General features: G+C 37.7%; 33 protein-coding genes and 1 non-coding gene across 48 annotated transcripts in view; 13 read left to right on the forward strand and 21 right to left on the reverse strand.

Annotated features, from left to right (window-relative positions):
- Window positions 702-1,731, reverse strand: LOC18787390 (putative F-box protein At5g55150). Its single transcript, XM_007221137.2, has one exon. The coding sequence runs from the start codon at window positions 1,362-1,364 to the stop codon at window positions 702-704; it is 663 nt and encodes a 220-aa protein (XP_007221199.2). The 5' UTR covers window positions 1,365-1,731.
- On the forward strand, window positions 2,606-10,125 carry LOC18787734 (protein FAR1-RELATED SEQUENCE 5). Of its 4 annotated transcripts, XR_002270153.1 has the most exons (9): window positions 2,606-2,819; window positions 2,903-3,062; window positions 3,525-5,934; window positions 6,101-6,253; window positions 6,333-6,388; window positions 6,502-6,602; window positions 9,058-9,258; window positions 9,507-9,584; window positions 9,833-10,125. XR_002270153.1 is itself a non-coding variant. In XM_007220899.2 (7 exons), the coding sequence occupies exons 3-6, from the start codon at window positions 3,529-3,531 to the stop codon at window positions 6,562-6,564; spliced, it is 2,682 nt and encodes an 893-aa protein (XP_007220961.2). In that variant the 5' UTR covers window positions 2,606-2,819; window positions 2,903-3,062; window positions 3,525-3,528; the 3' UTR covers window positions 6,565-6,602; window positions 9,058-9,142. The 4 variants fall into 4 exon arrangements, 3 of the variants coding, with proteins under 3 accessions (XP_007220961.2, XP_020412603.1, XP_020412604.1); XM_007220899.2 differs by lacking the exons at window positions 9,507-9,584; window positions 9,833-10,125 and having other exon boundaries at window positions 6,333-6,392; window positions 9,058-9,142; XM_020557014.1 differs by lacking the exons at window positions 9,058-9,258; window positions 9,507-9,584; window positions 9,833-10,125 and having other exon boundaries at window positions 6,502-6,784.
- LOC18787500 lies at window positions 9,145-10,588 on the forward strand. Its single transcript, XM_020557457.1, has 3 exons — window positions 9,145-9,258; window positions 9,507-9,584; window positions 9,833-10,588. The coding sequence occupies exons 1-3, from the start codon at window positions 9,145-9,147 to the stop codon at window positions 10,586-10,588; spliced, it is 948 nt and encodes a 315-aa protein (XP_020413046.1).
- Window positions 11,713-12,027, reverse strand: LOC18785594 (putative non-specific lipid-transfer protein 14). Its single transcript, XM_007219386.2, has one exon. The coding sequence runs from the start codon at window positions 12,025-12,027 to the stop codon at window positions 11,713-11,715; it is 315 nt and encodes a 104-aa protein (XP_007219448.2).
- On the forward strand, window positions 12,360-12,433 carry TRNAV-AAC. The gene has a single exon. It is a non-coding gene; the product is annotated as a tRNA-Val (tRNA).
- LOC18785997 (RHOMBOID-like protein 2) lies at window positions 12,531-15,543 on the reverse strand. Its single transcript, XM_007218275.2, has 5 exons — window positions 14,817-15,543; window positions 13,796-13,959; window positions 13,413-13,576; window positions 12,985-13,235; window positions 12,531-12,884 (listed from the first exon to the last, which is right to left on the reverse strand). The coding sequence occupies exons 1-5, from the start codon at window positions 15,101-15,103 to the stop codon at window positions 12,770-12,772; spliced, it is 981 nt and encodes a 326-aa protein (XP_007218337.1). The 5' UTR covers window positions 15,104-15,543; the 3' UTR covers window positions 12,531-12,769.
- On the forward strand, window positions 20,287-26,671 carry LOC18784933 (homeobox-leucine zipper protein ANTHOCYANINLESS 2). Of its 2 annotated transcripts, XM_020557992.1 has the most exons (10): window positions 20,287-20,480; window positions 20,624-20,749; window positions 22,047-22,261; window positions 22,366-22,483; window positions 22,588-23,271; window positions 23,487-23,588; window positions 23,686-23,898; window positions 25,222-25,396; window positions 25,476-25,843; window positions 25,929-26,671. In XM_020557992.1, exons 3-10 carry the CDS (start codon window positions 22,053-22,055, stop codon window positions 26,295-26,297), a joined length of 2,238 nt encoding a protein of 745 aa, XP_020413581.1. In that variant the 5' UTR covers window positions 20,287-20,480; window positions 20,624-20,749; window positions 22,047-22,052; the 3' UTR covers window positions 26,298-26,671. The 2 variants fall into 2 exon arrangements, with proteins under 2 accessions (XP_020413581.1, XP_007219555.2); XM_007219493.2 differs by lacking the exons at window positions 20,287-20,480; window positions 20,624-20,749 and adding an exon at window positions 20,937-21,862.
- On the forward strand, window positions 26,753-30,090 carry LOC18786104 (protein ROOT PRIMORDIUM DEFECTIVE 1). 3 transcript variants are annotated; one of them, XR_002270320.1, is made up of 2 exons: window positions 26,753-28,963; window positions 29,915-30,090. XR_002270320.1 is itself a non-coding variant. In XM_007219018.2 (1 exon), exon 1 carries the CDS (start codon window positions 27,306-27,308, stop codon window positions 28,650-28,652), a length of 1,347 nt encoding a protein of 448 aa, XP_007219080.2. In that variant the 5' UTR covers window positions 26,753-27,305; the 3' UTR covers window positions 28,653-29,224. The 3 variants fall into 3 exon arrangements, 1 of the variants encoding a protein (XP_007219080.2); XR_002270319.1 differs by lacking the exon at window positions 29,915-30,090 and adding an exon at window positions 29,315-29,404; XM_007219018.2 differs by lacking the exon at window positions 29,915-30,090 and having other exon boundaries at window positions 26,753-29,224.
- LOC18786707 (S-type anion channel SLAH2) lies at window positions 34,110-36,830 on the forward strand. The gene is made up of 5 exons (XM_007218618.2): window positions 34,110-34,368; window positions 34,541-35,023; window positions 35,175-35,948; window positions 36,075-36,106; window positions 36,206-36,830. Exons 1-5 carry the CDS (start codon window positions 34,192-34,194, stop codon window positions 36,555-36,557), a joined length of 1,818 nt encoding a protein of 605 aa, XP_007218680.2. The 5' UTR covers window positions 34,110-34,191; the 3' UTR covers window positions 36,558-36,830.
- On the forward strand, window positions 39,695-43,800 carry LOC18785247 (E3 ubiquitin-protein ligase XBAT33). 2 transcript variants are annotated; one of them, XM_007218962.2, is made up of 10 exons: window positions 39,695-40,061; window positions 40,184-40,243; window positions 40,498-40,569; window positions 40,795-40,979; window positions 41,229-41,389; window positions 41,481-41,539; window positions 41,624-41,670; window positions 41,752-41,895; window positions 42,064-42,155; window positions 42,870-43,800. In XM_007218962.2, exons 1-10 carry the CDS (start codon window positions 39,885-39,887, stop codon window positions 43,409-43,411), a joined length of 1,539 nt encoding a protein of 512 aa, XP_007219024.1. In that variant the 5' UTR covers window positions 39,695-39,884; the 3' UTR covers window positions 43,412-43,800. The 2 variants fall into 2 exon arrangements, with proteins under 2 accessions (XP_007219024.1, XP_020413159.1); XM_020557570.1 differs by having other exon boundaries at window positions 40,015-40,061; window positions 40,502-40,569.
- On the reverse strand, window positions 44,435-45,780 carry LOC18785574 (CEN-like protein 1). The gene is made up of 4 exons (XM_007221111.2): window positions 45,502-45,780; window positions 45,286-45,347; window positions 45,163-45,203; window positions 44,435-45,038 (listed from the first exon to the last, which is right to left on the reverse strand). The coding sequence occupies exons 1-4, from the start codon at window positions 45,700-45,702 to the stop codon at window positions 44,818-44,820; spliced, it is 525 nt and encodes a 174-aa protein (XP_007221173.1). The 5' UTR covers window positions 45,703-45,780; the 3' UTR covers window positions 44,435-44,817.
- On the forward strand, window positions 51,121-56,402 carry LOC18787708 (leucine-rich repeat receptor protein kinase EMS1). The gene has a single exon (XM_020557781.1). It carries the CDS (start codon window positions 51,898-51,900, stop codon window positions 55,507-55,509), a length of 3,612 nt encoding a protein of 1,203 aa, XP_020413370.1. The 5' UTR covers window positions 51,121-51,897; the 3' UTR covers window positions 55,510-56,402.
- On the reverse strand, window positions 56,401-58,015 carry LOC18785453 (heat stress transcription factor B-2a). The gene is made up of 2 exons (XM_007218678.2): window positions 57,398-58,015; window positions 56,401-57,305 (listed from the first exon to the last, which is right to left on the reverse strand). The coding sequence occupies exons 1-2, from the start codon at window positions 57,650-57,652 to the stop codon at window positions 56,649-56,651; spliced, it is 912 nt and encodes a 303-aa protein (XP_007218740.1). The 5' UTR covers window positions 57,653-58,015; the 3' UTR covers window positions 56,401-56,648.
- LOC18785301 (transmembrane protein 161B) lies at window positions 59,146-61,658 on the reverse strand. Its single transcript, XM_007220401.2, has 2 exons — window positions 60,001-61,658; window positions 59,146-59,457 (listed from the first exon to the last, which is right to left on the reverse strand). Exon 1 carries the CDS (start codon window positions 61,527-61,529, stop codon window positions 60,165-60,167), a length of 1,365 nt encoding a protein of 454 aa, XP_007220463.1. The 5' UTR covers window positions 61,530-61,658; the 3' UTR covers window positions 59,146-59,457; window positions 60,001-60,164.
- On the reverse strand, window positions 65,029-66,585 carry LOC18787004. Its single transcript, XM_007218554.2, has 3 exons — window positions 66,181-66,585; window positions 65,873-65,949; window positions 65,029-65,675 (listed from the first exon to the last, which is right to left on the reverse strand). Exons 1-3 carry the CDS (start codon window positions 66,380-66,382, stop codon window positions 65,598-65,600), a joined length of 357 nt encoding a protein of 118 aa, XP_007218616.1. The 5' UTR covers window positions 66,383-66,585; the 3' UTR covers window positions 65,029-65,597.
- Window positions 67,774-68,684, reverse strand: LOC18785189 (3-hexulose-6-phosphate isomerase). Its single transcript, XM_007219406.2, has one exon. It carries the CDS (start codon window positions 68,664-68,666, stop codon window positions 67,914-67,916), a length of 753 nt encoding a protein of 250 aa, XP_007219468.2. The 5' UTR covers window positions 68,667-68,684; the 3' UTR covers window positions 67,774-67,913.
- Window positions 67,778-71,363, reverse strand: LOC18786017 (protein phosphatase inhibitor 2). 4 transcript variants are annotated; one of them, XM_007218420.2, is made up of 5 exons: window positions 71,224-71,363; window positions 70,598-70,664; window positions 70,245-70,363; window positions 69,787-69,963; window positions 67,778-69,234 (listed from the first exon to the last, which is right to left on the reverse strand). In XM_007218420.2, exons 2-5 carry the CDS (start codon window positions 70,600-70,602, stop codon window positions 68,978-68,980), a joined length of 558 nt encoding a protein of 185 aa, XP_007218482.1. In that variant the 5' UTR covers window positions 70,603-70,664; window positions 71,224-71,363; the 3' UTR covers window positions 67,778-68,977. The 4 variants fall into 4 exon arrangements, with proteins under 4 accessions (XP_007218482.1, XP_007218483.1, XP_020412689.1 ...); XM_007218421.2 differs by having other exon boundaries at window positions 70,999-71,243; XM_020557100.1 differs by lacking the exon at window positions 71,224-71,363 and adding an exon at window positions 70,952-70,971.
- Window positions 72,147-75,051, forward strand: LOC18785064 (ADP-ribosylation factor-related protein 1). 3 transcript variants are annotated; one of them, XM_020557661.1, is made up of 8 exons: window positions 72,147-72,286; window positions 72,514-72,646; window positions 72,731-72,912; window positions 73,055-73,195; window positions 73,522-73,630; window positions 73,768-73,829; window positions 74,358-74,461; window positions 74,672-75,029. In XM_020557661.1, the coding sequence occupies exons 3-8, from the start codon at window positions 72,820-72,822 to the stop codon at window positions 74,778-74,780; spliced, it is 618 nt and encodes a 205-aa protein (XP_020413250.1). In that variant the 5' UTR covers window positions 72,147-72,286; window positions 72,514-72,646; window positions 72,731-72,819; the 3' UTR covers window positions 74,781-75,029. The 3 variants fall into 3 exon arrangements, with proteins under 3 accessions (XP_020413250.1, XP_020413249.1, XP_007218423.1); XM_020557660.1 differs by lacking the exon at window positions 72,514-72,646 and having other exon boundaries at window positions 74,672-75,051; XM_007218361.2 differs by lacking the exon at window positions 72,147-72,286 and having other exon boundaries at window positions 72,504-72,646.
- Window positions 75,060-76,187, reverse strand: LOC18785011 (putative uncharacterized protein DDB_G0287975). Its single transcript, XM_007218516.2, has 2 exons — window positions 75,439-76,187; window positions 75,060-75,315 (listed from the first exon to the last, which is right to left on the reverse strand). Exons 1-2 carry the CDS (start codon window positions 75,776-75,778, stop codon window positions 75,245-75,247), a joined length of 411 nt encoding a protein of 136 aa, XP_007218578.1. The 5' UTR covers window positions 75,779-76,187; the 3' UTR covers window positions 75,060-75,244.
- LOC18785153 lies at window positions 77,658-79,564 on the reverse strand. The gene is made up of 5 exons (XM_020557662.1): window positions 79,136-79,564; window positions 78,320-78,451; window positions 78,122-78,217; window positions 77,849-77,989; window positions 77,658-77,775 (listed from the first exon to the last, which is right to left on the reverse strand). The coding sequence occupies exons 1-5, from the start codon at window positions 79,217-79,219 to the stop codon at window positions 77,755-77,757; spliced, it is 474 nt and encodes a 157-aa protein (XP_020413251.1). The 5' UTR covers window positions 79,220-79,564; the 3' UTR covers window positions 77,658-77,754.
- Window positions 84,354-86,466, reverse strand: LOC18784738 (membrane steroid-binding protein 2). Its single transcript, XM_007218360.2, has 2 exons — window positions 86,070-86,466; window positions 84,354-84,922 (listed from the first exon to the last, which is right to left on the reverse strand). Exons 1-2 carry the CDS (start codon window positions 86,369-86,371, stop codon window positions 84,607-84,609), a joined length of 618 nt encoding a protein of 205 aa, XP_007218422.1. The 5' UTR covers window positions 86,372-86,466; the 3' UTR covers window positions 84,354-84,606.
- On the reverse strand, window positions 86,700-87,937 carry LOC18785010 (F-box/LRR-repeat protein At3g48880). The gene is made up of 2 exons (XM_007220712.2): window positions 87,489-87,937; window positions 86,700-87,401 (listed from the first exon to the last, which is right to left on the reverse strand). The coding sequence occupies exons 1-2, from the start codon at window positions 87,866-87,868 to the stop codon at window positions 86,804-86,806; spliced, it is 978 nt and encodes a 325-aa protein (XP_007220774.1). The 5' UTR covers window positions 87,869-87,937; the 3' UTR covers window positions 86,700-86,803.
- On the reverse strand, window positions 88,139-91,855 carry LOC18787313 (F-box/LRR-repeat protein At3g48880). Of its 2 annotated transcripts, none has more exons than XM_020556727.1 (3): window positions 91,620-91,855; window positions 89,939-90,346; window positions 88,139-88,971 (listed from the first exon to the last, which is right to left on the reverse strand). In XM_020556727.1, the coding sequence occupies exons 1-3, from the start codon at window positions 91,655-91,657 to the stop codon at window positions 88,413-88,415; spliced, it is 1,005 nt and encodes a 334-aa protein (XP_020412316.1). In that variant the 5' UTR covers window positions 91,658-91,855; the 3' UTR covers window positions 88,139-88,412. The 2 variants fall into 2 exon arrangements, with proteins under 2 accessions (XP_020412316.1, XP_020412318.1); XM_020556729.1 differs by lacking the exon at window positions 91,620-91,855 and adding an exon at window positions 91,351-91,584.
- LOC18785304 (DNA mismatch repair protein MSH3) lies at window positions 92,443-99,311 on the reverse strand. The gene is made up of 13 exons (XM_020558276.1): window positions 98,100-99,311; window positions 97,594-97,785; window positions 97,135-97,299; window positions 96,470-96,568; window positions 96,130-96,378; window positions 95,516-95,776; window positions 95,274-95,405; window positions 94,915-95,175; window positions 94,715-94,786; window positions 93,957-94,106; window positions 93,174-93,647; window positions 92,762-93,087; window positions 92,443-92,666 (listed from the first exon to the last, which is right to left on the reverse strand). The coding sequence occupies exons 1-13, from the start codon at window positions 99,087-99,089 to the stop codon at window positions 92,663-92,665; spliced, it is 3,375 nt and encodes a 1,124-aa protein (XP_020413865.1). The 5' UTR covers window positions 99,090-99,311; the 3' UTR covers window positions 92,443-92,662.
- LOC18785461 (WD repeat-containing protein RUP2) lies at window positions 103,058-104,813 on the forward strand. The gene has a single exon (XM_007219421.2). It carries the CDS (start codon window positions 103,334-103,336, stop codon window positions 104,474-104,476), a length of 1,143 nt encoding a protein of 380 aa, XP_007219483.1. The 5' UTR covers window positions 103,058-103,333; the 3' UTR covers window positions 104,477-104,813.
- Window positions 107,662-110,640, forward strand: LOC18786032 (pre-mRNA cleavage factor Im 25 kDa subunit 2). Its single transcript, XM_007218377.2, has 7 exons — window positions 107,662-107,976; window positions 108,096-108,141; window positions 108,633-108,726; window positions 108,850-108,923; window positions 109,333-109,419; window positions 109,567-109,677; window positions 109,966-110,640. The coding sequence occupies exons 1-7, from the start codon at window positions 107,858-107,860 to the stop codon at window positions 110,035-110,037; spliced, it is 603 nt and encodes a 200-aa protein (XP_007218439.1). The 5' UTR covers window positions 107,662-107,857; the 3' UTR covers window positions 110,038-110,640.
- Window positions 110,728-112,806, reverse strand: LOC18785024 (pentatricopeptide repeat-containing protein At3g29230). The gene has a single exon (XM_020558074.1). The coding sequence runs from the start codon at window positions 112,594-112,596 to the stop codon at window positions 110,857-110,859; it is 1,740 nt and encodes a 579-aa protein (XP_020413663.1). The 5' UTR covers window positions 112,597-112,806; the 3' UTR covers window positions 110,728-110,856.
- On the forward strand, window positions 117,110-118,880 carry LOC18786092 (transcription factor LAF1). Its single transcript, XM_007221084.2, has 3 exons — window positions 117,110-117,319; window positions 117,813-117,942; window positions 118,083-118,880. Exons 1-3 carry the CDS (start codon window positions 117,184-117,186, stop codon window positions 118,708-118,710), a joined length of 894 nt encoding a protein of 297 aa, XP_007221146.1. The 5' UTR covers window positions 117,110-117,183; the 3' UTR covers window positions 118,711-118,880.
- Window positions 118,972-120,528, reverse strand: LOC18787681 (25.3 kDa vesicle transport protein). The gene is made up of 5 exons (XM_007219470.2): window positions 120,123-120,528; window positions 119,793-119,953; window positions 119,454-119,597; window positions 119,268-119,338; window positions 118,972-119,189 (listed from the first exon to the last, which is right to left on the reverse strand). The coding sequence occupies exons 1-5, from the start codon at window positions 120,311-120,313 to the stop codon at window positions 119,082-119,084; spliced, it is 675 nt and encodes a 224-aa protein (XP_007219532.1). The 5' UTR covers window positions 120,314-120,528; the 3' UTR covers window positions 118,972-119,081.
- LOC18786081 (remorin) lies at window positions 120,664-122,690 on the reverse strand. Its single transcript, XM_007218328.2, has 5 exons — window positions 122,318-122,690; window positions 121,643-121,696; window positions 121,458-121,545; window positions 121,179-121,260; window positions 120,664-121,068 (listed from the first exon to the last, which is right to left on the reverse strand). The coding sequence occupies exons 1-5, from the start codon at window positions 122,535-122,537 to the stop codon at window positions 120,868-120,870; spliced, it is 645 nt and encodes a 214-aa protein (XP_007218390.1). The 5' UTR covers window positions 122,538-122,690; the 3' UTR covers window positions 120,664-120,867.
- LOC18784981 (remorin 4.1) lies at window positions 124,465-125,490 on the reverse strand. Of its 2 annotated transcripts, none has more exons than XM_020556392.1 (4): window positions 125,258-125,490; window positions 125,082-125,163; window positions 124,917-124,998; window positions 124,465-124,829 (listed from the first exon to the last, which is right to left on the reverse strand). In XM_020556392.1, the coding sequence occupies exons 1-4, from the start codon at window positions 125,265-125,267 to the stop codon at window positions 124,626-124,628; spliced, it is 378 nt and encodes a 125-aa protein (XP_020411981.1). In that variant the 5' UTR covers window positions 125,268-125,490; the 3' UTR covers window positions 124,465-124,625. The 2 variants fall into 2 exon arrangements, with proteins under 2 accessions (XP_020411981.1, XP_007219369.2); XM_007219307.2 differs by having other exon boundaries at window positions 124,466-124,829; window positions 125,082-125,154.
- On the reverse strand, window positions 125,593-128,334 carry LOC18785918 (transmembrane ascorbate ferrireductase 1). Its single transcript, XM_007218245.2, has 4 exons — window positions 127,964-128,334; window positions 126,574-126,622; window positions 126,287-126,486; window positions 125,593-126,064 (listed from the first exon to the last, which is right to left on the reverse strand). Exons 1-4 carry the CDS (start codon window positions 128,105-128,107, stop codon window positions 125,759-125,761), a joined length of 699 nt encoding a protein of 232 aa, XP_007218307.1. The 5' UTR covers window positions 128,108-128,334; the 3' UTR covers window positions 125,593-125,758.
- Window positions 130,009-131,975, forward strand: part of LOC18784903 (putative leucine-rich repeat-containing protein DDB_G0290503) — a 4,251-nt gene continuing 2,284 nt past the window's right edge. Inside the window, exons 1-6 of the mRNA XM_007220212.2 lie at window positions 130,009-130,282; window positions 130,450-130,650; window positions 130,752-130,874; window positions 131,041-131,078; window positions 131,196-131,301; window positions 131,398-131,975. The exon at window positions 131,398-131,975 is cut by the window's right edge and continues 1,365 nt beyond it. Coding sequence (XP_007220274.1) covers window positions 130,214-130,282; window positions 130,450-130,650; window positions 130,752-130,874; window positions 131,041-131,078; window positions 131,196-131,301; window positions 131,398-131,975 — 1,115 coding nt within the window. The 5' untranslated portion in view covers window positions 130,009-130,213. The remainder of the gene's footprint in view (window positions 130,283-130,449; window positions 130,651-130,751; window positions 130,875-131,040; window positions 131,079-131,195; window positions 131,302-131,397) is intronic.
- Window positions 130,477-131,975, reverse strand: part of LOC18786822 (protein SHORTAGE IN CHIASMATA 1) — a 12,461-nt gene continuing 10,962 nt past the window's right edge. Inside the window, exon 9 of the mRNA XM_020556391.1 lies at window positions 130,477-130,550. The gene's annotated coding sequence lies outside the window, so the exon portion shown is untranslated. The remainder of the gene's footprint in view (window positions 130,551-131,975) is intronic.

Raw genomic sequence — 131,975 nt, forward strand, 5'->3', positions numbered from 1 at the left:
TAATAATGTCCTTAGCCAAAGTAAATAAATTCAATATTCGGATTGGAAAAATAAAAAAAATTTGTAAATCTACCAGCTTAATCTACAATGTGATGCAAACAACCAAGTAACCAACATACGAGTCACAAGTTTTTGGTAAATAAACTAAACTCCATAAACTTTCTGATAACTATACTTAACACTCTCCATCTTTCTAAAATTACACTAATTTCTATTTTCCAAAAAAACCTTTGAACTAACTATGTTATCTCCAAATAAAAAAATAATTTATTCAACGTTTCTTCTTTAGGAAAACGTCCAATGATCCAGGAAAACGTTCAAATTGGGTCATAAGAATGGAGACCTCGATATTTATTAGCATGGTTGACAATCTTTTGTGTAACTTATACCTTTTTACCAAAAGAAGGAAAAAAAAAAGGGGGGGGAGAACTTGGTTATTCCCCGATAATTGTAAAACTACCCAATAAAAGCCAGTGAGTGAACTACAAAACAATAAAGAATAACAAGAAATATAACTTCTTTTTTATTGTTTACAATTGAAAGACTTATAGAATACAAAAGGGGATTTAAATAAGTGATAGGCTAGGTAAAGAATAATAACAAATATAACTTCTTTTTTAATTGTTTACAATTGAAAGGTTGGCACAACCCAATATGGAGGTTTCTTGGTCATCTTCATAAGAGCCTTAATATTTGGGGCGTTAAGGCTGTGAAAAGCGCTGACTTTTAACATCATACACACTAAAATCATGATGCAAACAGCCTATGAAATAACCATAATAACGATCATGATCATGGTTGAAGTAAATGCAATTCAGCCGATATCCTAAAAAATTTAAAGCCAAGACAGATATTGAAAAGTTATCACCCAAAAAAAGAGCGACATCACCCAAGGTTTCTTTCTCAACCCACTCATGCTTATCAAAATCCAATTCGTATATTCTAACTTTTTTCGTCACACGATCCTCATCTCCAAAAGCAAGAAACCTTCGAACCATCCATAATTCTTTATCATTTAAAACCACAAGATATACCTTCTCCAAATCATGTCGCATGCCCTCTGCAACCAGTTGCTTGGATTGAGTAATAATATCAAAAGAAAAAAGTTGACCCCCTACTTTAACAGCATAAAACTTCTCTTTAACATGAACAACATCTTCAATCATATCCAAGCTTTGACCAATGTATTCCAACCTTGGATCAACGTAAGTCCATGTTGTGTCTTTATTGAGTCTAATGAAAGCTAATTTACATGATCCCTCATAAATGACAACAACAACACAGTTGTTGGCATCCAATATTGGATCGGCTGATATTGTAGCCTTGATGACAAATTCGGCAATTGTTCCTTCATTATTAACCATTCTTTTGCATAACCACAAAATCGCATCTTCGGCAATTTAAATTCCAAATCAAGAACATTACCAAACATGACGTTGTACAAATTCCATGTATCTTTTTTGGGCATATGAATCAAAATCATTGGAGAATGATGCCTTTTAATATCTTTTGCTACACAATACCATGGCATACAAACACGACTAAACTGAATATAGTCTGATTGTAACACTAATCTCAAAATTGAATCCAAAAGTTCCTCAGGCAAATTTGCCCAATATGAGAAGATTTATAAATATAAAAAAAAAATCAATTAGAGAGGCTATAGTTACGTAAAATACATATATAAATTACAGATACAAAATTAATAAGGAGTTTTTATGCACTGAACAAACCAAATAAAAACTATTGAATGCATACTTTTTTTTGGTCAATAACTGGAATTCATTAAACGAGAATGCAAATAAACACGCCAAAAAGGTATTCAACATAAGAGGACTACCTATAACAACCCACACTCCAACAATTTAAAACCCAAAATTGTAGATCCCATCCCTTTTGTCAGAAACTAAAATCAAACAATTTATTAGCAATTGAATGATCATTCTCGTATACTCTGTTTTTCATTAGAAGAACCTATAAGCGTGACAATCCAATAATTGAAAGCTTCATCCACAGGCTGCAGGCAATTTCAAAATTAGCAACATTATGAACAATCATCAAACCTCCGAAAACTGCAGCTCATGGCTTCCGGAACCGAAACTTCTAGAAGATCTCGAAGTCTGCAGCATCGAGAGCGATGTTGTGAGGAACAAGGTCAGAGAAGAACTTGGAGAGAGCGGTTTCGATCGGTAACTGTTAAGCTTGAGGATGTGTATTGAAATAAGATAAACAAATGATAAATGTTAAGCTTGAGGAGTTTGCTTATGGGGTTTGGCTCTGTTAGTGATTAGTTGAACTTTTTCACCTTTATTTATATGGGTAGAGGTTCGAAACTCTTATATACCCAATGAATATTTGTATAAATTCAATTACTTATACTAAAAAAAAATTTACATTCTCTGAATTTTTAAATTAATTATCTTATGGATTTTTAAGCGCACTAACGCACAACACATGTAAAGATAAACTATTAATGAGGCAGGGCATATGAACTTTACAATGGGTCTGCCCCACTAAAGCGTGGTCTTTTTGTTTTTGTTAGCTTCATTAAGGCATGTTCTTAAATAAAAAAACTTGCAAGTTCACATTCGACTCGACTATTGATTTATTTATTTATCAAAGACTCAATAATTCTCTCTCTGTTCTTGTACCCAAAAAAAAAAGCTCCTTCTTTGTTCCTCAGGAACAGAAAGAAGCAGCTTCATGACTACAAGCTGAGCTCAAATCTCACCGAATTGCTTAGTTCGTCTTAAAATTCGAAATTGGAATCGGAGAATTAGGGCTACTGCTTCAAGCTTCAGGCTGAAAGTGGACTTCGGGTAAGTAGATTTGGTACTGACCTTGAGCTACATCTCTAAGAGCAATTTGGACTTTGAATTTCTAAACCCTTAGTCTCTTACAGATGTGATATCGGGGCGGCGTGGATTGGGCATTGGACATTTGGATGGGCCACTATCAAAATCTGAGCTTGTTGCTCCTTCGACATGTAAATGCTATTTCTGTGAACTGAAGGCAATTGGGTGTGGTCAGTTGAAGTTCACCAGAAAGCACTATTGTACAAGGTAATATTTCAATTTATCCAATGTAGTTTTACTCTCATGAAGTCCCCTGTTTTAAAGAAATTTACCGACTTTCTCCATGCATTATCCGGAGAACAACATATGAATACTTTCTGAAGTATAATTATCCAAGTGGAGAAATGGGGAAATAATTTGAACCAATTTGATACTTCTGGAGGCAGCTCAATTTTTCATGGTCAAAGTTTACATTTTTGTATCTGCTTGATTTGCTTGTCTTACAAACAAAATTATGGAGTAAGGCTAAAGCCATACCAGAAGCAATATATCATTGTGAAAATGGACCAATCCATTCCATATTTAGTTGTCAGGAAAGAAAGAGGTTAATCAACTATTTTGCCAGTTTCTGTTGGACATAGAGTAAATTAATATTTCTCTTCTTTTTACTTTTATTTTTTTTGTTTTTGCATTTGCAATGTTCAATGTTTAATCCATGTAACAATGCAGGCCCATGGAAAGGGAGGATGATGATTTTGGTAGTCTTCATGAGGATAGCATGGATGTCGGACTTCAAGCAACAAATAGGTTGGACTTGAATGTAGAGCAGGACTCCCGCAGCCCAAAAGTTGTCTATGTCAACGGCACTCAGTCTAATCCTCCCTCCATAGGTGCAGACAGTAAAGATTCAGTCTTAGAAGTTGGTACAGAGTTTGAGTCTGATGAACATGCCTACAAATCTTACAATAAATATGCCAGGTTGGTGGGTTTTAATGTTAGGAAAGACTGGGTAAATAGGAGTAAGGTACATGGTCAGGTGGTATCTAGGAAGTTCACTTGTTCTAAAGAGGGGTATCGGCGGAAGGACAAAAGAGATGTTAATGTAAAGAAACATCGAAAGGAAACAAGAACTGGTTGCTTGGCTCATATGATCATCACCCGTCAACCTGATGGTAAATATCGGGTTACACAATTTGAAGAACAACACAATCATGGCAATGTAAATTCAAGTATTGCTCAAGCATTGCCAGAACAACACAATCATGACAATGTAAATCTAAGTATTGCTCAAGCATTGCCAGAACAAAGAGAATGCACTGTTCCTGAAGCTGCTGATGCTGACTCGGTAAAAGAGTTAGGATCATTGTCAAAATCGGCACTAGACTCGATGAATAGAGGGTTTAGGGTAAGGGAATCTGTTGATAGTTTTGCCTTAGATTTTGAAAATTATCTTCAATCTGAAAGGACTCGAGATATGAAGGAAGGAGAGGTGGGACGTTTGCTGCATTACTTTCAAAGGCAGCACTTTGAAAACCCATCGTTCTTTTACGCAATACAGGTTGATACTGATGATAAAGTGAGTAACATACTTTGGGCTGATGATAATATGGTATCAGATTATGACCATTTTGGGGATGTGGTTTGTCTAGACACGGTTTGCAGAGCAGACAAGAATTGCCTGCCATTTGTACAGTTTGTAGGAGTAAATAATCATAAACAGGTAGTTATCTTTTCTGCTGCACTGTTGTATGATGACACTGTTCAATCTTATAAGTGGCTATTTCAAACTTTTGTGGAGTCGATGTCCGGGAAGAAACCAAAGGCCATTCTTACCGATCAAGATGCAGCAATTGTTGAGGCAATCAATTCAGTTTTACCTGAAACAGACCATCGGATATGCACATGGCAAATGTGCCAGAATGCTCTCAAGCACCTTAACCACATAGTAAAAGATACCGAATCTTTTGCCAATGATTTCAAGAGCTGTATATATGACGAAAAAGATGAAGATGGGTTTGTGTATGCTTGGGGGAATATGCTGGATAATTATGGTCTTCAGCAGAATGACTGGTTAAAATGGATGTTTAGGGAACGAGAGAAATGGGCTGTGGTATATGGCAGGAATACTTTTTTTGTTGACAGAAAAGGCTCACATCTGGTTGAAAGTTTGTTTCATGATTTGAGAAATTACCTATACTCTGACCTAGATGTGCTTGATTTTGTTAAGTATTTCGAAAGGTTGGTAGATGAGCAACGTTACAAAGAAATAGAAGCCAATGATGAAATGAACCGCTGCATGCCAAGACTAATGGGGAATGTGATTTTACTAAAGCATGCAAGTGATGTTTACACTCCAAGGGCATTTGAAGTGTTCCAGCGAGGATATGAGAAGTGTTTGAATATTGTTGTTAACCAATGCAGTGAGAATGGGCCATTGTTCGAGTACAAAACCAACATATTTGGTAAAAGTAGAGAACACACCGTTACATTCAACTCTTCTGATGACGCAGTTATTTGCAGCTGCAAGAAATTTGACTCTGTTGGGTTTCTATGTAGCCATGCTCTTAAAGTACTTGATCACATGAATATAAAGGTTGTCCCCTCCAAATATATCTTGAAGAGATGGACAAAAAATGCAAGGTTAGGGAGTGCAAGAGAGAATGATGTGTCCTCCATCAGGGATAACCCAAAGCTTGTTGTGGCAAGCCGTTACAAAAATATGTGCGGCCGAATTATTATGTTATCAGCCAAGGCTTCTGCATCTGAGGAAGCATTTCAATTTGCTGTTGGACAACTTGATGAAGTGATGGAAGGTGTGGAGAAAATCTTGACATTAAAACCTCAGGATGCTCAAGCTTTCACCTCAAGTAGCACCGCAAATGCTTCTGATAGTGAACGTGCAGTGGTTTTTCCAGATGGAAATGCAATTGAAGATCAGGATGACAGTGTAGTAAAAGGAGCAAAGGAAAAAGAGACGGCTGTTTTTGACAAAGGTCAATTAACAAATGTGAATGGTGAATTCTCTAGTACAAAAAGAATTCAGAATGTAGATACATCCCTACAAAACACTGATTCCTGCATTTCGAGTCCGTCTTTGTATGTTTCACCTGAAGGGACAACAGCAAATCCCATTATGCAGGTGAGTCCCGGCTTGCATTTTATTGCAATTATGGCATGGTAAAGATGCCATGACATGCAACTGTCGTGTTTGGTGTGCTTTGCTCTGATATTAAATATGTAAAGTTTTGATCCTTTCTGTTCTTTTCTTTGTGGCCGGTTTTGATCGTTCCATGTTCATAACACAGGGTTTATACAATTTTGAAGCGAATCAGGTGGTCCAGTGTATGTACCAACAAGATAATCTGGTGCTGGAAGAGCATTCCAATCCTAACATGTATCAACCACTCAACTTCTTTTCTAACCAACACGATTCACCTGGCCATTCTCAACTACTACAGGTAGATCTTGTACACACTCAATTGCTCATCTTATTCTGAGCTATTGTTGTATGTGAGTTGTATACTCATTGACATGCAGGAACCTCTGATCAATGGCACATACCAAGAGCCCGTATCAAGCACCCCTGAATTGAGGCAGGTAATTAGAAGTAAAAGTCAAAGACTTGAATAAATTGATTCGTAAGTTTGTTGTTTAAATCATAACAAGTATATGGATGGTAATTATTTTGCTTCATGGTTTCCTGTAGGCAATGGATCTCGATGTCCAACATCCACATTCATCTTCATTCTTGCTTTTGGATCGTGGATAGAGGGCTTCTGACAGTCCATTTCTTGTGCTCAAGTAAAGGTGAACGACCATTGAAAGTCTCTCTCTCTCTCTCTCTCTCTCTCTCTCTCTCTCTCTCTCTTAAAGAATGTATGTTAAATGTATACTGTACAGTCCCAAAAGCCTGTTGTTTTTTCATTTGAAATGCAATACTGGAGTGTGAAGAGGCACTCTTGAAGTCATATAAAAATGCATTTGATATCTGCACCACCTGGTCAACTCCCATTTTTACAACACAAAATGAAGTTTATAACTTGAACTTGATATACAGAAAACACAAGTTGTATATATGAACTTGGCAGGGCTTCAATGGAGGCAACCTTTGGTCCTTTAAGGAGAAGCTTGAAAAGCATCCATATGCCCCGGGACATCAAAAGTCAAGACAGCCTTGCTCCATATTGTAACAAATGGAAGAGAACCACAACCACAGCAGGTTGCTGCACTTGATCTATTGATCCAGGATAAACCGAACATTGTCAATTGTTAACCACAGTAAATTCTACAATTACAATTATAGCTGTGACCACCCCCCCGAACAAGGAATATGGGAAAGCATTTCAATGCGCGGGTCCTACTCGTCAAGCACACAACTGTGCGACAAAGCTCATCTTTGTCTCTTTAAAATTAAAAATTCCCCAAACTTAAACTCACTCGCTACATAATAAATCTTACTTTCATCTCTATCACTCACTCACTTGTCACCACAACAAACACACACTCGCTGGCACTGCCTGCCTAGTGCCTTCTCTCTCTCTCTCTCTCTCTCTCTCTCCCCCAGAGTCCCCAACTTTGTTTTCTGTCTGTTTCTTCTACTTAGAACGGCCCATTCCCCAGCAATGAGACATGGGCTTTTTCCGGCGACTCTTCGGCCCTAAAAGACCCAAAAACACCACTTCGCCGACGGCCAACCACAACAAGGAAAATAGGACTACTTCTGCCTCTAACAAACAAAAGCTCACCACCGAATCCACATCATCAGCTGCTCAAGAATGGGTAGGATTGGACGCCAACAAGCACGCCATAGCTGTAGCCGCTGCTACGGCTGCTGTAGCTGAGGCCGCTCTCGCCGCGGCTCATGCGGCGGCCGAGGTCGTTCGCCTCACTAATGGAGCTGGACCCGGCACTTCCGAGCACGTTAGCTTACCCGTGGCGGCGTCGGCTACCTTCAGCCGCCATCTGGCAGCCGTAAAGATACAGTCTGCTTTCCGGAGATACCTGGTTAGCGGTTTGTTTTGAATTTTTTACCGTTTCTGCCCCTGGATTTCAGCTGAAATTACGTTTCGTGATGCTTTGTTAATTGGTTCGGAAGTACAAAAAAGTTTCGAACTTTAACGAATGATTATGTTTGGTTTCACTTTTTATTTTAAAATTTTGAATTTCTTTCCCTATAAAATTCTGTTTGCTCGCAAATTACAAGGAAGGGGAAATTTAAATTAATTTGGGATTTCAAATTCTACCTTCCTCTTCTTCTCTTTCTCTATCGAAAAAGTTTCTCGGGAAACAAACACGGGCTTAAAAGAAAGGCTGTATTTGAAGCTTCATAAAAAAGTACTGTTCATAAACATAGTTTTTCACAAAATAAAACAAGGAATTAAAAATAAAAATTAGAAGACCGCCGACACTGGTACCAGTTGATGTGTCAACTCGCTGAGTCAGTGTCAGCGTCTGGGAGAAGTGATTCTCTGTGTTATCAACAGCATGTTTACTGTACTTTGACAACCAGTGGTTTCGTACGTGTAATCCGTACTCGACGACTTCTGGAGGCTTCTTCCTTCGTACATAGAGGTTATTTTCGTATTTTCGTACCCATAGACTCGAATTTGTATGATGACGTGGGTGCAACTCATTTGGTAGAAACTTGACTTCTGTGTCTCTGACTACAAGCAAGCACAACCCACTGGTTTCCAGCTTGGCTGTTGGGGCCTGTTGCCTCACTTGGTGATATGATTGGGTTCTACTAGCAAGAAAACTGATCCTGCTATCCTACTTTCTTTCTTTGCTTTCCCTTTTTCACTTCCAAGTTCAAATTCAAATTAGTGCAGCTTGTTTTGTGGTTGGTTGTCTATATTCTATAATGAGTAGTTGTTCTGTTTGAGCTGTGATTGTCATTGGCAGTCTTTGATTAATTAAATAACTGGATGAAATGGCAATTGGGATGCTGTTCAATTAATTTTTGACTTTATTTTATATACTTGTTCTTTCTTTTATTTGTTTATTCAGTAGGGATGCCTGTGTGAGTGAGATCATGATTTCATCCACAAGAGTTTCCCTTTTCTAAAAGTTTTGTGCCAGTCTGTTCCCTCTAATTTTAAATTCCTGGGCTCTGGTTGCATTTCACAGGAAATATTGTCGTAGTTAAGAAAACTGTAATTGTTATGCACACTTGTTTCATCCATTTGGTTTGTACTGAATTATGTTGGTTAGTATTCTGAGACTTTGATGACCTGATTCTCTGAACTTCGGCGAACTATGACAGGCAAGGAGGGCCTTAAGGGCACTTAAAGCACTCGTGAAGCTTCAAGCTTTGGTGAGAGGCCACATAGTGAGAAAACAATCGGCAGACATGCTCAGGCGTATGCAGACACTGGTCCGAGTACAAGCCCGAGCACGTGCAAGTCGAACACTCATGTCAGACTCACCACATTCTAGCAGAAAATCCTCCCTATCTCACCACCCTGTAAGCAGACCTTTCCTTTTAGATCAAGCTTACTAGTTTCCATTTTCTAGTCAAATACGAGGGGTAAAAACACACTTTGTGCCAGGTTGGATTTGTATGCCATACTCTTAGTATTAATAATTCTCAACTTTTTACCTGGTTAGCTAAATTTTCTCGGGACAAATTTGTTTTACTATTTTATTTTGTTGAGTCCAACTTTGCTTACTTTTACATAATTGGTATTCATTTTCTATGATGTCTACTTGCAGCTCCCAGAAAGTCCTGACAAAATTGGATACCAACCCCGTGCTTGTAGCAGCAAATTTGATGGACCCTCAATACTGAAGGTATTTACTTCAATGGCTGTGTAGAATTTGATTAACCCCTCCTACTGCATATGATGCTTTACTTGTGGATGATATTCTGTAGCAAGTTTGAAACTGGGTCACAAATTTTTTTAATGGAAGCTAGAGAATGTTACTGTCAAAATTTGATCCCAAGACATTGTTGAACCTGTTTTCTGGAATACTGATCTTTATTTTATTCATAAAAACCAATTGATATTAATCAAATTCCTCTGTTCCATCAAACTCAGAGATGCGGTTCAAATTCAAATGTAAGGGATGTCGTAAATCTAGACAGAAGACGGCTGGCGTCAGGTTGGTTAGACCGGTGGATGGAAGAAAGTGCGCGGAACAACCGCCGAGATGCTTCACTGAGATATGAGCAAGCAGATGACGTAAGGGGTGACAAGATACTTGAAGTAGATACTTGGAAGCCTCACTTGGGCTCCCAACGTAGACCCCAAACCTTTCAAACAGCACATCATGTTCTGACTTCAAATCGTTACAACCCAACCTTCATGACATTTGACTCTCCATCAAAACATTCGATGAAGGAACCGAACCCGATTCCAAACCAAGCTTCTATGGACGTCTTATCACTGAGCTCTCTGAAATATGCTATAGCAACAGATGAAGCAGCTTTTAGGACTGCTGAGAACAGCCCACAAGCATTTTCTGCCTCCTCTAGACCTGGAAGTAGTGGTAGAAGAGGTCATCACTTCACGCCAGCAAGGAGTGAATGCTCGTGGGGTTTCATTAATGGGTATGCAGGTTACCCCAACTACATGGCTAACACGGAATCATCCCGAGCTAAGGTCAGGTCACAGAGTGCCCCAAGGCAAAGGCTTGAGTTTGAGAAATATGGTTTGACCAAAAAGTCTGTTCAGGAGTTTTGGGATGCAGGAACTTGTTCAGATACTAGTTTTGCTCAAGATTCCGACTGCCGGAATAAATCAGTGTTTAGCTCTAGCCGCTTGAACAGACTTGGGAGTGCCAGTCCACGGTGATGTTCCATGTTCTATGTATTTATTTCTGTGTATGGCAGGCGATGTTTTGAGTTTTAATTACTTGACCCTGAATCCTTGATGTACAAAGCTGTTCTTAGGAAAACAAAGTTTGGCACCATGGGTGTCAAAAGATGAACATAGTTTCAAAAGTGTGAGGGTTCAAACTCAGTAAAAATGTAATTTCGATTGTGCTTTGTTTACGTATCAAACTTTGGTTCTAGTATTCTTTGTACATTTTTTTACGAGTCGCTAGAGTTTGCAATTGCAATCACATCCCACCAAGTCATTTTCAACGACATTCTTTTTCCAAATCTCATTCACGGGATAAGATCTTTTCACTTAATTGGCGGTGGCTTTTGTGGATTTGGACAAAACCAGGAGAAGGCACTCTTGATACATACATTTACCACCAAAATCAAATCAACTGCAAACTGCATGCATTGGATCCCAACCATGGGTCATTATTGAAACTGGTTGTGAAATTGATTTTCGATTATGTAGCAAAGCCTCTCTTTTTGGGTCATCATGTACCCAATTTTGGCTGCTAGCACTTTTACATGGCAAGCAAAAGCATTAAAACTTTTTTGATGCAGTAATCAAATCTTTATAGGGCAACTTTAAATGACCTAAAGTAGGATGGCTATAATCATTTCAGTTGGCAATCATGTTACCATATTTGAATTATTAACTATTTTACCTTAAAGCAACAGTTTAACTAGCTATCTATCGTCTAACATCATAATTCCATAATTTGTACAATCAGATCTTCAATTATTCAGATTTTCTTCAACCCAAAACTCGAACCTCCCTTCCTCTGCCCTGCAGCTGAACACATGAGATTGTTTATTTCGTCTTCCATTTCGCTAATTTTCCGGAACTTACTCATATTAAAGTTGCATACCCAAACTCATAGGATTCTGCACCATCACAAACCAAAACCATAAACATTGGTCGGAAAAAGACAATGAGGCTGTAATGAGGGGTTATAGTGAGGGGATCCTTAACAACCATTCCATCAACAAATTTCTCAACATTGGACGGTTGGATTGAACCCCTCAACATAACCTCATCGTTGTATAAGCTCCAAAAAATAATAATAATAATAAAATAAAGACCAAAGAAACTTACAAATTGCAATCAGTGTTAGGATCGATGTTGAAGCCCAAAGAAACTTGACAAAAGTCAGGCAAAGTAGCAATCGCATAAGCATTTGGGTTGTATGTGGAAATGAGGCCCAATAAGCATCTACACGCAAATCTCCGATTCTCAATTGTGTCAGCAATAACCTTGAGATTGGCCATGGCATTGCAACATGGAGACCCTGGGAAGGGGTCTGGTGAGCCATACGTGATGAAGGTGTAGCAAGTGGAGACCAGTGCCGTCACGGCAGAGCATTCTATCGTGCTAGACACCAATATCGCCGTTGATAACAACGCCATTATTGTTACTCCGATCATCAACTTCCGGCTTCCCATTTCGCAAAATTACATCAACTTACACCTTACTAGTTGTAACTTCTTCTGGTTTACGCAAGAGCAACACTTATTTTTTATAGTGATGTTATAGTTGGGTTTGGTGTAAAATAAATAACGTGTGGTGTTCTTCATGAAGGTTGAATGACCCATACAACTTTTGACCCCAAAAAAAAAAAAATTGAAGTCAGACAACTAAACTGAGCCCGTATCTAGTCTAGTTAGAAGAAATAAGGCCTGCTGCTTGTATGGGCCCAGACCTAGTTTTTATTGTTTGTATAAATTGCTACTGTCAACTTGGTTTCGTGGTGTAGTTGGTTATCACGTCAGTCTAACACACTGAAGGTCTCCGGTTCGAACCCGGGCGAAGCCATTCGTTTTAATTATTTTTGGCACTTTACATAAATTTCTTTTTCCCTATTTCGTATTGGGTTTACAAGCAAGATAACGATTTAGTACAGAACTCAACATTGACAGACATACCAATCGAATGAAGAATGATTGCAATTACATATAGCAACATATCAAACATGCAAAAATTTGAGCATTCCAAAACCCACCAACAATAATACAGCAATTGCCTTTACAATAACAGGTAGAGCAAACCAGTTTCTAAAACAACTAAACATTAACATAGTAGAAAAGGAACATATCCCTTTTTTCTTTTTTCTTTTTTCTTTTTTCTTTTTTGAAGTGTCTGCTTTGAGTGTTAATTTTCTTCACAATGCCATCTAGATGAAGGGACACAGCTGAGGTAGTGACACCAATGACAATGGTCATTCCCATTCTCCCCGTGGAAGAGCATCACCAATGCAGCTGTAAACCTGCATATGATCAAAATAACAAGCTCTTAAAATAACTGCAACCAGTTTGATTTGAATAGAAACAAACAACCACTCAGAACGATTAGGGTAAATAACTCACCCAACAATCAGCAGAACAAGAGAAAGAAGCCATAGCATATATTGGTAAGCCTTGTATTTGGACTTGACATTGACACGAGCAGGAAGATTTGGTTGCTCCAACCACCCAAACCGAGGACGGGGCATCAAGACAAAGCCGATGAGGAAACCAGTAAGAAACCCACCAATGTGGGCAAAATTATCAACATGTGGCAAAATTCCAATGCCAAGGTTAATTGCAATAATGACCAAAAGGGTGAGGAGGGCTGCAACCTATGGAGGCAATCAAATAAAGAGTGAATTAGTAAACATTATTTATTCAATACTGGGGGCAGTATCTTCTTGCTGCTAAGATTGAAATGTATAGCCTCACAACAGATAGCAAACAGCAGCAAATATTTAATCTGGTTCTACCATAATGGTTTTTCTTTTCTTGAAAGCACTGCTTACCTTGTTGGTATAAATAGTCCAATTGGTAATTAGTTCTGAAAGCATTGCTCCAAGAAGCCCAAAAAGAGCACCAGAGGCACCAACAGAGATGTTCTTTCGAATGAAAAGGGACGAAAGTATGCTCCCTCCAAATCCAGACAACAAGTATATAATTCCAACTCGCACTGCCAATTGTAACAACTCTTGAGTCTACTTGGATATAATGAGATTCTCTCTCCCAAATAGACATTTAAAACTAAGATTATGTGTGATGCTTAGTAACCAAAATCAAATAATAATTGATAAGATCAGATTGTACACACAAAAGGTACAAGAAAATATATTCATAGTCAAAGTAATACACTGAGCTCCGGCATCATTTAGAAACAAAAAGAGAAACATACCAAAACCAAATTGCTGTTCTATACGAATTCCAATGAACACCAGGCTCAGCATGTTAGCAACCAGGTGGATTACGCCAGCATGCAACCAAATACAAGTGAAAAGCCTCCATCCCTGATGCTTATGCTCAACTTTGTCCCAATCTAAAGCTCCCATCTTCTCTAATCTTCAAAATCATGAAAAGGTTATGCATTGTTCAAATTGCAAAGGTTTTGAAGGAGGAGGAGGAAAAAAAACACAAACAGTAAGAGAAAGGGCAATCTGTCATAATAAGGTGGGTCAATGAAAAAGACACACTTTCAGCGTAGTTTAAGTAACTGGTGCAAAAACATTTAAACATATTACAAGAATAAGAAAGCCCGAGACTTTGGATGTTTGAAAGCTTTTCCGTTAGCTTGCACAAGCACTATGTTTAGTATCCAGTGGCTATTCTTTTGAGGCAAAAAAGCTTTCAGCTCATACAGTTTGCTAGAACTTGTTACGACCCTTCAAGGATTGTACTTGTTTTCTTAGGGGATTCTCAGCATTGATACTAACTATCTCAAGATGCAATCTGCCTAACAGAACCCACCAAACAAAAACGACCTAAGAGCTTCCTCTTCTTATATGCAGAGTAACCGGAATTCGTAGTGTCTCAGAAACTCAATCTAAATCATAATTATCAGGATATGCAATGAAACACAAGCTCTAGCTATAAAGGAACTAAATTTGCACTAATCTAATACCATTAATATATCCTTGTTATCAAAATTAGACATTCAATAGATCCTAGTGGCAGTAACTACAATTCAACTCATTTTCTAAGTGAAACAAAGAAGTAAGAATTTGAAGGCTGAAAAATCTGTAAAGTAGCAATAAAGTAATCAAATCACAAGTGCCCAGAAAACTTAACCACCAACATATATCAAGTGCTTCAAAAGGAGCAACACCGAGATTTTAAGCACCAAAACAGAAACACCAACAAAACAAAAAACCGAAAATTGGGAAATGGGTATGAGAGAAGACCAAAGATTTTTCAATTACGTGGAAGAAGAAGGGCCGAAGAGAGGGTTCTCCTTCAAAGGTTGAAACGAGAACCTCCCAAGAAACCTTGCCTCACACTTGCCCTCAATCCGAGAATTGTGCTTTGGACAATTGTTCACAAACATGACCACAAGGAACACACCAACGTTAGCCACAACAACCATGGGTACCAACCAAGAAGTCCATTGGGTCTCTGAGTCCTCTATCACATAAGAAGAAGACGAGTAGCTCGGCCTTGCTCTGTCTTTCACTCCTCTGTTTTCCACATCTTCAACTTCACCAGACATTTTGTTCCTTCTTTGTTTTGTATGTTTATGGTGCTCTCTCTCTCTCTCTCTCTCTCTCTCTCTCTCTCTCTGTGGCGGAATTGGGCTTGTGGCAGAGCAGAGCCTGTGCAATTGTTCAGATGGAGTTGGTGGAAAGGTTTAATGGAATGGAGAGTGGCACAAAGAAAGTGAGTTCGGCATTTTCAGGTTTCTAACTGCCACAGTCCCTATCATGGTGTTACATAAGTTAAGTCTTAGTTTTGAACCAATGGGTCTCTTCCACGTCAACAGACGCGTGCCATGTCACGTGGGTTCTATCTGGCCAATTGGCAAGGGTGGTGTCGTGGGTTGGAATGATTGGGTAACGTGGTTTTTGGAGTGTGAGCAATGAACCACTGGACTGTTGCTAAATATGCGCAGATTCTCTGTTTTCCGTTGTTTTCCACCAAGTCACTAACTAGAAGTTGCCGTTTAGTTTTTTTTTTTTGGGTAAAGAAACGGACACTCTGCCTTTTAAATGTGATCGGTTGCTTGCTTCAACGCGTTTTTAACTTTATAAAACATGGAATGAAAGGAAAGGAAGGGAATCAACCAAATAAAACCAAATAATAAAGCTGGATTTCAATTCCTGGGGTCCAAGCAAAAGCTTTAGGAAGTTCAAACTTCAAAGAATAATATTTGCAAAAAGACTCAATTATTTTATTGACTTTTTTGCTCAACCCCAAATCCAAATGAGACCATGATCAAGGCTCATTTCGAAAGTGAGCAGGATTCATACCATAAAAGAAGGAGAGATATATGAAGAAAGAGATAATGCAACGGGGTAGAGAAGTTTTTCTCATAAAAGAGAGCTGGAAAAAGAAGAAGTTGAGTTCCATACGTCTTTCAACTGAACATCATCTTTGATTTTCCCTTGGCACCTAATGTACTAAAGCAAAACCTGTAATCCTATTTGATTTTTGTTTTTTGTTTCATTATTATTCGTACCATATAAATTCTCTTGCTTGTAAAATGGTCTCATCAAACCATTACCTAATTCTAAAGTTGTTAACTTTATTCCCTACCTCTGTACACATGAAACATAGAGAGTGGTACATGATTCTTCTTTTCATTTAGTGACAACTAATAGTTAACTATTACAAATTATGGTAGAGATTGGAAATGACAAAGAAGTGGTGAAGCTTGTAGAAGGACAAAGAGGCATCGAAAGAAAGAAAGAAAGAACAGGATGGATTGGCTTCTTCATAATAAGATACGTACGTGTGGAAGGTGAGACAGGCAAATCAATCATAATCTTTGTCAGAATGCATGAGTAAAGTTTGTTGGTTGGTCTAAGTGTCAGACAATCGAGTTGAGGTTCTCCTGTGTTGCTTATACCCTACTACTTACCATCATGACAGTTTGTTCACTTTGTATGGCTCACCTCTGTTTCCTTTCTTTCTTCATCATTCTTCTAAAGACCTTTTGTTTCTGTCTGTCCGTTTCTTCTAAAAGGGTTCAGAAACAAGAAACCTAAAGCTGAGGAAGCTAGAAGATTAATCATTCACAAATTGGTTTTCCTTTTTACCCATTGTAATCATTGTGAAGTAGATTTTACTTTTAATCTTTTCAATCAGTTTATGATCAACAAATCCTAAAGCAGAAAAGAAAGACCTCACTCGCAATCATGTGTTAGTATCTTACATTACATGCACTCATAATATGCACGTTTGTGACTCGTGGGGTGGGGAGGTAAAAGTAACACACAATACTAAATTTGTCACTCCTCCTTTTATTTATGTATCGAGCTGCAAAAGTAATCAGAATTTCATGAAAGAAGAAAAGACAGACAATTATCAACATCAACCCAGTCACAAAAAAGAAAAAGAATCTCATCTCATAGATGATGTGTTCAGCGCTTGCCCTTTAGCCCCACCCCTACCAGCCTTGGGGCCCTTGGGTGGCAAGTTGACTCTTTTCTTCTGTGACTTGCTTGGCCATTACCTCTGCCTTGTTTTCATCCTTAGTTTTCTTAATCTTCTCCTTAATTTCACTGCACAATGCAAAGAACATACAGAAGAGCAGCATCTCGAACCTCAGGTTTCTCATTTCTATCTCTTCTTAACAGTTTGTGCAGCAATGTCCTTGTCCTATTAATGCTGATGTTCATTATCTACATCTTAAAATGATGCATCAGCACCAGAATGACGATCAATACCGAAATATCCAACAAATATTAATCAGAAATTGGAACAACCCACATATTAAAAATTATTATGTTCTTGGAAAATCAATACACTCGACTCGACAGAGCCAACTAACCAACCAAAGTAATCAATAAAACAACACATGCAACGTAGATTGGAATCTACCCACCATCATGAATTCACAGAACGAACACATCATTATGATCAGCTACGTGCGCATTCATCATATAACCATGAAAACCCACCTGCAAATTTCACTCTGTTTTAAATAATAACAGGACAGAGTTTATACATAAAAATAAATAAATTTTTATTTAAACAGACAGGGCAGAGTACCATCTACCATGGCATGGCGGCAGTTTGTCACTCTGTTTCTGAGAAATACCCCAAATGGTAAGTAAATAAAATTATCGTTTCATATATAGCGGAGGGTTTTGACTTTTGACTTTTGATTTTTCACTTTTGACTTTTGACTCAATAACAAAACAGAATATATCGCGGAGGGTGGGCCATACTTGGACAGAAGAGGCCCACGTAAGCTAAGAACTTTATGGGCCCACGAACTCTTATTTTTTGTCAAAGCTGCAACGTCTGACAGACGGTGCCAACTTTGAAACAGTGGGCTGGGCTTAAGGTTGCAAATAACAAAATGTCAAGGAAAATAGTTTTTAGTTAGAACTAGTTGATAATAATTATTCTTAGTTTTTCAGATTATTAAAATGGAGTTTTAGATTTATTATTAAAATGGATAAGAATATAAGGGTATATTCGATATTTCCTATACAGATCCTCGCAAAAGGTCTTGCAAGATTATGGATAGAAATGGATTCAATTTATCTAATCTTAATGAAGAAGCAAACTGATTGAGTGACCAAATATGGTAATTTGTATACGACATTTTCTGTTTAATTTCCTTCCAAATAGGGAAAAGTATATTAAATTACCAAGCATGGTATTATGGGTGTTTCATTGATTTGTTCAATGAATTATGTAAGCCGGTCTTTCAAGTTTTTAACATGACAATTTAAATCCAATTATGCTCCAATGCTGTATTTCTAAACTAATTAATTTTTTATAAGAAGACTAATCTTTGGGTGTATAACCAAGAGAACAAAAATGCGATACCTTCGCTGCACATTTGTTTTGAGAGCAGCATCATAATACACTTTTTTTTTTGTAGGACCTTTCTTATTGAGATAGACGATAATATAATAAATTCACACACACTACACGAATGTTAAGACTCTCCAAACCACTGTCATTTACCATAATACACTTTACATTCGACGTTACAATCAATAATAACATTGCCTTAAAATAGGAGACAAATCTTGTTCTTACATTAAATCATAATAACGATTATTTGAATACGAAATTATATAATGAGAGGAACATGATTCCGTTCATTAAAACCATGAATCAAATAGATAGATTCAGGTCTTATTTCCAAAGCTTAAATGTGTTGGATTTAAATCTTATTAACTTGATATATATTTCAGCCAAGGCCATAGATTCACATTCAGCTGCAAATTAACTGAAACACAGGAGAAAAAGTTTCTATATTTCTTTACCAGTATAATTATGCAACAAAATTATTTAATTCAGAGCTTTAACCACAATAGTGATCAGCTCAATTATAAATAATTTATGACACCCATGAAATCAAATGTGCAAAAAGTAGAGACTAAGCACTAGAAGGCACATGCCATTATAACATTACTATAATGACAATTTAAACATAGCTAATATATTTCTGAACCAATTACCCTCAAGTCTCGATGACACATGAAACTTTAATATATATTTTGTATACTTTTTTTTTTTTGGGTACGTAATGAATTTGAAAGTGTAAATAATTTACAAAAATTCTAAATGGCTCTATAAATTGTAATAATATTTCACCAACTGTCATGCCACATAGAAGGTTATGTGCTTATTGTGGTAGATATAGACGTACTACAACTTTATGATGTTTTGAGTTGGGATCAGGTGTATTGTTCCCCTGTTGTAACTTTTTGTTTTATCAATAAAGTTTCCCTCGTTTCGTCGAGGTTCTCTCAAAAAAAAGACGTACTACAACTTTATACAATTTCCCAATGACAATGCACATGCCTCACATGTGCAATACGATAAGACTTAAAGTAGAAAATGAGAAAATGAAGTACACAAAATGAGCACGCGGAATTGATTGTAAGACAAAAAATGGAAACCGATTAAAAGGCAAAACAATAGTGATTTTATACCATCTTTAGGGAACGGTCTCTTAATAACATTACTAGTATTACTTTGTGTACATCCAATCTATATCTAGGAAAATAAGTAGGTCAATTATTGCGGATACGAAAAAAATTTATGTGTTTTACTACAAATTTTCTAATTCAGAATTTTGGTGTTTATTGATGAATTAATTGGAAAAAAAGCTAATAGAAATGTTAGACAAGTTCAAAATTAATTAATTAATTAGTAGTAAAAGTATTTTGTGTGTGTCTTTTTTTATTTAAATATTGTTCTTAAAAATACCCAAATACAAAATAGAGGGAATTGGACATGAGTGGATATTGTAATTTTTGAAAGATGAAGGGTATATTGTGAAATAACAAGAATACTAGGGGGAGCCATATCCAGTAATAAAAGGAGCGATGTCATACATAGAGGCTATAGAGCAACCAAAGTACCAAACCCTGCAGTATAGGTGGGCCGCGGGCGTAGTAGATTTAAGGAATCCGAAACACTTTCCTTCTAAGTGACCATATTACCCTTCGAAAAGGCACCACCTCATTGGTCCAAAATACAGTCAATGCACCGACAGTGATGATGTGTACACACGGAATTAAAACTCCATTGAGACAAGTACACAAAATGAGAACACCCGCACGCGCGTGAAAGTAGATTTGGGCGGATTTCACGAACCTAGTGGGTCCCGCCCCACGCCCTTTCCTTTATTTGTCTCTCCTTCTCTATATATAATATGCGTTTATTATGGCTTTCTCTGATTTTCTTCTCGTAATATGAAAGAAAGAAAGAGAGTGGATGAGAAGTAGAATTGGTTTGCATGAAGGAGGAGGAAGGCGGCATTTTACCATTTGGGTCTGAAAATTGATTCAATCAAGGCATAACTTAGAGAGAGGTTTGCGCCAAGAAAAAGACAGAGAAAAATTATTAACAAAAAAAGCTTCATTGACTCTTTGAATTTCCTCTCTGAGAGAGTCATTGTAAGTCAGCTGCAAAACCTTCCTCAAGTCCCTTTGTTTATTATCATTTATTGTTTTTTTAATTTATATTTAATAGATTAACAGTACAAAGTTTTACTTGTCAACAAAGATATATCTTTTGTCTGTCTTTTTATCTTCCACAGATCCCGTAAGAGAGAGAGGGAGAGAGAGAGAGAGAGGGGTTCTGAAAATCTTATTAACTTTGGTTGGCTTGGCTGTGTGACATAGACAGAGGCTGCTTCCTTGGCCCTCACTGTCAAAATTAAAAGGTAACCTTTTCCCCGTACTTGGGTTGGTTTGCATGCCATTGCCATCTATCTATCTGTAACATTAGAGAGAGAGAAAGAGAGAGAGAGAGAGAGAGAGAGAGAGAGAGAGAGAGAGAGAGAGAGAGAGGTCTATTGAGTCTTTTTGTTTGGATTTGGTATTATGTATTCTAAAAGTCATGAGTGGAATAGTGTGAATATGAGATAAGCTTTTTCCCTTCACCTTTTTGTGTTTGTCTGTTTTCCCTCTGCCATATTTTTCTGAGACTCCTTTTGCGTACTTTTCTATCTTTTCTTTTCCTTTCAAATATTGGGTCTTGTTAAATCCTGCCAAACAATTAGTCAAGCACATCAGAAAGGGATGGAGATTTAGGGTTTTCGTAACCACTCACTGTATGTACGGATTTGGTTATGTGGTTTTATAATATTCAGAGATTTGTTATCATAGTTTTATCAGAGAAAGAGATAGGAGGGAGGGGGTTGTGTGAACTGTGAAGGGGGTTGTGTGAACTGTGGATCATTAAAAAGGGACTTTTCTTGTCTTCTTGTTCTTTTTCTTCATTTATCTGAAACATATTTTCTAGAGAGATAAAGAGTTTTCTAGAGAGAGAGGGCCTTGAGTCATGCATGGGCGTTGACAAAGAAACAGCTTTTTCTTCTGTTTCTACTTAGAATGCATTCCCACTTTCTCAGTCTTTAGCTCAATCTGGCAATCGCTGGGTAAGGTCAAACATTTAGAATAAAATAAAAAACAAGTCATAAACATACCCTTGTGAAAGTGAGAGTGACTCTATCTTTCTATAAAAACCTGCAGAGACACAGAGTCAAATAGTCAAAAAAATCAGAGAGAAAGGAAGGAAGAGAAAAAGAGAGTCTAAACTCTAGAGGGGTTTCAAATTTCAATCTTGCCATTGTTTTTCCTCATTTCTTTTGATGAGTTTTGGAGGTTTGATCAGCGGTGGTAGTGGTAATAGTGGAGGTGGGCGTGCAAGAGTTGTGGCTGATATTGCTCCACATACCCCCTACATGCCCAGTGGTGCCATTGCTCAACCACACTTTCTCACTTCCCCTGTTCCCAATTCAATGCGGAGTTCCTCTTCCCTCTCTCTTTCAATAGTATGCCTCTTTCCCTTGATGAGCTTTTCCCCTGATTCATGGCTTAAAACTTAAATCCTCACTCGTTGTTGTTTTTTTTTTCTTCTAAAATATCTATTGATGATCTTTTAATTTGAATCCATGTTGTTGTTGTTGTTGTTGTTTTTGTTGTTATTGATCTTCCTCTTGATATGTGTTTGTGCAGAAGAACATGGATGGTCACAGTGAACTGGGCCTGATTGCTGAGAATTTTGATCCTGGGATTATTGGGAGGATGAGGGATGATGAGTATGAGAGCAGGTCAGGGAGTGATAATTTTGAAGGCGCATCAGGTGATGATCAAGACGCCGGGGACGAGCAACGCCCCAGGAAAAAGAAGTATCATAGGCATACCCCAAGCCAAATCCAAGAACTTGAAAAGTGTGATCAATTTCTCAATTATATCTCAGCTATTTTACTGTTCTATTTGAGATTGGGGAACTTGGTAACATGGGGTTTGTTTTTCTCTTCTTGTTGTGGTGCAGTTTCTTCAAAGAATGTCCTCATCCTGATGAAAAGCAGAGGCTTGAACTGAGCCGGAGACTTAGCTTAGAAACAAAGCAAGTGAAGTTTTGGTTTCAAAACAGGAGGACCCAGATGAAGGTCAGTGTCACATTACTTCTCTCCTTTTGTTCATTCAGTGTTTGTGAGATTTGGTTTTTAATTATGTGATGAATGGAAATGTAAATTCGAAATTTTTGAATCAGACACAACTGGAACGCCATGAGAATATAATTCTTAGGCAAGAGAATGACAAGCTCCGTGCTGAGAATGGTGTGATGAAGGATTCTATGGCAAACCCAGTTTGCAATAGTTGTGGTGGGCCTGCCATTCCTGGTCAAATATCATTTGAGGAACACCATCTTAGGATTGAGAATGCTCGACTGAAAGATGAACTAAACCGGATATGCACTTTGGCAAACAAGTTCTTGGGCAGGTCAATCTCGTCCTTGGCCAGTCCCATCTCTCTTCCAAATTCAACCTCCGGTTTGGAACTTGGGGTAGGAAGAAATGGGATTGGTGGTTTGAGTGCTGGAGGCAGTGGGTTGCCAATGGGACTTAATTTAGGAGATGGAGTTTCGAGCTCTTCGCCAATGATGCCTCTAATTAAGAGTTCTACAGGCATGCTGGGCAATGAAGTGCCATATGAAAGATCTATGTACATAGATCTTGCAATGGCAGCTATGGATGAATTGGTTAAGATGGCTCAGGCAGATAGCCCCTTGTGGATCAAAACTTCAGATGGTGGAACAGAAATATTGAACCATGAGGAGTACCGGGCATTTTCTTGTATTGGTACGAAACCCAGCAACTTTGTAACTGAAGGCACAAGGGACACTTGTATGGTGATAATAAACAGCTTGGCTCTTGTAGAGACATTGATGGATGCGGTATGCCATCCTACTCTTTTAACAATTGTATCAGGATTCTATTACTCTATCTTAGTTTTTGCCTGTGTTTCATTCTATCTATTTTAATGTGTCATGTTGTTAACATTTGATCCTGAGTGATTATAGATTAAGATGATATATCTAGTCGCTTGATTGATAGAATAATGCTTGAAGCTATGTATTTGGAACTTAATAATTTGTTTTTCCTTGAGCAGAATCGATGGGCAGAAATGTTTTCTTGTTTGGTTGCTAGAGCCTCCGTCATTGATATGATATCCAGTGGCATGGGTGGGACAAGAAATGGTGCTCTTCAAGTGGTGTGTCTCTTTGCTTCTGTCTTTTTTTTTGTCTTATCCACCTTTCCTCTTCCGCTCCTGCTGCAAATTTGGAACTCATGAGGATCTTATTTTGTAGATGCATGCTGAGCTTCAAGTGCTCTCCCCGTTGGTCCCTGTCCGCCCGCTGAAGTTCCTCCGTTTCTGCAAGCAACATCAAGAGGGTGTTTGGGCTGTGGTCGATGTTTCCATTGACATCAATCAAGAAGGTTCCAGTACAAATGCATTTTTGAACTGCCGGAGGTTTCCTTCTGGATGTATTGTGCAAGATATGCCTAATAATTGCTCCAAGGTTATAGCTGATTCTTTACTGCTTGTGTTTTATCTTCCATGCAATGTTATGCTTCTTTATGATTGTTGAGTTAGCCTTGTTGGTGCAGTTTTCATTCGACCTTATTAATGAGGTTGTTGAGCTGAATAATTTGAGTTTGTTGAGAACACAACAAGGTATAAGCAGTTATATTCCCAGACCTAGCCTTAGCCTGACTTGTGCTTCCAAAGAATTTACTTTCTTATTATCACCCAACAAAATTGCTTTCTGGTCGATGGGATTGCTCCTATTGTAATGTAGTAGGACTTCACCTAGAAATATGTACGCTTTATTGTTATTTTACTGAAGAAGATGCTTCCTCATTTTGCTTATTATATAATCTTCAAATTTCGAAGCCAGGGTTTCTCATTTCTCATTGTCTGTATTTAATTAGTTTACTGTTGCTCTTAAGAGATGAGAAAATCAAGGATAGTCACAGTTTAATATTAGCGTAAACCATCGTATCTGTTTCTGCATCTAAAATATAAGATTATTCATAATCTTTATGTGCAGGTGAAAGTAAAACCCTTGGAAATTTCAATCTCTATTGCATAAACTATGTATTTGATGCTTCTATTCCTATCTCTCCTTCTTTATTAATGTTTTCTTTATTGCCAACGAGACTGAATGACCTGGATCCAGTCTTTATATTGTTGTATACTGAATTCCATATAATGTGATTTTCTGCACACTATTTTATTATATTGTTAGTTTCTCCACAAGCCTGAATTTTATTATATTGTTAGTTTCTCCACAAGCCTGAATTTTGACTTTTCACTCTTTATCTTTTCCACAAACTTGTTTGGTGCACTCTTAGTTTATGATTGTCTTCAGTCCATGTCAACTCATGTCTAGGTTATATTCTCTCTCTCTCTCTCTCTCTCCCCCCCCCATACACATGGCATTCTTTTTTGGCGTTTGATAAATTGTTTGTATGCAATGATTTTTGTTCTGAGTGAAAACTGAGAAGGGTCACTTTGGTAAATTCATAATGTAGGTCAGCAGGCTGCATGGCCTGAACGACCAATAAGGGAACAACTAAAACTTGGTTCTGGGCGTACCTTTTGCCTTGTCTTAGGAAATGTCTTCTTCTATATATGAAGTAAATTTCTGGACAAAAAAAGAGATACAAATTAAATTTTGGGTGTGAAAGGAACCATCAGGATATTGTCTACAAGGAGCTTTTAAGGGTTTTTTGTTGCATTTTTTTATTTGAAAGAGGTAACTAGTGGAACTCAATAGCAGTTCATGAGTTTGGAATAGATGCTATGTGGGTGCCGCCAATTAATGGATAGTACTTTGCAGGTGACTTGGATAGAACACTCTGAATACGATGAGAATACCGTGCACCACCTCTTCTGGCAATTACTACGTTCAGGTATGGGCTTCGGTGCACAGAGGTGGCTTGCCACTCTGCAAAGGCAATGTGAGTGCCTGGCATTCCTCATCTCCTCTACCAACTCAATTGAAGATCATACAGGTCAGTCTACTTGCCTTCTTTTACATTTTCTGACAAATATGTGAAGTTTTATGTTCTGACAAATACCTATATTCGACAGGGTTAGGTACCAATGGTAAAAAAAGCATGTTAAAGCTGGCACAACGTATGATCGATAACTTCTGTGCCGGGGTTTCTGCCTCATCTGTGCGCAAGTGGGACAAACTGTGCGTTAATAATGTTAGTGAAGATTTGAGGGTTATGGCCCGGAAGAGTGTGGATGACCCTGGTGAGCCTGCTGGGATCGTGTTGAGTGGCTCGACATCTGTTTGGCTACCAGTATCAAGGCATAGGCTGTTTGATTTTTTGCGAGATGAACAATTAAGGGATCAATGGGACGTTTTATCCAAAACTCATAAAATGCAACTCATGCTTCGCATTGCCAAGTCCCAAGGAGGTGGCAACTGTGTTTCTCTCCTTCGTGCCAATGTGAGTGGTTGCTAAGTCTCTACTCGTAATCCTCCCCCTGTGCACCTGTTGTTTCATTGTGTGTATGTTACTTTGCCAATTTCAGGTGATAGATGCCAATGAGAATACCATGCTGATGTTACAAGAGTCGTGGAGCGACGCTTCAGGCGCACTTGTAGTGTATGCACCGGTTGACCCGGCATCAATGAGTGCCGTGATGCGCGGTGGAGATTCTGCCTATGTTGCTCTCCTACCATCAGGGTTTGCAATCCTCCCTGGTGGTCCACCTGGCTATGGTATGGTCAAAACTGAAGGCAATGGCTGCGACGATGGTGGATGTTTTCTGACTGTTGGATTCCAAATTTTGGGGAGTAACTATCCTGCAGCCAAGCTCGATGTGCAGTCGATTAATACAGTTAACACCCTCGTCTCGCACACAATTGAGAAGATAAAATCGGCCCTTCAAGTACCATAATGTTAGTGCTTGACAACCATGCTTTTATTTTGTTACCTTCTTTTTGCTTTTGATGGTTTGGGAAAAGAAAAAGGGATATATGGGGAAACATAGAAGATTAGAATGGGATAGTAAGGAGCTCGAGATGAAACGTTTCGCACACAGGGGTTTCGAGTCAAGAACGAACCGCATGTGGAGAATTATTATGTGGTAAACTGCTTAATCTGGTCTGGTTTTGAAATAAAAACAAGAGTTGAAGAGTGGTGGTTCGGGTATTGACTCAGTGGACCTGCGGGGTAGGCTCAGCTCTGCCTTTTGTGTTTTGTTAAATTATCGATACCATACAGAGTTGTGACATTGAAAACAACCTTTTTGGCTAATGGTTTTATTTTGAACTTGGATGTTGAAATGGCTGGGTCTGTCTCTTTAATTTCCCTCGACTCCTTCTTTATGCTTTTTTCGGTTTGGTCCCTCTACCTAACCCTTTTTTGTGTTGGGGAAAATGTTACAATTAAAATATGTTTTGCTAAATTACTTCTCTCTTTTCTGTCAAAAATTTCTAAGTTTACTTAAACTTGAGGCATTTTTCTCACGCACAATTGAACTAATCTAGAAATTATTTCTTGTTTGGGCTTTTCCTATCTCATCACCAAGGCCCAAAGATAAGGTGTGGCCCAAACTGTACCATACCATTACCATGTTCCGGCCAGGCGTGCAGCATATCGTTTCGTTTTTGATGAATTTGAAGCCCCTCAAAATCCATTTTAGGATCTATTTTTGAAAAGTAGCCCACTGGAAATGTAGTTTTACACTTGCGCCTTATAAATTCTGGTAATTCCTTTTTTACCTGAACATCTTGTTCCTTCTTCAATTTACACCCGCGCTGGTCCCACTTAATAGTTTTCTCTGCGGTCGTCTCCTCCTCCTCCTCCTCCGCAGCAACAAGCACACACGTGTTAACTTCTGTTGCAAACTGCATCTTCAACGCCAAAACCCTGCGCAAAACCCTAAGCCCCCAGTAGAGCTAAAATGCACATATTTTTAGCTTATTCGTCCAATTTCTTCAAAACCAGATCCAAAACTCTGAAACCCATCACATTCATCCTCTTGAATCTCACTTCCACAAGACCCATGTCCCAGTCCACCTCCATACCCAAGAAGCAAGAAAGAGTCCGAGACCATGGCTACGACAATTACATGGAGGTTGAGAAGAAGACCCGCAAGGTCCACAAATTCCAGGACCTCATTCTCTCCCAGCCTAACCAAGTCATCCAAATCTCCCGCCTCGACCTCCTCGCTCGCCGCCTCGGTTTCAAACAGAACGAAGCTGGTGCTTTCGTCCTCAAATTCCCTCATGTCTTTGAGATTTACGAGCACCCAGTTCAGAGAATCCTTTATTGTCGCTTAACCCGAAAAGCCCACCTCCAGATTGAGCAGGAAAAGAAGGCTCTCATCGACCAAATCCCTGACGCCGTGACCTGTCTCAGAAAACTTTTGATGATGTCTAACACCGGCCGGCTCCGCCTCGAGCATGTTCGGATTGCAAGGGCTGAATTTGGGCTGCCTGATGATTTCGAATACTCGGTAATTATCAAGTACCCTCAGTATTTTAGACTGTTCGATGCGCAGGAAACTAGGAATAAGTACATTGAGGTTGTTGAGAAAGACCCGAGTTTATCTGTGTGTGCTATAGAGAAGCTTAGGGAGATAGAGTATAGGGAAAAAGGAATTGATGCTGAGGATATAAGGTTCTCATTCATTGTGAATTTTCCACCCGGGTTTAAGATAGGAAAGTATTATAGGATTGCAGTGTGGAAATGGCAGAGAGTTCCTTATTGGTCACCGTATGAGGATGTTTCCGGTTATGACTTGAGGTCACTTGAGGCTCAGAAGAGAATGGAGAAGAGAGCAGTTGCTGTGATTCATGAGTTGTTGTCGTTAACGGTGGAGAAGAAGATTACATTGGAGAGGATTGCCCACTTTAGGATGGCTATGAATTTGCCAAATAAGTTGAAAGAATTTCTTCTTCAGCACCAGGGTATTTTCTATATTTCAACTAGAGGAAATCATGGGAAGCTTCATACAGTGTTTCTTAGGGAGGCTTATAAGAAGGGTGAGTTGATAGAGCCGAATGATTTGTATTTGGCGAGAAGAAAATTGGCTGAGTTGGTTTTAATAAGCCCGAGGAAGGCAAAAGTGGATAGGGAATTGGTTAGTTACCACAGAGATTGGGAGGATGATGAGAGAGGGCATATTAGAAGAGACCATGTTGAGAATTCTTTTGAAGATTTTGGAGGCAGGAACACCGTTGGGCAGGATAGGGGCGTGGATGATGATATGAACTCAGATATGGGTGGTGATTATGACTCCGATTGATGAGGATGATCATTGTTATAAAAGTATGGATGCAAAGGATGTCCATGTGAGACGGAATTGGTATTTGCTACTTGAGTCATCACAGTCATGGAAATTGCAATGAGTAGGTGGAGAATCGACAATGACATCATCTAACCTTGAGTGTATTTGAAACACGGTGATTGAGGGTATCATTTATGGCAAGCAGGATTTCTTTTTCATGGACAACACCTCAGATGGAGTTGGATTCTTGAAAATTCGTGGGCAAAGTTTTGATGCCAGATAGCCTTGTCGTCATCTTCAGAACTCAAAGAGATCCGAGAAAGTTTGAGGTGAGTTACAAATTTTGAAAGTGGCCATTTGGTCACTACCATGCTGTTCTACCTTATCAATCTGAACGAAACAACTTGGAAGCATATAAAGAAAATGAAGTTGAGCACGAGTCTTTAAGAATTGGAAGAGATTTGCTTTAGGAGATTGCTCGTGCAACTTTCTGAATTTAACTTAAACCATGGCCACTAATACTTTGTCTAATGTTGTGTTTGTAAAAGTTATACTGATTATAAACTGCAATAGAATGGATTCTTCTGCAACCCCTTGATCCAGAAGTTAATAAATAATGAACGTGGACTCATGAAGTCTTCTGTTTGTGTAATTGCATTCAAATGGTTCTGAAATCTCAGGTGAATGTTAGGTGAACAGAATCTGAGTTGAAATTATTCAATATTGTGCCATGCATTGCCGCTGGACGGTTTCAGTTTGTGAACCATGCTGTTCTACCTTATCAATCTGAACGAAACAATTTGGAAGCGTATAAAGAAAATGAAGTTGAGCACGAGTCTTTAAGAATTGGAAGAGATTTGCTTTAGGAGATTGCTCGTGCAACTTTCTGAATTTAACTTAAACCATTGCCACTAATACTTTGTCTAATGTTGTGTTTGTAAAAGTTATACTGATTATAAACTGCAATAGAATGGATTCTTCTGCAACCCCTTGATCCAGAAGTTAAGAAATAATGAACGTGGACTCATGAAGTCTTCTGTTTGTGTAATTGCATTCAAATGGTTCTGAAATCTCAGGTGAATGTTAGGTGAACAGAATCTGAGTTGAAAATTTTCAATATTGTGGCATGCATTGCCGCTGGACGGTTTCGGTTTGTGAATCATTTCTCCAAATTTGTAGAATATCTGTTCTTTGACTTGAAACTTGTTTGTTCATGACTAAGAAACACTGAGATGAATGAACGGGAAACACTGAACCACTATAGTACCAATTCATGTTAGGGAAGTGAAGAAGAATACACTGCCAGTGGAGAAGGATTTGTGATTTTCAGCAGAACCAGTTGGGCTTGTGGGCATGCAGATCAATGGGTACCCGGGTACTTTTGCAAAAATGAAATGGGGGTTTCCATTTGAGGTCAACTTTTAAAAAGTTTATCGGACTTGGACCAGGAGTATATACGTCTCAAGTGTTTGGACTTAAATTACATGTCATTAATTGGGGAGAGCATTTTTGTTCACAACTTTAATTTAAGGTGTATCCTCATCATTCTTTTCAACACCTGATACGTGTTCATATTCATAATCATAATTTCATAAATACAAAGTAAAATATTAACCATGAATAAAAAGGTAAGAATATACATTGAGTTAAAGTGGTGAAGAAACATATTTCTTTAATTGAACCAAGTGAGTTTTATTTTTGTTCAATCGGACTCGTGAATATCTCCCAAGTACAATGGGCAATGGGGTCTTTTAACAAATGAAACAACACCAATCCATATGCATTGAAGAGATGAAGCAAAAGAAAAAAATATAGTGAAGATCGTTATTGTGATAATTAAACAAACATGATTTTGTTTTGGTTTAAAAAAAAAAAACTGTAGTCATGTTAGTAAATGTGCATATAAATGCATGAAAGGAGAAATAGCCGCCAACATGATCTACTCAAGTAAAAATATAACTTGACTTGCAAATTAATCGTCCCATCTAGGTTGCTCTTCCAGTCCTTGCCACCGGTGCCTTTTTTTGTCATGTTGATTGCTCTATCCACCCAAAAGCCCTAGCTAGCTAGGTTTTCCCATTTTTCAAGGCTCGCTTTTTTATGCTATATATATTTTTTTTTTAATTACACACAAGTTGTTTCACTTGGGCCACAGCACCAGCCACGCAGCCTATGGGTCCAAATAGGAGATTTGGGCCCTGAACGGGGTTTAGGCTATTAGTCCAAATATGAGAATTCGAGGGTTTAGCCCATTGGTCCAGCCTCAACTGAGTTACCTGGTTTCTATGTGGATAACTCACACATATTCTGGGTTTTGTAGAAAATGTGGTACCAATCTTCGAACCCAAGACCACTAGGAGTTAGTGCAAGCGCACTTAAACACAAGGGCAGGTAGAAGGCCAGTTGACTCATATATTTTCTCATTTTGTTGCTTAGTATATTTCCCTTTTCACTTTATTTTGTGTTATAGGAGAAGGAACTGCGATTGAAGCAACAATATGTCTTTGTCTTAGCATCCATACAAGACATAATTCGGAGATTTAAAGAGGCTCACAGTAACTTTGATGAATTTTCAGAGGTGGTCTAAGTCTTAACATAATAATCACACAGTTGCAGCCTTGAGAGACAAAAAATCTGAAATATTGTTCGTGTAAAAATCTGGTTGTATGGAGTTGTTAGGACTCTGAAGTATTGATAAAGTGATGAGCATTTTCCTGGGTTGATTGGTTGATTGAAGAAAAGGGAAGGAAAGAAAGGATTTTGAGGAAATGGAGAGAGGAAGAAAGAGAGGAAATTCTCTATAAAGGAAGAAACAAAGGATTCTGACTATTTCAAGACTTTAGATTGGTTTATCTTTGTTTGTAGTCAGGCATAAAACCTAGGTTTTCTTTAAAGTCTGGAAAAAAAAAAAAAAATAACCGTATAGCCGGACGGCTATATGATTTAAATATTTGAATATATTTTCACATATAATAAAATAAAATAAAAAGTATAGCCGATCGGTTATACTGTTTCAAGTCTGAAAAAAAACAGTATAGCCGTGCGGATCAATATCAAGTATAGCCGCCCGACTATACTACTTTTAAAGAAACAATAAAACCGAGTATAGCCGTTGGCTATACTATTTTAAAAAAGAAATCAGGAAAAACAGCTATTTTTATTTTTTTGAAAAAGAACCCGCCTAGCGAATAGAGCCGAGCGGCTATACTATTTTTATATCAGAAGTCCAGGTTTTCACTGCCACTGCAACCCAGGTATCAAAAAAAGTTTCTTTCTTTCAAAAATATCAAAACAAGAAGAAAGAGTTTATAAAATCCGAGATACGGGAAAAAGCATACTCAGGGAGGAGACGAAAGGCGGTGAGGGTGTCCTGGAAGATGAGCGATTGAAGATTCTTGGGAATTTTCTTGTAAGCGCCTCTGAGAATTAAGCTCAGCTTTTTACAGGCTAACGGGTACCTGTGAATTCTTGGTAAAGACTCTTTCAAGCCAAGTTTCTGGTATCTCTCTAATGGTTTTGACATGCTTTGTGTGATTCAAAGGCACAGGGGAGAGAGAGAAGAAAGTTCCTTCAGATATTCCAAATTTACAACAATTCTGATTGGCTGAGAAGCAAAGTTGGGCTGTTTAGTCCTTATGGGCTGCTGATTCGATTGGCCTACTCATTTTTCTTAAATAGCCTCTAGGGCTCCACTTTTGACCACCTCTGATATTCCTATTGTCTTCTTCTTCCTCTTCCCCTTCTGATCCTATTTGGGTATCAGAGCTTGGTTCCGAGAACATGGGGCAAAACCCTATTTCTCCACAAGAAATGGGTTCCCTAGAGTTGGAGCTACAACTCCACAAAGAAAAACTCAGGCTTCGCTTCAGGAGCTACAGAACTCCATAAACTCCATGGCCTCCGCACAAACTCACTTCCAGCAAATGCTTCTGGAAGAAATCCGACAACTTAGAGTTGGGTTTGAACAATCAAGAACAAAGGATGGGTCCTCCTCACAATGAACCTGAACTTCCCTGTGTTTCACGGAGGAAACGACAACCCAGTAGACTGGCTCTCCCTCGCGGAGCTTTACTTCAAGTACCTCAAGACTCCGAGGAGAAGAAAGTGGAGATTGCGTCCCTTCACTTACAGAGGGATGCGATTCCATGGATGTCAGACTTGTACGAGCCCTACCACAGCTTGGATTCATGGTCGCCGTTTGTGGTGAAATTTTTGAAGTTCTTTGGGCCTGGAGAGTGCATCGATATAGAGATTGCGGTGAGCAACCATAAGCGAACGGGTTCAGTGAAAGAGTACACAACAGAGTTCCTGAGGCTTTACTCTGTCATGGAAGAAAAAAAAAAACGGTATAGCCGTCCGGCTATTATTATTTCAAAACAGTACAGCCGTCCGGCTATACTTTTTAAACTCTGGAAAAAAGTTAGCCGTACGGCGACACTGGTCGGATAAAAAATAGTACAGCCGCGCGGCTATACTGTTTGAAGTATTAAAAAATAAAACAGTATAGCCGTACGGCTATACGATTTATTATTAGTCTTTTTAAATTAGTATATCCGCCCGGCTATGCGATTTAAATATTCGGATATATTCTAACGTATAGCCGCGCGGCTATACTATTTTTTATTTTTTATTTTTAAAAAAAGTATAGCCGCACGGTTTCAGGTTTGCTTGTTTCTTCTTAACGCAGTTATTTATTGCTTATTTATAATAAATTTTGAATATGTAATGCATTGTAATCATGCCTTAATTACAAACTTTAGGATTTTGGAGTATAATAATCATGCCTTAATTCATTTTAGGTGTATTCTCTTCTCCCCCACTTGAGAATATCCCAGTATATTATGTATTTATCAGTCACCAAATATGACTTAATACTAAATTAATGTTAATCTTCCAGTTGTTGTAGCTGTATGTGGGGGGAGTCTTGCTTCTACTTCCACAAAACGATCCCTGTTTTTTGCGGATTTTGCATTAACAAATAGTTGACTAACAGACAACTTGGCTTCTCATCATGTTGTGTCATTTTGCCTTCAACAATATTATCCCAGGGCAGTTGAAGATTGACGGTGTAATAAGATGCCCAAGTCCGATGGGATATCAATTTATCAATATTTTTTTACACAAACAGATGAATTTTATGTGAAATTTTATTTGTTAATTTGGTTGATTATCAGTAATTAAAGGTTATCAGTACTTTGTACATGGCCATGTCCATTTAAATATAAATATATTTGAGTAGATTACCCATTGATGTACGTTTCTATTCATGTAGTTTTCAGCTTGGTTTGACTTAAAATTTATACTCATGATGAGTCATGCCATCTTTCATTATCCTATTTATTTGTTCAACAATTGATATGAAAAAGCTTGATATCATATTCAAAGCAAACCATGTGCCTGTTGTTTCGATTAGAGAAGTACAATTTGGTAATTAGCTCAAAAGGAAAGAGAGCTCATGGCTTGTGTTTATATAAGGCTTGTGCATTACAAAGTGCCAGAAGAGAACATCATATAGTTGAACTGTTCTCCATCATTTGTGTTTCTGCTCCAAAATTTTATGATGGAAAACAGCACAAATCTGGATTCTGTAAAACTGAATTCCCCTGAACTTCCATCTCTCATCAGATATATATCCTCAAATGAAGTGGCTGGCTTTGATAATGTTGAGGAAAATAGATTTCTCCATGGTAGCTGTCAACCAAGTCACCTTCAACCTATCAGTCCATCAGCTAAAGTAAGTTCATCTTAAACTTTCATGTCTGCTAAATACAAAAGAGGCAGTAGCACAGTTCACATGCTATAATTGCTTTCACAAATTTATTTCATTCTGCCAAACAAGGAGAAGAAAAAATAAAGTTTATAATGGTTATGCATATAGTAACTTGTTTTATGCATTTTTACACCAGGGAATTGAGGCGGCAGCGTTAGAATGCGCATTTGATGGATCTGAACCCCCGATTCATCAAAGGGTCCATTCTGTTTCTATTAGCATGCCATCATCACCAACCGGAATTCATTTACACAACAGCAAAAATGTGATCTTCAGTGAAATTCCAAATTCTTCTGCCGCAACTGAAACTGCTGGCAGCAAACTGCCCAAAGCCGTAAAATTTCACTCTCAACCAATGCCAAAAAGCTCTGCACTTGAGGAGGCAATTAGCACTGGACATTTTTCTTATCATCCAAGTATCGAAAGGTTGAAAGATAAGAGGTTTGATACTTTCAAAACATGGTCTGGGAAACTGGAAAGGCAGATAACACTACTCCGCGGAAAGACTCCAAGGGAGACTGAACCAGAGAATGCTAATCTGCAAAATGCAGAAGTTGAATGTTTACCTGCAGACCGATACTTTGATGCATTGGAAGGGCCAGAGTTAGAAACCCTTAGGGTAATGTGTTATGATCTTCTTCAATATTTACAAATGTTTATCTATATATATAAAAAAAAAATAGCACTTACAAATGTTTATCTATAAAAAAAAAATGCATTTACAAATGTTTGATATTGTTTTGTTCCTCAACTTTAATGTGATGAAACAGGATTCAGAGGAAATACTCCTTCCAGAAGACAAACAATGGCCATTTCTTCTCCGGTATCCTGTTTCTTCATTTAGCATCTGCCTCGGTGTTAGCAGCCAAGCTATTTTGTGGAAGACCCTTCCTACCTCTGCCTCCACGAAATTCCTCCACTTAAGCTTAATACCAAATCTAGTTCTGTGGTGCGTTTCAGTTGCTCTTGTAGCTATTGTTGCTTGTATCTACCTTCTAAAAGTGATCCTTTACTTTGAAGCAGTTCGCCGTGAGTACTACCACCCTGTTCGTGTCAACTTCTTCTTTTCCCCATGGATAGCCCTCTTGTTCTTAGCTCTTGGAGTGCCACCTTCATTTGCTAACAACCTGCATCCAGCTCTTTGGTACATCCTCATGACCCCAATCTTATGCCTTGAGCTTAAAATCTATGGACAGTGGATGTCAGGAGGCCAACGTAGGCTTTCAAAGGTAGCCAATCCTGTTAACCATCTCGCAATTGTTGGGAATTTTGTGGGGGCATTGCTAGGTGCGTCAATGGGACTGAAAGAAGGACCAATATTCTTCTTTGCTGTGGGGTTGGCTCACTACATGATATTATTTGTAACTCTCTACCAGAGGCTTCCAACAAACGAGACTGTAATCCCAAAGGACCTCCATCCTGTTTTCTTTCTGTTTGTTGCAGCACCAAGTGTAGCTTCCATGGCATGGGGAAGAATCCAAGGCTCTTTCAATTACGGTTCACGAATTTTTTACTTCATTTCCTTATTCCTTTATCTCTCACTGGCAAGTATAACCTGAATCAAGTCCCAATACTCTAGGACTACCAAGATAATATAGATTATTGATTCATTTATTTTATTAAGACTAGTATTCTTAACTTTTTCTAATCCTACTTCACTGCTTGTACAGGCAGTTCGGGTTAACTTTTTCAGAGGATTTAAGTAAGATATCACATCCATTAATTTCTCTACATAACCTGAAAATAATATTGCACATTTATACTTCAAATGCCTAACATTCACTTTCATCTGGATCTATAGGTTTTCTTTGACATGGTGGGCATATACATTCCCAATGACTGGTGCTGCCATTGCAACCATCAGGTACTCAAATGAGGTCACAAATGCGGTAACACAAACTCTGGCTGTCATACTCTCTCTCACCGCCACGATCATAGTCACCATTCTTCTCATAACAACCATCTTGCACTGTTTTGTGATCCAAGACCTCTTCCCCAATGACATTGCAATTGCCATCAGTGACAGAAAGTTAAAACCAAACAGGACATGGTTCCAACTTAGACACGGAAGCTCAGACTCAAAGGACATCGAAAAACTTTTGAAGTCAGCAACAAGTTCAGAAACCAAAGATTTAGAGGCCACCAAGCTCTGAGATTTTGAGTAACAACATGTATATGATGTTATGCCACTACATGGGAGGAACATAGATTTAAACTTTCATAGTTCCAGTGAGCATATGTAGAGTGAAACATCATATCTTGTGTAGTACATTAAGAGTGCATTCTGAGAGAAGGGTGCTGGTAATATTGTGTGTTATACTAGTTAGATTTCCGGAACCGTTTGAAGAAATAAACCGATCCATGATCTTGCTTAATTAATTGCCTTCTTGGCTCTTGCTAATGGTAATAAGTATTTAGCTTCCTCATATTATCTACATGCACTTTCATCACATTATGCAGAGTGTTGACACAAATTCCAATTGTCTGGACCTTTGTATTACTTTGGGATTAAAATTTGGGTTTAGTTATCAGATTTAGTGACTCTTATCCAATAACCTTGCTAAAAAAACTTTGTTTAATTAACATGTTATTCATGCACTCAATAGCAAAGCAAACAATGTGATGAGCCGAAACAAAACAATAACGATGCAAGGGATGAAGGCTATAGGAGGACACTGTTCATGGGCTGTTGACAAAAAGAGCTGCATCCCAAAACAGACAAAGGCTCTCTATTCCTGCATATGCTGACATCCATGATCTCCGGTGCTGCAATGGCTACATGCATTCCTTCATCAACTCAAACAATAAAAAACAAACGGGCATTAACCATTGATTTTGAGCACCAATTTATATTTGTTTTCAATTTATTGCACTGTTTCTCTTTTTTTTCTTTTTTGCGGAATTTGCATTACATGTTTGACCTACGTCTGTGGTTATGATGTTTTGCCATTTGTTACTTCTGCAATTGTACATTGATTTTGTTGATTACCAATAATTTTGGTTAAGGTTATGAATACCTATTACCTAGTACATGTCCATTTAATTATGTTAAGTAGATCACCAATGCACCTCCCTCCTCCATTAAAGGATCTATATCCAATCTAAATTGCTCCACCACCAAAAAAACTTTTGAAAATATCTTGTAACATGGATATCCACCACCAAAAAGCTTTTTAAAATATCTCGACTATTAATTTACACTAACGTAGTTCTCAGTGGTTTTCTGTCACCAGTCATAAAACTTCAAAAAAGTCTAAAACCCGTTTTCTTCAATAAAGGGCCAACCCAATTGGGAATTAACAACAAAGAGAAAGAAAGGAGATTCTCAACCACCATTTGTTTAATTTAAGGTTGACGAAATGATAATTGTGATTCGTGAAGAGTGTTGCTAAACGAACCTTAAAATTAACTGAGTACATCTTATGATCTAAGTACACCCTAATATTTTAATTAAAATATAAAATTAACTAAGTACACTTTATTTAACTACCAAAAATACCCTTGATACACCTTAATACACTCAATTACACAATACCCTAATACCAATCCTAAACCAAATATCTCTTTTTACATGAATTTGTGCTCTATATTTAGATTTATAAATATATTGAATTTACGTACACAAACATTGAACCTATTATTTGATTTCACAAGTTATATGAAGGAAATTTCAGGGGCCCTCAACATATTATTTGGATCTAAACTAGAAAAGCTATAAAGGCATTTCCGATGTTTGTAGCAAGTCTGCAGCATACCCACATGATCATGGATATCTTCAAATCATCAAATATTAAACAACCCCAAAACTGCTCCCTTTGAAGAACAAATTAAAACCAATTTCCAGAGGAATGTTACAAAACATTATGGCCGGTGAAGAACAAATCAAGACAGTATAACCCATTTGATAATAAAATCAAAATGAGATGTATCAATATCAGACGACCACCGTGTCAGTATAATGGTATGACGACGGCGTTGCTGTAATGGTGGAGAAGTGTATGCGACGACGGTGTTAGTCAGATGGTGGAAGAGATGATGTTATAAAGGAGGCGTTGATATGTCCAATGGAGGAGACGACTACGGTGTTTCATAATTCAATATATCCTTTTTCGTCATTTTATATTAGAATAAATTAGTAATTCAATAAATAGTTTGGTAGTAGACTGTACTCAGTTAATTTTATGGTTCGTTTAGCAACACTCTTCGTAAATCATATATTTATTTATTTCACAGACAACTGTTTTGTAATTGTGCTTACGTAAGGCAAGTTAACCTTAATATTTTTCTTATTTTTCAAAGCCGTGTTACGATAAGAGTCTATATCATCAATGACATCAAAATTTGTAATCATATATTTGTTCGATAGGCTTTTGTAGTTTCGTATAAAAAATAAATATGATTTTAGAATGATCCCACCAACCATTGTTGTTGACAGCCCGACCAAAATAAACCCTTGTAGATTGATCTGTTAACGACGTCAGCCTTAATGCATATTGTTGAATTTATTTGAGGCGGAAGATTTTAACGAGTCTAACTTAGTAAAAACGAACATTAATTTGTCAACTAATAGTCTTATATTTGAATTCTATGATACTTTGACAGTGAAAACGCGTCTCCCTTCCTAACTTTAGAAGGAAAGAAAAAATTAACGGTTAGCTTACGAATCAGTAGCCCGCAGCCCCACCGAACCTTCACCTAATTCCTTGCGTACAGCCCCAAGTTATTGATGAGAGAAAGCTTACCTCTGACACTCACACCTTTATCACTTGAAAGCTATACCACCCTATTATTATTTCTCAATCAATGCCTCCTCAGTCGTCCGATTCGAGTGAACTTGATCATCAACGACAACCTAGTATCACCCACGTGTCCGTTTTCGACAAAGGCATCAAAGTTGTGATTTTTTTCTTTTTAAGTGACTTGGCACGATGTGCTTACGCACTCTTTTTGGTCGGCCTCTGCACTGCACGCATGATTATAGTGATCTGCGGACCACCTGATCTCTTTTGCCTCTTGTTTTCCTTAGTACCGTTGGATCTCTGATCTGAACGCGTACGAGAATCTGAATGGGATAATTTTTCAGTAGGGGATTATTTGTTTGGAAGGGTATGAATATAATTTTCCTTTTTATTTTAGAAACCATATGATTTGGACAACTAGCAAAGGAAATGTTTTTCTTAGCAAGGAAAATGAAATTAAGCGAATACCAAATAAGAAAATATTTGAACACAAATGTTTTTACTTTTTTTTTTTTGACAAAATCCCATATCTAAATCCTCCATTGTCCAAACCAAATCACATTGCCATTGTTGTGGGCTCACTGACTCTGGTATGATATTATTTATATATTTATAGCTCTGATTTTGGTAACTGAGTAATGTTCCACGACGGTTGACCTAAATTATCCTCCTTTTTTATCTTTTCCATATTTACACATATATTTAGAGAGAGACAGAGACAGAGGGTGGTGAGAGGGGGAAATGGGCAATTCATTTGGGTGCTCTGCCTCCGGAGAACGACTAGTTTCGGCTGCTAGAGATGGAGATTTAATAGAGGCAAAGATGCTTTTAGATTGCAATCCTTGCCTTGCCAAATACTCCACCTTTGGTGGCCTCAACTCCCCTCTCCATTTCGCCGCCGCTAAAGGCCATAACGAGGTCCTTTTCCTTTTTCTCTTCTGGGTTGGTTTTTGTTTTAATTTATTGTAGCTTGTGATTGTTCGTTTTTGATCCGCTATCCAATTTTTAGATTTGCTTTTTCTTTTTTGGGTTTGATTTAGATTGTTTCTTTGCTGCTCGAGAATGGAGCAGATGTCAATTCCAGAAACTACTGTGGGCAGGTGCGACAATTGGTGCTTTTCTCGTTAAATTTTTCTCTGTGTATCAGATAACATTTAAATTTGCGACTTTGAATCTCCGTTAGAGAGAATTTTGGGATATGGGTATCGATTTGATTAGAAAGATTCGTGATTGGTATGCTTTATTGCATGAATTGAACCTTAGAATTGCAAATGGAAGCTCATGAGGGGCTTGAATTGTCGTTCCGAGTTTGATACTAAATGCTGATTAAGTTATTTGATTTCTGTGTTTAAAGACAGCATTGATGCAAGCATGTCGATATGGACATTGGGAAGTTGTACAAACCCTCCTGCTCTTCAGATGTAATGTGAGTTACTAAGTTCTAATTTGCTTATGCAATTTCTAGACCATATCCAGACTGGCCTTGTAAAGCTGCAAAGCCTTTTAACTTGATTCTAATATTTGAGTCATGAATCTTTTCTAGTGAAGCCGGATATAGCAGTTATGTTTGTCATATTCTAGTCCTTTTTTCACTAAGAAAAAGAACTGATTCTGCATCCAATTTTGAATCATATATTCTTCCTGATACTAGGTTACTAGAGCAGACTATCTTACTGGCCGGACAGCTCTTCATTTTGCTGCTGTAAATGGACATGTAAGATGTATAAGACTTGTTGTGGCTGACTTTGTTCCAAGTGCTTCTTACGAATCTCTGAATACTCAGATAGATAGCGACGGAAGTGATGGTGTAAATGTCATGAGCAAAAATGAGCAAAGGTATGTGTGTAGCTTCTTTCTTTTTTAAGGAGACTTATTGTAAATTTAAATTCTTCCACGATTGGAACATAAATGGAAAAGAGTAATGAAATGGGATTACTTTCCAAATTCTTGATGGAGGGAATTTTGCTTAGATATTTATAGCTTAGTTAAGTTTCAAGGAAACCAGCATCAGATATATTATGTTTACAGGGCTGCCTTTAGATACACATTTCTTTCTTGTTATTTATTCATTCTATTCCAGTGCAGTGCTCTGTCTAAGTTTGTAAATAAGGCAGCAGATTGTGGTATCACTGCTCTTCATATGGCTGCATTGAATGGATATTTTGATTGCGTACAACTCCTACTTGATCTTCATGCAAAAGTATCAGCTGTGACATTTCATTACGGAACTTCTATGGATTTGATAGGTTCGCTTGTTGTTTAGTAACTAGTTCTTTAACTGAAGGAATGTTCCTTTCTGATCCTGCTTCAAACTGAAGTGAAAATTTATTTTTGTAGGAGCTGGAAGTTCTCCATTGCACTATGCTGCTTGTGGGGGTAACTTAAAATGCTGTCAGGCAAGAATTATATCAATTTGATGGTTTCTAAACAAAATAGTTGCTCTCTTTTGAATTTAAACTGATGGTGTCTGTATATTGCAGATCCTCCTTGCAAGAGGTGCCAGTAAGACGACTTTGAATTGCAATGGGTATGGTTCTTCTGGTTTTCACAGTTGGTATTCAAATACTATTGACGTGAGCCATGACTAATCTGAAGAATATTCTTTCAGGTGGCTTCCTGCTGATGTTGCCAGAATGTGGGGGCGCCACTGGCTTGAACCACTGCTAGCACCCAATTCTGACTCAACAATACCATCATTTGCCCTTTCTAATTACCTGTCCTTGCCTCTGATGAGCATACTGAACATAGCAAGGTAAAGCTTCAACTAATTACATCTGTGGACACTAATACGATTAAGTTTCTGCATGCCTTATGGCTTTAGGAAAGATAAAACCCCTCTCTACAGAAGTTTTTACTCGAGAAAGTTTAACAAGTATATCAATGTCACCACATAAACTCAAGTCCTTGGAATTTACTGCAGGGATTGTGGATTTAAGTCTGTGACATCCTCAACAGATGACACAGATATCTGTGCTGTGTGCTTGGAAAGAGCATGTTCTGTAGCTGCAGAAGGTTTGTCCCGTAGTGGTGTTTTCATGTCTCAGTCATGTGTTTGTATCTTCCTGATATTTTACCAGATTACCTTTTTTCCATCGTATAGTTGAATATTCGTATTATGAGCTAGTCTTATAACCATTGTAGTTCCTTACTGATAATCCTTCACTGAGATTCTCAGTAGTCTCAAGAGGACTTCCGATCTTACCATGATAACGTATTCTGATATAGGATGTAAATCCGATTGTATGTTTGATTCATTGGGCCTGTTTATTTCTTTCTAATACTGTCCAAAGATTTTTGAGAGGAGTAAGTTAATCAAGGAAGTTATCACAGAGGAGTCTTAAAATTACAGAGGATCCAATCATTTCTATTAATATATGCATAAATATGAATAAGGCATTCCAGGCATATCGTTAAAACAACAAATGTAGGAGAAAGTCGTGTATTTATAATTGTGATTGATTGATTGCTTACTTAATGGGTGAGCTTGATCTTTCATAAATTTATCCTTAATGGTACTAGTCTTTCTTTCTTTTTGTTCTTCATTGATTATGTTTTTGGGAGGATTTGAAGGGAAGACTAGGGTATTTTCCAATTTTTGTTGGATTGATATTGAAACGTTATGAGTTGTTCCATTATCACAGTTCATATACCAAGTGTCTGGACTATAGAAATTCAGTTATTTTCCTTACTAGATTATATTCATCCTCTAGTTACTTGTACTTTCAGGGTGTGGGCATGAGCTTTGTGTAAGATGCGCACTCTATCTTTGCTCAGCAAGCAACATACCTTCAGAAATGGCAGGCCCACCCGGGTCCATTCCATGCCCTTTTTGTAGACACGGAATCATCTCCTTTGTCAAATTGCCTGGCTCCCCAGCAAAGGAAAATAAATTACAGATGTCACTTGGCCTTTGTACCCCATGTATACTTCACCCTCGTGATCCAGACCGTCTATCTCCAGCTTGTGCACCAGAGATCCGAAAGAACCGTGTGGCTTCAGTTTCTTCAGATATGCTCTGCCCAGTCACCTGTAGTCCGTTTCCATCTGTCACCATTCCTTTGTGCACGTGCAATGATGGTCCATGCCCGCCATTTGAATCCCGGGAGGCTGGAACTCAAGATGAATTGCCCAGACGACCGCAAGCAACGTCAGTAGACCAGGATAAAATGGAAGGGCCGAGACTTGAGAAAACAAGCTGTTCAAGCATGTTTTGGAGCAGGAGGAGCTGCAGTAGGGAGCATCAGTGCAACGCAGAAATAAATGCTTAACTTGGCTTGGTGATATGATGCTTAGTTACCTTGTCATGTTCCAGTCAAGGAATTTTTAATCGACACCAAACAGTGTCTGTGTTGGGCGCTGTATGTTTCATCATCCCTTGTGGGACAGAACACAAGTGTGAAATTATGCATACCCGTGTTTGCTTCCGGTTTTTGTTCGGGCGGCTACATGGATGATTTGGGTGGTGGCATCATATCATATGTGGCATTTACGACGGCTGTAAAATTTGTATGTTTGGCATTATACATTGGTTGTAATTGAATGTGAAGAAAGCAAAAGAAAATTCTTTTCACTACATGTTTTCCTTTTGATTTTCATCTCATGTGTTGGATTGTGTTTTTATTTTCAAATTCCGGGGGCAAGAAAGCCACTTGGTTTCGGTTGATTGTCAATTATTTTCCCTGGCTGAGACTTTAAGCTCTACTCTTCGTAGTCGTAATTTCCTGTAGTGCTTTTTTCCTGTATGTTCAAGATCCCACGCCATCCCCACAAATTACATCCACCTTATCTTACTTATTCTATCCCAGCAATTCCTTTCCCACAATTAAGGTTTGAGGTTTCTTGGGATGAACACGCACTGTGTACTACTTAAAAATGCTACGAAACTTGTCCAGCTAGTCTATCTGCTTTTACTCTTTAAAAATTTGTTGCACCAGTATGAGCAAGGTATCCAAATAAATCAAACCAGTTACATTGTTTTTATTTCTTTTGATTTAAATTTAAGACTGATCGACTCTTAATCTAATTATATATCTCTTCGCAATTTTAAAAGAAAAAATTTCGAATACTTCCCCCACTTTTAGTCTTTCAAATCTTGACCCTATTTATTCCATTTCTCGGTAGGAACTAGGATGAAAAATATGATCATCTGTCTTGTGTGTCTGGCTTCGAAATGGCACAACAACAATGCAAATGGAATTAGTATGATCGTGGAGGTACATGTTTTTCAACACTAAAATGAAAAAGAAAAAGAAAAAGAAAAAAAAAAAGAAAAAAGCAAATGAGAATAAGAATAATAATAACAATAATAGCGGTCGATCAGCCCCCATCACATTAAAAGACAATTGCGTACGTAACTTTTGAATATAGCAAGCGCAGGGTGACACGTAGCTATGATGCTACATGAATCGTATCACCAAAACACCAATCAGCAGAGCAGAAATTAAAAAGTTGACTTATGGGACCAACCCAACACAACACAACACTGTCCCTAAACCTAGGTACAACAGCATAAACAATGACCTACTACATGACCGTACGATCATAGAAATACAACAGCCTTCTCCTTCCCTCCCTCCAGGCTTCATGGAAGACCAGGAGATCAATCTCCATGGCATTCATTAATCTAATTTTATTGCTGGTTTATTTGGTATTAGTTAACTAATTAAAAAATTGATCATCTTCTTCTAGCTGCAGTTTCTCTTTGTGCGTTGAAGTAGACAGCGGCCACAGGAAGGCCAAGACCATTCTCTTGTGAAAATGTCCTTGTGTTGAAATTGTCCCTGCAAGCTGGACCTCTCACTGTTTCTCTTCCCCTCATCTGTTTGAACAACAGGAACACGTATCTGTGGATACCCACAACCGGCCTTGGACTTTCATACTCCATATTTTCCTTTCCTGTTAATTATTTCCACATATAATTAAACCAAATTAGTTTATATATTAGGAACAGATTTTAATTATATATCTTTAATGCGCAACCCTATTTCTTGTCCTATATCACATTGTCTATTAAACTTACCAAAGGATGCATCAGTGGTACCAGGAATGTCTGTGACCATCCTGAAACATAAATGTATACTTTAGTGCTAGTTGAATTGAAACAAAATCTAAACCATGAATTTACTAAAATTAATGTACAAACCAATGGAGATGTTCTCTCAAGTAAGGATCACTGGGGCTTGGAAAATCTGGGTCCGTCATTATCTTCACACGTTGACAACCAAAGTCAAAAACAGTCACTTAATAAAAATATAGCACGCACAAGAGCTTATTTGAGGGATCACTTCAACTGAAACTTTCTGTTTTTGTGTATATATATATATATATATATATATAAATTGGTGAAGCTGAAACTTACTAAGGTATAAGCAGCCCTCATGTCGTCACCACCGATCTCAACGCGAGGTTTAGCAGAAATGACAGAAGGCATGAGCTCATGTCCATTGGCAACTTGTCTGTTGGGATTGTAAACTACTTTCATTCTCACACTTGGGGTGAAGCTGTCCACAACCTCTCCTATCACTCTACCAAGAGTCAATGGCTCCACCATCCTTGACATACTACGTACAATTAAGTAGAAGATGGAGTCAAAGAAAAAGAGTAGAAGGATGAATGTTTTGTGCTACTAGCTAGTGTTGGTTGGAACTTGGTGCAATATATTTGAAAGTGAGATCAATATATATAGGCACAACCAAAGGCCTAGGAAGCTTCACAGTTAATATTCACGGGCTTGGCTTACAAATTAATTAAGTAAGAGATTGCGGGTGGTCTATTTGGGGAAAGAACACGTGTAAGAAGAACCCACTAGAGAGATGAGTTTACTTTAAATTGTTGAGTCGTGATGCTAAGAGAAGTGATCCCCTTAATAAAAGCATAAAGTTGTTTATTTAATTGTAGAATCTAATGTCATTGCCTTATTGGGTAAATGAGAATGAAGAATATAAACTTTTTCCCTGCTAATAACAATATCTTGGGCAAATGGGAATTCAGCTTTTAAAGTGCTAAGTAATTCTCTGCATGCACATGCTTTTTAACATTAAATAGGGAAAAAAAATTATCTTATCAACAAGCTCGGAAAAAGTGTTTTAATTTAATTTAATGGACACACACAACGTTCTGTCCTAAATGACCAACACAAAAAATAAGAAGAAAATTGGATAGCAGGAGCTGGGGATTAGATTTTATTATTAGTTGAGGTTCAATAGCTTTCAAATTTTTGAATGATACAATTATAAAATAAAATGATGGGATTTGGATTTGGGTTAGGGTTCGAGGGAGAAATATGGTAGATAACATGTTATTGTTGATTGCGGCATACAGCTGCAAATAGAAAAAGTACCTCTCTGGAAGGTGAAAGACTTCCATATGAAATAGGAATAACACTATTTTGCTATTTATGATCAATAATGCTATGACATGCATGATAACACTTTCTTGTGGTATACAAACATGATGATCAGTTAGAAAGCATGCTATATATTAGCTAGTTAATCAAGATTTTCAAAACGTGAGGTGAATTCAGCATTGCTATTATTCCTAATTCAAACCCTTTGTTTTTAAACATATATATATATATATATATATATATGTTTTTGAATGTAAAGCAGGGTATTAATTTCTCTAAGGTGGGAATGATATTACAAGTATTTTATGTTGCTAAACAGTTTTGTAAGAGAACATTTTCCCTCGTCCAAAATAACCCATTTAATGTTCTCGTTTGGTCTACGAGAGAGTAGCTTGGGATCAAGGTTAATGCAACCAGCAACTAGGAAACATGTTCGTTGGTATATACATACATTTCTTTTCCCCCCACAGAGAATGTACTTATATACATACATACATAAATTGAATTGAGTCACAAAGTTTGAATTTGTAACTAAAATAAGCAGCCTGCTATTCTGTGAATATATATATATATATATATATATATATATATATCAACATGGAAAGAAAAGAAAAAGAAGCGGCTACATGAGTTAAGAATCTGCAGCAAGCAAGCAACAATATGGAAGGAAAGGCCAGGTCTCCTGCAACATGCATATTGTCACTTGATCCTCATCTCGAATAGTTTGAGTGAGTTGCTCAGCAGATATTAAGGGTCAATTTCTAAGATTTATTATTAGACCTATATAATAAAACAAATATTATTGGAGAAGAGAAGAGAAGAGAGAGCACGATTCAATTAGTATTTAGTGTAGATGTGGCTGCTGCCTGCTGGCCATGAGTATTTGAATGCCAGGTTTTAAGCACAAACTACTTTATTTGAATGCCAAAGACAAAAACCAAAGGAATCTTGGAAGATGCAAACCACTTTACCCTATGGATTATGATGCATGAATGGGAATTAACCACTCCAAGCTTGACACCTCACTCATTTGTCTGATCATGAATAAAATGATAGAAAGCTTTTCATTTTTTTCATTTCATAACATGGACTCCTTCTCGTCATATTCACTCACTCACTCGCTCACTTCTCCAATGATCAGCATAAATTATGGCCAATCTCTGTGTGTTCTTTTCTTCGACATTCGACACGTTTCATAACTTTTGGGCGCCCTTCACTTTCTTCTAGTCAAATAGGCCCCCAAGTGTCCTTTTCTTGGATGTTAATTGAATGGTTGAGCATCTCTCAACGAAGAGGCAAAAGGGTAGGCAAACTTCATTTACTTTGTCATATCAAAATTTTCATGCTTTAAGGTAATATTGAAATGAGGTAAATGTAAAATATGAAAATAAATAATATTATATTATATTATATTGCCTAGTTTATTTGTCTAGTCCATTAAAGTAAGTAATTTTTACAAGAGGCAACTGAATAGGCAACATGCTGCTACATGAGGCTATATAATACACTTTTGCCTATTTTGTTTGTCTATATCCTTCTGAGATGCTCAGGGAATAGCTTATTTTATTCTACTACTTCTACTCTACTATAGAGATAGAGAATATATTATACAATAATAGAACAGAATGGAATCTCAGCCTTTTCTTGTTGGTTCTCTTTTGTTCCTTGCCTTGCAATATTTTCATGTCCTGGTAAATTTAGACCTAATAGTATAATGTGCTTAAACTAAAGTAAATTGACTGCTAGAATTGTTTGTGGGGTTGGGTAGGGGTATTGATTTACAAATCAGTGATCTCAAGGTTTGAACTTCTATGACACCTTGGTAGTATGTGTGAGTGAGAAATCATTTCCTCTTATAGTTTAGACTATTACTTGTATTTTTAAATGAAATCAAGATGCAAATATGGACTTAACCCAACAAAGCCCAATTTCAACAGGGTAAGGCTCAAATTTATTGAGCATTGGATTTAAATTCTGTGGCCAAATTGGTCCATTGACATTTGTATTTGGAGAAGTTTACATGGGCTTGACATGCTTCTTTGACCCACCACTGTATATGACTTGGCCCAGTTACTCGTCATACTATCTTGGGCAATTTGTAGTGATTCCAAACAATCAAAGGCACAAAGAGCCCAAGTGAGGGCCTGTGGAGTATGTTGTTTCGATGGAAGGTCTTGTTTGAGGCTCACGAACAATGGTCCAACAAAGTGTGTGATAATAGATGTGTGATCCAAAACACACAGAGAGGGAGAGGGAGGGGGAGAGGGAGAGAGAGAAATCAAGGCCTATTATCATCAATGTACAATGTATAACCCACGCCACACAGAGCAGAAGAGAGCAGATCAGATCAGAGCAGAGCAGTGCAGTGCAGAGAAAAAGAGGGAATCTATATATGGTAATGGTTATCTTCTTCTCTCACAGTCTTCGTCACCCACAGAGACATATACGTATGAGTTTTGATGATTTGAGTTTAGGCACTTAAAATGAGGCCCCGATGCCAAATTGCAATGCTTGCAGTCAGTGATGAGTAAATTTTGATCGACTCACTTGCTGTTGTCACGCAAAGTCACTTCACAAATCTTTCTCAATCTTCAATTTTTGGAATTCCTTCACAGATTCCAACACCACACCATCATAAAAAGCTTTCCATATTTAATCGCAGACTCTTAAATTTTTCCCATAAATCTTCTCTTAAATTGTTTCCATATTATTATGTTATGAATGCATAAACACTCAACAACGCATGTGCCCCCGCCAGACATCCCATCCCAAAACTTGCCTTCAAATTCATCTGTCATGCAGTTATTAATGCCGTGTTTACTTTGTTAAGAAACCTATCTGTTTATGTCTACCTATAACTGCAGGAACAGGAAATGTTTCAAATTTTCATGCAGCTCATGCAGTGTGCCTCTCTCAGCTGCTAATATTTGATTACTGTTGTTTGCTGTTTACACAGTTACTCTACTCAGCAAAAAAGTTAAAGAACGGTACCAAAACAAAAACAAAAAAGTTTAAATGTCAAAGAAAAATCAAAACCTTGCGTAGCTTACAAATTTTGAAACAAACGAGTCTTGTTTGTTGTGTTGTGTTGGGAAATTTTGTTTTGAAATTTTTTATGGTTCTGAAGAGAAGAGATGAGCATCAAAATGTAAATGTTTGATGCTTTTGGTACATAAGATCTGCCTGCCATGCCATGTGATATATGCAATGAACGTGATCTTTGAAGTTCTTTGCCTCTCATACAACTTATGGTACTACGCTGACACAAACAAAACCATACAGTTGGTTCAATTATTTTCATGAAGAAAAAAATGCTTCAATAAGACAAGGCAGACGTACCTCCCTTCTAGTGTGTAAAAGCTTTCTGCCAATATCAGCTTTTCTGAGAGGACAAAAAACAAAATAGTATCAGCATTCTTTCGTAAAATACTTTTGCATTTTTAAAATAAAAGAAGCAGTGGACTCGCAAATTATTATTACAATGTTGAGAATTGATATGATATAGAGTGTCAATCGGGGCAAGGCTGCATCAAAACAGAGGAAATTCCTGTTTTGAGTTTTTGCTTCCTATCAAGGGACAGCTCAGCCCCCACTACATCTCCCTCACTTCCTTTCCTACTCTCATGTCTCATCATATATCACTATCCCAAGTGCAAATAAACTGCCATGTTTTATAAAGTAATCAGAAAAAATCGAAGATTGTTATTAATATATATATATATATACCACAATGACCAAAATAACCACAATCCCATGTCAAAATGTCCGTCCTGGTTCCTGAAAATGCCCCCAAGGTCCCCCACTCTCGACTCACGAGGGCTTTTTTGTCAGTTCAATTAAGATTCCAGGCCCATATAAAGTTGCCCATTTGTGTTATATTATAATTTTTGTTGTTGGTCGAGTATAGTCGATAGTCTAAATTAATTAGTTCAAATTTAATATCTTGTTAAGCGGTGGTATAAACATGTGTTTAGAAAATTGAATAATTCTTGTTCAATTGCTAACCCAAAATGGAGACTGATATAAATGTTCAACTTGTATTACTTGGTGTTTTCCGATGTATTTTTTTTAGCATTCTTTCTTTAATATAGCATTTGCTGGGCTTTCCAATATTGGCATTGAGAAAACTTATTTATTGCTGTTGGTTGGTTGGATTCAGAAAAGAGGTTTTTGTTTTCGCGAACCATACAGATTATTTTTCAAAAACCATACAAAAAAGTGCATGGGGCCCGGGTCACATTTTATCCACTGTAACTTCTACTTTCATCCTCAGCCTTTTGGCGTTGGGCAGCATCGAAAGCACCTTTCTTTGTCATTTTGTAAGAAACTTCACACAACTCACGTTTCCAGCCTCACTCCTCTATTTCAGTTATTTATACTTTTAACCCAAATCATGTGGACCCCCATACTGTAAGATAGCATATCAAAGGTACAAGTATTTGTGAATTTGCCCCTATCAATTCAATTGGATGAACAAATATAAAGGTCTACTTCTTCCACACTTTGACCAAGATATAGAGTAGCATCAAAAGAAATAACCCCAATTCAATTTAAAATTCACTTTTTTTTTTTAATACAAGCGACTTTAAGTTGAAGAAGAGGGAATTCGAACACAAGACTTCGAGCGAAGAAATAACTACTAAAATTTCAAATCCTTTCACATCACATTAAATTAAACAAACTAAATAAACAGCATGAAAGAAAGAAGTATAATCGTATTCCAATAATAATACCACTATGAAAGTAAGGATCCAACTACGAAAGGTCAGACGATACTTATTCTCATAAGCAATGTAATTATATCCCTACATAGTGCTAAAGCTGCAAAACCCACCAAGCCCACAGCTACAAAAACAAATCATATACATATTCAATCACAAAATAGAGAGAGAGAGAGAGAGAGAGAGAGAGAGAGAGAGAGAGAGGACATGCACAAGAAACAGAGCCCCTAATTTCCGAAGCAGAAGAGCACACTTAAGAATTGAAAACGAAAAGAAAAAGAGACAAAAGCCGGATTCTCTGAAGTAGGGCAAAGTCGGGCACTGGGGTGAAGTTTGGAATACGAAGAGTATTTGGGTTGAAAGTATAAATTCGAGAAAGATATATTTTGAGTCAAAGTAGGGGCGTTTTTGCAAATGAAACAGAATTGGCGTTTTGAACTTATTAGAGAGTACAAGTCACGTGAGCTGCGTGCCGCTCTCTGACCGATTTAATAACATCTTGTTTTGATGTTTATGGGGGCTTCTTGGCAAACACTCAACTCTCTCTGGCTACTCGCTCGAATGCAGCAGCTGCAATGAGCCCTTAGTTTTCTTCTACCTTCATTTCTTTGCATCACAGCTTTGGGTTCTTTGCAACACAGCTTTGGGCCCTCTGTTTTTTCTTTCGTTCAATATCTCTCTGTGTTTCATGGCGTCGAAAAAGCCTCTGTTTTTCGTACTCTTAGCCTTTCAGTGTTTCTTCCTACTCACCAATGCCATTGTTTATCAAAATGAGCAGAGCCCAGAAAGAGAAGCCCTGATTTCTTTCAAGACCGCACTTGAAAACCCTGAAGTTCTCTCTTCATGGAGGCCATCCATCCCACACTGCAACTGGGTCGGCGTCTCTTGCCAACTCGGCCGAGTCACTTCACTCGCCCTCCCAACTCTGTCACTCAGAGGCACACTCCCTCCCTCGCTTTTCTCTCTCCCTAACCTCACCGTCCTTGACCTCTCCTCGAACCTCCTCCACGGCCAAATCCCACCTCAGATTTCAAAGCTTCCATCTTTAGTTTCCTTGGACATATCCAACAACTCTCTCTCTGGTACTCTTCCACCTGAAATTGGTAGCTTGGAGAATCTGACCGACCTCTACATTGGAGCTAACCATTTTTCGGGTCCATTGCCTCGTGAAATCGGTGACCTTTCACGGCTCGAGAATCTTGATTCTCCTTCATGTTCCATAACCGGTCCATTGCCTGAAGAGTTATCCAAGTTGGAATCACTGAGTAAACTTGACCTCTCATACAATCCATTGAGATGTTCCATACCGAAAGCCATCGGGAAGTTGCAGAAATTGAGTATTCTGAATTTAGTCTTTGCTGAACTTAATGGCTCTGTCCCTGCTGAGCTGGGAAACTGTAGGAATTTGAAGACTTTGATGCTTTCCTTCAATTCGCTTTCTGGGTCGCTACCAGAGGAGCTTTCTGACCTTCACGTTTTGACGTTTTCTGCTGAGAAGAACAATCTTTCCGGACCATTGCCTCCTTGGCTCGGAAACTGGCATCAGGTTGAATCAATTTTGCTTTCTAGCAATTCGTTTTCTGGGAAAATCCCACCTGAGATTGGGAATTGTTCTACGCTTAGGTCCCTTAGTTTGAGCAGCAACAGGTTGTCGGGTCCAATTCCAGAAGAGCTCTGTAATGCGGTCTCGCTCGTCGAGATTGATCTGGATAGTAATTTCCTCTCAGGAACGATTGAGAACACGTTTGTGAAGTGTAGGAACCTTACTCAGTTGGTTTTGGTCAATAATCAGATTGCTGGGCCAATCCCTGGTTACCTTTCAGAGCTTCCACTGATGGTGCTCGACCTTGATTCAAACAATTTCACGGGTACAATACCTACAAGTTTTTGGAACTCGGTCAATTTGATGGAATTTTCAGCTTCTAATAACCAGTTGAGGGGTTCTCTATCAAAGGAAATTGGTAGGGCAGCTGCATTGGAAAGGCTTGTTCTTAGTAACAATCAGTTGAAAGGCACTATACCTAAGGAGATTGGAAATCTCAGTACCCTTTCTGTTCTTAACTTGAATTCAAATCTTCTTGAAGGAAACATTCCGGCTGAGATTGGCCGGTGCACAGGACTTACGACATTGGAACTGGGAAACAACCAACTCAGTGGCTCTATTCCGGTGGAGATTGAGGACTTGGCTCAATTGCAATGCCTGGTACTTTCTCATAATAAGCTGTCTGGATCAATTCCTTCAAAGCCATCCTCGTATTTTCGGCAAGTTACTATCCCTGATTTGAGCTTTGTTCAACATGTTGGAGTGCTTGATTTGTCCTACAATAGACTGTCTGGCACAATACCTGAAGATTTGGGTAACTGTGTTGTTCTGGTGGATCTGTTGATCAGCAACAACATGCTGTCTGGGGGAATTCCAAAATCCCTCTCTCGCTTAACAAATCTTACAACCTTGGATTTGTCCGGCAACATGCTCAGTGGTTCCATTCCTCCAGAATTTGGTGAATCCCCCAAGCTTCAAGGCTTGTATCTTGGAAATAACCAGCTTACAAGCACCATGCCTGAAAGCTTAGGTCGTTTGGGAAGTTTGGTAAAGCTTAATCTGACTGGCAATAAGTTATCTGGTGCTGTTCCTATAAGCTTTGGGAACTTGAAAGGGCTAACCCACTTAGACTTAAGCTGTAACAAGCTGGATGGTGAGCTCCCTTCATCTCTTTCAAGCATGCAGAATCTTGTGGGGTTGTACGTTCAGCAGAACAGGCTTTCTGGTCGTGTTGATGAGCTCTTCTCAAATTCCATGGCTTGGAGGATTGAAAATATGAACTTGAGCAATAATTTCTTTAATGGGGAGCTGCCCCTTTCTTTGGGAAATCTGTCATACTTGACATATTTGGATCTTCATTCAAATTTGTTTAGAGGAGAGATTCCTCCAGACCTGGGGAATCTGATGCAACTGGAATATTTCGATGTTTCAAGCAACAAGCTCTCTGGGCAGATTCCAGAGAAAGTATGCAGCCTCAACAATTTGTTTTACTTGAACTTTGCAGAGAATAGGTTGGAAGGGCCGATTCCCAAGACTGGTATTTGCCAGAATCTGTCGAAAATATCACTTGCTGGTAATAAAAGGTTGTGTGGGAGAATCATGAATTTGGATTGCCAAGTCAAAAGTTTTGATAAGTCAGCTTTGTTGAATGCTGGGGGAGTTGCAGCTGTTGTAGTTGGAAGTGCTCTGATAATTGTTGTCGTAGCTTTAGCTTTAATAAGATGGGTTACCAGAAGCAGTCGTCATGATCCTGAAGAAACTGAAGAAAGCAAGTTAAGCAGTTTCTTAGATCATAATCTCTATTTCCTCAGTAGCAGCAGATCAAAGGAACCTCTGAGCATCAATGTGGCCATGTTTCAGCAGCCACTTCTGAAGCTAACTTTAGTTGATATACTTGAAGCCACCAACAATTTCTGCAAGACAAACATAATTGGAGATGGAGGCTTTGGAACTGTGTACAAGGCCACTTTGTCCAATGGGAAAACAGTTGCAGTTAAGAAGCTAAGCGAGTATAAAACCCAGGGACATCGAGAATTCATTGCTGAAATGGAAACCTTGGGTAAAGTAAACCACCAAAATCTCGTTCCATTGCTTGGGTACTGCTCTCTTGGTGAGGAGAAGCTCCTTGTTTATGAGTATATGGTGAACGGGAGCCTAGACATTTGGCTGAGGAATCGAACTGGAGAACTTGAAGTCCTGGATTGGGACAGACGTTTTAAAATTGCTTTGGGTGCAGCCCGTGGCCTGGCGTTTCTTCATCATGGTTTTATTCCCCACATCATTCACAGGGATATTAAAGCCAGCAACATCTTGCTCAATGAAGACTTTGAGCCAAAGGTTGCAGACTTTGGACTTGCAAGATTGATCAGTGCTTGTGAGACTCACATTTCAACTGACATTGCAGGAACATTTGGCTACATCCCACCAGAGTATGGACAAAGTGGGAGATCTACCACAAAGGGAGATGTCTATAGCTTTGGTGTGATAATGCTTGAATTGGTGACAGGGAAGGAGCCCACTGGACCTGACTTCAAAGAGATGGAAGGCGGGAACTTGGTCGGTTGGGTTGTTCAAAAGATGAAAAAGGGGCAAGCTGCCGATGTTCTTGATCCAATTGTACTCAATGCGGATTCGAAGAGCAAGATGCTTCAAGTGCTGGACATTGCCCGTGTTTGCCTTTCTGATAACCCTGCCAGCAGGCCAACCATGCTTCAAGTGTTTAGTTCCTTGAAGGGATCAAAGACGAGTAAAATGTAGACTTGTCTATGTGGTGGAGAGTGTAACAGGTTTGTTGTTATGACAACAATGATGGTGATGTAAAGTAGTTTGCAAGTGGTAGGACTTCTAAGTTGTAATGCTAATGCTATATTAGTCTGCTAACCTAATCACAAGCCAGAATTTCAATACTCCTGCTCCTGGTGACAATGTTCGGTTCTTAATTTACCTTTTCATTTCTTTTTCTTTTCATTATTTTTTTAGAGGACTTTTCCTATTGAAAGAGGCGATAGCATACTAAACTCACACACACTACACGGATGTTAGGACTCGAATTCAGGACCTTACCTGAGAGAGTAAGTACTTCAAACCACTACACTAGTGGGTCCTTTGCCACTATACTCCAAACCTAGGACCTTTCCATTTCTTCTTTCACATTAAGCACATAAAGGTTATCATAGTAGTATCATAGTAACAAACAAGGTACATGTTGATGAACAAAGTTATCTGCAAATTCTTTCCATGCAAAGCAAAATTGAAGTTTGAACAGTTTCAAGTCCATCTCAGCCTTACCCTAATTTGGAGAAACACTTAAAAATTCATAAGGTCGGGATGAAAATGGTAAAGCAGTCAAAGAGAGGCAGCTCTCTTATCTGTGGAATTTAGGGACGGCAGCAAAAGAAAAAAAGTGCAAAACACTTTTCCAAGAGGACAGCCGCATAAATGCTCTTCTAAAACAAAGACTTTGGAAACGAATAACTATCCGTCCTAAGAAGATACCAGGAACCTATGATCAAACCGACTCTTACTGGAAATTAACTAATTGCCATACAATTCCATAAATACCCTATTTCACCTTCTTTTTCTCTTTTTCTTTTTTTGGGTCTGATATTTGACTATTCCCTTGCTTGATGGGAAGTGCGAAATATTTGATCAGATTACATGCGCTTTATTATGCAAAGCACCATATGCAATAGCAAAAGAAACCATTAAAAAAAAGTTTAGAAAGTCTAAGAAATTTCTTGAAATGGGTCCCTAAAGGTTGACGACGCACGTGAACCCATTTTTAACACGTGCCTCAATCCTTGTAAGTAACGGGGTTTCAACTTTCACCCCCACACAATTCCCACTCTAGTACTACTCCATCTAACATCTAAACGTAAATGCTAACTAATCAATAATCAATTACACACCCTCTGATTAGCCCTGTGGCGCTGATTCAGCCACGGCGTTTCCTGACGATCCATATCTATCGGCTCTGATTTAACGTCGCCACCACCGCTAGGTTGCTGCAGTCGTAAGCCGGTCTCATCCTCCTCTACACCGTCGCCGACGGTCTCTCTTGCTCGCTTGGCTCCAATCGCCACACCGAAAAGCTTCGGGCTCGCCTCCTCTTCTTCCTTCTCGCCGTCGCCGGAGAACCGCTTTTCAGGCATCAAATCCAGCGGTTTCACATATGGGAAACCGCTTTCCGATTGTGCGTACGCGTAATTCGAGACCATGCTGAAGATGTTGTTGCAGAGAGACTTGACTTCCGCCAGTTCCTTGGTGAGCTGCATGTTCTCCTTTCTCAGCTTTTCGTTCTCGTCCATGAGCTCGGACGGAGCTCTGATCGGCGACGAGCTCGATGAAATCACCTGCTCCTCGCCGGAGTTCGACGGAGATATCATAGGTTTCGCATTCGGAACCACCGCTGCCGTCGCCATCGGCGAAACGGCCACCGACGGCGCCGGAGGCATGATTCTTCGGCGCTGTATCTCGCAGAGAAGCCGCTTTTCGCCTCTTCGAAAGCAATCGTTCGAGAATTCCCAACGGTCTGGTATAACCTTTCTAAATCCCTAAAAATCCAAAAATAATCAAATAAAGAACTGAAATATTATTATTTTTATAAATTCAATCGGAAATTGAAGAAGACAAATAGAGGACTTACGTAGGTGTTGAGCTGCCTGACGAAGCTAGAGAAGTTGTTGTGCTTGAAATACTTGGGGAGCAAATCTCTGGCGAAGACGGTGGGGTTCCAGACGACAAAGCTAGATCCGTCGTCGTTCCAGGAGATGACGTCGTCGATTGTGGGATCATCGACCAGCTGATACGTCTTGGTCAGAAATGGTGTCGGTAAAGCTCTCTGGGATGACTCGCCTGATGTGGACTCACCGCCGTTCGGCTCCACCGACGTCGGAGCCATATCGAAAGTCACGCCTCTACCAAACTAAATAAAACAGAATCTAATTAACTATAAAAAGATGAAAAATAGAATCGAAATCAAAATTTTAGAAGATGAAGGCTTTGGAGACGATGGAGCAAAACAGAGAGAGGGAGAGTTGGAGGAATGAAGGTGAGGGTTGGTTTCGTAGTTCTAGAAGGTTCTTTGAGGAATTCAAAGGATTTATACGATCGATCGTATGGGAGAGAGAAAGTGTGAAAAAATAGAGGAAACCACACGAAACTCTTTATAATTTTCGAGAAACTTCCGGGGTCAGATTTTCTCGGTTGTGTATACGTGGCAATATATAAGAGGCCGGTAGTATTGCAAGTTTTTGTATGTATTCAAGGGGCACCAGTTATATTTTAATTTTATTTCCTTTCACAAAAAGGATATTCTAATGAGTTTGAGGTTTAACTCTCAAATTAATTAGTATGTTTTGAACTCATATAGAAATTGTAAATTAATTTCATTTATGAGTTTTAATTAGTGAATATGGTGTTTTGAACTCGGGCGGGAGCGAACATAGATAGACATTACTAGTGAAATGGCCTAAAATAACTAGCTTTGCAAATAGAGACATGAGTTTGACCAGTTGCCGAGGTGGTGAATCCTTTTTTTGTATTTAAATTCAAATGTCACTTCCTATAAAAATTAATTTAAAATAGTTTAAACTATTATTTATACTCTAGTGAGTTAAAGATTTCACTCCCAAATTAATTAGTGTATTTTGAACTCATAGAAATTATAAATTACTTTCATTTATGAGTTTTAATAGTGAATATGATGTTTTGAACTTAGGCGGGAGAGAACACAGATAGACATTACTAGCGCAGTGGCCTAAAATAACTAGCTTTGCAGATGAAGACGTGGGTTTGACCAGTTACCACGATAGTGAATCCCCTTTTTTGTTTTCAAATTCAAATCTCACTTTCCGTAAAGATTAATTTAGAATAATTTAAACAATCATTTTTACTTTTCTAATAAATAAAAAATTGTAACTCTTTATTATAACTATTCTAAAGAAAAGTATTGAATTACTAGTTGGCAAAAGGTCAAAGATGCGGACAGTGTCGTCACATGGTCTGGTTTCATTCTCACGCGTGGGGCAAAAACCAAGGAAAAAATAGATAAAAGCGGGTAAAGAAGCAAACAAGATTAACGTTGGCATTAAAGTAGTGTAAAATACTCTCTATCTATTTAGTCCAATCTCGCTAATTATTGATGCCACACCCACACCTATAAGATAAATTATAATTTACTGTGGAACACATCCTGCATAAGACAGAAACAAAGTTTACTGTTTACCGAGTACGACATAGGATTGGTGTATGTATGCATAATGCATAATGCACATGTGATGGAAGAGACAAACATCTTGTGTAAATTTGACCGTTCAAGTACAAGTAAATAAGGTTCGCTGCCTGGTTTTATTGACGCGGTTGCTTTGAACAATTTACCTTTTGCTATGTATGTCTGACCATGAACTTCCAAGTCGATTTCAAAATGGAAAAGACAACATAGTCCAATTTCAGCACGACTAGTAAGTTAGTAAACTTAATACAACCAACTATGGTGCAAAATCCAACATAAACTGGGAGCATTCTTGTAAAAGACATATCCTCAAGAACTCAACTCATGGAAGTTAAAACACTTGGTCAACAGCAATGACGGTTGTTAAAAAATGGACATTTCCATTTTAACCCCATACAGCATGAGGATCATCACATGATTCAAGTAAATATGGACTGTTCCTAGAGCAAATCTATCCAAAGAGAGTGCAAGACCTATTTTGGGAACAAAAAAAGTTGACATTTAGGCAAACTTCCAAAAGAAAAACCATAAAATCTCTATATATACTTACAGCTACAATAATATACTTCCAAGATGTATAATAGCAACCACCCTTTCTTAACAAAATTCTTAAAATATGGTTCTCTAATAATAAGTACAAGCCTAACATGTTTCATAGGATTCTTCACAAACATACCATCAAAAAACCAAATCATCAAACACACGAAAGGCTCCCAAAGAGAGGGTTTAAAGGCAGAGCAAACAAGAAGGGACTAAAGAGAGAAATATAAAGCTTAAGTTTCCTTAACGTCCCTTCTTTTTTGCCAAGTTTCATGTAAATTGCAGTCGAGTCCCAGTTATATGCGGAAATAGAATTTAATCTGTCATGCCTATGACTTTGGTAGAAGAGAATACAACTCTAACATGCATTCCTTTTTTGCTCCTGATATGTTAGATGCAAATTGAACTACTGCATACATTCTATGAGTGTGAAATTTATATAACGACAAAATAAACAGAGGAGGTCAAGGATATACCCGATAATGTTTTCGATTCTCTCTTCCCCCTTCCCCGGGATGTAGAATTGCACAGGTTAAGTAATGAAAATTCCGTTACACGCACAACAACACTCTCACTCAAAATTCGTCGAAAATCCAACTCAAGGATCAATCTCGAAGGTTGAGACAACAAATCAAAGTCATCAAGACATATACAAAACGCAGCGACGATATAGAAGAATGGTTGCTGAACTATAAATCGCCCAAACAAACATAACCCACCAAGCCATAAAGAGAGCCACTTCTTTCACAAAGGCAGAGCAAGGCGCTAGACTACAAATGTATTTGTAATTTTCCGAAGAGATACCATCAATCTGAGATAGTCCAAGAAAAAGAAGTAACACAATTGGTGGTGCAAGAAACTGCACAACTACAAGGCATAAGTAGTGATTGTGCAAAAACACCTTAGCCCTACTGAAATCCAAGTCTGGAACCCTGCTAGCATGCAATCTTTGGTACCAAGATAACAGTGCCTCATTCAAATACATTTGTATGTTGGGGCGCAGAGCAACAATTTGCAGAAAACTCGAAAGCAGTAAGCAGCAAAGCCTAAATTTAGCAAAATCTGAAGGCGAAAATCCGACATTGCCAATCAACATCTCAGCATTTGCAACTTTTCCATTTATGTTCTTGTTCACGAGCATTCCAGCTAAGGGATTAATCCACAAAAGAACTGTGAATACAATCATCATATAATTTGCATACAGAACCATTCTACCAAACCAATCACATGATAGCATTACCAAATCAGACCTAATCTGATCAGTTCCAAGCCAAAAGCACCTCGCACTCTTCACCGCAGGCATAAACAAGAAACCGGAAAAGCATCCCATTAAAACAGCAACAAAGATCCTCCCCGACCCATCAATTGAGTCAAAATTGAAATCTAAAACCGAAGGACTAAATGTGAAGCAAACCATATATCCTAAAACCAACCCCACAACGCCACAAAGCACACTCAGTTGCTTCTCTGACCGCCGCGACGCAGATTTCTCATACGAAACTTTGCCAAGCAACATTAACAACTTAGAAACACCCGCAAAGCCTAACAGAACCGGAACAAAAATCCCATTAACCAAAAACTCAGAATTGTTTGATTCGCTTTTCAAGTACAATAACTGAAGCAAAAGACAAGATAGAGCTACAAATGAGAAGGTGAAAGCATTGCAATACTCATTGAAATAGAGCCTGGTTTGAAGATGGGCCTCGTCAAGCTTTAGGCGAAAGATCTGAGCATTGTTTTCATCGAACTCGGGCTTGTCCTTTGACTTGGACCTCTTCCTGAGCTCGGAATTGGATTTTGAAGGTAACCCAGAAGCCGAATCGGAGGCATCGGGCCTCCGAATGGCGGCACGGACTCCACTTTGGACGTTGTCAGGGTGGATGTAGGTGTGTAGGCCACGGAGGAAGAAGATGGGGATTTTGAGGAAGGTAAGGAGGAGTGTGAGTGTGAGAGAGAGTGAGAGTTGAAGTAAAAGATTCTTGTAGGTGATGAAGAATTGGAGCATGGTTCTCTCCTCTTCTCTTAGATTCTTCAATTCTTTTTGGGTATCTCAAAGACCAGAGAGTGTGGAGTTGTTGGGGACAGACAATGCTTAGAAATTAGAAAGACACAATGTGGGGTTTGAGATCCTAAGGTTGGCTTGGCTTCTGATAAAGGTTGTTATACTTCGCTCTTTGTGTTCTCGAAATTGTGTTTTGTGGGCCTGTAGGCCTGTGGACATGTGGACCTCTGTGGATGTGGGCCTGTGAGCCTGTAGCCCTGTGGGTACTCTTTAACCCTCAAAAGGCAAGCAAGAAATTGAGGTTACATATCATGCTACGATTTGAATAGTCATGGAAGATTTTTCTAGGTCAAGTATGATATATTGAAGTACAAGAATACCACACATGAATAATGATGAGTAGATTTTATATTATATATTTAACCCAATTCTTAGTATGTTTTGGTTAGTATTTTGGAAGAATTTTGACACTTTGAATTATATTTCAAATGTAGAACTTTCGACTTCCACTGGAGCAAAACATAATCAAATAGAAGAATTTCGAAGTAATTCCAGTTGGAGGACGTTCGCAAGTCACTTAGTTTGATTGTATTGAAATTTCAGATTTTTCTACCAAACGGTTATCTTCTGGCAATAAAATAATAAAATAAGGCTTTTTATCACAAAACGTCTCTGACGTTTGCGAAACTATTAGATTGCATCCTTAAAGTTTTTTTGTATCACTCATGGTCCCTAACGTTAATATAGATGCTCTTAAATAGTCCTTCTGTCAAAAAAACTGTTAAGTCTAGGGATATAATCGTCAAATCAATCCATTTTCACCTATTCAATGAGCTTAATCAGTGTTCTATGTCTCTGTATCAACAAAAATTACATTTTAGAGAAGAAAAAAAAAACTAGACAAATTGAGATACCAGGACAAAAAATTATTATATATATAGTCTAGAAACCTGTAACCATAACCAGGATCAGGGAAATACAAAAAATCAGGAAATTTGGAACATACGTCGTAATTGGCCAGAGCCCAAGACATATATATATATATATATAAGTATGAAGTTGATCTAGAAATTTGACTTTTAGTGACGAAAAATCGAAGAACACCGTCGCAAAAAATGTTTAGCCATGAAAAATCTGATGAACATCCATCGCTAAAAACTTTTGGTGACGAAAAAGCTTCAAATTTCTGGGTAAAACACCAGTTGGGTTTTAGGTCCTTTTTTTAGCTTCAAATCGTCCTAAAACGAGGGCACACCAGAAATACAAAGATCAAGCTCTTCAACATTACACCTTAGTTCATTATGAATCCATGTAATTACTCGAAAATAATCCTACATTGCTCTTTTGGTTAAAGAGAAATTCCAATCCATGCATAAGCGCTACATCCGGTCATCACCACGTCATAACAAGTATCTTTCCATAGAACTCATCAGCCTCAGATTATGCTGGTAGTTTTCCTGCTGGCCCAGCTAATGCCAATGTGAACAAAAATCTACTATCGGAACTGATAGATGTAATTGTCTGCATCTTTTCGAGATGGTACCTACTCGAATGAGGTCTTTAAAAGTGAGCAAGAAAAGGATATGATAAGCAACTTGATCTGGAAGATCACTGAATCTGTCTGATGTCACACTTTCTGAACAATTTCCTTGAGCTTCACAGCTTGCAGATGCCCCGAGCAACTTACGCTTGCGCCCCATAGACTATGGTTGAGGACGGTGTTGGAGCTACAAGATATTTCCTTCTTCTGCAACAACTTATCATAACCTAATCAGCGGCAATTTCACCTTCCGTGAGTCCTCATTAAAGCATTTGTACGTATTTCTATTGAAGCACAATTCAAACTATCTACCTGGTTCCAAATTGGTGGCAAATGGGTCTAAGGCATTGAATAGGTGAAAATGGATTGATTTGACGATTATATCCCTAGATTTAACCCCTTTTTTTTTTTTTACAAGTGGATTATTTAAGAGCACCCATATTAACGTTAGGGACCATGAGTGATATAAAAAAACTTTGATGATGCAATCTAATAGTTTCGTAAACGTTAAGGAGTAGTGCGCGGTGCTGGAATAGTGGCGCTTTGGGCTTTTGTTCCGTTTTGGAGCCCAAAATGACCTCGAATGGATTCGTGGCCTTATGGAGAAGTGTTTAGAATGTTTTTATCTTTAAAACAAGTTATCTTGGGCCTGATTTAGAGGAGATTTGAGGCGAAAACGTGGCTGGGTTTAAATGCAAATTTTCCTAGTCCAATTTGGACTTTATGTCCTAGTAGTATTTTATTTTAATTAGTTTCCTTGTAGGGATAGAAAAGCTGGATGGGGCAGCTTGTTTGTATTGTAGGGGGTATTTAAGTTAGTTTTCACGGCAATATTGGGGACTTCTTTTTGGCTTTTGAACGTGATATTGTGGAGAGCAAGTGCTAGGGTTTTGAAGTTTTTGCTACTTAAGGTGTTTTCATTCTTTTTCTTCTTAATAATATTTTCCATGATTTCAGTTATGAATATGCGTAACTAATTTTCTTTTCTTAGGGTGAAGCCTTGAACCTTAGCATGAATATGTAATTTTTATTTAATTGCTTATGATTGATTGCATGCATACTTTGAATTGTTAATCACTGTTTTAAACTATCTAATTGTTTTAATGCCTGATCACCATTAGGATCTTTAGAAAAGTAATTGGATGTAATTTTGGTCGGAAGGTTCCCTGAAATTGACGCTGGCTTCTTGTGATTAATAATTGTAATTTCACTTAAGATGAACACCACGTCTTAAGGGTTGCATGGTTTTTCAAAGGGTTTTCACAAAACATAATGAGTCTTTCATGTTTAGATTTGATTCGAACGTCCGGACGGGTTGCATGTTTGATATACGTTCTATGTTGGAGGTTTCAAGTATAATATAAATTAGGAAAACCTAACCTTCAAAGTGGCATGTGCAAATCATAAGTAATTGGTAAAAATTCATAGGATTGCTAGGTGATGGTAAAACCCTAGTGCTTTTATAAATTGATATTTAAAACTTTTTCCTTCAATCGTAATTGTTTTTGTTTAAAATTTATTTTTAATATCAGACAATTTCATAATCATCTTTCTCAACTTTTAATTTTAGGTAGTTAGTTGAAAATTGTTTTTACATAAATTGCTAAATAGTCATTGAGGAGAATGACCTTGCATGAGCATCTATACTACAATAGCCTTGTATTCTTGCAAGTATTTTATGTGATTTTAACCTTATTTGCACAGGTACTAAAAATCGTATCAAATAACGCACGTGAAGTAATGCGGGTGAAGCCAATTGATCAAAGAAGTGCATCTGCCGCTCTTTGCACCCGAGTTTAACCTCCTTTTTTTTTTTTTTTTGGTTGAGAAAATATGGTATTTCATTCAACCGAAAGAAACATTACATGATAAGAACTAGCATGTTAACGGCGGTCTCATTAAAACATTCCCTTATTATATATTAGAATAGTTAGAACACCGTTTTGTCAAAACGGAAAAAAAAATAAAATTACCCCACGAGTTACGAGATTTTATTCATTGTTATATGGAACAAAAGGAAATACAAAACTTGAGAACTAAATATTCATGAACAGATTAATTCCAATAAATACACAAAGGATTGAATCACGCAATGCTCCTCCTTGTGTTCATCAACCTAGAAGAACATCTATGATAAAACTCTCTCCCAAGTCAAATTCACCCCCAACTAAGCCACAAAGTCTATCCTATCCAAAAAGATAAGATTGCTGCCGGAAGGATCAAGATTGAGTACTATTTATTGATCGATTTCTTATTGTCTTTTTTCTACTTTCTTCCTTGAAGGTACCCAACTCAACCCAACCCAACCCAACCCATCACAGGGTCACTTTGGTGATTTGATCATGGATCGATCTTAGGCAACAAATCAATGCCAATCTTGCCTCCTAAAAATCAATTACACCATCACAATCATTTTCGGCAAAGTCACAACTGCTGCATTTACTACAACGACTGAAATAAATTATGAACGAAAAACCCTGCAATTAACATTACACAAGAATTGGATCATGTCAATGGATCATATCAATGGGTCATAGCTGATCAGGTACATGTAGGTGGTCTCTCTCGTCTTTATCACCAACCGCTCTCATCTCAAACTGTGGGACCACCTGTGGGGATACAAAATTAATTACATTATTATTAACTCTTAATCAACCCACTTCTCTTCTCTGGAAAAAGAAAAGAAAAGAAGAGATAGGCAAAAGATAGCAAAATATCAATCCAGTCTGTCACATATTATTCGATTAATAATCATAATCGGCTGGTGGTTACCAACTCATTACTCATTGCCGTGTGAATTACCAACCTGATCTTGTGATGCATTGAACGGTTGAGATGAAAACCTCCTTAATCTTTTGTCTGCTCCGCCGTCCATTCTGCCGCCTGGACAAAACATCATTAACAAGATAAGCTTATAGTTTTAGAGAAAATTACCCTTCTAATTTCAATTAAGTAAGAGCACAGAAATATCTCAAGGCATATTCGATCGGCATTTAAATTATATATTGTTGTGTGTGAACGAGGAGCTGGAGCCAAATTAAACGCACATTTTTCACGTTAAGCACAAGATTAAACTATTAAATACATTTATATATAAAAAAAACATATAATTACCTTGTTTTTTGGTTTTGTTGAGGGTTTTGAGATCTAGGGTTGAGTCTGAGGTGTCAGGCAAGTAACGGTCGAGACGAAGAAGGCGATGATCCTTCTTCTCAAACATGGCGCGCACAAACGATGCCTCCATGCTGTTCAAGAACTGCACGTGCTTCTCGTCCGTCCACGACCTCTTTTTACCGCTCTGCACGTGCGACTGCATCCTGATTTCTTAGTTTCAATATCTACTCGCCGGACGGAGTTTGGAGTTTGGAGTTTGGAGCTTGGGAGAACAACCAGGCCGGAGCTAACCAGCGGCTGTTTGAAAATCTGAAGGGATTGCTTGGTATGTTTAATGCATTCGGTTTCTAATGATAACAGTATATGGAGCGTATGCTATATATGCAGCTTTTATTATAGGTAGGGTGACATTTTTTTGTTTGTTGGAGCTTTTTTGACGTCGTTAGGAAGAGAGAGTATTCAGAAGTATCTACTCGCTCTCTTTAGCCGACATGTGTTTGGCTCACCATAACATGTCACTGTCCAAATATCCCAACTCGATCAACTCCAATATAATAATCTTAACCAAATTTAGATTTTTCTTATCTCTGCAATATCAGTTTGTTGTGGGATATTATTCTGTGGTAGATAAAAAATGAAGATATTTTTCCTTGGCTAGATGGTTGAAATATCAATGAGTAAGACGTCAATTCAATTTATACATTTATAAAATATAAAAAAACAACGAGTCATCAATGGATGAAATAATATAAAACGTTAAACAACTTATTAATATAGAAATATTTATCCGAGCTTGCTTATATAGTTGTGTGTGCGCTTTTTAATACGAGTGAAAATCTAAATTATTATGATCTACAAAAAAGGCGAATCGAACCCGATTCAAAAACTAAAACACTATCTTAACAAACTAGCATCAATTAATGTTATGTGGGTGTCCTTAATACTAGAATAGGGGCTCACCTTTAGCCTAGCTAGCTTAGGTGCCTAACAATTAGATTATCAAAAACGAAAGTGTTCTAACAAGATCTTTTTTCAAGAGAAGGAAAAGATAGGCCATACCGCGAGTAGAAGGCGAGTATGGAAGTTTTTGTGCAGGCGAGGAGGTATAGAAATTGGGGCATGAGGGTGAAAATATCTAAAGAGCTCTTTTTGGTAAAACAAATATCTTAGAACTTTATACGATTTTTTTTTTTCTTTTTCCGGTCAAATGAACTTTATGCGATTAGCCTATAAGCTCTGAGAGATATTTTGGGACGAATGAAGAATCTTTGAGACGCTTAGATATGTATAATGTACGTATATATACAAAGAGTAGGAGGACTAAATGCGAAAATATCTCCGCGAGTCTTTCAAGATATTAAGATGCTGACTGTACTTCCAGTTGGGGGTCCCTTCCCTTGTAGGGTTCTTAATTTTTTATTTATTTATTGGGCATCATAATCATAATTAATTAATATTTTACCCAATTAATTATTTATTTATTTATTGGGCATCATAATCATAATTAATTAATGATTGGGCATAATTTTATATTTTCATAGTTTGAAAATCAAAAGCCTTAATTCTGACCAAAAAAATAAAAATAAAAAAGCCTTAAAGCTGAAATTATCTTGTGCTTTATTTATATTCTTCTTGGTTACAAAGTGAGCCATGGGCTTATTTTGTTTTGGGCCGAGAGCCGTAGGCCCAAATAACATACGGCCCTTGGTGGGTCCAACTCCAATCTCATTCATTCATTCGAGATTGGTATGGCGAGCTCGTATGGCCTCAGGGGAGGTCTGACCCAAGGCCTCAGCCAACTTATACACCACCATCTCAAACAACACGAACAAAGCCCCTTCGTACGCGCTCCCCATCGGAAGTAACGGCCGAGATTCCATCACATCACCAGCATCCGCATCATTTGCCATGGTCTGCGCTGGCACGTAACCCACCACGCTAGCGTGTGCCACACAGGATCCCGTCTCCGGCTGGGCAGTTAGCAGCAGGACTCTAGCACCGTGCGATCGTGCCACGGAGCAAATGGCTTCGACGGTGGAGAATCCACCTGGGCCCGCAGAGGCGATGAGTAGATCGGTTGTGGAGATTGGGGGAGTCGTCATGTCGAAGACCATGTGAGCCGAGAGGCCGAGGTGGGCCAGCCGCATGCACAGAGCCTTCAGCATTAGGCCCTCTCGGCCCACTCCGTAAAGGAAGACGCCGCCGTTTCGGGCCGCTGCAGAAGACAGCTCGTTGACCAAAAGGTCTAAGACTGGCGGGTGTGGGTGGGTTGGTTTAGTGAAGATGGAGGCTATGTGATTGCAAATTTGGGAGGCAAGAGAGGCCATTGAAGAGCTCTGGGACTGCGAATCCATTGCTCTAATTCTCAAGCCTCGAGCCTCACGCGTCAAGGATAAGAGGGTTGTGATCAATTTAAGTGGTATATGTGAGGTAAGGTTCTTGCCAATCAGTGACACGTCAGCATTACGCAAAAATTCGAGCCTCATATTTCCTTTTCATTTGTTTCTGGACTTTATGATTTTGTCTGGTTTGAATGTATGTATGTGTATGTATGTATCATACCATGAAACAGTGATGAAATAAACTCAAAACTAACAGAAAAAATTGTTTATGGAAGGGGATATGAAATGGTATGCGTAACGACGTTACAGTGAAGGGGAAATAAAGTGAACTATTTACAAACAAAGAGCATATTGAAAGATTCAAATAGAATTTATATAAGCATATTCTGTATCAACCAAAAACTGTAATCCAATGTCAGTGAAATCATCAATGGAAGTCTTAGCTTGGCTTTGATCTAAGCTCCATTAGCTGGAGGTCCGGAAGTTTTTTTAGTCGAAGAGGCAGTAGCATATTCGTCGATATCTATTTCCTTCACACCAGCAGTTAACGAGGAACCGGATCTCTTCTCCTTACCCATCGCAACATCCTCATCCTCATCTTCATCATCGAGAAAGGAGCCTTTTCGCCTGAGTTCTTTTACTTTCTGGAATTCATCATAATGAGCTCTTCTGTGCTCCCTAAAACTCCTACCATTTTTATCTGTCTCAGAATCTGCAAAGTCCCAGCAGAAAATGGCGGAACAGACAGATGAAAATAGTATAAATGTAAGTGAGGGGTAGAACAATTTGAATATATCCCCGTCTTTTTTTAACTGGGCAAAGGGGACGCAATAACTAGAAGAGGATTAAACAACCAAGTTCTAAGCATTAACAGAATATAATGAGGGAAAGTTTAGACGCAATAATAACCCATGACTATGTTCATTAGGACCCAATCTCATGTGTCTTACATGAAGTAACAGCGTGAGATGATGCAACTTCAACATACCCCTCTACCAATTCATTGTATTTCATTGGTAGCACAAAACATATGACATCTACTCTCTTTATATACCTTCCATACAGAGGATAATATATGTAACAGAACTTAACACTAAATTTAAATTTTGGGGGAAAAGCTTACTAAAGTTGAATAGGGTAAATAATAAGGTGACAAGTTTATATTTAATCAGCCAACTGCAAGGAAATATAGCGAATAGTTGTAACAAAATCTGATTGAAAGGGTTAACTTTGGGAAGAAAAAGAAAAGAGAATGAAAGAAGACCTTCATCATCTTGTTCCATAGCATCTGCCTCATCCTCAGATGATGTCCAGCCAGTAGATCTTGGGGTGTTCTTTCTACTTGATGATGCCACATCGGTCAAAGCAGTTCGTATTGCTTCTGCATGAACTGCATCACCAACACAATCATTGAAGCTACCCCGTATAGGAGACAGAGATCCTGCCAAGATTAAAGTTGCCACACAAAATGATAAGTTTCCACATTTAAGATACATATATATATTTTCAGAAAACGAGTATTAAAACCAGCACAAAGGATTGAAAACCAACAAATCAAACATTAGCATATGAAAAGAAACAATCATTGAAACTCAAGACCACTTTATACATAACACCAGTGACACTTTGTTTTTAAGGAAAAGAAGACAAACACATTAACGTTCATGCATATACAATTGACAGGCCTCCATAGAAAGGAAAATATGATAGAAACCAGCATACCATCCTCATCATCGGTCATCATAGGGTGGTATGGCGTCTTCGGCTCAGTAATTTTCTGCCTTACAGGTTTATTTGCTTCGATTTCTCCCAGATTAGCCTCATCCCATCTAACTCGGCCCCTGCCACTCAATCAGCAAAATCTAAAATCAGTATATCTATCAACTTCAAACATATGCTAATAAACAAAAAGTATACAAGATTTTACAAAACAGAAAAACCATCCATCTCCTAAATGCAATGCCTTAATAAACATTTCATTCTTAATATCCATTGTTAAGACAAAAAGAATTTAACACAAGTATAAACCACACCCAAAAAATATAAAGACAATAGAAGAAGACAGATTGAATTACTTCATTTTGCTAAACAGCTGATCTCCGCAAAAGCAGCACAAGCAACTGCTCAATTGAATTGAATTCTCTGAAACAAATTGAAAAACTTATTAAATTCTCTACATTAAGCAGAATAAACCCAAAAAAATTGCATTCTAGGTCCTCAACCCCTTATTAACAACAATGAATTATATTTACACAATAACCTGAGAATCTAAGAAAGAAAAAAAGAAAAAAGAATGGAAATTTCAATTCCATTTCTCCGAAATAAATCCAAAGCTCAAAGATGGGCCATAATATACTAATCAAAGACGCAGAATAATAAAACTATCCAATAGAGCCACAGATCAATAGCGCATTAAAACCCTAACGAACCTAATCCTCAAAAACGCAGAAGGCGCCCAAGAAAATATATGGATCACCTTGCTTACGCTTCGTTTGGTTGCTGAGAATATTCGAGAAAACAGAAGAAAATGAACCTCTGGAACCATAGAAATGGTCAATTAAACAGCGAGTTTGTTTACGGATCGGAACTTTCAATTTCTTTCATTTTCCTGCCGTTTCCGGGATTTCATGGACAATTTTGAGCGTAAAAAATGAAATTTATAAGTAGGAGAAAACAAGAAACAGAAAATTGGATTTGGTACCTCGCTTCCTCAGGGAGAAAATAAGCGTGCGAATCAATCGAAGAGCTGAATCCAATTTTCCTTCTTCGTTCTTATGTTGTCCTGTTTTACTAAATTACCCTACGGAATAAGATGTAATAGCAATTGAAGCCACCGAAGGACGTTTCTTGCAGTGTGAAGATCTTGGACCGTAAATCCAAATTACACCCCTATGATCTAAACACGTCAGCAGCAGAGGGTACGGGGAGAAGGATTTTCAACTAGTATAGCCTAAACACGTCAGCATCCCTAAATATAATAAATTCAATTAATTAAATAGTATAGCCGGGCGGCTGTACCATTTAAATATAATAAATTCGCACATTTAAATAGTGCTATACCTTTTAAATATAATAAATTCGATCATGTATAATAAATGCGAATATTTAAAGCGTATAGCCGCCCGGCTATACTTTTCAAATATGATAAATTCGAATATTTAAAAGGTATAGCCGCCCGGCTATACGTCTCAAATGAAATAAATACCATTATTTAATTTTCGAATATTTAAATAATATAGCCGCGAGGCTTTACTATAAATTTGAATATTTAAATAGTATGGCCGAATGGCTATACTTCGCAAATATGATTAAAATAGTATAGCCGTTCGGCTAGACTATAAATTCGAATCTTTACATAGTATAGCCGCGCGGCTATACCGTATAAAAAGTATAGCCGCCCGGCTAGACTGTTAAAATTTTGTCAAGTTAACTTTACTTAAAAACAAGGGTAATGCTAGGGATCTCTATAAGAGAGGTGGTACACAATGTGGTAAGTTTAACATTTTCGTAAAAACAAAGGAAAAAGACATTGCACCATGTAGGTTCCAGCCTATAGACCCGAAAACTTGGCCAAGGGTAATTTGGGCGAGGGAATGACAAATTTGTCAATTACAAATAACATATTAATATGGAAAAAAATTTGGGAAGGGAAAAATAGAGAGAGAGTTTCGTAGCTTAAGAAGAAGCTGTTCTTGGGCCCAACAGCTACACGGAGTAGCAGGAGTTCTTGATAACAGTGAAGACATCGCCAGCATCCCACAAAAGTAAGAATTTGAGTTTTTGCAATCACATATATACTATGGATCCAACTTTGTTTTTCTCCGTCAATATCTGATTATCATGCGTGAAAATTCTTTGTTGATCTGGGTCTCTTACGGTTTCTTTGTTCTGTCTGAATTTTAGTGCTGAAAGGAAAATGGGTTATGTTAATTTTCATTTTTGTTTTTAGATCTAATGGTAATATTGTAACTTGATGATTGAGCTACTAAAGAAGGCTTGATGTAGTTCGCTGAAAATGAAAAGGGTGGTTTATTTACTTCAACAAGAGTTGGGATTTTACAATTGACGAAAAGTTGAAGACTTAGAACCTCAATTGGTCAGGGCAATCAGAAGTTGAGCCAAATGTATTGCGAATTCTTTTGAGATTGCCAAATGGATCCAAGTGTTTCAAATTTGCAGCAACATTGACCCTTTTTGTTCTGTTTCAGGTGGTAAAATTCACAAGGTTGAGGAAGATCAAGTTTGATAATGAAATTCTTTCGGTAGGGATAAAATACTAAAGAGATCAAGGGCAGAGATGTTTTCGTTGTTTTATGGACTCTGGAAATATATGTTCAGTAAGACAGAGTTTCATGTACTCATTCTTGGAATCGACAAAGCTGGGAAAACGGTAATGCACCTGTGAAATCTTCTTTTACTTATTGGGCTTTATTTTGTGATTCTGAGCTGCTTTTATTTTTTGTGGAATTGTCTTCTTTTAACACATCTTCAGATACATTAGCTGTAATTCTTATTCTGATATAAATTTGTAGACTTTGCTCGAGAAGTTGAAATCACTTTACTCAAACTTGGAAGGTCTCCCTCCTGATCGAATTGTTCCAACTGTGGGACTTAATATTGGTCGTATTGAAGCATCAAATACCAAACTTGTGTTCTGGGATCTGGGAGGTCAGGTATGTGAAATTCATCCGTGCCATTTATATTCTTTCATCTTTCTTATTCTTTATTTTAACATAGATTTGTTCTCCTTTTACTTGACCCTGGTTCCAAGTATTGTTCCACAAAATGTAGGATTGGGGAATACTATACGCTACTAGCATCATATTCAATTTTACATTTTCCAGAGAACATTATTATTGTTAGTATTACTATCATTAGTTGGTTATCACATATCAGGAATGTTGTAGTCTCCAGCTGTTGCAAATCAATCCTTTCTGTAGTATCGCATATCAGGATTGTCAGAATTATTGATGCAATTGTTGTTTGTTTTTGCTGTCAGCCTGGTCTTCGCTCAATCTGGGAAAAATATTATGAAGAAGCACATGCCGTGGTCTATGTAATTGATGCCACTTGTCCTTTACGTTTTGAAGATTCAAAATCTGCATTGGGTAGGTGATATTAAATTGCTAAATCTTGTGAACATATTGTGTTGGGTTTGTAACTATGATTTCCCATGATCGTAAGTTGAGGAATAACAAAAATACCTGAGACGCTGATACTATTACTTTTGACTTCTTAAAACCAGAAAAAGTTCTTCGGCATGAGGATTTGCAAGGAGCTCCTCTATTGATTTTGGCCAACAAGCAGGTGAGAGGCGAATTATGCATCCTTCCAAACCAAAAGAATAGTATCATTTCACACAAATTCATAAGCAACCTAATCATGAATTTTCATAAATTTGGGCTTCCATATGTCTGAAGTTATGGAACCACAGTTTTCACGTTTGGTATTTTCTTCAAAATGCACACACCCTGAAATCTATGTGCATAGTTCTCCTTCAGTTACGTATCTTCTATGGAAGGGTTGTAATTTATTGTGCATCCTTCTTGTTTCTTTAACATATGGAATTACTTCCTTCTATGTTTGATATGACGAGCTGCTATTCCTCTGCCATCTCTCGTTTTCTATTGTAGCACCTTCCATTTACCAAATTCTTTCTTTGAAGTCTTGTTGTACCCTGAAGTCTAGTTTTTGTGTGCCTGTGAGGAACCTTGGGTGCTGGCAGAAGCATTGGCATGCATTGTGTTGTATTAACCTGGTTCTTAATTAAGAGAAAAAATAAATTGCTCAATAAATCTCTGTCTTCACTATATTGAAATATGTTGGCAATGGCAGGATCTTGCTGATAGTGTATCAGCTGAGGAACTTGCTCGATATCTAGATCTTAAAAAGTTGGATGAAAGGGTTTATATGTTTGAAGCCGTTTCAGCATATGATGGGTAAGTGGATCTTTTCTAAGCTCCATTGCTTCGCCAAATATTTAAATTTTAATTGCTCTGATACATTAGAGATTTGGAAAAGAAATTTTGGCACCTGATGAACTACTACATAGTGGTTGAACCAGAGATCCACAGTACACATTTCTCTGCACGGAGATGTGGTAGATTTACAAAATGCAGTAGCTCTTACAGTTTGATGTTGGATTGCAGGATGGGGATTAAAGAAAGTGTGGAGTGGTTGGTGGAGGTAATGGAGAGAAGCAAGAGAACTGAAATGTTGAGAGCCCGTGCAGGAGCAACAGGCCCTGCTTCTAACTAGAATGGCATGTATCAGCAACCGATATGGCAGTTGGGTTGCCCTGCTTCTTTCTGTAACAGTTGTGTAAATAAATCAGGCTTTTTGAATTCATTCTGATTATTTATTACATGATTCTAAGTCAACGATCAAAGTTTTCACGTCTTCTTCAGGCTAGTTCTTCTAATTGTTCTTACTTTTTTAGCTGGAAATTCAGAATGTAAGATAGAACTTATTATGTGAATCTTGTATTTTAAATTGCCGTTTCCTACATACGAATCCAGTTGAAGCCTAGGAATTTTATGTATCAACATGGCCCTCGTTGCAATTGTCTCGTACTCGATAAGAATCAGAAGCAAGATTCAGGGACTTGAATAATGATAATAGTACCACATAAATAATAGGGACATTGGATCATTTGAATACATTTGTTTCCTTTCTTTGACATCCTTCGCAAGGAATGCATTTGAAGAAGCTGCTTCGGTTTTTCAAGGCACGGAGTTGAACTGAGCTGCTATTTGCTCGCTGCCCTTATTCTTCTTCACTGCTGGTTGTGGTTCTTTGCAAATCAAAAGGGAAAAAGGCAATGTGTCATGTTCAATAATTCTAGTACACCAAAAATCCAATTTATTATTTTTTTTTTTCTTCAAAAAGTAATGTAAGAAAAGAGTGAAATGCTTACTGGAAATGAGGGCCATAGGTCTGGTATTGAACAGAATCCGGTGGCGAATAATTCCGATGACTTCCAATTCTACCCCTGCGTCTCGGGAGGGCTTGAGTTTCCTTAAGACCAAGAGTGGCTTCTTCAAGGGCTGTTTGGTTCCTGTCAATTCGTGATACCCAACAGTAAATGTGTAGGTTTGGTCCTGGGAGGAGGCGGAAGGGCGGCAGAGGAGGCCGATGTGGAGGTTGTGGAGGCGATCTTGAAATTGGGACTGAACCTCCACCATCCCTTGCAATTCCACCACCGCCCATTCTGGGCAGTTGCTTTCTCCGCAACTGCACTTCACCCGAATCTGCATTCTCTCTCTCTCTCTCTCTGCTCTTCTTCTTCACTTTCTTCCTTTCCCTCACTTTTCAATTTAACCCTTGTTTTTGGGCGGCTAACAACTCCCGCTCTCCAAACGAAGTCCTCACTATAGAATTCTACCTGAAAGTGAAATAGCAAAGGAAATTTGTTTTGGGCCTGAGTGTTTAGAGCCCATTACCCACAATAAAAAGGGCATGGATAGGGCCCAACCCTGAACTCATCCATCCATCTATCCATCCGTCTATCAATAATAAAAGGATTGTAATAGAAATCAATTCAAAATGTGTAACCTTTAACATGAATATTACAGGAGCATACACTGTTAATAAGAAAATACACTATAGTTAAACATACGCTGAGAAAACTTCGCCGAGGCAATCTCTTTCTAAAAGGAATTGTCCTTATGGCTGCGTTGTGATAAACTAACACAAAAAAAAAGAAAAAAAAAAAGGGTTAGGGGCGTGGAGCCAGATTGGTGGTACAAACAAAGTGTTGTATAAGCTGTACAGGGATTGAAGCCAGTGCAATTGTGCCGGTGCATTGCCCATGTTTCACATTGATTGCCTATCCATGCCCTATTGGTTTGTACCTGATCCACCAGAACTATGTAAACTTGCATTCCTGGTGTGTGCAGGCTCTGAAAATTGCTGGCACAAAACATCAGTTTGGCAGAAGTTATCTAGACCAACATTTTTCAAGGTCAAGTCACTGTTTCCTTGGGTTCTTGATGAGCTTAGTTGCTGCTGAAAATACTCCTCAATATGAGGATCATAGTCCAGTGGGATTGCACCTGTGAGAGTTTTTATAGCAAATTCAATGCATGGGTCTGGCCATAAACCCCCGAAAGGCAACTCCACTGGGGATCCTGACTTCTGTTCAGCCTTATCATCCTTTCCAACTTTTCCCCCATGTTGTTCTGGTATAAAAAGGTTGCCAGGAGCCAAAACAACATCACTCCTCTTATTGTCTTCTTCTTTGTTTCCAGAACGATCTTTGGGAGTAGCCAAGTCACCTGAAGATTGCTCACTATTGCTCCTGGAATTGTCAAAAGCTATTCCAGTGAGAGTCTCTATTGCAAATGCAATGCATGGATCTGTCAAGAAATCCCCCAGCGGCAGGTCTGGTTGAAGTCCTGGCTTCCCTTCTGCCTTATCAGTGGTTTCAAGTTTTCCTGCATGTTCTTCTGGGAAAACAGAAGCACACATTTGCTTCTCGTCACCACTATTCATTGTTTCCACATTTTGAACATGCTTTTCTGGCTCAACCTCAGGATAACCAGGCTGTCGGAATACAGAACCAGTGGAATTACCTGAAGAAGAACCTTCAGTTGTACTATGTACTCCTTCCCCTGATTGTTTAATTGTAACTCGACGTGCTCGAGTACTTGTTTTCAGTTCTGGCACTGGATCAACTTCAACTCCAGCTAGTCGCTTTGAAGCACGACGAGGCAAGTTCAGCTCTTTCTTCTTCTTGGACTTGCCCAGGCTACGTTGGGTCTTTTTACTTTCATGTTTAAAGAGCCCACTTTCCAGGCATTGCTTATCTGCCAGGCCAACACCTGCTGGAACTGAAATAAATTCACTTTTGTAAGAATTACCGTCCTGTTCTTTCTGCTCCGAACCTTTGGCTTCTGTTGGATTTAAGCAGCCTGATTCAGTGTCCACCTCAGCTGCAGTCAGTTGTGTGATTTCAAATGAGATAAAAGCTTATTATATAGTAAAGTATAATAAGGGTTGGCCTTTCGAAATCAATCTAACTTCCTAAATCATCACCCCTGAAAAAAAGACTTATTTTAAGAGCCTCAAATCTTATTTCCACATAAAAGAAACAGTGCAAATAAGAGATGAAAGTTGCACATTACTCTGATCAGAAGTTTGTGCTGGAAAGGTCGGGCTTTCTCCCTTACATGCTAGATTAAGTATCTGTCCATCCTTCATGATCTCATTCAAGTGCGAGCTCTGATTGAAGTTACAGACAATGTAATTTTGCCTAACAATCAAAGTTAATGATGGGCATAATAAAGTACAAACCCAAACAATCCCTTTTTCAGTAGAATACTTACAGAGGCTTTTTCATCTTCCAATTCCTTATCAATACCATGACTTGGCTCTAGAATTAGCCTTCTTGGCTCCTCATTTTCAAGATAGCGATTCACATCCTTCATAGAGCGGAATAATTTTTCACTTACAGGATCAATATAGTACTGCATACATTGAATAACAGGTCAAAGAATGTATTGATATTTCAGAGGCCAAATTGGAGTACAATTATCATGCAAATCCTCTGCAATGCAGCCAAGCAAATCAAGAAATAGTGAAATTTTTTGAGAGATTACCGAGTCTCTCCTGATCTTATGATCCTTTTTTGTCATCCGAATTTCTTTGATCCATCCTTGAGGTAGTCCTTCTGCTATAGTCTTCTCAACCACAACCTAATTGCTTGAATAATTGAAGTTTCTATATCCAAATTAATAAAATATGATAAAATCAAACATCTAAATGTAAATCATAAAGAGCAGTTTGTGTCAACGAACATCATTTGCTGATCGCTTCAAAGTCTCTTCAACTTTCTGTTTGACTTCATCGCTGATTTGAGAGGTGTTGAGATAGCGAGATACCTCTGCCTTGGAATTGAATTTATGTCCACTTGTGGTATCGTAATAATACTGCAATAAGCGCAAATTATATACATCTGAACTAAAGTATGTTGAGACACATCTCAAAATATAATCAAGTTGATATTCTCTCCATATACAACTGTTTCAAATTTTAGCTTAAAATTAACACTTATCCCCAAACCCTCGCAGTCATTTTCTTATGTTTGCTATATGTCTTAAAGAAACAATAGAAAATCCAAGGAAATTTCGGGTGGCCCTATCTCGTTTCAGATTCTATATCCTACAATGTTCTCAAACGATTTCCATAACATCTTTCCTTTTTGGCAAGACTTGAAAATTGAAATGCTACCTTCTAGAGCATACAAATTATGAGATAAACGTCACTAATCAACATAACAATCACAATCGAATGAACCCTCTAACTTTAAAAAAACATATAAATTTTCAAGTTTACATCTTTGATCACAAGGCACAAGACCACATTTCTACCCTATTGATTTCCAAAATCCACCCAAACCCACTGAAAGTTCAGAAAACTTATTAATCAGCTACGTGGATTACCATGTAATGCAATCCACTTAACATTAAAACTAATTTTCCAAACTTTGACAAACAAAGAAAACAAGTTCAGGAACATAAACCTAAACAAGCTATAACTTTAACATGGAAAATTACTCGAGGATCTCGCAGTCGTGAAGATAGAAAGAACTCAAAGAAATAGCAATTTTTTACCTTGTCTCTTTTACCGTTATTTCTAACTTTGACCTCAACGGTCCAACCAGTTGGGAGCCAGTCTTCGGATTTTTGGTCCGTCATCTCGCCGGAATATGACTTCACAGTCACTCTCTCTCTCTCTCTCTCTCTTCTCTCTCTCCCCGTGAGTCAAAAGCTTGGAAATTTAGAGTGCTCTCGGACAAAAGGTCTTCTCAGACCCACGTGTTGCCCAAACTCTCTTGCGATGCGAGGGAGGCCTAGGGGGAGAGAACGTGTACATCTCCGTTGAACGTGATTGTTTAATCATCTGCTCTGCTACGCTGTTTAAGTACTGCTCAGTAATGCGCATAATCAAGTTGTACCTTTGGGATGAAATTACCCTCTCATTTTTCCCCAAATGACTCATTTAGCCCAACGTACAATGTTTAGAATCGAAAAGTTTGAAGAAGCTTCTGAATTGGGGCTGTATAGGATTGAGTTTCATCAAGTGGAATGTGCACTTCTGTTAACGGAGATTCCACTATTGTAGTAGCCAGTGTACCATCAGTTAACCTAACACCTTCACTTAGAAATTGACACGTGACTCAGTGGATTTTCTTGTAGTTGTTGCTTGCTGTGCACTTTGCTCTTTAGCCTTGTTTTGTTTGGAGTGGAGGTGACATGGGAGTAACTGGCTACAGAACCACTGGATTGTTGCTTTGTGAATCTCTGACACTTTAAAATTTGGGATTTTTCTAAGGTACCCCTGAACAATGTGAAATTTAGCTGTACCCCTTTTTTTGCCACACAGAATGAGAATTGGCACTGTTTGTATTCTTTCATTTGTCTTATGAATCTGATCTTTCAAATTTTCTTTCCTTACAAGAAAAGCAAACAAGAGTAAAGACATAGAAAAGGAAACAAACTGCTGCCAATGGAAAAGTTGGGAAACTTCCTTTCCATTGTTATTGCATGTTCCCAAAGGATAAGGAAAAACTTTTGCCAGCCAACATAGAATAAGCTAAGCATAAATATAATTGAGTTTGGTAATGAAAGGAAACTTGGAAATCCCCAAATGCATGTATTATAATAATTATACATCTACAAAATTACAAAGAAACAGAAAGTTTTATATATCATACAATATCCAAACTAGTATTTATCTTCTGTATCAAGTGACAGCAGATTTATTGTATTAACTAAGCTAATTGTGAAGCTGATTGGGTCCTTCATAGACAACATGATGCGAAACTGCGTGGATTGCGTTGATCTTGTTCTTCCTCATGGACTCGATGGAGCTTCGAAACATTGGAGCATACCTTCTGCTGTGTATTAACCTTTGTTCTGTATCTCCATTAGAAGCTTGATTAGTACTAATAATACTAATAGATCGACCACAACTGCAACTTTGAATTATTCCCAAGAAGAGAATGAGAATAAGAATTGGGATTATGCCCTTTTGAGCTTGCATGATTTGTATGATGAGATTATTATGAGCTATAAAACAAGGCTTGTATATATAGAAGAAGAGCAGAGGAAGTGATATGTGCTTGGAACTTTATGGTGTTGGCGTTTGTCAACAAGTAGTTGAAAACTGCTCTATTAATAAAGGAGCTGGCTGGCTTTTTGCCTGCAGGCTGCCTGCAGTGGCCAATATTCCTGAACTCATAATTAAAAATGCTACCACCAAGTCAGAATTCTTAATGAGATCGGTACTGTGTTACATACATGTACTTTCCCACGTTTATCCAAAATGACAAAAGTTGACTTTTAAAGCAAGTCGCTTTCTGCACTATCTAAGCTGGCCGCCTGGCCCCCATGTGTAGCTCTAGCTCGAATGTTAATTTGCACAGTTGACTTATCCTCATAGAGAGCTTTGTTTTTTTAAAATGCATAATCTAATCCATGTCTTGCTGGAATGGCTGGCAGGCAGTGCTACGGCATGAATGATGAAGTTTTCCTTCTCTTTCCTCTCAAGAATGCATTATTTATGCAACTGGTGTGAAATATCTGAGTAGCCATCAATACTTTAATCTTTTTATTTTTCAGACATTTGAACATTGGTATAGCGACTTCTACAGTCTACTTTGTTTCTGGGCGAAATTTATGCGAAAATTATGTTACAACTTTCAAGCCATTTGGACTTTTTGTTGTTGTGATTGCATTGTTTAGAGTATTAAATTCCAAAACTCCCATATGATAGCAGAAGAATTTCTAGTATCTACTGTTTCCTCGCATGAAGACAACATTCAGGCAAGACTTCTAGCATTCATGCACTGCACCATAAAACAGATAAATCTAAAAGGCTCACTGTAACTTGGCAATTTTATCGAAATTATTTGATTTTAAAACAGCCAAATTCATGTTGTCAGCAAGCAGGCTACACCAGTAAACTAACATTATAAATGACACTAAAATTAATCCGGAAAAACAAAGTCACACCAGTAAACTAACATTATAAATGACACTAAAATTAATCCGGAAAAACAAAGTCAATTGCCATTTCTTATTGCATATGTATGAGATTTGACCTGTTTCACATTTAAAAACTTTTTGTACTTTCTTATTTCAGCATCTGCAGTTGACTAAAATACAGTCTGTTATTATTCATGTTATGTAAGAGAGTTCTGAAATTATGAGTAAGAAAATTGCATGGATTGACCAATAAAATAAATGTAGATAAGATTTCTGAAATTATGAGTAAGATAATTGATCAAGTTAAGTTGTTTAGTGGTACAAGTATGTCTGTCAATAATATAGTCTTGAAAGGTTTGGTTTTGACAACTAAGCAGTTTAGATGACATGACAGACATTGCTCGATAGCCCCATTTTCATCCCAGACAAGTCTTCCGACAATCCGATAGGCTAATTTTCTTTGATTTTCTATAGCAATGACCTTTTTCGATCGAAAACTGTCATGCAAATAACATCCAATTAATGTAAGTTGGATTGGATGATGGCTAGCTGCAGGGAAGACAGAGTATTTGGAAATCTGGGAGCTTCCACTTTCGATATACATTTTTTTCTGTGTCTCTTCCAGCACATAATCAAATGCTCATCCAAAGATTGAGCATTACAGTGATTCAGCAGAGTGGCTCCGCTTTTAGTAGCTGTGAAGATCATGTTGCATACATATTTACATAACAGAGAATCTTAATTACCATATTCCAGGTAAAACCCAACCAACACCTTGAGATGTACTGGTTTAATTTTTCTGAGTTTGATGTAAACAAAATTATCAGACATTCGAAAAAGGTACGATATTTTACATCTCTGATTTACAACACTATGACATGATTATGCGACAAACTAAACCACTAATTGGTTCATCAACAGAACCAACTGCATAATTTGGACCTTTTCTTTCCTGTTCTTTCCAAGAACCAACTGTGTCTCTCAGCCTTGAGAGTTGAGAAGAAAGTAGAATATATGTTTCATTGAAACAGATTGGTGTCTGGAAAATCCAACTCAGTTGTGAAGTGGATTTGGTCCACTAGGGACAGCTTGATGAGCAACAGCATTTATTTGGTTGATCTTCTTATATCCAAATCCTGCAGAAGAATGAGAGCCAGAAATAAGGCGCCGGGCAAACAGAGAAGAAAACTTTGCTGTTAGTCTTGACGCTGAATCTTCACTTCTAGGACAACGCGGGCTGATGCACCGGCAACTTGAAACCTGAACCAGTGCTAGAATAACAACAAAGCACAAAAACACAGGAGAGAGTTTATGAATTCTCATGACTGAAAACTTGGGTACAAGTGCATTCAGGGGGAGTTTTTATAGCGAAGGAATGAGGGAGGTTCTTTTTAAGTTGTTTGTATGTGTTGGCAAGCAGGTTTCAACTAAAAGGTTTATTTATAGGGAAGGATCATCAGGCACACCCTTCTGCATTTTTTTTTTCTCTCTCTTTTTTCCAAGGATAGGATCAAGGCAACCACTGCTGAGAAAGATCCAAAATTAACAATCAATCAATCATATCACACGATTGAACACTCATTTTCTAATCATTGATAGGCTTAAATGAAAGAAAAATATACAAGTGAAATAACAGATAATCCATTCAAAAGGACAACACATTATAAACAAGAAGCTCAGCACATCTGATAGAAACTGATTGATGATGTTAAAGCACACATGATCATGATGGCATGATGCTGAGACATCAAGGCCATTGGCAGCTCCTAATTATCTCCCAACTATGATGCATAGCTTTCTGACGCTACATGGCTCATAACAAGTTGAAATTCTAGGCTTCTAGTCTGCCAGGCATGCATATTTATCAAGTACTTTATGAGAAAAGTTGAAGCGTGTTAGAAAGGCAAGTCAAAAACATTGTAGTGCCAAGGGACCAAGGCATTTAATCAATCGTACACATTGTTGTAAAACAGTGCACTGAAAAGATATCTCAATGCCCCAACTTCAACTGCCAGCAGGAGACAGCGAATGGTGCAGCTATAGAACCTGTCCTTTGTGATCCAATTATAAAGGACGCCAATCTTGCATTGCCAACATTTGTAGGGGGCTATGGTGAGGGGTTGAAATAAACCTTTCTTAATTAAAACTGATCAAATAGTTACTAAGGACCCCCTTACTACAGTCTTTCTGTATTTTTAGGGATATTGAATTTGTCTTCTCAAAATTTCCAAGTGTCTAGTAGGTGCCCTTGATTTTCAAGATATGTATCACAATCTGATGTAGAAGTAGCTTATGCTTTCTCCCAAGGGGACATTGATTTTCAAGTGACATGAAGGGTAGAAAACTTGGAACATGTTTCTCCTATCTTTTAAACATCCAAATCTCTATATGGACGTGATTTGATTCTGTGTTCCAAAGCGATGGGAAAGAAAGGACTTTGAGAAAAAGATAGCATGCTTCTGTTTTTATATGGCATGCTTTGTGAAGCTTGTAATGTTCCTGGACAAGGCGCTAGAGTGACAATTAACAATCTTGATCGAATCACTGATCATTAAAATTAATAAAAAACGACTTCAATTTTGATGGGATTTTTCTTCATTTCTCCCTCACCTATGTCGTTTCCCACATCAAACAACCCAGCATGCGATCTTATATTACCAACAATTTGGCCATAATCATTTTTTTTCTGCTGGATCACCGGATCACTTCCCTTGCAGCCTTCAGTTCCATCATTCTACGAATTAAATGATTGAACCAGAAAAACAGGCGTACCATCTCTGGCAACATTATAAGAACAGAAATACAAAATTTGCAGTCTATGGGACGGGAAAAGAAAATTTGATGGATTCAAAAAGCTGTTTCGCATGTACGAATCATCATATATATATAATTCCTTAACCGCATAAAGTACTCAAAGAAGTCTGACATTGCTCATTTATTACATCACAAATTAAACATCCACGAAAATCTGATTATAACGGGAGTATCCTAGGCTATGAATGCAGTAAACTTATGAGTGCAGAAGATTCATCAACTATGCGCAGCCAAACCCCAACCTTGCAACTACCCTCCAGAGAAATGGTTTACCCAACGTTTTACTCTTGCTTAGCTTCAGCACTAGTTGAGGTTTCCTCAGATTTAACAGCTGAGCTTTCAGATGGAATATCTTCAGCAGCTTTAGTGGTTTCACCAGTGGCTTCTCCATCAGTTTCTGCCTTCTTAATAGTTCCAACTGTGACATACTTGCTCATGAACTTGTATTCCCAATCCTGTAAGGCATCTAGTTCAAATGGACCAAGACCAGAGATATCACCAGTCAGATCTTTGTCTTCAAAAGACATTTTTGCAAGAGCTCTGCTAGCATCTTTTCCTGCGAACAGTGCGTAAGGCCCACCAGGTCCATAAAACATCCTGCAGCCATGGTTCAGAAGTAAACAAACTAAGATCCATAAGCAAGAAAACTATTTAGGACAGCATAGGCAAAGTACTAGTAGCTATCAAACTATTAGTTGCACATAACCCATAATGACATGGATGGTTAAGCAAGAATGGCAGAGTGTATTTTTTACTAATATTCAACCAATCTGATGTCCATCAAAAAGTTGTTTTAGGCCAAAACATGATTTTTACCCGAAACTGATAATCAAAATCCTAAAATGCACATATAACAAACAAAAGCGAGTAAGAAAAGAAGCAGTCAGTAAACTGGCTTGGTATGTTCCCATTCCCCACTTGGTGAGGTTGAAAGAAGTCATACTTGTTCATAGATTTAAAAACTACGAATACAACTCTTCAAAAATCAACTTGAATTGAAAAACCGTGGATGGACAAACACATAGCTAAACAAAAACAAGTAGAAAATGAGTTGGGACAAAGTAAAGACGCTGTGTAAGAAACAATTCTAAACACTTCTATTTTGCACAGACAGACATCATTACCCTTCACCCCTCTCAAGCCAACGCTCCTAAAAAACAAACAATAAATTAATTGAGAAAATCGCATCTTTAATCATTTGATAAGATTGAACATCAACATTGGTAGCATGTGAATATGATCGATTTGCTTAAATTCAAACTCCAATGAAATGCATCTCATAGATAGTAACTACTAGACCACAGAGAACTGCAATCCCCTAATTATGTAATTTGCTGCTCTAATTCTACAGGAATTTCATGATCTCAGAATAACTAGAACACACAAGTCTAGAATTCCAAGGTTTTATGTGAGCCATTTGTCCACAAATTACAAATCCACAAAACATCGAAGATCAAGGCCACCAAACACGCAGAACATACCAGAAATCACAAAGGCATCCAACAATTTCACATCCCCAAAAACTGAAGTACCCTTTACCCGAGCTAATCCATAAACGATTGGTTTGATGAAGATCCAAAAATCATCAGATAACCAGCAGCCGATAAGAAGAAACATGCAAACCAGGAGCTAAGGGAAGCTAAAACACCCGTTGACCACACTTGAAAACCCAGAAACCAAAAACTAAAACCCAAAATACGAATTAGAAAAATAAAAAAACAGAGAAAACCCCCAAATATGGTACCTGCTTTGAGACACGTCATAGATCTGACCCTTGATAGCCATGAGCAAAGGCTTCTTGGAATCGGTGCCGTCGTATTGCTTCAACTCGTCTTCAGTGATCTCGCCCAACTGGACAGGAGGAGCCAGAGGCTGCATCTCCTCCATGTTCCTGGGGGTCTGATGGTTATCAGACGACCCAAAGAGGCCCGAGATGACATGGTATATGGCAACCAGCAGAGCTAACAGTGTGAAGAAGGTCGCAGGAGAGAGCCCTGTGTATGCTACGATTGCCTCTTTCAGTGTTTCCCACAGTTGCAGAGCCATTTTTGGTTTCACTGGACTGAGAAGGAGAGAGAAGAGATAGAAGACTGAAGAAGCGGTGAAATTTTATCAACTCCCGGTCCGAGTCATAGCGGGGTAAGTAACGTTTCGTTTGGTATCGTTTGGTTTCGTCCTAATTCGCACTGGTCCCACCATCACCCACCAACTCTTTTTTTTTTTTAATTAGGAAAAAAAATCCCTCTATTTCTTTCTCTGTTTTTTCTTTATTTATTTTTAGTTTACTTCCTTTTATGAAATTAATTTCATTTTAATTTTCTCAGACTAGACTAATCAACAACAATATTTTTTTCAATGAGCAGCTTCAGTGAAATACATTATAATAAACACATACAGACCGGAAAGTTTTATTAATTAAGGGTTAGAGGCTGGTAAAACATTCTTTACAATTAATTAACCTTTTTTTTTTTTTTTCAATCAAAGAGCAAGGGAAGCCACTTCATCTGCTTTCCACATCCCTTGTTCATATCTATGCCACCTGATGATCCCCTCGTCGTTTCTGGTCCTTTGGCACATGCTGCACGAGTCTTCCTGCACACGCATGGCCGTAGGCATACGCATGCACGTTATAAATCTCTTTAACCTTGAAGCCTTGTGAACAATGGATGCATCAAGCTCCTCAACAATTCTAAAAGGTTGATGAGGCTGATGGGTTTCATCCAATACAACGCAATGCGATATGTTGAGAACTTCCAAGTTGGGTAGGCTCTCCAATATCACCATCAAAGCGTCCTTCGACAACATCGAGCACCGGAGGCTTAAAACCTCCAGTTTTGGAAGATATCTAACCATTGCCGAGGCAAAGGAATATGTATCACAAGTACCCATCAATTTGAGTTCCCTGAAGTTGTTGCAGTTGTAGTAAATCACCTGCAAGAGAGTGAGGTATTGATACTTTTCTATGTTCCCTATTGTCAGCGATTCAAGATGTTTCCAACACCCAATGCCCTTGCTGATGCCATCAATCTTTATTTTGTTCCAAGATGGCATAACTAATCGTCTCAGCTTCGGGCACCTGTGATCGATAATTAAGAAGAGAAACAATTAGTTATTTAATTATGTAAATCACCATCGTTTTGAAAGAGCATTTACCTACGTATACCTTTCAGCGGTGTAAGTGAAGAGGTCGTCGGGGACATATAACTGGAGATTGAAAATCAAGGTGGTTATGTTTTGGCGGCTGAGACTCAGAGAAACCTTCAAAACACGACTCAATGTCAAATCGGACTGGCTGCAAACATAAACATACGGCTCATCTTTGGTTTTGATGAAATTATGTTTAATCATTGACAAATCAAGTGTATGCCAAAGCTGGGGATCGCAGAGAGCCGAACGCCATGCACTGCAAACGGCACTGCAATGGACCTTCTCAACGGCGGAAGATAAATCAGAGACGTCGTTGAAGGACTCAAAAATCTTCCACAATATGTCAATGCTGAGGTCTTCCCATCTCCCCAAAGTCTTCCCATCTTCCCATTCCATTGTTTCAGAAGCCAAGCAAATCGTATAAATTCTTAAATAAAGAAATTGGTTAAATGGTTAGTGTATATAGTAACCACAAGGGAGCGGAAAAGTTCTTAATATTGAGTTTTCTACGGTCAACTGGGTGGGCGTCAGATGTATATATAGAATATTGAACAGAAACCAAGTCCTATTTGGATAGGGATTAGCTTCACATAACTATAAGTAATAACAAGCCCTCTGAGTTCTGACCAATAAAACAATAATAACAAAACCCAAACTCCAAGCCCAAGCCCAAAAAACCTAGTTGGTTTAGAGCACGATGCTAAAGCAGATACATAAGAAAGACAAGTAATTACATAATGTACAGTACTGAAACATCTATTATTTAGAAACACCTCTCTTCATCAGGCAGTTTTATTTATGTGTTAACGAAGAAGAGGAGATGGAGCTTTATCGGGTGGGATAAGGCAAAACATTCACCAAAGGCAGAGACTACATAAGCGAGCTATATTAGCTTCTAACCCACAAATACAATTAGTGTCTCATTCCCTTGCTCTCATCGTCAATAAGCAAGGGACCTCACCTCATCTTCTAGCCATAGCCCTTCTTCATACTTATACCACCTCATGAGTCCCTCGTCATTTTTGGTCCTTTGGCACATGATGCACGAGTCTTGCATGCAAGTTAAGAACATCCGTAAACGAGACGCCTTCTCGAGAATAACTGGATCGAGTTCTTTAAGAAGTCTCCTGGGTGCACGAGGCGGAGTGGTATCAATTACAAGGCAATGTGAGATATTGAGAACTTCTAGGTGTTGTAGGCCATCCAAGATAATGATTAACGCGTCCTTTAAGAGCATTGAGCACCGGAGGCTTAAAACCTTCAGTTTTGGAAGATACGCAACTAGAGTCGAAGCAAAGAAGATGTCGCAAGGCCCCATGATCTTTAGTTCATTGAAATTTTTGCAGTTCTTGGCAATCTCCTCCATAAGATATGGGGGATTCGCTATGCTAGGCATTGTCAGAGATTCAAGATCTTTCCAGCATCGAATGGCCTTGCAGATTCCAGTTTTTTTAATTCTGTTCCAAGCTGGCATCACTAGTCTCTTCAGCCGTGGACACCTGTTGTGACAAAGAGAAACAACCTCATATCATACATCTAAATCTCAGATTAACTTTAACACGTGCAGGACATTCTGCACAGAACAGGACTAAACTTTAATGTGTAAAGAAATATTATAATTCCATAACAATTGACAAGTGAACACATCTACCATGTAACCGAGTTTCTAATTCAGTGGATGTCAGATTTTTGAAGCCTAGTTCTTTTTTCTTTTTTTTTCAAATTAAAAATTTTTTTAAAAACAAAAAAAAAAACCAAGAATGCAGTCAAAACAACCAGCAGAAATTGCATCCACACCTTCAACATTTATCATTATGCTAGCACATTAACATTAGCACATGCATCAGTCACACATAAATTACGGAATAGTATAAATTATTACCTAGCCTGGACTATAAAGTATATAATCTACACACAAAAACAGACTCCAACATTCAAAAATTAATTATTGGTGTTAATTATAAAAAATTTGTAACCAATGCATATGAGTGAACTGAATTGGAAGTAAGTTGGAATTGAGGAGAAGAAACCAATAATATAAGAGAGGGAGAGAGAGAGAGTTTGCTAGCATACCTTTTTTCTTTAATAGACAAGACATTATAAGAGCGCTACGTTTTTAAGAGAAAAATAAACTTGTTCCTTAAAGGATGCAGTTTTATTTCAAAAAATTTGTTTATGTGGAGCGAGGGATTAAATAAACATGTCTAAATTACGTAGTATAGTAAATACATAATTACTTAAGTCTTATACAACATTTAAAATGATAAGCTAAATGTACCGGTTGAATGATTTACCATTTTTATATATGGGCCAATATAACTTTTATAGTAATGGAATGTAAAAGGGGATAGGCAGATGCCAGAGGGAGGTGGGATTGAAGTAAAATCATAATTGGAAAAAAAAAACAAACAAACAAACAAACATGGAGATAGGGTAGACACGTGTAAATGAGAGTTTAAGAGTTACCTTTCAGCAGTATAAGTTAACAGATCATCACTCACATACAAGTTGAAATGGAAAATCAAAGTCATCAAGTTTCCCCGGCTGAGATTCAAGGAAGTCTTCAAAACACGAGTCAAGTCCTTATCAGACCGTCCATCCACATAAACATAAGGTTCTAATGGGATTTTGATGTAGTTAGATTTCATCATTGACAAATCAAGCGTTTTCCAAAGCAGAGGATCACAGCAAGCCAAGCGCCATGCACTACAGATGTGCGCAATGCCCGAAGTTAACTGATAGATGTCAAAAGACTGAAAGATCTTCACCAATATGTCAGTATCCAGGTCCTCCCATCTTCTCACAAGGGACTCACTGTCCTCCATTTCACCAGCTTTCCAAACTTCTCCAAACAACCTTACCCCGTCACAATGTCTACATAAACAAATAATAGGAATCAATACTCTAATGGCATGCAGGAGGAATTGAATTGAAGATGAATTGAAATGAGGAGGAAATGGATTGAGGAGAGTTAGATTCCGGATTCCTATTGAAGTTGTTTACTAAATCATATGGAATTGGAGTAGGAGTGGTACTAATTCCTTATAAGTTGTTTACTAAATTCACATGAATTGGAATAGAAACCAAATTGATTACTAAAATGTCCTCGTTGTTGGGTAAAAGTAGATGGCAAATTTGGAATTTTTAAAATTGTGTGAGGAATTAGAATACCACCTCCCACCCAAGAGTCCAATTCCTCCAAAATCAGGAGTTGAATTCCTGATTTTGTGCGGATCCTACTTGCATTTTGATTCCTCCATGTGAAGCAAACATAGGAGTATCCATAATAGGAATTCAACTACTTATTTTGATTCCGAGTACGGATTAGTAAACATGTCATAATATTCAACTCGCTAAAACAAGCTACTATACAACATTTATAATTCCTTCACAACGCCCCTCAATATTGGGTTGTCTACAATCAAATGGGTGGGCTGGCTTTAAGAGTTTAAAATTCAAGGCCAACGAGTTCTAAACAAAATAAGGGTTGAGTTAAATAATCACCTTGAGGAATTGTAAGGAGTCTCACAGAGGTAAATTTAGACATAGAGATAAAGGTCGAAATGAAAGAATAGATAAAGAGCACACATTATTCACAGCAACTTGCATAGTGATCTTAAGAGCACTTTTTTTTGGCTAACTGTGAAATAATCAGAGCAACTAGGTTTGGATTGATTTAACAATCCTCTTTGTTTGGGAAAATAAAAAATTGACAATAAGGATAAAGCCTAATATCAGTCCCATGTAAGAGACAAGCAAATTATATGTATCAAAAACCACAGAAATGCTAATTTACTTCGCTCATTATCCAATTTCCACCTCACACAAAAATTCAATGCCTAAAACCAAATTTTCATGACTAAAGTGAAGAGATCAACCTTGGTAGCGCTGGTAGATCTTGAAATCTCCAAATCCAATTCTAAGTTAGAATAATTCAAGTGCACGACCGCTAAAAGCTCAAATTTTGACCACGATTTTGGTGTGTAATCGTATCAGTCAGATCTATCAATCTATCTATCTCATATTCATTTCACTTCCGCAGTTCACTGAGAAACACACAGAAACATGCAACAAACAAGCAGCAAACACATGCATAGGAGAGAGAGAGAGAGAGAGAGAGAGAGAGAGAGAGAGAGAAAGCAATTACTTTTGTGCTCTGGTTCTTGAGGAGGGTTTATCAGTCATCTGCAGTTTGTTTGGTCGTCACCTGCAGTAATGTAAAGAAATATTTTGGCTTCTCCCCTAAACAAGTAACTGAGAAAGAGAAGAGAAGGAAGGAAGCGGATTCTTAGGTGTCCAAATTACTAAAAAGGGCCTCTTTCCTTTTTTGTTACAGCTAGCTAGCCAACCCCCTCCCACCCTCCAAAGTCTGACTCAGCCAGTCAGTTTTCTGCCCTTGTGCGTAGCTACTAGAACACCTGTCTTCTTGGGCCACGTGCTCAAATCACGTGAAAAACTTGTCTGTCTGTCAGCAACCATAACCTGCGGCTTTAGACTGTCTTGTACTTGGCCTCCTTGTCACAACGTTATTTAGACTTTTTTTTCTTTTTTTAGTTCTTATCATTTATTTCAGACTGTAACATTTGGATCAGATTTTTATTTTTATTTTTCTGGGTCTGATTTAGATTGCAATTTGCATTCAAGTGTTGCTAATCTGATCCGTACATCCAAGTTTAATGCAATTGGATTTTTTTTTTAAGTAAATTTAGATTTTAGTCACAAAAAAACTTTCACTTTTAAAAAAAACCAAAACTTTTTTGAAAAAACAGAAAAATCTCTTAACTTTCAAACAAAAAACATGCAAATGTAAAAAATTCCTTAAGAAATTTAAAAATAAATAAGGACAAGTTTGTCCATTTTGGCTTCTTTTAAAAAATTTCTCCTTTGAAAAAATACTTTAAAACGCTGCAAGAAAAATGTTATCACCATTTTTTTCTCTCTATTGCCATATCATAATTCGTGGTCCCCTATTTTAGTTATGTTCTTTTTTATTTCTTCAAAAAGCATGCAGATATGTGTCTGGTTAATTACAAAAAGATGAAGATGGAGACCTCAAGAAATACAAAATTCTTCAGGCAAAATACTATCTACAAAATTGATGAAATTCCACGTTTCGAATCGGCCTCCGTCACTTGCTGCTGCTGTATCCACTGCGGCATGCATGCCAAATCACTTTTCAGGAATGACTGCTTATCTGAGAAATGGACAATAATGCAGTTTACGTTTATGATTCAATGTTATAAATATAAACTACCATATACTAGTGTACCAAAACCAATTCATCTTTACCTGCTTATTAACTCTCTTGCAATGCTTCTTGCGTGATTCAAATACTGACAGCTTTTTACAGGGTCGTCAACATCAATTATTGCAGCTTTCAAATTAATAAAGAATTTCTGATATGCACCACCATTTGTCTCCTCCAAAACCGGACTCCATCCTTCACGAAGGCACTCAGGAGATTCCAGCATTTCATCTTGTGCTTCTTTCTTTTGATCTGTTACCAGTGATTTTAGCAACCAATTTTTTCCATGTCTGTTTCTTGCTCGGCTGTTTACTACTGCCTCCAACCTAGCAGCCATGATAGTCGCTTGTCTTATGCACGAGGAAGGTAGCTGCAAAAACATAGAGCGCCCGGCTTAAATTACCTGAGCCATGAAGGGAAAGGGAGAGAGAGGAAAGAAGGGGGAGAGAGGAATACCTGTGCAAGCTCCGCAACCTTAAATCCAAAGCTCCTCTCTGAAACACCGGGCACAAGCTTATATAAGTAAGTGACATCTTCATTTTCAGATTGCATGCCTACCGTATCCATATCTCTGTTTGAAGTCAGATAAGAAACATGGTATGCCTCCACTGAGCCTGGGAATTCAGTTCTAATATAAGCAATTTTTGGATAGTGCGTGACAAAGAGGACCATGCATTTTTTCTGCTGTAGCAGATTATGTAATGTAGCGTAAGCAATAGCCACGCCATCATGTGTACTTGTGCCTCTCCCAAGCTCATCGATGATAACCAATGAGCGTGCTGTGCAATTGTGGAGTATATGTGAAGCCTCGCTCAGTTCTTCAAGAAAGGTGCTTCTCCCTTGGTGGATACTGTCAGAAGCACCCATTCGAGTGAAAATGCCATCCAGCACATGCAGCTTTGCCGATGATGCTGGTACAAAGGAACCAACCTAAAAGAATCAGAACACACTTTTATAAAGCAACTGCTGTAAAAAATTCATTTATCAAGCAGCCAAAGGAAAAGTTTGGAACATTATGAGAATTATATAGCCATTAACTATAGATTAAGAAAATTAAAACAGTACTATCCCTTGAAGAACATAATGCACATATATGCATATTTATACAAAGAAGAAGAGGACCAGCTATGTTTACCATTATTTGAATTACTTTTTTAGCATATATACCTTCAATATGTCACTTAAAAAAAACACTAGTGCCATGTGAAAACAATAAATCATTGAGAGCTCTGATTTTACCTGAGCCATGATGGCAATGAGAGCAACTTGGCGAATGTAGCAACTCTTTCCACCCATGTTAGGTCCAGTAATAATCTGACAATACTCTCTGTCTGCCTGCAAATCTGTGTCATTTGGAACAAAATTGTCTTGTAATGTAGTCTCTAAAACCTGGTAAGACATTGCAACCATTAAAGAGAAGCCCCCAATGACACAAAAAATATATCCCTTTATTAATAGAGCAGCAATGGACAATCTGAAATGAGCTAAAATATTGCATGCATGCAACATTTTTATTGAAAATGCAGGACTGTTCAATTTTAATAAGGATGTAATTTGATTTCTTCAGAACTTAGGCAAACACAATGTCTCAGCTAAAATCAGCAGAAGAAAGTGGAAGTGCCAATAGAGAGTTGAGATCTAATGTTTTTTGGCATGAGTGGTATATGAGCTGTATAGTTAACTTCAAGAATTAGGAAAGTTTCTAATTAATTGTAATTATTCCTGTATTCGCATACTTTCCTTTTCTCACATACCCTGTACAGTTATAAATACCTCCAATTGGGAGAAGAATAAATCATTAACAAATTCTAACCTATGCTCTATTTTTTGCATGTTCGTTAATTTCAATCAAATATTAAGATCGTTTACATTTGATATCAGATGACAGAAAAGAGATCTCAACTCGACATGCAATTTTGAAGTAACCAGTAATATCACTTCAAGCATTCATAATAAGTCCTTAGTGTTCTTAAACCCAATAAGCATTATATATGTACCGGATGACGGCCAGACGATATATGTATCTGGACAGGTTCATCATCATATACGATCACTGGACGAACATAGTTCTGCGACACATAAGTTCACAGGATTATACTTGTAGACATAAGTTCATAGGATTATACTTGTAATAATTTGATGACAAAATAAGTTGTGTATTGAAGCAAGATATTCTAATTAAACCTTCAGCAGCTACCTTATTTCTTGAAAGAACAGCAAGTGAATGAAGACAATCTAAACTCGCTACTGCTTGAACAGCAGCTTGGAACTCAGCATAATATTTACCAAAACCACTTAGAAAGTTATCCCAAGCAGCACGACAGGTGACAGTGAGTTTCTCATTTGCAAGGGCTAGATGGTCTAAAGCAGTCAAAACATCAGGTGGGTGATACCGGACAGTCTTTTTGGTACTATTGATCTTAACCCAATTTGAAGGCACCTTTACATCTAAGGGCAACTGCAGGTAATGCAACATTAAATTAGATATGATATGTTACTTGCACCAGGTGTGTCCATTTTGAGAAGAATATTCGCAGAATGAAGTTAACTAACTACCTCTATCAAGTGTGTCGTTCCAGACACACTAATGAATTCCAACTTGCGCATTCCAAGCTGTTTGCGATACAAACTGATGAGAGAATCCAATTTTTTCTTTGCCATTTGAACCTCCATCCGTGCTTCAGCAACCTAACCAAATTAATTTGACAAACAAGATAGAAGGAGGGCAACAAAAAGGTAGCAAAGAGTAGCCAAAAAAAATTACATGAAATTCAGAGTATTAAGCTCATAGTACAAACCTCAGGAAATTGGCCATCAGAGATTATTAAGTTTGGTAGATCCTGTTTGTCAGCTGCTTCTTTGTTAAGGGTAGACAACAGTCTTGCAGCATTTCCAATTACAGTGGATGACGAAGCAGTACATATCAACTTCCTCAGCAGGTCAGAGCGTACTGTCTTTCCTCTCAAATTTTCTTTGCTTCCCTCTTCTTCAATTTGAAGTTGTTGAAGTTGTTGAAGTTGTTTTCCAGCATATAAAATAGCTTGAATCACTGCAATGAACTGAGCATACCCCTTATTCAGAAACAGAAGTTACTGAACCAGCTAGGCGAGGCAAACTACTTAGTTGAGGGACCAAGCCCAATATGCAAAAGCCAGCCTGTGAGCACACATCACTAGAATTTTTTTGGGGGGAAAGGAATGTCACTACATCTTGATTTATAGGTATTCTTTCTTTATGCTAATTATTTATATATCTATCCATCCTTCCCCAAATCTACGTCATTAAATTTTATCTCAATTTTTCTTTAAAAGAAAAAAGATACAACAAAATTTGACTCTGATGGTAACAAATTAACAATCTACAAACATACGGCCATTCAAACTAGCAGGGTAGAGGAGAAGCCATGCGTCACCTCAGATGGAGTGGCAGTCCGATGAAAGATTCTTGTTATCCCACGTTGAATATCAGTTGACCGTCCCAAAGTCGTCAGAACTGAAGAAAGTATATAATTTAACTCTGGTTTCCAATTTGTTACAAAAGAATCTTCCGCATCAAGCTGTTCAATATTCTGAGCTTTAGAAGACCCCATGGATTCTGCAATCTCAGAAACAGCATCAAGACGAGCACAAATCAAGTTTCCATCACATAAAGGGTGAGTTACCTGTACCATTCAAAGGAACTATCAACTACAGGAAAAAATGAAAATTTTAAATCCCAAGATAAATTACAAAAGATTTGCAGGCAGCTCATACCCAGTGTCTAAGAAGCCTTGAACCAAATATGGTAAGAGTTTGATTCATATACTGCAGCAAAGAGCCAGACTCAGACCCATCAGCATTGTTCTTCAATACCTAAAGGCATTTGGAATGTTTACCTAGAGTCAGAGCTAGGCAAAAACCAGAAAGTTTAACAAAGGAGAACTGTTGTTGCTTTCAATATACTGGGCAAGCAGAATTTCTATCATGATTACACAGGGAATTTTCTCACTCTGCAACCAAGTATGCAGCATTTAATACTTTCCCTGCAATACTTGGTCATCATGGTAAAAGCTATCTTCATGCTTTTGCACAAATCTTGATCAATAAATTCCAAATTAACACCTAATCATAGATATAAGTATTGAATACTAATGAAAAATAAACACACGACACAGAATCACCAGTGCCAACGGATCCATGTTGGTAATGGCAACAGATTAGTAAACCTGAACCAACTATCTATAGCTAGGAATAAGCATTTGAAGTAAATTACATCACTCTTTGAGAAAATGCACTCTTGTTGGCTATCCTAGTTCAACCCTAGAGTTAGGTGGAAGAAAAAAGAGTCATTCATTTATACCCATTAGCATTTCAAACTCCTTTACTGGAAATCCAAAGCAAACCTCTTTGCAGCATAACACAAGAATAGAGTTAGATACCTCCAATTGCTGAAGTGCATTGGCCGAGAGAGTCATCTCCATGCTGCTTGAGAGGGGCCTAAAAGAAGCTCCTAGGTGCAGGATCCTTTCTAAACCAAATTGTTTCAGATGACGAACAGTTAAGGCCAGTGCTTGGACTGCCAAATTTGGCATGTTCATTATTCCCTATAAAACAAAAGGAAAAATGAAATAAAGTAACGCAAATTGCAGATGAGAAGACGTAAACAGGAAAATAAGGTTAAACCGGAAAATGATGATAATCTAACAAAAGGAGAGGACTAAAATAATTTTTTGCCACTGACAGAGCACCTAGAAAAGAAGTATTTCATTGATCCACAAGGATAAGAGTGCCAAAGGTACGGTAAACTATTGAAAGACACTGGCATGGGGCAAACCTACCAGCTAAGGGTAAAATGCAGAACCAAAGAAATGACAGATAAAATATCACAAATATCATACCTCAATTCCCAAGCGAATAGTACTCTGTTCTTTCACATCGGTATCTATCTTTGGATGATCTGTTAAATCATCTCCATCCATGTTTTCATATAGGGACATTACTTCAGCAAAAGCACCACCTTCGTTGAAGTGGTCTCGTGAGACGTGCTCCACGCGGACATTTGAAGCAGGTCCAGAAAAAGCAAGTAAAATCTAACGACAATAATCAAACCAAAAGACGAATCAAACTTGGTAACGCAACAATGACATTATGCAAGCTGAAAACCTTCTTCTGATGGCCATTTAAAATTTTTTTTAAAAATATATATGATGAGCATGCTTCCAAGTTCCAAACTTCCAACCATTATTGAGTAACAAAGTAGCTGAGGTTAATGGAAAGCCCTCAATTTTAAACTAAGCAATGAAACAGATACAAACACTGATTAACATTTCTAAGACTAAACCCTGGAATTAACTCAATTCTCTAACTAAACCAGTGAAACTTTCCAGTATAAAATACCAAATACCTTCTCTGTTTGTTTGGAGAGTGGGTCCCCAATAAGCAATTCAGCGGGAGACAAGCTCAAAACCGCAGCTTCAAGCCCACTCCTCATACAATTATCATTGAACTCTCCGTAAACAACGTCTCCAGTCGATGCCTCCACCGCAACAATCCCAATTTTCACTTCAATCCCACTGTCAACTCCGCCATCCACATTTTCTAACGCAACGCTCTTGTCCACAACACAAGCCAAATAATTACTATCCCCACCACACCCCTCTTCTTTACCCCCGACATCCTCAGCCGCCTCCAGCGTCGCCTTGGTGTACAATGCCGACAATCCCCGGCCAAATGGGCCAGACCGGTTCGACCCGTGGGCCTTAATGGCCGCGGTTTCGGTCTGCTTCACCACGCCGACCTTGTACCCAGCGCTCACCAGCCTCCTAACGTGGACATTCAACCGGAAAGTGGGCACACTAGCAGTCAAGAAATTGTGATCCATATGGGCATAAATCCCCAAAACCCTCGCAGCAATTTCGGCGTCTTGGCCGAAGAACCGGTACTTGTAACCGACTTCCACCATCAAAAGGACATCTGGGTACCTCTTCTTGAGGTCCACCACTTGCTGCTCCAAAGGCGTGAACTTGGCAGGTGGGTTGGAAGAAGGAGAAGGTTCTGGAACGTCGGATGATGGTTCTAGAAGCTTCTGGAGGAACTTTTGGTGGAGGGAGGGATTGGGTGCGGTGGGTATAGGGTTGTGGGTGTGGGGAGAGAGTTTGGGTAGTTTGGATGGTTTGGGAGATGAGGAGGTGAGGTGGGAGGAGAGGAGAGTGCGCTTGGAGGGTGAGAAATTGACAGTGGCTGTGATTTTGGGAGGTGGGGTTGGCGGGTGATGAGGGTTTGCAGATGATGATGAGGAGGGAGGAAATGATGATGAAGAAGACGATGAAGGGTTTGTGGTTTTGGGTTTGGGAGCAAAGAAGCGCGATATCACTTGCTGCTTTTGCTTTCCCATGGTGGTGGTGACGAACTGAACTGAATCGGTGAGGAGGACTAAAAAAAGGGGGGGTTTTTATGATTTGGCGCGCTCATTAAAAAAAAAAAAAAAAAAAAAAAAAAAGGAACGCCAATTCATATAAATTTTTAATGAATATTCCACCCACACGTAATAATAATATAATATTTGATATTTTGGTTGACGTCACCTGAGCCATCAATTAGAAATTTGAAATTTCCATTGACGATGTTTTTAGGGTTTAACAAAATGATACATTATTTTATAGCGTTCATTTTTTCGTTCCATGCTCATTATTCATTTGGATCCATTTTCTTATGATGTTCTTTCTAGTTTGTATTTTCTTGGTGTAATGTGTAATATTGCACTATGCATACCTTATTAAAATGTCCATTCATTGCATAGACTAGAATATGATTACGAGAAAGAACTAATGTAAATGTAATATTTAATTTACGTGACGTATAGATTAACGTGTCAATCAATACAAAAAGAAAACTTTTGATTGAATTGTACGGCATGAATCACATAAATGTGTGAATCGTTGCAAAAGATAAGACATATCGCTAAAATAAACAAAAATTAACATAATAGTTCAAAACCTTACATTTGCTTCACACGATGAGCTTTTCTCTCCAACCCCAATCCCCTTTCTAAAAAAAAGTTCTTCATCCCCTCTCATTTCTTTATTTCCTTCTACTCTTTTTCCTCCCATGTCTGCTAATCATCTATCCCTCTCCTATATGAGAGTTTTATTTTCTTGTTCATGTTTGTTTGTGGATGTCCAACCCCTATTTTTTCCCAATCGCAATCCTACCATCATATCCATACCTTTGTCCCTCCCCTCACTACTGAGTGCTCCACCAACTTATCCTCCCTCTTGCTTGTCCCCTTTCACATTATAGATAATGTTTGTGAAATGGATGCTTGGTTTTGGGAGTTAAGGGTCTTTTTAAATCCATTTGTTTGACCATATGAGTATGTATTGGTTTCGCCCACATTCTAGATGGTCGGTCTCTTCGAGTGTCTTCACGAGCCTTTATTCTTGTGGTTTTCACGGTGGTGCTAATCTTGGCAGCGACAATGACAACAGTTGATGGTTAAAGATGACCTTATTTGACAGGGTTAGGGTTTGTAGTAATTTTGGGCTTTGTTTGTGTGTTTGGTTCAATTTGTTTTATTTTTCTTGAGTTTGTGATGTATTTTGAGCTAATTAAGGCGCTTTTCCTTTCTGTCTAATAGGTGTCATCACTTTATTAGTGTTTCAAAGTCCTAGCAACTCCATACAACCAAATTTTTACACGAACAAGATTTCAGACTTTTTATCTCTCGAGGTGCAACTGTATGATTATTAAGTTACCCTAAAATCAATCTTGGACGCATCTGTCATTCTTTGTCTATGAAACCAAAAGAAACATAGTACCTTAATAAATATAAAAGTTATGTTCTTGAGACCTCTATGCAATTGTTAAACTTGTTGCTAATATATTCCTACATCTTCTTCTTGGCAACCAAACTAGCACATAGTTGCATCCATTTGTCTCTAAATTTCTTTTTTTTTTTTGCGTATCTTTCTTCTGTGTGATTGGCTATTGCACTTGGACAGGTAGTAGCTAAGGAGGTGTGTTGTACATCTCAAAATAAATCCGATAATAATCCGATCCGATTTGAATTCGATGTGTAACAAATATGGATTGATATGTGCAATTCGATAGTCCAAATAAGATTCAAATACGACGATCTGATTATAAATGAATTAGGATTTGGATTGAGGTATATCCAATCCAAATTTGATCCGTTTACAAGTTTAGTGGTGAGGTGAACATGTCATTTGGGAGAGAGAGAAGATAATAAGGCTAGAGAGGGAAAGAGACTTAGGGCTATATTAGAATAGCTGTGCGGCTATACTGTTTTAAAAATTATATAAATTTAAAACGTATAGCTGTCAGGCCATACTATTTAAATATTCGAATACTTAAATAGTCTAGCCGCACGGCTATACGTCTTAAATATATACGAATATCGGCTATACCATTTTTATATATGTTTTTTTCCTGACTTTATAAATGGATAGTAAATAATCTAGTCTGGCTATACTGTTTTTATATAGTTTTTTTTTTTCATGACTTTATAAATGGATATTCGAATATATTTAAACATTATAGCCCTATGTCTTTTTTCTTTTTTTTTTCTTTTTCTGAATATGTAAATAGTATAGCTCTAAGTCTCTTTCCCTCTCCTGCCTTATTCTCTTTTTTCTCCGCTCTCTCCTAAATGATATGTTCACCTCACCACTAGGCCGGTAAACTAGTCGAATTCGGATCGGATATACCTCAATCCAAATATGAATCCATTTATAATCCTTTCTTAGGGCTATACTGTTTAAAAAGTATAGATACATATTCGAATATTTAAATGGTATAGCCGCTATACGTTTGTTTAATAAAAAATTTCCTGACTTTAAAGAAAACCTATGTTTTATACCTAACTACAAACAAGTATATACCAATTAGAATTCTTTCTTTCTTGCTCTAGAGAATTTCATCTCTTTCTCCTCTCTCCATTTCCTCGGAATTCTTTCTTTCCTTCCCTTTTCTTCAATCAACCAATCAACCAATCAACTAAGGTCTAGTGGTGAGGCGACTGTTGTTTGAGAGAGAACGAAAAGAGAAGAAAATAAGGCGGGAGAAGGAAAGAGACTTAGGGCTATATTGTTTTGAAAATATATTTATAAAAAAAATATAGTCGTGTGGCTATACCTTGCGAGAGAGTATGTCACTACTAGTGACGTGACTAGTTAGATAGTCTGTCTATTTTATAGTTGTAATTAATTGGGGATTTACTGAATCACTGACAATGTCGTCTCTGCATACATACTCTGATCTCACATGTCTGCTGTTTTAAGGAATAATGATATCATTATAACTATTGCTACTTATGGACAATACTTAAAACTAAGGGGTCGTTTGGTACGATGAACTGTTATGGACTATACTAAATCCTGATAATTTTTAAAAGAAAGTGTCGAACTCACGTGTTCTATTTAACAAATCACTTTCCAGACTCACTATATATTTGTAAAAGTGCAATTTGGTGTACGAAAATATTTACAAACAAATAAAATATACAACCACACTGTTCGATTCTGACAGCCGCTTAAAAATAACCCTACTCGATCGGCTACGTCCAAAATTAATTTACTTTACTTGCATTTATTAATTTAGAGATAGAGGGGCTTCAATTTTCAAAAACTAGTTTTGATATGAAAAAGTCATTTAGATCTCATCTCTCGTTCATATGTGCTTCTTATTTGAGATATATTATTATATAAAAGGCTTTGCTTAGGCCACGTCATGCATAGAGGGACAAGAGCCTGTGTGTCCACAACATCCCCCTACACAAAATGAGGCACAAAAACAACCAACACTCCCCTCTTCCTCTCTTTCTTCCCATTCGCCACGAATATTAATTATATACATTTTACTCACTCATCATGCAATAAATACAATCCCTCCTACTCTCTTGATACAATCTATCAAAATTCGGATGAAATACCACAAAAGCCCATTCCATTAAATTACATATATATATATATATACGTATGTAATTTACAAGCGTTTTATAGCTCGAGTGGTTGAAAACAGTTATCTTTATATTCAATGTGTCTTGTGTTCAAATTCTCCTATTACTTGTATAAACTATATAAAAAAACACAATTGCATTGTAATTAATCCCGAGTTAATTAAAGTTATTTGATTAAGCACTTCACGCATGGTACTGTACAATCAATTAAACCTCCCTTCCCTTCCTAGAGTAACGCATGACACACACGTGTGCAATTTGATTTCAAGTACCATAACTAGCAGATTATCTTCAACTTCTTCTAAGCAATTTGATTGGGAAATAAAACCACTAGCTAATTCTATAAATAATGAGTTGGTGGTGGACGACTACAATGGCATTATAGTAATTTGAAGAATTGATTCTATGAAGCAGGAAACAAAGAAAGTTGATAACAAAAAAGACAGATGGAGAAAAATGAAATGATTTGACAAAGCGGCCCTATCTACTTTCGCTCGTTATGAATTATCCACACCTCCATGAAAGTCCCCTTTACACTTAGAGGCACTAGCATAGTTATGGGAGAAGAGAAGACAGCACCTTTGGAATTGGATCGATGCATGCTAGCAGAAAATCAAACATCTCCCCACCACTCTAATTGATATTTGATATATGAATGGGAAATGAAAAACGTTTCCTCACAATTCAATTTCCCAACCCAAGGAGCAAACGAAAAAGAAAGATCATCATCAGGAACTTGTGAATGGGATTTCAATCTCTCAACAATTGTGTCTTCAAGCGGCGGCTCCACCGGAGGAGCCGTATCAAACACCATCGGCGTGATCGAGTTCGACCCATCAAACGCCGTCGTAGCCACCGGCGGAATCGCAAGAAAAATCAGAGTTTACAGCTTCAACTCTCTGCTACCCAGTGATCGATTTTGCCAAGCCAATTTGTTAGACCACGTCACTGCATGCGCCTACACTCTCTGCACCCCAGCCAAGCTCAGCAGCCTCCGTTGGCGACCCGGATCCGACGGCCGGGTCCTCTGCTCCGGAGACTACGACGGCGTCGTCACTGAGTACGATCTCGAAACGCGCCTCCCCATCTTCGAGCGCGACGAGCACGGCGGGCGCCGGGTCTGGAGCGTCGATTACTCCCATTCGGATCCGTTTCTCGGGGCATCCGGCTCCGACGACGGGACACTCCAGATGTGGGACCCGCGCTGCGACGGCGGGGAATGCGTGGCTAGTGTGCAGCCCAGCAAGGCAGGTAATCCGGTCTGCTGCTTGGAGTTCGATCCTTTCGGTGGGGCCTTGGTGGCCGTCGGATGTGCGGACCGGAGGGCGTACGGGTACGATATGCGGAAAATGGTGGACCCGGTTTTGGTCTTCGACGGGCATAGGAAGACCGTGACGTATGTCCGGTTTATCGACGGGTGTACGGTGGTGACAGCTGGCACGGACGGGTGTTTGAAGCTGTGGGGCACGGAGGATTCGCGGGAGATTCGGACGTACAAGGGGCACACAAATAATCGGAGCTTTGTCGGGTTATCGGTGTGGAGGAATGGGAAGCTAATCGGGTGCGGGTCGGAGGATAATAGGGTGTATGTGTACGATAAGAGGTGGGGCGAGCCCATTTGGTTGCATGGGTTTGGAGCGGTGGGTGAGGGTAGTAGTGGTGGGTGCGATGAGGAGCTTGGGTTTGTGAGCAGCGTTTGCTGGAGACAAGTTGGTGAGGAGCAGTGCACACTTATCGCTGGCGGGTCGGATGGGGATTTGCAGGTTTTTTCGGGCAGAAGAAAGCCATTAATGTTGGATTATTAGCATTTTAACAGCTTTCATCTCCCATTATCTTACTCCAAATATTCATTTGCTGAAAATTCAATTAATTGTTGCATATGGAGAGAAGTACTACTACGTTTACCACAAATTAATAGAAAAGCTAGATGCCATTTTGTTTTTGTTCAAGTTATTTGCAATTAATTTTCTGACTTACATATCCATGCAGCCAATATTTCCTTATGTTTTTCTTTTTTTGGGGGAATTATGCAGTTTTTGTTTTTGTTTTTTTAAACGAGCAATAATCTAAATTACAGGGAGGAAGATTCTCTTACACACACTCTACTGTCATGATAATTTGAATATAAGACCACTCGTCTACTAGTCAAAGGTTTTTTTTTCACTAAACTAGAACCATTGGCTTTGTATATGTTATCTCATAAACATGTAACGTCCTTATTGCATGGCATTACTGAAAAATGATAACAGCTGGCATTTTGCGAAGAAAAAAAATACTGGCATTTTGTGACTGTAATAAATAAAGTTTATGTCTGTAGTGAGCAGGAGATGGCTCACATGGTCGTTTCGATAACATAGTGGTTGCATCGAGAGAGTTTGGCAAGTTTTTATTCGACGCCAATATTTTCATTAGGGTTTTGATCATTAAGTACTTCTTTGTGAAGTTAAACAGTTTACTGGATTTGATAACCATCTTCTAAGAAACAAAAGGAATAATCTTAACTTTCTTGAATTGTTATTTTCTCTTTATTGTGCATAAAATAAATTCACTAAATATAACTCAATAGTTTTTTTTTTTTTTTTTTTTTTTTTTTGGGTGCGGTGAAGGCCAGTTTATTAGCCGAAATAGATGGTGGTTTCAGGGGAAATCCGCTGGAACCAAAGGAAATTGCAGACGGTTGGTGGAGTGGTTCCTTGAGTCGAGAGAGAAGATGAGTATTCATGACAGTTCTTTTTAGTATTCATGACAGTTCTTTTTACTAAAGATTTACTGGATTTCTACTTTTTTAGTAAGTAATATAACTCAATTGTTAATGCTCATTTTATCGCATTTGTAGTTTGAACTTTGAGGAGAATATGTTCAAACGTCGCAAATGAAAATAATTGCTCGTGTAAATTGGAAACAAGTTCGTACTGATAAATTATTATGTATGACAATCATATCATCGCGCGACTATATAACTTATGCTTTAAGAGCCTTGTGTTAAAACAACAAGAGGGTTTTCAAAAATAAAGTCTTCAACGAAAAATTATAAAAAAAAAATCAAACTATATAATCAAAATCTTATAATCATCAAAATACTAATTATCAATAACCAAGAAAAAGATGAGTGATTGAAGGCTGAAGCTTGAAAAAAAAAAAAATTAAGATGCATGCAGCTGGGAAAAAAATTGCATACATAGTTGTATGTTGGAGGTCTCTTATATTGGGTAACATGAAAATCAATATTAAATAGGAACAGGAAAATCAACATTAATATAGGAGAAACCAAAGCAGTCGATACCAATATAATAAGGATTCAATAGAGAATTCGGATCCATAATGAAAATAAAGTAGATCATGGAAGATAAAATCAGAGCAGAAGAGCCGGAGGCAAGCTTTCCTTATTTTGTAATGAAAGACAAATAAAAAGTGAATATTAATTAAATGAATATCATTACTAAGCTACAACAACATATTAATGTAAATTAATATTTAATATGGATCCCCTTCAAGTGGGGCCTTATTCGTTCACTCACTTTGTCAATACTACATGCCATATACGATAGAGTAACCAAATTTGAGTTCCAACATGCCACACCATAAATGTTTAATTAACGAATTCCAACCTAATTATGATTTAGTTAATTTTTTTTAGGAGGAAAAAAAAAAAACTTACTTAATCAAAAGGCCTACAACCAAAAAGACTCCAACTTGCTGTAGCACCACCGTTTTCCCACCATCAGCGAAAGCTTGTTCGTACTAAATTATCAGTCAATGGGTTTCAGTGGAGACTCTTTCTTTCAAACTATCTTAGCGTAAGGATCCGATGTGCACATACAGACAAGCTAATGGAGTCAAAACTGAATATATACATAGTAAAAACTGAATTAGCTTATGCATATATGTGCACGAGTCTTCTCTTCCATTCAATCGCTTTATGTGGTTTAACTCATCAACCTTCTCTTCCCATCATTAATTCCCAATATCCTAAATTATCTTCATGGAGTCACAATGGTACCGAATTTTCATGTTAAAGTCTTAAATTTAGATCCTTGTTTTCAAGATGAAGATGAAGATGAAGATGATGGTAAAAGTCTCAAATTTTGATCTTATTTCCAAAATGAGGACGATTAGAGCCAATAATGGAACAATGACAAACTAAATTATTTAGGGTTGCGGAGTTTTACTTTTTTTAATTTTTATTTTACAGTAAACCAACTAAATTATAATCTAATTTGTAATTAGTTATTTAAATATTTATGATGTAGCATATAAAAAATAAAAGCCTCTCGCAGGAGCGGAAGCGCGTGCAGAGACGCTAGTATATTAAATTAAGAGTGCTGCTAAATGAACCTTAAAATTAACTGAGTACACCCTATGATCTAAGTACACCATAATATTTTTATTAAAATTTAAAATTAACTAAGTACACTCTATAAAACTACCAAAAATACCATTGGTACACCTTAATATATATAGCATTATTTTATAGTTGATTTTTAGCTTGATTTTTTTAATAGTGTTTATAAATCTTTGACTTTGCATATGGATTTATGCTTCTATTAAAATTGTTGACACTTTTTTTCCAATTCCAAGTTCTTGCAATCACCACCTCTTTCTTTAAAAACACAATAGGACAAGCAATCTCTTGATTAGGGTTGAATATGGTTAGTAGGGTGGGTGTACTTATTAAAATTATATTTGTTTCACCATTCCATATATCCTTTTTGATCATTTTATATTAGAATAAATCAGTAATTTAATATATACTTTTATAATATCAATTAATTTTAAAGTTGGTTTAACAGAACTCAAAATTTATTTTCTCTAGCATTACCGTGAATTAATAACGATGTGTTAATGTATGCGACCATCACACATTTTTCTTGCCCATAAGAGTCAAAAGTCAAAACCAACATCGATCACCGTTGGATTGGAGTCAATGGAGACGTGGAAGACTTTATATGAGATTCGACGGGAGAAGATGAGTCGTTGATTTTGGAAGTTCACAGATTTAGAGTGTTAAAACGAGGGCACCAGGGTAGAAGTAAACTGTAGAATCCTCCTTGTCGTTCTCGTTTCCAGTTAAACTAAACCCTGCCTTTGATTTGGGTTTTGGGTAGCTCCATTTCTTCCGAGCAGCCTAGAAACTGAAAGGAGGGTTGGGATTTTCGCAGAGAGAGAGAGAGAGAGAGAAGAAAAAAATGGTGACGTCGGCGGTGGTGAACACGTACCCACTGTCGAGCTACACGTTCGGGACCAAAGAGCCCAAGATGGAGAAGGATACCTCCGTCGCTGATCGCCTCGCTCGAATGAAAATCAAGTATGCCTCATTTTTGAAAAATTATTTACTCTTTTCAATTTGTTCCAATAGTTTTTAGATTTTGAAAGTTGTTTAGGCTCTAAACCCTAGTTTTTTCATTTTGGTGTGTGAATCGGCAGCTATATGAAAGAGGGAATGAGGACCAGCGTCGAAGCGATTTTACTGGTATGTGATTTGACTCAACAACCCCCCTCTTCTCGTAATTTCCTTTTATTTTTTTGATTTGTTATAAATAGGAAAAAAACTTGTTGCATTTCATTTTATTATTTCTTGTTCAATTGCACATTATAAGGGCTCTTGAGGTCATGCCTTCCTTGCTATACATGGATTTTTGAGCTAAATAACTCGTGCATCATTGAATGAGGAATTGATGTTTCACACATGGCACCAGCTCGATAGGAATTTTCTTTTATCAATGGAGCACAGCAAGGAAGGAGAATAGGATTTGTTTGTTTCATGGTCTCTGATAAAAGGATATAAAAGTACTTACCAATGGGTATTAGGTATCATTTTAGCTTTTTAGTTCTTGTTATGTTTTCATGTTCCACGTTCTCGTAATTGTAGATGTTTACACTTGGATGGACAGAAATTAGACATGAACTTGATTTAACATTTTCATTCTTTCCCCGGCCTCAACGTATGTCTACACTGTGCAGGTACAGGAACATAATCATCCCCACATACTTCTCCTGCAGATTGGGAACACGTTCTGCAAACTTCCTGGTGGACGACTCAAGCCAGGAGAGAATGGTATGACCTTACCCTGTATTCCATCCTTTTCATGGTGCATTCATTTTCCTAGTTCATATTGTTGAAGACTGACACCTGTTCTTTTTTGGTTTCTTTGTGTTGATGGGTATCTTTATGTTGCAGAAATTGAGGGGCTGAAAAGAAAGCTGACTAGCAAGCTTGGCGCTAATTCACCTGCCCTTGTGCCAGACTGGCAGGTACTACTCTCTGATTTATTATCAATTTGAGTATAGATGTGAGAAAGATTTTAGAATCATATAGGGCTAGAGGAAAACACATGAGAAGTATTACTTGGAAGTGAGTTGACTTTAAGTGTGAAAAGGTAATGACAGATGAATGGAAGTTCCAAGGCAACCAAAAATGCAATATAGCTAGACATATTAGCCTTTTCTATGTGCTTCTTCAGTGATCTGTTTCATCAAAGTGAACTTGGTTTATGTGAAGTTGCAGCATGTCAATTTCACAGTGCCACTAATTCTGTTTGAAAACCTGGAACTTGGAAATTATGGTTAAAGGCATCTATCCTATGACCCTAGTGTGAACTTGCAAGGCTACAGCGTGTCTATTTTGTCAGTGCTCATTACTTACCTTGTCCCTTTGGTGCAGATAGGAGAGTGTGTGGCTATCTGGTGGAGGCCAAACTTTGAAACCATAATGTATCCATATTGCCCTCCTCACATAACAAAACCCAAGGTAAATGACTATCAAAAGATAAATCTTGGGCTATTAATTCTGTTGACAGCTTCGTTGGGCTGCATATGATATCTCCTTCCCTCTCTTTTCCTCGCACTGATTTTTTACCAACACAACTTTTTTATTTACCCAGTTTTGGTAATGCAGGAGTGTAAGAAGCTTTTTCTTGTTCACTTATCTGAGAGAGAGTACTTTGCAGTCCCCAAAAACCTGAAACTTCTTGCAGTTCCATTGTTTGAACTCTATGATAATGTTCAGGTAGTGTGATCATATCACAACCTTCTGCTTTCCTACTTCATTTTGGAATTTGAATGTGACTTGTTTTCGTTGTGAATTCTAAGTCCTTTTAAAAAAATAGGTTTGCTGCATCAGAAACTTTTCAGAATTATGATTCATAAGCTTTATATAATTACTTCTTATGATCGGCCTTGCCCTGATCCCCTTTCTTTTGTAGCCTAAGATAACAACTGTAAACTTTTTCTTCCTCTCACTAAATCTTAATTTTTGCCTCTCTATTTTCTCATGGTATTCTTCTTTTAACTGCAGAGATATGGACCTGTCATATCTACAATTCCCCAGCAGCTTTCGAGATTCCAATTCAACATGATCAGTTCATGAAGCGAGGAATTTTGAAATTACCCTGATAGCACTATCCATCGTACTGAAGATCATATCTTGATATCATCACATGGATGACTAAAACTCAAGACCTGGATATTATTTTGTTACTGAACTTAAGTTGGTTAGTATGAGATCCTTCAGTTTATCCAGATGACTTATCTTAGGATATTGACCGTCCATCTATGTTTGGCCATTAATCATATTTGCTAATGCGTTTTGCATTGCACTTGGAACTTTGTTGAAACCGTGTTTGTATTGTTCAAGTTCTTATAGGAGCTAGTGGTAAAATCGATATATTCATGTTCTCAGAAAGAAGATATTTTAGTTTCTTAAGACCGGGGAGCGATACAATTAGTTGTCTCAGCTCAGTGCTGTTTTGAGATTCTTTTAATATAAGATTTCGTAGCCGCTTTGGTGTAATGATTGGGTAGGAGGAGATGTATGTTTTTAGAGTGTCCTGACAGCTTCTTAACTTTGTGTAATGATGGGTAGCAGATGGATGCGTTCACAGCATTCTTATCAGCTTCATTTTGTTGAAGCCCTCATGTAATCATCTTTGTCGAATTCGCCTTGCATCAGTAAAATTCTTTCTATTGTCAAGGAGTTTTCTTAAAAGATGTGGTTTGATGAATGCTGCCTTGTGCTTTTTGTTCTCATGGTTCAGTTTATTTCACATTCATGCTAAATATCTGTGCCCAAGGAATGCCACCTTGACGATGAGGGAAGATACATACCATAGCTGGGAGTGATGAAAATTAAACATAAGATTTTGGACCAAATCAATGAATTAGTATTTTTCCAATTTGAAAGTTTCCTTCATATTTTCTCCTCTCCATTGTAATCTAAATAGCTTCTGCTCCGGGGTTCCAAGGTTACATTAGAAGCATAAACATGACTGCACCCTGTTTTCTTCCAAATTTTCTTCTCATCCATGTTCTCTCTTGCGCTTTGAGCCTCTGGCCATTTCCCTGCTGAGGCATGCGTATTCGACAAGAGCACATAAACCCCAGATTCATTTGTCTCCAACCCAGTAGCCCTCTCCATCACTTCCTCTGCCAACTTAAAGTGACTTCTTAGTCTGCAACCCCCAAGCAAGGCTCCCCAAATGGCAATGTCAGGCTTATATGGCATTTCCTTTACTATACGTAGTGCTTCCTCCAGCTGACCATTTCGGCTCAGTAAATCAATGAGGCAGCCAAAATGTTCGAGCTTTGGTACAACACCAAATTCTCTCTCCATAGCATAGAAGATTCTTTCACCTTCTTCTACCAAGCCTCCATGGCTGCAAGCAAAGAGAGCAGCGGTGAATGTGAAGTCATTCGGCTTCAATCCTTCCTTTTGCATCAATGAATATACCTTCATGGCATCTTCTGTCCTTCCATGAATAGCTACTGATCTAATCATAACATTCCAGCAAAATACATCCCTCTTTCCCATCTTGATAAAAAGCGTAAAAGCTCTATTTATGTCCCCGCACTTTGCATACATATCTATAAGGGCAGTTCCTAAAATGGTTCCAAAATGAGACCAATCTTCTATCAAGTAGTGTGTCCACTTTCCAAACTCTAGAGCTCCCAAGTGGGAACAAGCCGACAGAACAGAAACGAATGTTTGTGCATCTGGAACTACATCTTTCGATTGCATTTGGACAAAAAGATCCAATGCTTCTTCATACTGTACATGTTGGGTGTAACTTGATATCATAGAGTTCCAAGAAACCACATTCTTGCATGGCATTGTCTCAAAAAACTTTCTTGCTGTTATAAGGTCACCTGCATTGGCATACACTCCGATCATCAACGTCCAAGAGACAACATCCTTCTCTGGCATCCGCTCAAACAAATCTCTCGCATTACCTACATCCCTTACTTCAGCATAACCAGAAACCATAGAATTCCATGAAACAACGTCCCTTTCAGGCATTACATCAAACAGCTTTCTTGCACTCTGAACATCACAAACGCTGACATAACGTGAAATCATGCGGTTCCATACTTCTACAGGTTTCACACACATATCATCAAAAACCCTGCGGGCATCATTCGAAGTCCCTTGATCGACAACAGCCGGGTCACAAGAATCCAACTTTTTAACATACATATTGAAAAGCGCATTTGCAACTGCTAGATATGACTCGAACCCATGCTTTACTATATGGCAATGCACTTGTTTCCCTTTTCTGTACCAACCCATTTTAGTGCACGAGTTTAAGACATATGGGTAGGTGAAATTATGGGGTTTGAGTCCTCTAAGAGGCATTTCATCATACAATGAGACGCATTTCTCGAAGGGACCATTTGTATCATACCCTCTAATCATGGCATTCTGAATCATAATGTCGTTACTGAGTTCAGGACCCAATTGGGAAAATATGAGATTGGGATACTCCATAGTTCCAAACTCGGTGCTCCGCCGAAGAAATTTTGAGAAAATTTGGATGTTTTGGTTGAGAAAGGTTGTGACAATGAGGGCGTGTATTTGCTTTAACTGTCTGAATGTGCATTGTGGCAATACTTTTGAGAGGTTGAGCTCTAAGGAACAAGCCATGCCTTGCATATTGGGAGCACACTAATCCAGTAGCTCTTTTGCTTCTGTCTGTTTTTCTTTTAATTACTTCTTTTCCTTTTTGTGTTAAAAGGGAAAAGAAAAAGAAAAAAAACAATAGCAACCAACTTAGAGAGTGTATAGAATCCACACAGCTTCCCTATTAATTGAGAATGATCCTTGTCTTTGCTTGATCGCATTTGGTTTTGTCAACAACAAGGAATCCTGGCAAATCTAACTTGAAGTTTGGTGTAAAATGATCAAGTGTAGCATCAATAATTTTGGAAAAGATTAATAAGGCAGACGTGCAAACCCTGTTTCATTTTCTTAAGATAAGATGTTGGAAGTGTATAGGTAGGCAGCTCGTGAAACAGCAGCCTAAGCCCCCCAACCCAAAGGCATCATTTCCATGTGCCATAAAACAAAATTGAAGAGTTGGTCAATGAGATTGCTTAAGGATACTGTAATATTTTTTGTGTCATATCCTCTTGTCCTATACTGTGTTGGCTTTTCAAGAGTCAGTTGTGTAAACGACCAACTTATTTAATATGGTTTTCCCAGAAACAAAACTTATTTAATTTGGATAGCAGAAGAGTAAGCAACCCTGGAACCAATTGCTTTGTAACAGTTGACACCATCCACTTAAGCAGACAGCTTTTTCAGAGAATACTTAAAAGTAGATCAACGCTGTCTTAATCTCTGTCCTTTTTTTCATTATACTAAAACAAATAAGAGAAATATTATTAAGGAGAAGTTGAGTTTTGTTTCTTATGTTCTATGTTAGGTTGCCAGGTTCAATCCCTAAAAATTTTATTTGCAACCTATTTTTTCTGATATGAAAGAAGCAGGAAAAGATGGACAGCTTGGTGTTTGTCCAAGTCCCACCAACGCATAAGTCTTCGACTTCATTCATGGAATCAAATCAATTTTCTGAGATTAGATTCTGCTTTACTTAATTTCATACATATTTGTCATAATTTAGCTATCGCTTAACATCGTAAAACTTCCATGACAACCAAAAAAAGTAGATCTATAACAAAGTCAGAGTCATGGAAGTCAAATTTTGGCTTGATGACAGATGATTATCGACTTTGGTGGAATAAGCTTGTATTGCAACAATCAGAATATGAGACAAAATAACGTATAGCTTTGTCAATCATTGATATAAAGGTATTAAAGTTGGAGATAGAAAGTGTGCACAAGTTGTAGAATAAAACAGAATATGAGACAAAATGAAGACTGGTTTGCAGTTGAAGTTACAATAGAATTTCAGAAATGAAAATCATGCCCTATAAATTTTCTTTCCAGTGAATAAAATCAAAACAGCACATGGTAATTTCAACAGTGACACAGCACAACTGGTTTTAATAAAAAGGAAAGGATCAGTACTGTCTAACCAACCACCATATCAAAGATAACTTTCTGATGCTGATAGTATCTTTTGCTGGTACGAAGTTAATTCCTGAGGTCAAGGGTCGTGGGTTTTGGGGACATAATTGGTTTTTGTTGTATAAAGCTGCTGTTATTATTATTATAACAACTTGGTGATTAGTTAATGGTGAGGCAGTTGTAGTGTGCGATTGCTTTTGCTGTCTTATCTCATGTTCTAACTTCTAAGTCTTTGTTTAAGGTGGCCAATGAGCTTAATGTTATGAACTAATGAATGTTCATATTTGCTTGCTGTCAAACTGGTTTTGTTTGTATCGATCCTTCGAAAGAAAACACATGGTTTACGACCAACTTAAAATAAACCATCAGTATCGTTAATGTGTCACACTGTCCTGTCCTGATTCCATTATAATGATGCAATCAAGGTTCAAGGTTTCAAAACCAAGAGCTACCAAGAAAGAAAGAAAAAACCTCAAAAAACCCAAACTGCTGTTTTTTTTTTTTATCTCACTATAAATATATAAAATACAAGTGATTAGGCATGGTTGAGATATGAAGCTAAAACGTGGAAGATGAATTAATCCCAAATAAATGCGCTGTAGATCCATAATTCATGTACCCTAAACCACCCAACCCAAGAACATCGAGCATGAAGCATGCTTCAAGATTAATGGAGGGGTGTACCCATCTAGAGTTTTTAAATTTTTTTTTTTTGAACATGCTTTAAGGGACTTACTTGAATATGTTTTTCTTTTGGGTCATTTTACTTTAATAAGTCTATATTAAGAAACTTATCCCTCAACCCATTTTAAAGACAAGGGGAAGAAGACAATCTTCTTAAAACAGACAGAGTACCATACGATCTGTATGAAAATATCAAAATCTGTGATTGGTGCAGATAATGATGAGTGTTTTGGGAAACAGAGTGCAGCTGGGATAGAAACTAATGAAGCAAAAGGGACTCTGTCCGCATTGTCAAGGTGGAAAGCTTACTTTTTTACAAAAATGAACCTTGTTTTTCATATAAATGGGGTAGTTTAAATTTAATTGAACATATGGAGACTTTTAATGAAGTCAATATTCGACAGGGAAGGAATGAGTCATAACGACAATTCTTCTTCATTTTGATACTACAGTGTGTGTATATATATATATATATATTTTTCGTAAACTTAAGCAATGACTTTGACTAACACGAAACGACAAATAGTTAAACACATTTTAAGAATATGCTAATTAGTTCTTTCAACTTGATGATCCACTTGGAAATCACAATTATACAAACTTAAACAGGTTTTTATTAAAAGTAATTAAATGGATCACAATTAAAATTAAGAACATAAATATTGCAGAGTGTTTAGGTGGCAAAGGGAAAGATGCTGATGTGAGAGACACCGACACAGTTTAATTACTGTATTCCATTCCCATTGTTCATTGTGTAATGTAAGGCAAGCTTGGCATACGTTTTTTAATTCTTGGTAGACAAATGGGGGATCTGGGTTGACAAAACGATAATATTTTCATTTGGGTATCTCCAAAGAAATAGAGTCATGCGCAATACATACATATTTTTTCCTTTTTATATATAATCAAAACGATATTATTCCTCATTTAAAATGGAAAAAAACAATCTGTCAAAGTATTTAAATACAAAACTTAATAAACGAGTGAATTGAATTGGTCATTTTCAATTAAACCAATGATTGTTTGAATAATTGCTTCTTGTCCATCGATTCATTGGTTCATGGATGAGAGTTGGGTTGGGGACAAAGGGATATTTTCGAATAATCCACAGATTAAATACTGTCCGCCTTTGGATCTTTGTATCCGTTGTCCATTTGTCCCTTTTGCATTTCTTTATATTACCATGCCTATCCAACAAGGTTTTTCAATATTTCAAAGGAATCGATTTCCCATTACTTAAAGTCCAATCAAGCTAAACCCCCTTTTAACAAATTTCCATTTCAATGGAAAAAATTTGTCGGTAGGTTAGAGAGAGAGAGCAGAGAAGTGATTAAAATAATAAATCATGATGGCATGATATTGATTTAATGTATGTCACCCAGTTCCCCCAAGAGCATCATCATAAAAAGCAGAGGCAGTTTTCTAAAAATTGCACCAGTTTTTTTTACTACAAGCGATTAGGGGACAAATATTCCTTGGGTGCTTGGGAATTTTAAACCTCTGCTCACATGAGTGGAGGTGGAGTAGACCTTCATACTTTTATCAAACCTTACCCTTTTGAAAACTTTGTTGCTGAAATCAATGCATTAGATTCTTCTACCAAAGTCTTCGCTCTAATTATCTCGTTTATTTTCTTCATTAATGGAGAAATGTTTTGGCAAGCACTTTTGTGTAGAAGCTGCTTTTTAACTAGAGTCAACTCTCATCCCCAACCCCAAGTGACATTTTGGATGAGTGCATATTCTTTATCTTTATAGCTTGATTTGCGCGGTTCTGAATATTATATGACATCAGAGGCATGTTGGTCGTTTTCTTGTGTGTTTTCTTTTACATCAGCACAAGTCGCATAAAATCATGATGTAATTGTTGCAAGAATTGGATATGAACCTACACATCCATCCATGGGCAAAGTTCTAACTTCAATCAAAACCAAAACCAACTTGAATCAATCTCTGCAACTCTAAAAGAAGAGAAGAGGGTCTTCATAATTTATAAATGGAGCTTAAAAACAGAGGTGGTTTAAATTATATAGGTTAACCTGTATAACGTACTATAAATTAATCCCACATGGGTCCACAGTAGATCACAGCTTCTCCCAAGTTAAAACCTTTAAATTTGTTTATTTAGAAGTCAAATTAGTTACATATGGGTAGGTTTGCATTCTTGGGCAACCGTGACTTTCTTAAAACCTTGTAGCTTTATCTTACCTCATGATCGAATATGAAAATACAGTAACAGCATAAAATATATATGTTTCATGCTTCAATGCTTGTTTGGCATAAAAAATGAAAAGTTTCGTGCTTTGTTAATTCTTTTAAAGAGCAGACTTCAACTAATCATTGCTTTAAGTACCAGAGGCCAATTGAGGTCAGCTGTTCATTGCTCTACAGCCTAGTTTCCTCTCTCTCTCTCTCTCTCTCTCTCTCTCTCTCTCTCTCTCTCTCTCTCTCTCTCTCTCTCTCTCTCTCATAATTCACAACATATATATACAACAAGTTGCAACTTGCAAGTTTTGTTGGTGGAAAAATGGGCTGCAAGTCATCAGATAAGCCAAAGCCAAAGCACAGAAAGGGATTGTGGTCACCAGAAGAAGACCAAAGGCTTCGAAACTACATCCTCAAGCATGGCCATGGCTGCTGGAGCTCTGTTCCGATAAACGCCGGTGAGTTTACCATTTTTCTTCTGTTCTTTTTGCTACAACCCTAAATCAACTCAGCCTGGTTCTAATTAAGGAATGCATCATAGCTGTTTTATTATAGTATTGGCACATTGGCCCATATTTAACATTGCTGGAAAAAAGAATGACAGAGGAATCTAAGATGGTTTTGATGATCAAGAATTTCAAGCTTTTGGTTCCTTTTTGATAATTATATAAAATGGCCAATCTCCAATCTATTGTTAATGCAAATTCTGCCGCAAGATTAACGAGTGTTAAAAGTTCAAGCTGAAAATGACCCCATTTTGTGATTTAATCTTTTGGAGTTGGTAAAGATGGCTCTGTGAGCCAACAACAATAGAGCTTGTGGTAAACTCTTGAGGTATCTAAGCAAAAGAGATTGATGGTGACTTTTCTATATAAAATTGGCTTAAACATCCCCCTCAATTTGACTTTAATGCCATATGTAATTATTCATAAGATTATAATATACATGCAGGTTTGCAAAGGAATGGAAAGAGCTGCAGATTAAGGTGGATAAATTACTTGAGGCCGGGGTTAAAGCGAGGGACATTTAGCAAACAAGAGGAGGAGACAATCCTGACCCTTCATCATATGTTAGGGAACAAGTAAGCAATCAAGCAAGATAACCATGTTTTGTTTTTCTTGTTTACTTGTTTATTACTTTTCATCATTTAGGGTAATTTCTGGGTCAACGATGGATGTTGATGTATAATGATATTAATATAGAAGTAATTTTTAAAACCAGGTGGTCTCAAATTGCACAGCATTTGCCAGGAAGAACAGACAATGAGATAAAAAATTACTGGCATTCTTATTTGAAGAAGAAAGTGGCCAAAGCTGAAGAAATCATGGAAGGCCAAAGCAAATCTCAATATACAAGTACTACTTCAAGCTCAGACAACTTAGAGTGTTCACCATCTCCCCACAAGCCCACAACCTGTATTAATCCAAGTTATGAGTCAGTGGAAAAATCACCAACATTAATTCCCCAGACTGGTGATCAAACTCACAGAAGCCCTTTACCAAAGATTTTGTTTGCTGAGTGGCTTTCCTTAGACCATGTTCATGGTGGAAGCTATGCAAATAATATCAGTGAGGCTGGGGTTTCCAGGGAAGGCTTTGATCACAATTCTAATAATCTTCAAGCAGATCATGCTCTAGGACATAATTTTTTATTGAACAATGAAGGAGCATTTGAGAACGGTTTTCATTATGGGCTAAGCCATCATGGAGCGGCTACTGAGATGATCAATTCATCACAGTTTAAGTTTGAGGATCAGATTTCAGGACCTGGGTTTGTTGATTTTATATCAGGGGGTGATATGTGTAGTGATTTCAACTTGCACAACGATGTAATGTATTTTTATAAATAAGGGGAAAAAATTAAGTTCCAAGGCAACAGTGAAAGAATAACCTCTAACTAGTAACAATATTAGCGGTTATTCTTTCATATTTGCTTCCACATATGGAATTACTTGAAAACAAGTACAGACTTTGAATTGATCTCATTCTTATGGGTCTAAAAAAAATACTCATTGGCCAAGACTTGAGTTTCAAGAGCTTAGAGTGTAATTTCATTTATCTTTCTTCTTCTGTCTAAGCTGGTGTAGTATATGCAAATTATACAGCTTGGCAACGAAAGCATTCTTAAACCATAACCTTCATGAACGAGATGATCAAACAAACAAATCTGTGTATGTAACTCAACGCGATCAATCGGAGGTTTCTCAACCCAATTCCCCACTTAGTTTAAAATCATGAAATTGTCGTCTGCATGGATTATGGTGGCCCAAAGAACAACAGTGACAACAAAAATAGTGACTGTGATAGGCGTCCATTTCATTGCGATCACCTGTGTATATAGAAATATAACTTGAATAAAAGAAATTATCTTAATTTCCATTATGTCTGAGTTTTGAGTAAAATGTACCTCAAGGCGTGGCGAACACCAAATAGGTGAAACAGCTTGTGAAGTACTAGTCGACGGTCCTTCCAATATTTCTGTAAATTTAAGTGGAGAAGTTTTAGAACAAAAAGAGGAAGCTTTTCATGTGTTCATAGCATTGACTTGACAAGGAAAGTAAAAGCAGCTATAAATATGAAAAAGAAAGCCAACCTGAATATCTCCATCTCTCTATGATTTCAGAAAGATTTTCAGTAGCAATGTCTAAATCTTGTTTCCGGTTAGCATTAAGCTTTGACAGATTAGCTTGTGTTCTTGTATCAATGTATTGCTTTCTAATATTCCCAATCACACCATCTGCCAAACAAAGTTGTGACATGCATGGTTGTGGCAAACATTCGCAACAAAATTTAAACTTACATTTTTGGGGTGGGATTTAAATCGTAAAGACTTAATTTGTAATTATATGCCTTCTAATTTGACATCTAGTGCTAAACCTTATGCTAAGAGCCAAATCGATGTCAAATGGTACTATTAGCTGAAGAAAATTACCGAATTTGACAAGGCAGTATGGTCTTGTGACTTTCTTAATGAGGCTACTATCAAAGTTTTCAAATTCCTTTTGCAAATCTTGTAGATAATGGAAAGCTAGTTTTCTTGGATATGAAGAGTCGCAGAGTGTGATGAAGGCAATTCCATTCTCGACCATGTAGCTTCATTTTAAAAGGATGAAGTTAAAAAAAAAAAAAAAAAACACATGTAAATACCGTCCCCTGTTTTATGATGGTTTAGATTTCTTTGAGCATTTTCAGTTTTTGTTACCTTGATTTTGGGATAAAATTAAAAGAAAAGGGAAAAACAGAAAGAGAAATAAGAGGATACTTAAAGCAGTGATGATCGGCGCGAATGGTCATCTTGGAAGGAGGCAAGGCTCCTCTTGAGATTTCTCTGAGTATGAACTCTCCTTGTCTCTTGTAAAATGAAAAGTTTTCATGTTCTTCATTCAAAGAAGAAGGTCCTTTTGCAAGACACAGACCATCACTTAACCTTCCAACAATTGTAAGCTTTACCATACCTACTACATATATGAACGAGTTTAAGAAGATGATGTATTTATATAGATGAAAGGGAAAGGAAGCTAAATGAAGGTAACTTGGAGATGAAGTTATTCCTTAGGTCACGGGTGTGCAAAGGAAGCCATGGATTTCTGTGGAAACAAGCTAAATATTAACTCCACATACAAAGGCAAGCAATGTCGTCTTCTCTCTCCTTTTCATTCCAAGGAAAATATAATGGTCATAAAGATTTCGCATTTAAATAAAATAAATTTGTTTACACACACGTATCATTCACATTACTAGCATTCATCATGATCGTCTAATTAATGAAATATTAATTTAAAAGAGGAAAAAGAAAAAGTTTGTGACAAATAAGTTAAGTTGATTTTTTCTGCAAATCAAGTGTATGTACGCACACATACTTTATCAAGACACACACACATTAACTAACATTGGCCAATGCCCCATTTCAAGAAGAAGAAATAAACACATCTAAATCAACAAATGTACTTCCAAGCCAACAGAATATACAAATAATTCAAATGTTGTCAACCGGACCTGAATTTATTTTAGCCTGAAAAACAACCAAGGAGTTTCTTAGGAGCATTTCCTGTGGCACGGTATTTTGCAGCTGTTTCCTCCGCCTTAAGAAGATCCTCCCCGCGTTTAGCTTCGATCGCTGCCCTCTTTTCTTCTGCAGCCTTGTGGATTAAAGCTATCTTGTTTTTCATCTGTTCCACATACTCTGCCTTCTTCTTCTCCAATTTTTCCTGCTCATGCACAAATTGCTCTCTTTCTTATTGGAATTCAAGTACTGGATTTGATGTTATCTCACTCACAAAACTTAATAAGATCATCGAGGAAATGAATGAATTGTTACCTCAATCTTTTTCAGCTCAGCCTCCACAGTTGCCTTCTTGGTGTTCTCCCATGAACCAACGGCAGATAGCTTCTTATGAGCTCTGTTTTCCAACACAAAATACATTCACTTCAGTATATCAAATTATATCAAACAGACTTGGTGGAAATGGAAAATCTAATCGTTTCGTTAGAATGAAATGATTCCATTGGTATACATATAGCAATGCCAGAGTTCCATAAACTTTTGCATAATATGATGCTCACTGAATTAAACTCAATATTCAAGAAAAGTCCTTACTTATTCTCTGCCTTTGATTTTTCACTTTCTTCCCATGCTCTGATAAGTGACAGCCTTTTCTCTGTTGCAACTCTTGCAAGCACAGCATCTGAAGAAGAGAGGAGAAAGTTAAACCTACTTAATTAAAAAACCTACATCAACAAGCAGGATTGAAATTAAGAAGCTCGGGATGAAACAACACTCACCTCGATTGACTGAACCCTCCTTACTTTTCTCTTCGGCAGCAGGTTCAGAAGGCTCTATGGGAGGAGAAAAAAAAAAAAGCTTCTTTCAAATTTGAGATGCCAAGGATATTATATAGCAAGCAAAAGCAATGGTAATTTGGTCCATCTAGTGGAAGAACTTTCGGAGTTTAAATTCTGAAGTGTCTAACAGAACTTTTAAACTCATTATTAGGTAACTCGATCAAATCCTGACACTGAAAAATAATTTCTAACAAAAAGAAGAAGAATATGAAATATAATTTGATACAGAAAACAATATTTACTACAAAAATACAGGGAAAAGGAAACGAAATTCAAAACAATAAGAGAAAGCAAGCGGGAACCAAAAGAGGACAGAAGGAAATAATTATTGGTAAAAAAACCATGGGGAAAATAACATTAAAAGACCATTTTTATTTATTTATTTATTTAAAAGTAAAACAAAAAATCTCAAGAATTAGAAACAGAACATATATGCCAGACAAGACAAGCAATCCCAAGTCATCAAAGAATAAGAAAATCAGATTCATGATGGGGTGAAAATAAAAGAAGTGATCAGAGCGAGATTTGCTTTTCTCACCAACCAAGCAGATAAAGTTATAAACTTTAACAATAAAGAAAATATAATAAAGTGAAGGGGGATTTAGAGAAATATACTCTCAACAATAGCAAGAACTTTGGAGTGATCAGCCTCAGCTTTGTGTTCAGGGGCAGGGGGTGGTGGAGTTTCAGATTTGTCCTTAGTTGGCTGAGGATCTTTTGGAGCTTCCACAACCGGCTTCTCTTCCTCTGCCGGGGCCGGAGCGGGAGCGGGAGCGGGTGGAAGATCCGAGAGTGATTCGAATTCTAACTTCTTGGGTTCCTCTGTCTCTGCCATATTATTGTTTTGTTACTAAAAAGGTTTTTTTTTTTTTTTTTTTGGGTTGCAAATGGAAGAAACTCGAAGCTTTCAAAAGCAAGTTCACTGTGTATATACTAAGAGAGAAGATTATACAAGCAACAGAGAGAGATATGGTTGGGATTGTATAGGTGGTATAGTTGGAGGAAGGTAACTGTTACTTAAAAAAACCTAATTAGCTCATGAGCTGGATGGTAGGTACATGTGGCCTCTTATGAGTTGTCAATACTTTTTGAGTAAGAAACACAGAGTGTGACAAATTTAATCAAAGTGATTAATTAAAAGAAGAAGAAAAAACACATTAACTTTCGTTATTATAATAAGAAAATGTTATTATCAAGGAGAGCTCCATTGTTGTTCAGTCTTGCATTAGCATTGTTATAGTCCTCCTGCGGTTCTCTCTATGCACCAGCTTGTTAATTGTTTAACAAGGTAGTGCCTTTCATCGCCAAAATCAAAATTGTTATTTCTAAAGTGCATACAATTGTTCTAAACGTTGGAATATATTCTAAGTTAGAAGACTATGTATCGTACGTCTTTATTAATAGATAAAAGTAAAAGATTTCGTATACTCGTGTGAAAGTAAACACATTTGTTTTTCTCTTTTATAAAGTAACCTAATGACTTTTGATTACCAAAAGAAGAAATTGCATATTATCTTTAACTTTTAGTGACTCTTATCAAGTAAATTAATACTCTTGATACATAATTAGGCCAAAAGAAGAAGAATCTAATTATGAGGGAATATTTTTTGCCGTTTGAATTGGACAGTTTATGAGTTTCCATATTTTTCATAAACGCCAAATGAAGAGAGAGAGTGGTAATGTTGGCTTTGTGTTAGTAATTAGGTGGTGAGCTAATGTTTTCATTTTAGAAAAGGTAAACGAATGTTTTGGCTCCATATAAGAGACCAATTAATAACATTGTATGTAGTTAACAATTAGAATGATGAAAGAATTATTCGAAATTTCTTTTGGACTGAAGTGATCTGTATTTATTTATTTATTTATTTCCAAAAATAGATATTTTGTACGATCAAGAATAACAGAGAGCAGGAGCTCATCAGCTCTCGTCAAGATTCTATGATTTTCGCATTGGTGGTGGAATCTTTGTAGGCCACACTGTAAAGTGACTTGCCACCCTTCTCTATCAATCTACTTTTCCATCCACCCCCTCAAAACGCCTTTTTTGTCTGATTTGCCTTTTTTTGTTTGGGTAATTTCGTCTGATTTGCATTGAGGCTTGACATATGTGTTTGTGTCTGTATTATTAGCCCTCGCAAGAATTTTGCAACCACAAAATAAAAGATCCTTCGAAACAAGAAAAACTCATTGAGATTTGTGTAAAGAATTCTAGCTGAAGTGATTGCTCATGTGTATATCATAGATCATGATTAGGGTTAGAATTGAAAATTTTAGAAGAGTCTCGAAAGAGAAAATACATAATTATTCAAGAGTTTGTTTGTGTGTGTTTTAGAGAAGTAGAGGAGAGATTCCTTCGCTACCTGAAATCTTGTATTCGAATTATCCTTCACATCAACATCTTTTGTATGAAAAAATTGTTTTGAGACTGTTGAGAGTTTTTGAGGTGGCTTAGGCTTACCACCGAAATTTGGAGTTCCAAATACTACTGGACAAAAAAGAAAGCAAAGTGTTGTCGGCAGTTGGAAAACGTTAAAGCACCAACTGCCACAGTGCCACGTTGTGGACCCCTTTGCTGCGCAACTGCGGACGTGTCTATGTCCATATTGAACACGTGTTCCAGCTCAGACAAAATGTACATATGACTGACTACATGTCGTAGTCGTGTGCTGTCTCTCTTTTGTTTTTGGTCGAACGTGTGTGCTGTCTCTCATTGGTTGTGTTCAGTTTCTGGATAAAACGATTGAAAAGATAAAATCCACCTAGGTCATTTATATCATTTAAAAAAAAACAGGGTACAATTATTCGTGTACAATGTCACAGTTAATTACTTTATTAGCTAATTTTATTATAATTATGATAATCTTGATTTATTAATTACACGAAAATTTGATTGCGTGTAGTGTGGTGTGGTGTGGGGGGATTTTCACTCGTCTACACAAACACCAAAACACTTTGTTGGCAAAGAATTGCTGCCACGAAATTTTTCAGCCTTCTTCTCAACTTTCTGAAGTCCATGGGTGCGTTTTGCTTCAATTTTGACCTTGGTGTCTTCTATGACCTTGATCGAGTGAGCTTCTTTGTTCTTCATCTTTTCCAGTTCCTTATGTCTTAGCTTCTCAACTTTTGTCTGCTCCATCATCATATATAAATTAATTAAATGTTAATATTATATTATTAATTTGATAAACAAATAAAAGTGCAGCCATGCAACGACCTCAATCTTCTTCCCCAAGGCCTCCAGGTCTATTTCACTTGCGTTCCTTTTCTCCTCGTTGATGGCTTTCATTTTGTCAGCTCTGTTCATCAATACATAATTTTATCATGATTAGTATAATTAATTTCTAAAGGCTTTTTCCAAGATTGCTATGCTTCTGCTTACTTGTTATCAACTTTTGCTTTTTGTTTGGTCTCCCATGTATTTACACGACACTGAATGACTTCCTTCCGTATCTCTGTAAGCTCTTACAGAGGAAGGAATAAACCATGCATTTTGAATCAGTCTATATAGCGCTAGCGTAGAATCTTAGAACATGAAACAAATTTAAGGAAAATTACCTTGAGCCATTCGGATTCCCTTGATTGATAAACACAAGTGGTTAAGATTCTACGTACTCTACCAAATCACTTGAGCAATTTGCAGTTGTCTTCTTGCTCGAGTGTCTGAGTGGCGAGCAATCTTGCAATGGCACCAATATATAATCGTTGGTCTCCCAAAAGCACAACCAACAAATTAAAACCTGTTGCTCTCATTTACACCACAACATAATTACGTTGTATCATGCGCAATTCTTATTAAACAATAAAATTGAACATGCAATTTTTATGATTCTTGAAATCTTATAATCTCTTTCATGCACGCATGAGCGTGGTAAGAAGCTTGCAATGAAATAAAAGTAAAATAAGTAAGATGGGCATGCTAATATTTATGAATAAGTGGTCACTAATGTTTTTATCATGTTCATGTATAGGCTACACGTAAATCATAAATAATAGGTACCCAAGCTTCAGTCCTTGAACTTACAGCCAAGTACACTATTTAAAAATATTGTTATATAATCATATAGATGAATAGCTGTTGTCATCTTCAATGGGAGCAGGAGCTTCAGAAAGAACTGAAATTACAACGAAGACTCCAAATAATATTGTGGTGAGAGCAGTGAAGTTGACAAGAAAGGCCTCAGAGCCAAATTTAGCCACTCCTGAGCTCTCAAGGAATGTGAGCTTCTCTAAGAACCCTAGTGAAGCATTGGCCACTGCCAAAACGTACACAAGGAGCCCAAATACCACATGCCATGGCATACACTCACTCCTTAGGGTAGAACTTCCTCCAGGGTAGAAGAAAATCAAGAACCCATATATCCACTGCCCATAAAAATTATACAAACAATTAGGTAGAGGAAAAATTTGAACTACGTACAATTTTCTTGTCTGATCGACTGTGTGGGTGGTTGTCAACTATTGATATATATATATGTATGGTTCACTATGATCCACATATATCAACGGTTAACAACCACTATGTTAGAAAATGAGTGTCGAGTTTTTAGTGGTTTGGTTATGCAAAATGGGATTAAGGATTTATACCTGAATGCCATAGAGAACAATGACCCCAATCCCAATCCAGGAATGCAAGCTGTAGAGGTTGGCAATCCCACTCTCATTATGGTTCTTGAATGCAGCATAAATACCAATGATACCCAGGGCTAACGCGAGAGCATGAAGAACCAGGTGTATCAGTTTCTTCACCTGTTTCTTCAAAGGAAGTGATTTGTAACTAATAATGGCTGCAATTTTTGGTTTTGGGATCAACATCAGACCAAGTGCAAAACTCAGTAATTAAAATTGCTAAAGGGATGAAGCTTTTTAATTACCTTCTCCTCCCAAGATAATTAAACCAAGTAGCATGAGCAAAGGATGGAGCTGTACAAATACAAAGATTATGAATTTCAAAAGAACAAAAGCAGTAAGGATTATGGAATTAAGGAAAAAAAATTATTATAACTGGGCCATTGTTTTTAGTTTCTTTTGGTCATTATTGGGCCATTGTTTTCACATTTTATTTATTTATTTATTTCGCATAGATTAAGGCTACTCAAACTCAACGGACCCACCATCAACCCTGTAAATTTCGTTACGGGCCGCTTGGACTTTTTCGGGATTTTTATAATGAAGTATTTTCTTCTTTTTCCTTGAGTTTTGAGACCCAAAATAAATAAAAATCTTTAGGAAAAGCAAATAAAAGTCCAGAAGAAAACGACAGTCGTATAGTCATTGAATGAATTGACCTAGGAAAGGAATCGAAGGCGGGCCACTGTGAATGATTTGAATATTCGAGTGTTGCCAGGCTGCCAAGTGCCAGCTATATTATATCTATTATCTATTATCTAGTATCTAGAGAGGATAAACTCAATTCTATACTAATCCAATCCAAGAGAGGAAGGTGCTAGAAAGAAACGATGAGACAATTGATTTAAGAATATTTATTATCTTTTGTTGGTAATTTGTTTAAGAATATTATCATCTGCTGATGTGGATAAATGATGATCGTTCACTTAGCATCACAAGAGACGAAGGTGTCCAAGTAGGCAGATACAGACAGACACGTGAGTGGTCAACATTCAGCTTCGTTTCCAACTTTGGACAAGTTAAGTATGTGAATGTGCAATTCTCCAGGCACCCATGCATTATGTGGTTATGGTCATGGTAGCTAGGTGCCATACGTGTTCCACTTATTTACACTAAAACCCCAAACTAATAAAATAAATGATGACATTCAAATTACAGGGGTAGGTGTGTTGGACTTAGAATGGTAGGTGAACTTGTGATAGCCATGCATCAGCACCTTCACCTACCATCAAAACGACTATTTTTCTTGCTCTTCCAACTTGATTAAGCGATTTATTATTAATTAGTGTTTCTTAATTCTCAACTCTAGTCAATAATTTGCTTGCTTCAAAGTCTCCGTGACCAACGCCAATAACGGTCGTCAGAAAACAAAATTAAAAAAAATAGAAGAAAAAAGAGTGGTATTGGTATCCAATACCATATCATCAAGAAGAAGAATCGAAGGCATATATACTAAATGACTATGACAAGCTTCGATTGCCATGGCCAAAACAAAATTTACATCGATCGATCAATCAGGAACAAACAAACATCTAATTCATGCTCTACTATGCAAAAATGAAAAGAAACGTTATGCATAATAAATCTAGAAGAAAGAACCCAGAAAGAGAGAGAGAGAGAGAGAGAAAGACTTACGTTGAAGATGAGGTTCTTGTTTGTAGCTTCCCATGCGAAACCACCTCTGAAGTGTATGTTCCAAACCAAAACCAGAACCAAAGCTGCGATTGCAAGCGTGTGTGCAACAAACGTGAATGGAATTGCTGGTACCCTTAACGCCATCTCTTTCCTTTTCTTCTTCCCTCTTCCCTCCTCCTTTATTTCTTTCCTCAAAACGAGTCAATTATATAATATATATACATATGGAAAACCCTTTTTTTATATGATTTTATCTCTTTTTTATCTTGGTATTGTCTCCTCAAAACTTTCCACCAGTTTATGTCGAGCCATTTGGACCGTCGGATTGAGATCTTGAAACAATCTGTGATGGATGCCACGTTGGCTCTTGTCTATAGGAAGCTTTTTTGACTAGGTGTACCCAACTTTGCGTCGTTTTCTTCCCTTGTTGGTCTCCCTCTGGCTCTTCAGGGTAACGTCCCATGATTCTCCCATTTTCAGGGTAAGTGTTCCCTGCGATTCTCATGAAAAGTAAGGTATTCTAGGGCAAATTTCCATCCGACGTCGTTCTGTGGTTGAAGTCATTGGTGACATCAATGGACCCATCATCTCCAATGAAATTCCTGATTCTGTCCAGGTTCATACTTGGAGGTTCGTTATTATTCAATGATCCTTCTCAGGCTCACAGCCACTCCTGTCATTTTAACGTGGCGTTAAAAGCCCAAACTCAGCCCAAGCATGATGAGGCCCACATTCCAGGTCATTTCATTGTTAAAAAAACACCCAAAAATTGAAAAGGCAAACAGAAAACAAGTGACATCTGTCTTCCATCTTTAATAATTTCCCCTCTACGTTCCTTGTATTGTATTCTTTCAATAATACTTGCACTTAAATAAATAAACTTAATAAAACCCACACCCCCAACTATTCATAGTGGTACTAGTTTTATAGTTAATCGTCTGCAATCCTCAATTGGCTGACTATGCCACGAGGAGAAGTAGCATGGGCACTGATATTATTATACGTACATCATGTTATGCTATGTCCTTTTTGAGTTCAAATACTAAGTAATTTATTAGTAAAGTAGTGATTCGGAAACAAACAGAGACATCTGACTCACAAATTGGACTTCGGAAAGCATTGAGAAGGAGCAATGCACTTAAAAAACTAGCAGCATTGCCATTCATATGCCCAGCCAGAATGTCATTTAAATGTTTATGACAAAAATTGTCTGCTCCTGTCCTGTTTTCTATACCAAAAAAATCAACTATGAAGCTGTAACTCGGCAAAAATAACAAATTTCATTTTCCAAATTTATAAGAAAATAATGGAAAGAAGATAAATACGATCACGTGGAGCACAGAGCAGGCCACGTGTTGAGGTTGAACCAAGGCTCCAACCTTGCCATGTGCTTCCTCAATTATTATTTTATTAATTGAGGAATTCATCTTTCAGACTGGCCGGGCCCTATGATGATGAGACTGTTTTTCTCATGGCAGGACCATTTTCTTAATCAATACTTCCAAGGTGACCTATCAAACTCTGGTTGTCCTCATATCACTTTTGAGTGGCCTATTAGACCTTCAAACTCTCGTCAAGTCAAGTTTTCACTATTATGTGGTTTTAACTTTTGACAATAACGATATTTTATATTAGTTTAATCATGTAATATAAAGAGCCGAACATACTGTCTTAATCAACTAACCTAATTTATATATATTTCTCGAATGGATTTGCAGCCCGAAAAGAAGGCCATCTTTTGGGTAATCAAAATCTAAAAATAAAGAGCAGGGCCGTTTTACTTACCAAAAAAAGGAGGGGTAATTTCCGTCATTTAAACTCCGCGACGCATTATTAACCTTTTTAAAAGCGGAAAGTAAACCGTAATGCGATTCAGATATCTTTCTTGAAACATATAACGACTGCATTAAATCCATTACAGCGAAGCTTCTTATTTTGTTTCTGCAATAACATTTTTTTATTTGTATCTTTTGCTGCCCTGAGTCTTCTTCTTCAAAGTCTACGAAGTATCTACTACTTACAGCTAGATATGAGATTTAACAGCTAGACGGCATTTTAGTTGCATTTCAGAATATTCATGTGTTATTTTCAAAGAAAAATACCTTACTTGGACTTCTAACCATACCAGCCTAATTCTTTCGGTGAATAAGCTCAGAAAGGCAGGCATTGTTTGCTAAAGTCTTAGACGAAGACAGTGACTTGGATTTCTGAGATCTGAAAACTCAACAAGACTCAAGAAGACTGAAAAACATGTTCAAGTCATGGAGCAAGAAGAAGAAGATAAAAGCTATATTCCAACTGCAGTTTCAGGCAACGCAGGTATGATTTTCGACACATATAAACTAAATCATCTTCTTTCCTGCTACTACTTATTCTCAATGGGTTGGAAGTTTCAATTTTTTGTATTCAAACGAGTTCATCTGAAATGTGATCTACAGAGACAAGATTTATCATACCTGGTTTCTTCCTGACCATTTTCATCTCAGGTGCCGAAATTGAAAAAGCCTGCTTTGATGTTGTCTTTGGTGCCGGACGACGTCGGAAAGCCGACGGTGAAACTAGGAAAAGCTGCAGTTCAGGATGGAACCTGTATTTGGGAGAATCCAGTTTATGAATCAGTGAAACTCATTGAGGAATCAAAAACGGGAAAACTGAAAGAGAAGATTTATCACTTCATTGTTTCAACTGTATGGAAGAATATATTGTTTTGAGAGTTTTTCTTTTTCTCACTTTGCCTTTTTGTTTCTGGGCTTCTTTGGTATGTTCTAATTCTAATGGGTTATTGCAGGGCTCATCAAAAGCTGGTTATCTTGGAGAAGCCTCAATTGATTTTGCAGATATTGTGGCAGAAACTGAAACCCTTACAGTCATTCTGCCCCTTAAATTTGCAAACTCTGGTGTAGTTTTACATGTCAGTCCTCTCTATTTCTCTCTCTGAAACACACACACGCACTCGAGAAATTCTCATGATTTAACACAACTAGTTCTGTCTGTTCTCAGAACAAAACAAAACTTCAATGTCATTGACTTGAAAAAAAAAAAAAAAAACCTAATACTTACGAAAATTATTGAGACAGGTAACAATTCACAGGATTCAGGAAGATGGTGATCAAAGGTGACAATCAACACTAACACATGATTCTTTCCTCTTCTCTAACTTTTATGTGTATTTTAATTTTCTTTTGCTTTCCCCTTCTGCTAGTTAATAATAATAAAATTTATCTAATCTCAGAGAAATTGAAGAAGGTGATGATCCGACCCTTTCACGCCATAGCAGCATGGACAACCAAAACAGCAATTGGGATACAGATGGAAGCAACCACCTCAGTTTTACGGAAGTACGGTATTTTCTAGCATTTTCTTTTAACGCAGTTCAGACGGGATGAAATTATTAAAATGAACTTAACACAGATGTATTTCATGTTGTTGAACAGAATGGAGCCAGTGACAAAACCACTAATGGTCATCAGGATGCTGCCAGTTCCCTGTCACCCCTTGAACAAAACTCCATGCCTCAAAACGGAAACAACGGTGCCACCGCAAGAAAAAACCATATGCGTCAAAAATCAAGCTTGGATTGGTCATCAGATGGAAGTTTATTTGATTCACCAAATAGTGTTGAAGACAAGCTTCCAACCGAAAGGGTGCAAGCGGGTTCAGATGATTCCATTGAAAAACTCAGAAATGAAATTGCTATTCTTATGAGGCAGGCAGACCTATCAGAACTGGAGTTACAGTCTCTTCGGAAACAGATGGCCAAAGAGAGTAAACAAGGACAGAATCTCTCAAGACAAGTTATTAGCCTTAAAGAGGAGAGAGATGCACTCAGAACAGAATGCGAACAACTTAAGTCCTCGCAGGGACGTAGCGATGGGGAACAGGCTTTCAAAAAGTTGCAGCCCGAGACCAAGGATACAAGAGAACAGTTAGAAGCAATGAAGCAAGAGCTTAATTTTGAAAAGAAAGTTAGAACCAATCTTCACTTGCAACTGCAGAGGACACATGATTCAAA

This window comes from Prunus persica, chromosome G2 (assembly GCF_000346465.2).
Source record: "Prunus persica cultivar Lovell chromosome G2, Prunus_persica_NCBIv2, whole genome shotgun sequence".
In the NCBI taxonomy this organism is placed as follows: Eukaryota; Viridiplantae; Streptophyta; class Magnoliopsida; order Rosales; family Rosaceae; genus Prunus; species Prunus persica.

Bases quoted from the DNA above. Each gene is read 5' to 3' on its own strand.
- LOC18787390 (XM_007221137.2), bottom strand. From the start codon at position 1,364: ATGGTTAATAATGAAGGAACAATTGCCGAATTTGTCATCAAGGCTACA.
- LOC18787734 (XM_020557014.1), top strand. From the start codon at position 3,529: ATGGAAAGGGAGGATGATGATTTTGGTAGTCTTCATGAGGATAGCATG. The intron at 5,935-6,100 runs GTGAGTCCCGGC...TTCATAACACAG, and splicing joins CAGCAAATCCCATTATGCAG to GGTTTATACAATTTTGAAGC. The intron at 6,254-6,332 runs GTAGATCTTGTA...ATTGACATGCAG, and splicing joins GCCATTCTCAACTACTACAG to GAACCTCTGATCAATGGCAC.
- LOC18787500 (XM_020557457.1), top strand. From the start codon at position 9,145: ATGCTCAGGCGTATGCAGACACTGGTCCGAGTACAAGCCCGAGCACGT. The intron at 9,259-9,506 runs GTAAGCAGACCT...GTCTACTTGCAG, and splicing joins CCTCCCTATCTCACCACCCT to CTCCCAGAAAGTCCTGACAA. The intron at 9,585-9,832 runs GTATTTACTTCA...CATCAAACTCAG, and splicing joins ATGGACCCTCAATACTGAAG to AGATGCGGTTCAAATTCAAA.
- LOC18785594 (XM_007219386.2), bottom strand. From the start codon at position 12,027: ATGGCGTTGTTATCAACGGCGATATTGGTGTCTAGCACGATAGAATGC.
- LOC18785997 (XM_007218275.2), bottom strand. From the start codon at position 15,103: ATGTCTGGTGAAGTTGAAGATGTGGAAAACAGAGGAGTGAAAGACAGA. The intron at 13,577-13,795 runs GTATGTTTCTCT...TACAATTGGCAG, and splicing joins AGAACAGCAATTTGGTTTTG to TGCGAGTTGGAATTATATAC. The intron at 12,885-12,984 runs GTGAGTTATTTA...GATCATATGCAG, and splicing joins CTTGTTCTGCTGATTGTTGG to GTTTACAGCTGCATTGGTGA.
- LOC18784933 (XM_007219493.2), top strand. From the start codon at position 21,680: ATGAGTTTTGGAGGTTTGATCAGCGGTGGTAGTGGTAATAGTGGAGGT. The intron at 23,272-23,486 runs GTATGCCATCCT...TTCCTTGAGCAG, and splicing joins TAGAGACATTGATGGATGCG to AATCGATGGGCAGAAATGTT. The intron at 25,844-25,928 runs GTGAGTGGTTGC...TGCCAATTTCAG, and splicing joins TTTCTCTCCTTCGTGCCAAT to GTGATAGATGCCAATGAGAA.
- LOC18786104 (XM_007219018.2), top strand. From the start codon at position 27,306: ATGCACATATTTTTAGCTTATTCGTCCAATTTCTTCAAAACCAGATCC.
- LOC18786707 (XM_007218618.2), top strand. From the start codon at position 34,192: ATGATGGAAAACAGCACAAATCTGGATTCTGTAAAACTGAATTCCCCT. The intron at 34,369-34,540 runs GTAAGTTCATCT...TTTTTACACCAG, and splicing joins CTATCAGTCCATCAGCTAAA to GGAATTGAGGCGGCAGCGTT. The intron at 36,107-36,205 runs GTAAGATATCAC...CTGGATCTATAG, and splicing joins AACTTTTTCAGAGGATTTAA to GTTTTCTTTGACATGGTGGG.
- LOC18785247 (XM_007218962.2), top strand. From the start codon at position 39,885: ATGGGCAATTCATTTGGGTGCTCTGCCTCCGGAGAACGACTAGTTTCG. The intron at 40,244-40,497 runs GTGCGACAATTG...CTGTGTTTAAAG, and splicing joins CCAGAAACTACTGTGGGCAG to ACAGCATTGATGCAAGCATG. The intron at 41,390-41,480 runs GTTCGCTTGTTG...TTATTTTTGTAG, and splicing joins AACTTCTATGGATTTGATAG to GAGCTGGAAGTTCTCCATTG.
- LOC18785574 (XM_007221111.2), bottom strand. From the start codon at position 45,702: ATGTCAAGGATGGTGGAGCCATTGACTCTTGGTAGAGTGATAGGAGAG. The intron at 45,348-45,501 runs GTAAGTTTCAGC...CAACGTGTGAAG, and splicing joins TGAGGGCTGCTTATACCTTA to ATAATGACGGACCCAGATTT. The intron at 45,204-45,285 runs GTTTGTACATTA...TTTATGTTTCAG, and splicing joins TTGAGAGAACATCTCCATTG to GATGGTCACAGACATTCCTG.
- LOC18787708 (XM_020557781.1), top strand. From the start codon at position 51,898: ATGGCGTCGAAAAAGCCTCTGTTTTTCGTACTCTTAGCCTTTCAGTGT.
- LOC18785453 (XM_007218678.2), bottom strand. From the start codon at position 57,652: ATGGCTCCGACGTCGGTGGAGCCGAACGGCGGTGAGTCCACATCAGGC. The intron at 57,306-57,397 runs GTAAGTCCTCTA...TTGGATTTTTAG, and splicing joins TCAGGCAGCTCAACACCTAC to GGATTTAGAAAGGTTATACC.
- LOC18785301 (XM_007220401.2), bottom strand. From the start codon at position 61,529: ATGCTCCAATTCTTCATCACCTACAAGAATCTTTTACTTCAACTCTCA.
- LOC18787004 (XM_007218554.2), bottom strand. From the start codon at position 66,382: ATGCAGTCGCACGTGCAGAGCGGTAAAAAGAGGTCGTGGACGGACGAG. The intron at 65,950-66,180 runs GTAATTATATGT...TGTTTTGTCCAG, and splicing joins CAACAAAACCAAAAAACAAG to GCGGCAGAATGGACGGCGGA. The intron at 65,676-65,872 runs GTTGGTAATTCA...GTATCCCCACAG, and splicing joins TCAATGCATCACAAGATCAG to GTGGTCCCACAGTTTGAGAT.
- LOC18785189 (XM_007219406.2), bottom strand. From the start codon at position 68,666: ATGAGGCTCGAATTTTTGCGTAATGCTGACGTGTCACTGATTGGCAAG.
- LOC18786017 (XM_007218420.2), bottom strand. The intron at 69,964-70,244 runs GTATGCTGGTTT...TAATCTTGGCAG, and splicing joins GATGACCGATGATGAGGATG to GATCTCTGTCTCCTATACGG. The intron at 69,235-69,786 runs GTCTTCTTTCAT...GGGACTTTGCAG, and splicing joins TATGGAACAAGATGATGAAG to ATTCTGAGACAGATAAAAAT.
- LOC18785064 (XM_020557660.1), top strand. From the start codon at position 72,820: ATGTTTTCGTTGTTTTATGGACTCTGGAAATATATGTTCAGTAAGACA. The intron at 72,913-73,054 runs GTAATGCACCTG...ATAAATTTGTAG, and splicing joins TCGACAAAGCTGGGAAAACG to ACTTTGCTCGAGAAGTTGAA. The intron at 73,196-73,521 runs GTATGTGAAATT...TTTTGCTGTCAG, and splicing joins TCTGGGATCTGGGAGGTCAG to CCTGGTCTTCGCTCAATCTG.
- LOC18785011 (XM_007218516.2), bottom strand. From the start codon at position 75,778: ATGCAGATTCGGGTGAAGTGCAGTTGCGGAGAAAGCAACTGCCCAGAA. The intron at 75,316-75,438 runs GTAAGCATTTCA...TGATTTGCAAAG, and splicing joins ACCTATGGCCCTCATTTCCA to AACCACAACCAGCAGTGAAG.
- LOC18785153 (XM_020557662.1), bottom strand. From the start codon at position 79,219: ATGACGGACCAAAAATCCGAAGACTGGCTCCCAACTGGTTGGACCGTT. The intron at 78,218-78,319 runs GTTCGTTGACAC...TCAAGCAATTAG, and splicing joins TGAAGCGATCAGCAAATGAT to GTTGTGGTTGAGAAGACTAT. The intron at 77,990-78,121 runs GTAATCTCTCAA...CAATGTATGCAG, and splicing joins ATAAGATCAGGAGAGACTCG to TACTATATTGATCCTGTAAG.
- LOC18784738 (XM_007218360.2), bottom strand. From the start codon at position 86,371: ATGGCTCTGCAACTGTGGGAAACACTGAAAGAGGCAATCGTAGCATAC. The intron at 84,923-86,069 runs GTACCATATTTG...CCATGGCTGCAG, and splicing joins TATGACGTGTCTCAAAGCAG to GATGTTTTATGGACCTGGTG.
- LOC18785010 (XM_007220712.2), bottom strand. From the start codon at position 87,868: ATGGAATGGGAAGATGGGAAGACTTTGGGGAGATGGGAAGACCTCAGC. The intron at 87,402-87,488 runs GTATACGTAGGT...TATCGATCACAG, and splicing joins TTCACTTACACCGCTGAAAG to GTGCCCGAAGCTGAGACGAT.
- LOC18787313 (XM_020556727.1), bottom strand. From the start codon at position 91,657: ATGACTGATAAACCCTCCTCAAGAACCAGAGCACAAAA. The intron at 90,347-91,619 runs GTAATTGCTTTC...TTGTTTATGTAG, and splicing joins TCAAGAACCAGAGCACAAAA to ACATTGTGACGGGGTAAGGT. The intron at 88,972-89,938 runs GTAACTCTTAAA...TTGTCACAACAG, and splicing joins TTAACTTATACTGCTGAAAG to GTGTCCACGGCTGAAGAGAC.
- LOC18785304 (XM_020558276.1), bottom strand. From the start codon at position 99,089: ATGGGAAAGCAAAAGCAGCAAGTGATATCGCGCTTCTTTGCTCCCAAA. The intron at 96,569-97,134 runs GTATCTAACTCT...AAATGCCTTTAG, and splicing joins ATGCACTTCAGCAATTGGAG to GTATTGAAGAACAATGCTGA. The intron at 93,088-93,173 runs GTATTCCTCTCT...ATGTTTTTGCAG, and splicing joins AGGTTGCGGAGCTTGCACAG to CTACCTTCCTCGTGCATAAG.
- LOC18785461 (XM_007219421.2), top strand. From the start codon at position 103,334: ATGAAAAACGTTTCCTCACAATTCAATTTCCCAACCCAAGGAGCAAAC.
- LOC18786032 (XM_007218377.2), top strand. From the start codon at position 107,858: ATGGTGACGTCGGCGGTGGTGAACACGTACCCACTGTCGAGCTACACG. The intron at 108,142-108,632 runs GTATGTGATTTG...TACACTGTGCAG, and splicing joins GCGTCGAAGCGATTTTACTG to GTACAGGAACATAATCATCC. The intron at 109,420-109,566 runs GTAAATGACTAT...TTGGTAATGCAG, and splicing joins CTCACATAACAAAACCCAAG to GAGTGTAAGAAGCTTTTTCT.
- LOC18785024 (XM_020558074.1), bottom strand. From the start codon at position 112,596: ATGCAAGGCATGGCTTGTTCCTTAGAGCTCAACCTCTCAAAAGTATTG.
- LOC18786092 (XM_007221084.2), top strand. From the start codon at position 117,184: ATGGGCTGCAAGTCATCAGATAAGCCAAAGCCAAAGCACAGAAAGGGA. The intron at 117,320-117,812 runs GTGAGTTTACCA...ATATACATGCAG, and splicing joins CTCTGTTCCGATAAACGCCG to GTTTGCAAAGGAATGGAAAG. The intron at 117,943-118,082 runs GTAAGCAATCAA...TTTTAAAACCAG, and splicing joins CATCATATGTTAGGGAACAA to GTGGTCTCAAATTGCACAGC.
- LOC18787681 (XM_007219470.2), bottom strand. From the start codon at position 120,313: ATGGTAAAGCTTACAATTGTTGGAAGGTTAAGTGATGGTCTGTGTCTT. The intron at 119,954-120,122 runs GTATCCTCTTAT...TTTAAAATGAAG, and splicing joins GCCGATCATCACTGCTTTAA to CTACATGGTCGAGAATGGAA. The intron at 119,190-119,267 runs GTACATTTTACT...CTATATACACAG, and splicing joins GGTGTTCGCCACGCCTTGAG to GTGATCGCAATGAAATGGAC.
- LOC18786081 (XM_007218328.2), bottom strand. From the start codon at position 122,537: ATGGCAGAGACAGAGGAACCCAAGAAGTTAGAATTCGAATCACTCTCG. The intron at 121,261-121,457 runs GTAAGGACTTTT...GTTGGAAAACAG, and splicing joins AAATCAAAGGCAGAGAATAA to AGCTCATAAGAAGCTATCTG. The intron at 121,069-121,178 runs GTAACAATTCAT...GTGCATGAGCAG, and splicing joins CTGAGCTGAAAAAGATTGAG to GAAAAATTGGAGAAGAAGAA.
- LOC18784981 (XM_020556392.1), bottom strand. The intron at 124,999-125,081 runs GTAAGCAGAAGC...ATTGATGAACAG, and splicing joins AAAGCAAAAGTTGATAACAA to AGCTGACAAAATGAAAGCCA. The intron at 124,830-124,916 runs GTCGTTGCATGG...ATGATGGAGCAG, and splicing joins CCTTGGGGAAGAAGATTGAG to ACAAAAGTTGAGAAGCTAAG.
- LOC18785918 (XM_007218245.2), bottom strand. From the start codon at position 128,107: ATGGCGTTAAGGGTACCAGCAATTCCATTCACGTTTGTTGCACACACG. The intron at 126,623-127,963 runs GTAAGTCTTTCT...GTATTTGTACAG, and splicing joins ACAAGAACCTCATCTTCAAC to CTCCATCCTTTGCTCATGCT. The intron at 126,487-126,573 runs GTAATTAAAAAG...CAAAAATTGCAG, and splicing joins AATTATCTTGGGAGGAGAAG to CCATTATTAGTTACAAATCA.